We start from the raw sequence: 144179 nt of genomic DNA on the forward strand, positions 1-144179 counted from the left end.
TGAAAGGTGTTGAAAATTGCTGTTGCTTTTTAATGTACATTTGCCAGAGACAGAGGAGGAGCAAGAGAGCAGTAGTGGTCCAGAGTAAAAGAGCAATTGTTTAGATCTCGGTGGTTAGCACTACTGCCTCGCAACACCAAGGAACCAGCCTCGGGCGACTGTCCGTGTGATGTTTGCTCATTCATCCCATGGGATTCCTCTGGGTGTTCCAGTTTTCTCCCACAGTCCAAAGATGTGCAGGTTAGGTGATTGGCTGTACTAAATTGTCCAATGTGTCCAGGGATGTACAGGTTAGGCCGATTAGAAATGCAGGGTTACAGGAGTGGGTAGGGATTTGGGTTTAGAGGGATGCTGTTTGGAAGGGTGGCATGGACTCAATGGGCCAAATGGCCTGCCTCCACACTGTAGGGATTAGAGTCATAGAGCTGTACAGCATGGAAACAGACTCTTCAGTCCAATTCGTCCATACTGACCAGATATCCTAAATTAATCTAGTCCCATTTGCCTGCACTTGGTCCATATCCCTCTAAATCCTTCCCTGTTCATGTACCCATTCAGATATCTTTTAAATGTTGGAATTTTACCAGTCTTCATCACTTTCTCTTATGTGAAAGTCTGGTCGTTAACGGTGAAGAAAGAGAAAATGAGGTATTAAATGGGTGTAAATGAACGTGTGAAACGGAGAGAGTGGGTCCCCTTTACTGAGGAGAAAGTGAGGTCTGCAGATGCTGGAGATCAGAGCTGAAAATGTGTTGCTGGAAAAGCGCAGCAGGTCAGGCAGCATCCAAGGAGCAGGAGAATCGACGTTTCGGGCATGAGCCCTTCTTCAGGAAAGAAGGGCTCATGCCCGAAACGTCGATTCTCCTGCTCCTTGGATGCTGCCTGACCTGCTGCGCTTTTCCAGCAACACATTTTCACCCCTTTACTGAGGGCAGAGTAAACAAAATGAAGCTACAATGCAGTCAGTTTCTGAAGTTATGCCGTTCGATATTGACGCCTTGAGGGTGTCAAATGCCAAAGTGGAAAATGTAATGATGTTCCTCAAGCATATGTTGTGCTTCTTTGGAACATTACAGCAGGACTAGGACAGATCTGTTGGCATGAACCCAGTCGTAGTTGACCTGTTAAGGTGGAAACTCCACAGTGCCCCTGCAGGACAGTTTTAGGTGAGCAGTAACCCAAGGCCAAATCAGGATAAATGCCAACAGAAATAGATCACAGCAAATAAAACCATTCTCTTTTGTGCATGCTTCGGCTAACGAATGGTGTGCAAGTCCATCCCCAGATTCAGCCAGTCAAAGCATCTTTGGGTTATACTTATTTTGTGACCTTCAGCTCACAAATACATGTTTAGGGTTGCATTTATTTTATAATCCACAGGAAGACTTGACGAAACTTAAAACAACAGACACACACACGCACACCTCTACCTGGCGGGCAGGAATGTAGCCACCTACGTCACCACATGACGACATTCGGTCAACCCTCCCCATTTTTGGAAAGATGTTTTTGAATGTTCCAAAGTCGTCTTCAATGCCAAGATCTACAGTTTAAGTAAAAGGACAAGAAATTGCAGTCCAACCAAATAAGCAGCTCACATTGTCACTCACAGCTTATAAAAAGGGACTGAATGTGAAGATCTGGACTCTCATATGTGTCCACCTCTGATCATTCCAGCTAATTATTAGGCGGCACGGTGGCTCAGTGGTTAGCGCTGCTGCCTTGCAGCCCCAGGGACCCGGGTTCGATTCCAGCCTTGGGCGACTGTCTGTGTGGAGTTTGCACATTCTCCCGGTGTCTACGTGGGTTTCCTCCCACAGTCCAAAGATGTGCCGGTCAGGTGAATTGGCCATGCTAAATTGCCCATAGTGTTAGGTGCATTAGTCAGGGGGAAATGGGTCTGGGTAGGTTACTGTTTGGAGGGTCGGTATGGAGTTGTTGGGCCGAAGGGCCTGTTTCCACACTGTAGAGAAACTAATCTTATTTACGTACCTTTCTCTCCACAGGGGACGAAGTTATGGATCATCATGGAATATTTGGGAGGTGGTTCAGCCTTGGATTTGGTAAGTATTCAATTTATCCATTGATCATCATAGAGGATCTGTATTGGAATTCTCAATGGATCTGATTAGAGCTACCTTGTGTTTGGAGACAAGGAAGAATGGCACAAGAGAGCTCTCATTTGGAGAGCTGATTCAGGCCTAAAGGGCTGAATGGCCTACTGTGCTGTAACAGTGCTAAATGTTAGTAACGTATGGCTTTTTAAAGCAGAGACTTGTCCACATGTTAATTTGCTAATGGTTTCTTTCCACATAACCCCCACCCTCATTGAATCTGGGGGATACAAAATCTTGGAATGTTTTGAAGCTTAGATAATGTTGATTATCCTGACAAGTGTACATTGTCTGAACTTGATTCTGAACTTTATTTTCTACCTGCTCTGTTCTCTGTTTCTGTGTATACTTCAAGTAAAAGTTCCCTGTGTTGGATTGCCCACACTGATTGGACCATATTCCTGCAAGGTTCATAACATAACCACCTGTGATTGCCTCCTCCTTTTGAGCTGCCAGTTTGGTTGCCCAATTTATTGATCATCCAATAATGGAGGCTGTATTACCCACGATCCACTGCATTCCAGCATGAGGTAGCATCCAGCACATGGTGTGGGTGCTAGCACCCCATTGTGTACCCCGGCATTGCAGCAGCCCCTGAGAGGTGATTATCCAATTAGAGTGAAACAGAGGGGAATGTTCCATTGATCGTCCTTTTGGATTACTCACAGCAGTGTCTAATAGCAAAACCCTGAGTGGATTTGCTCACACTCCAGCACAATCTAGGAGCCAATGCATAAAATCAGGACAAATAAGCAGCTTTTGTTTAAGATGGCAACATAGGGTTTGGTTACACCATAAAACTCTGAATAGATTGCATATTACTGTACCGACACTGAAACACAGTCTCCACGCACTCTGGTAACAATTCTGATGAATAGTTTCTGCTCCTTCCATTTTATTCTATGCTTGGTTTAATGTTGATAGTTCTGTGTTAGTGATCATGATCTGACTACCTCTTGTCTTTAGTCCACGATAGTTTTGTGTTTCATTTTGCTACGCAGGAATATGAACATAACAGAATGTTCCATAATCTCAGGCCTTGCTGTAACCTTTATATGTAACTAAATGGTTCTGAAGTACAGTCATGATTGCATTTGAATCCTAGCAGTTAGATTCACACATAGCAAGTTGCCACAATGTAATGACAATCTGATAATCTGTTGAGATTGGCTGAGAGGCAAACATTGGCTAGGACACTGGGAATATCTCAGTGTTGCTGTAGGGTCTTTGATACCTGCTGATAAGCATGCAGGCCTCAGTTTAACCTTCAATCCAAAAGGCAGCACCTCTGACAATGCTGCAGCCCTTCAGCGCTAAATTGGGGCGTCGTTCCTGATTTTGGGCTCAGCTCTCTGGAAAGGGACAGAGTATCGGTGAGGGGTGAGGCCAGCAAGAGATTTTCCATGGTTGAGAGAGGCCGTGGGTTGCTGAGTGAGGAAACTATTTATTGTTTATCCTCCATACATTCTGTCTTATCACCAACTCGTTGGCAGGCAAGCAGGAGCTCAGCTGACAGAGTGTGCTACATGAATGGAAATTGTTGTTGTCATGAATATCCCTCTTGAAGTCAATAATTGTGTTTTAGAAGCGTGTATCTCCCTTCTGTCCTCCCTGTTATTCTGCCTGAGTTTCTATTGGATGAGTGCAGGATTCAGTGACATTCCAGTTATCGTCCTGTTGAGAGCTCGTCTTACGTTGCAAATGTGAAGAGTCTGGGCTGTGGTCTCCAGCTTTGAGGAGAAACCTCCAACTCACTGTGAGCAGCAACAGTTCCTGGCTTTTTATTTAATCAGTGGGAGGTGAAACTGTCAGCTGGGAATGGCTAGGTGATGTGATAGAGCCTGTTCCTGTGAGGAAGATGAATTGAATTAAATGTAACACATGGGTTGTATAAGTACACCAGGCGGTGATTGTACTTACCCTGCCATCAGTGTTTCATCAGTTTCCCCAGACCCCATTGAATCCTATCTAACACACTGGAGCTTTAAACCGCCTGGGTTAATGGTTCCTTTGCATTCTTCATAGCTCTTCAACAGAGAGAATGAAAGTGGGTTGATGCCGACAAAGTAGGAACCGGGTGAGATATCCTTTTGATTAATGGTGCTGTCCTCTACCTCAGGTGGAGAATTGCAAATTTTCAAGATGCGAAACATGATTACCTCAATAAAAACCAAAGGAACTGCGGATGCTGTAAATCAGAAACAAAAACAGGAGTTGCTGGAAAAGCTCAGCAGGTCTGGCAGCATCTGTGAAGAGAGATCAGAGTTAATGTTTCTGGTCATGTGACCCTTCCTCTGATTACCTTAATGTTTGTTTACTTTTGACCCTGTCTAGCTTCCTGTTATGCAGAAGGCTTTGTATGTCATGTGCCAACTTGTGGCTTCTTTAGTTCTTGGGCAGTGGGCTGTGCTGGAATCATATTGACAGTATGAGCAGCCTTCCTACTTTATGTTGAAACCTGGCTTCACCACGAGGCCCTATTGTGGTCACACTCTTGACTGCTCATTCAGCATTGATAAGCTAGTGCTCAAGTTAGAAGTTACCTGACACTTCCTGGCCATATTTCCACCAATAAACTGAAACTATTAGTCATTCTTTCTCTTTTTGCTCATTTATTCATTGTGTATTGGAATAGACCTGAGTACAGACAGCTACACGAAGACTAAATTGTCTGTCATTTAGTGAAAGATCAAGGCAGTGGAAGGCACTACAAAAGTGGAGATTGTACACTCATGCACGTTATCATTTATTTTGTTGGTGTCAACTGTGCGACACCCCTAGGTTTCTCCCCTTTTAACTTCCAGGTCTGATCAAAGGAGTTGAGCGTGTAGATTTTTGCTGGTTCTCCCTCTTTGACCAGAAAGAGATGACTTTGGGTTATTCCCTGACATGAAACAAAAAACTGCAGATGCTGGAGATCTGAAACAAAAACAGAAATGGCTGGAGAAACTCAGCAGGTTTGAGAGTATCTATGGAGAGAGAAAGCAGAGTTAACAATTTGGGTTCCGTAACCCTTCATCTGTTAGACTCTGCCTTTTCTCCACAGTTGATGCTAGACCTGCTGAGTTTGTCCAGCCATTTCTGTCTTGGTTTGGTTTATTTCCCTCTCCAGCACATGTAACCCTGCCCAAGGTTTAGGAGTGAAACCTTTTGAGCCAGAAATAAGCCGGTATGAGTGGTATAGGTGCAGTCTTGGAGCAGTGCATCATCATTATGAGGAACACACAGACCTCTTGCAATGGCAATGTATTTTAATTTACAAAGGGAACGCTGATTATTGACACCCCCGAAACAACCTGAGGGTGGAGATGGTGGCAGGAGCTCAATTCATTCTGGTGTTTTGTGCAATTTGTTACCCAATCACACTGTGCCAGGCCAGGTTTCAGATATCATCCAGAGAATGGATGTACACTTCCTGGCTGGAGAGGACCACTCTCCTGTTTCCAACGTCTGCACCATTGCGTTCCCTTGCTCTGTAATACCACTGCATTTGGTTTACTTTGGGATGCTGTATATGTTGCTGGATTGTTTTGTGGCCACAGAGGAAGTGAGGAAATGGCGTGACCTGTTTCTAATGCATTGTGTAAATGATTGTGCAGAAAGATGTTGAGTAATAAATGGAACGGTTGTGCTACTGCTGTTTAAATGCTGCTTTGTGTCTTGCTGCCTGTTTGAGGATGACTGCAGGTTTTCCCCAGGGAGGGTAACTGGTGGTAACTTTCTCTCTCAGCCGCGCTGAGTTGTATTACAAGTATGTTGTGGTCTTGCAGTTACCCTGTAGAGCTGGGTTTGAATGGTAAGGGGAGCATCAGTGACCATTTGAGCTGCTGAGTTAAATCTTTCATACTATATGGTACTCAGTCCTTTGTCTGATTTGCCAATGTGATTGTGAAATTCCAACCTAGAATCTTTGCACGCCCTCTAGCAGTGAATCAGAATAATGAAGCAATTGAACCAAATCAACCCCGATATTGGAATAAACTGGAACATGATGCTGAATCGTCCAATGAATTTCTCTTGAGAGATTCAAAATTAGATGTTTTAATTTTGCACATACTTGATATTTCAATGTAGAAAATATAGGTGAATTATGCTTCAACAGTTGCTACTGGTTTAAATGAGACTCTATCTGCAAACACATTTTACCAACTGTTACCACTGTGCACTGAATTAATAGTACTTGCTATTTAAGGTGCTCCTCATCATTCTTTCCAAGTGGATCTGGGGGCTGAGAGTTTTGTGGTTAACTTGTTTCTTGATGTGGTCATTTTGCAGCTTAGTGATGTGGAGACAGAGGGGGAGAGTGGGTGCTGTCTCCACACGGGCAGTTAGTGCAGCTGACTTTCCAACCTGTATGCAGTTCCTAATAGGGCTGACTGCAATGGTTTCTCTGAAACCAAGTCTACGTAGTTTACTCGGTTGGACAGGGGCAAGATTGGAAAGGCAACAGTCTCAGGAGATTTAGTAGCTAAGGGAGCAGATAGGTGTTTCTGTGATGCAGACCTGAATCCAAGATACTCTATTACCTCTTGATTCTTGTGTGAGGACATCACTGAGCGGCTGGAGAATCTCGAAGGGAGAAGTGCGAAGAGCCAGAGATCACAGTCTGTATCACTACCAATGATCTGGGTAGGAAGTAGGATGAGATATTGCAGGAAAGTTTAAGGGACCTCCTATTCCCCCTGCCATGTAAAGAAGGCACAGTGGCACAGTGGTTAGCACTGCTGCCTCACAGCTCCAGAGACCCAGGTTCAATTCCCGCCTCAGGCGACTGACTGTGTGGAGTTTGCACATTCTCCCCGTGTCTGCGTGGGTTTCCTCCGGGTGCTCCGGTTTCCTCCCACAGTCCAAAGATGTGCAAGTCAGGTGAATTGGCTATGCTAAATTGCCCGTAGTGTTAGGTAAGGGGTAAATGTTGGGGTATGGGTGGGTTACGCTTCGGCGGGGCGGTGTGGACTTGTTGGGCCGAAGGGCCTGTTTCCACACTGTAATGTAATCTAAAAAAAAAGGATGTTGCCAGGGCTGGAGGATTTGAGTTATAACGAGAGGCTGGTAGTGTCGGAAGGGTGGGTTTATAGGGATACATAAAATCATGAGGGGTGTAGATGAGGTGATTAGCAAAGGTCTTTTCCCTGGGTAGGGGACTCCAAAACTAGAGTGCATAAATTTAAAGTGAAAGATTTAGAAGGGACCTGAGGGGCAACTTTTTCCATGTAGAGGGTAGTACATGTGTGGAAGGAACTGCAAGAGGAGGTGGTAGAGGCTAGTACAATTACAACAGTTAAAAGACATTTGGATAGGTTATGGATACAAAGGCAAGGGTTGAGAGAGATATGGGCCAAATGGAGGCAAATGGGACTAGTTCAGTTTAGAATACCTGCTCAACATGGATAAGTTGGCCTTACATGTCTGTTTCCATGCTGTATGACTCTAGCTCTATTCTTCTATTTATAGAGTTCATACGAATTTTGGACAGGGAAGATGGCACATGAGGGAGGGCGTTAGAATTCTGGGACTTTGGGACCGCTTCTGGGTAAGGCGGCACTTGTCCAGGTCGCACGAGTTCCACGTAAACAGAACCCAGCCCAGTGCCATTGAGCAGAGGTTCAACAAACCCAGAGTGGGGTTGGAAACAAGGACATAGCATTCAAGGGGAAAAACGGGTGCACAAAAGATTCTGAGAGAGAGAGATGGCATTGGAGTAATGAATGATAAAGTCTCAGATGGAGTTTGAGTGAGAGGTAATGCAGTGAAGCTGAAATTAAATTTCCAATGCATGGGAGGGAACCCATGGTGGGCGGCACGGTGGCACAGTGGTTAGCACTGCTGCCTCACAGCGCCAGAGACCCGGGTTCAACTCCCGCCTCAGGCGACTGACTGTGTGGAGTTTGCACATTCTCCCCGTGTCTGCATGGGTTTCCTCTGGGTGGTCCGGTTTCCTCCCACAATCCAAAAATGTGCAGGTTAGGTGAATTGGCCATACTAAATTGCCCGTAGTGTTAGGTGAAGGGGTAAATGTAGGAGTATGGGTCTGGGTGGTATATGCTTCGGCGGGTCGTTGTGGACTTGTTGGACCGAAGGGCCTGTTTCCACACTGTAAGTAATCTAATCTAATAAGGTAAGAATTGTTGGTGATTGGTAGCCAATGCTGGTCATGGGGGGGAATATGATTTTGTGACAATAATGTGGAGGGCAGGCTCCGTAAAGAGCCACAATTAGTGTTCATTATTGCTTAACAAATGAGCCATACAAGGTTTGTAGCTCAGGTTGAGGTTTAGGGTGTAGGTTTGCTCGCTGAGCTGTAGGTTTGATATCCAGATGTTTCAGTACCTGGCTAGGTAACATCATCAGTGGCGACCTCCAAGTGAAGCGAAGCTGTTGTCTCCTGCTTTCTATTTATATGTTTGTCCTGGATGGGGTTCCTGGGGTTTGTGGTGATGTCATTTCCTGTTCATTTTCTGAGGGGTTGATAGATGGCATCTAGATCTATGGTGTTTGTTTATGGTGTTGTGGTTGGAGTGCCAGGCCTCTAGGAATTCTCTGGCATGTCTTTGCTTAGCCTGTCCCAGGATAGATGTGTTGTCCCAGTCGAAATGGTGGTCGAAATGACAACACATCTATCCTGGGACAGGCTAAGCAAAGACATGCCAGAGAATTCCTAGAGGCCTGGCACTCCAACCACAACGCCATAAACAAACACATAGATCTAGATGCCATCTATCAACCCCTCAGAAAACGAACAGGAAATGATATCACCACAAACCCCAGGAGCCCCATCCAGGAGAAAGATATAAATAGAAAGCAGGAGACAACAGCTTCGCTTCACTTGGAGGTCGCCACTGATGATGTTACCTAGCCAGGCAATGAAACATCTGGATATCAAACCTACAGCTCAGCGAGCAAAGCTACACCCTAAATGAGTCATAGCTGTGTTACACCCCACTGGGTTAGTGTGCTGGAAATCCAGCCTTGCTATTCCCAGAGTCCTCACAAAAGTTAAAGGTTTAATAAAAGTTGCTATTTATTCCAAATAAACAAATAATAGCTACAGATAAACAATTACAAACTGTGGGTATTCACCTTTTTATTTGTTCATTTGTGGGATGTGGGTGTCACTGGCTGGGCCCAGCGTTTATTGCCTGTCTTGAATTGCCCCTTGAGTAGGTGGAGGTGAGCTGTCTTCTTGGCCTATTGCAGTCAACCTGCTGTGGCTTGACCCGCAATGTTATTAGGGAGGGGACTCTTAAGATTTTGACCCAGCAATGCTGAAGGAAAGATGATATGTTTGCAAATCGGGATGATGAGTGCTTGGAGGGGAACTTGAAGGTAGTGGTATTCCAATGTATCTTCTTTCGTTGTCCTTCTAGATAGGTTTGGAAGGTGCTGCCTGAGGATCAATGGTGAATTTCTGCAGCGCGTCTTGTAGATAGTACATACTGCTGCTATTGAGAGTCAGTGGTGGACGTAATGGATGTTTGTGGATATTGTGCCAATCAAGCATGCTGCTTTGTCCTGGATGATCTCAAGCTACTTGAATGTTATTGGGTCTGCAGTCATCCAGACTCCCAGCCTTGAGAGCCTCAAGGTGAAGCCAATGAGGACTCTCAGCCTCAGTGCAGATTTCCAGCACTCATGAGTTTGAGATCCTGGAGGTGAAGCTTGGCCTGGTCTGGGGGCTAGGTGCTGATGTGAACTGGATTGGAAGGACAGTTATTCTTAACTTTTTCCTTCTTTATCTTTCTAGTGTATTCCTACAGTTTTGTGCTTTTATACCTAAGATGGTGTAAAGGTCTATAACATTTCCAGATGTTTTATTTCTTCATTTTTCTAATGCGTTCCTAACGATTTGCACTTAAGAATCTGTACCTTTGTACCTAAGATGGCATTGTAAGTGGTGACTTGTAAACTTTTCACTGTACTCATGGGAGTACATGTGACAAAGCTAATTCTAATTCTAGTACAGCAACTGATTAGGGAAAATAAATTGCCTTACTTCAGGCTTGAGGGGCGTTTTACTCCAGAGAAAAGGATAGCTCTTTCCGATTTGAAGGTCCAATGACCAAACATTCACACTCACAAGCTATTCAGTTGCCTGGGAGCCAATCACAATTGTTGACAGGCAGAATGCCTTTATCCTCAACAACTGGTCACCAACTCCACAAACCAATCAGCTTTCTGTTGCCAGCTGAATCTCTCTCCATACACACCCACTGGCTGTAGCAGCAGCAGTGTAAATAGCACTTAGAATGAGTGTCAGGGAATGGACTTTTTAAACAGTGCATTTCAGACTACAATCAAAATTACAGAAAAAAATAGAAGATACAGTCTTTGCAACTGATACCTACGTGACAACAGTAACTTCATTTTGAAATGTCCTTCGATGGGTGTAATTGCTTTGGGATCAATGAAGCTGCTCTAGCTTTATAGGCTCACCAAGTTAAAAGCTAGGGCCAGTGAGCCGAGGGACAGAGGAGAGGCTGCGGAAGGAGGAATGTTTGGTGGCAAGAAGATTTTATGAATGCATTCAAGATATGAATGGTTATAGAGAAGATGAACATTTTAATTGTAGTCATAAGGTCTGCAACAAGAGAAAATAATGACAGATTTGAACAATAATGTAATTTGTGTATGCTGAGTGTGGTAAATATGGACTGCCCAGAGATGCTGTTGTATGAACAAATTTAAGCCAATAAATACTTGAAATTCACTTCCCCAGAAAGCGAGGAGGTTGGATCAAGACTGAATGAAATTTTGATAGGCAAGAATGGTGTTGGAGGGTGGGGTGGGGCGTGGAGGAGAGGCAGAGAAAGAGAAATGGAGTTGGAGCAACAACCAGATCAGTCATGAGGTTCTTTGAGGGCCAGTCTGTTAATCTAATTAACCAATGTCCTTCTGAGCTTTCTGCAAGCTTGGCTCCCGTCTCCCACTGTGCATACTCTTTTGTGAGCTGTGAACAATGTTATGTGAGGACCACGCCATCAGACCTACTGGGATTCCTTCAGTCAATATTTACACATTTGCCTCTGAATATTGTAAAGGCTTCTGACGCTTCAACTAACAATTCACCAGGACATTCAGATAGATCTGTGCATTTAAACCTGTTAGAAGGTGGGATCGGATTATTAAGCCAAGTTACAGGTTTGTAATGAGCTTTTCTCTTTCAGCTCCAAGCTGGGCCCTTTGATGAATTCCAAATTGCAACCATGCTGAAGGAAATCCTCAAAGGCTTGGATTATCTGCACTCCGAGAAAAAGATTCATAGGGACATTAAAGGTAATGCTGGGCTCGGTCAGCTCTCAGTCCTGTGTAGTGCGCTGAGAACGACTTCTCACCCTTTTGTCTATCTTCTCTTGCTTATCCAGCTGCCAATGTCTTGTTATCGGAACAAGGTGATGTGAAGTTGGCGGACTTTGGTGTGGCTGGTCAGCTGACTGACACGCAAATTAAACGGGACACTTTTGTCGGTACTCCTTTCTGGATGGCACCCGAGGTCATTCAGCAATCTGCTTATGACTCCAAGGTAAGTATGGGACAACAGCTCAGGCCCCAAAATCAATGGGCCCATTGTTAGAACCCATCATATCTGCTCTGGCTCTTTGCTGGCATTTCAAAGCTGAATTCTGCTTTCTTGAGTTGCCCCTCGCTCCAAATATTGAGGCATTTTACCCCTGCACATTACCAAATCCTGTTCTCCCATTCCCTATCCCCCTCCCAATCTGTGTTCATTGATCCACATTGATTTCAGCAACTGGTTTGTTTTAACATCCTCATCCTCCTTGTCAAGTTCTTCTATAGCTTGGCTTGTTGCTTCCTCTGTCACACTCTCCAACCCCTGTACCATCCTCCATCTTCTCTGCACTCCTCCAGTGATGGCCTCTTGACCATCCCTGACTATTGCTACTTCACCACTACCTTGAACTGTAAATGTTCCAAGCTCTGGAATGTCCTTCCTAAGCCTTGTTTCCTGCCCCCTGTCCAGTCCTCACCTCCACCCCACTAATTTCCAAATACAAAGCGTCATCATCTGCCATTTCTGCCACCTACAGTCAGATCCCACCACCAGAGATGTATTTCCCTCCCCACCCCTCCGCAACTCCTTCGTTCCCCCCACCAATCCACCCTCCACTCCCATCACCTTCCCTTGCCATCGCAAGAGGTGTAAAACCTGCGCCCATACCTCCCCCCCTCACCTCTATCCAAGGCCCCAAAGGATCCTTCCACGTCCCACAGAGATCTTCCTGCACATCCGAACACCTCATCTACTGCATCTATTGCTCTCGATGTGGTCTCCTCTACGTTGGGGAGACAGGGTGCCAATGTGCGGAACATTTCAGAGAACATCTCCGGGACACCCACACTAAATAACCCCACTGCCCTGTGGCCACTCACTTCAACTTCCCTTCCCACTCTGCCAAGGACATGCAAATCCTGCACTTCCTCCACTGCCAAATCCTAACCACCCAATGCTCAGAGAAAGAACACCTCATCTTCCACCTTGGGAACCTCCAACCACACGGCATCAACGTCGCTTCACCAGTTTCCTCATCTCCCCTCACCCCAGATCCAACCCTCCAACTCAGCACCGCCCTCTTGAACTGTCCAACCTGGCCATCTTTCTTCCCACCTATCCCCTCCTCTCCGACCTATCACCATAACCCCCCCCACCTTCATCTACAGAATTGTATTTGCAGATACATTCTATTTTGTTCAAAAAGTGCACAATTTGCAGCCAGTCAATCCATATAACATATTTATAAACTCCTACTTTGAAAATAGAACCAGTCTGACTAGATTGGAATGCAGAAGACTCTAACCTCACACCTTTAATGCATTGTCTGAGCTGAGAAATCACCTTTTTCTTTCTTAAAGATGAAAGATTTAACAGCAATCTGGTTTGCTCGATATATCATCACAGTTGCATGACACTATGATCTTTTGCTATAAATTCCGTGTCTTATGATCCACCCCCACTAGTTACCTGAAGTTACATGAAGGAGCAGCGCCCTGAAAGCTGGTGCTTCCAAATAAACCTGTTAGACTGTAACCTGGTGTTGTGTGATTTTTAGCTTTTCCCACCCTAGTCCAACACCAGCACCTCCACATCCTGACCCATAGTGCCACGGCCTTTACCATGGGTAGAATAAGAAGGTAGGGATCAAATCAGAATGAGGATTGAATCCCATGGAGTTGGTCCCATCCACAACAGCCTTTCAGCCAACTGAGCTGACCAGACCACGAAGGGGTCCAAGTTGCGTGGCAAGATAGTACACATGCACGCTGTAGTGGTGGCAGAGGCTTCAATTTCTTTCGATCATATAGCTGACCACGAATCTCTCCCGTTCTCCCCCCCGTGCCATTGTGTTTGTGTGTGTGTCGAAAAAATGTGCAAATTGATACTCTATCTGGTATAAAAACAAAGTTCTGTAGATATCTGAAATAAAAACAGAAAGTGCTGGAGAAACTCAGGTCTGACAACATCTGTGGAGGAAGAAACAGAGTTAACGTTTCAAGTGCAGTATGACTCTTCTTTGGAAGTTTCTCTGGCACTTTCTGCCTTATATTTGATTCTCAACCTGTTTGGCAGGGTTATGAAAGCACCCTATTGATTTCAAATTGTTTTTATTTGGTTGTAACGCCGTAGCAAGTTCCTGGGATTCCGGATGGCACATCCAATCCATTTTCTGTCTCTATCTTTTACATGTTTTCCTTTTCTCTCGTTCTTGTGCTCACTATTTCTCTCCATTACGCAATCTGCCTTTCATTCCTTTTCCCCTTTTTCTTTTCTCATTCTTTCCTCAGAGAGTAGTCTGGGCGGGGAACTCTCTGCCCGCAACAGTCGTAGACTTGTCAACTTTAAGGGCATTGAAATGATCATTGGATAAAACACATGGATGAAATTGGAATAATGAAGGATAGATAGGCTTCAGATTGGTTCCACAAATTGGCGCAACATCGAGGGCCGAAGGCCTATACCGCATTGTAATGTTCTATCTGTTCATGTTAGATGACTATGATGTCTGCATACCTCTGTTATTAAGCTGAACCACAGTATTGTAGTGACCCTGTGTTATGTTGTAATTGCATAGTATGTCAACATCTCTCTCTGCTTTTTGCAGGCAGACATTTGGTCATTGGGAATTACAGCCATTGAGCTGGCCAAAGGCGAGCCACCCAACTCAGACATGCATCCGATGAGAGTGCTATTTCTTATACCCAAAAACAACCCACCAACTCTCAGTGGAGAGTTCAGCAAATCCTTTAAGGAGTTTGTTGACGCCTGTTTGAATAAGGACCCTTCCTTTGTAAGTATTTAATGCCATGCTTCTCACCCAGGGTTTTCCTGATTATCCCAAAAGGATGCTGTGCAATTTTCAGGTCAAGATGAACATCATACTAGATTTTTCAATGTGCATTTTTCTTAAATTGAATGGAAAAAACAAGTCACTTAACCGTTGCACTCTGCACAATGGATGCACCATAGCAATTCTGTGGTGTTTGCATTGGGAGAAGAGGAGGGAGAGGGTGTTGGAATTCCACAGTACTTCACCATATATTCCAGGGATCCTTACCCAAAGAAAGGTTGGAAACTACTGATCTAAGAGCCTGAATTCACGATTGAGTGCTGCATTCCTTGAATGCCACATCTCTGGAGAAATCCTGCCATTCCCTGACAGATCCATACTCTTTGTGCTGTCAGTTATTTGTGGATTTTAGCTGTACCTGGCTTAAAACTATATAAACAAGGGATTTAAAACCTGATTGTCTCAGTGCAGTCAGAGCTCAGATCTTGTATTTTTGTATCAGTGCAAACAGTACAGGCATAATGGTGTCCAGAATTAATACTTGTGGTTACATTTTGCTTTGGTGCACAGACAGATTTTTTTTTCCCCTGAGGAGTTGCTTCACACAAAGCCATCAGACCCTTAGTATGGATCAGCAAAAGCATTGTGCCCTGTCAGTACGTGTTCCTGGGAAACAGAATATGCTTAACCATCAATCTGTCTTTCCATATTTGCTCAGCGTCCGACAGCCAAGGAACTGCTCAAGCACAAGTTCATCATTAAAAACTGCAAGAAGACCTCTTATTTAACAGAACTAATTGACGGGTACAAGAGGTGGAAGGCAGAAGGACACAGTGATGATGACTCCAGTTCGGACGAGTCAGATTCGTAAGTGCTTTGTGCCAATCAGATATCCTGAATGAATCTAGTTCCATTTGCCAGAATTTGGTCATATCCCTCAAAACCCTCCCTACTCATGTACCCATCCCAGATGAGTGTTGTACCAGCCTCCACCCCCTACTGTGGCAGCTCAGTCTATACATGCACCACTCTGCATGACAAAGTTGCCCCTTAGGTCCCTTTTCAAATTTCCCTCCCTTTCACTTTAAACCAATGCCCTGTAGTTTTAGACTCTTACCCTTGGAAAAAGACCTTAGCTATTCACCCTATCCATGCCCCTCACTACTTTATAAACTTCTGTAAGCTCAGCCCTCAGTCTCCGACGCTCCAGGGAAAAGCAGCACCAGCCTGTTCAGCCTCTTCCTAAGTTCAAATTCTCCAATCCTGGCAACATCTTGTAAATCTTTTCTGAACACTTTCAAGTTTCACAACATCCTTCCTTAAGCAAGGAGACCAGAATTTCCAAAAGTGGCCTAATCAATATTCTGTACAGTCATGACATGTACTCCTATACTCAATGCAATGACCAATAAAGAAAAGCATGCTAAGTGCTGTCTTCACTATCCTGTCTACCTGCGACTTTGCACTCGAGGAACTATGAACCTGCACTCCAAGGTCTCTTTGTTCCCTAGGACCTCACCATTAAGTGTATAAGTATCATGGGAAGTGTGGTGGTTATGTCACTGAATTAGAAGCCCAGACTGATCAGTCAGTGAACGAGAGTCGAAATCCCACCTGTACATTCAGAGAATTTGTAATTTATCCTGGAAGCAGTAGGTCACTCCTAGTAAAAGTGACTGTTTTGCAAACTTCTTTTTGGGAAGGAAGTCTGCTATCCTCAACTGGTCTCAGCCTGTAGGCCACTCCAGTGTCTCAATATTGTGACAAACCTGCCCTTTGACCTGACTGAAAGAACTGCTTGTTATCGCAAACTGCTGCAAAATAAATGCCTCGTGATGACCTCTTCAGGGCCAATTAGGAATGACTTGTCATGAAAAGCCTTCTCTGAAAAGGCTTTCCCTTTAAGTTGCCTTGGATGTGTAAGAATCCTCATTGTAGAGTCTAGCACCACTCCCCAATCTCCCACCGCCACCTAACTGAATTGACAAAGAATGAGCAAGCATCCATTCAGGTTTAATCTGAGTTAGACCCCAGCGCTGTAATCGTTGTCTGATGAGGTATACTGTCTTGATGGTAGTGGAGGATAGGGCTCCCCATGACCTTCTGCAGGATGGATTAGCTGCTGATTCTGGTGTACTCATCTCCCCAGGGACTAGAAGGGGAGCCAGTGAATGTCAGGTTACTGGAGACTGAGTACACATAATGAGTCTGTGTCCTCTGGAATCAGGAGTCGGATGTATCTGAAACCCAAATATATTGTACAGAAGATCCACCCCAGCACATTTCAATGATGCAGTAGGGAATTATTGGGAGAACTGACCTTTAAGTTTGTGTGGAGGTGATGGAGTAGGTATGGAGGGATGGGTCCGGGAAAGGAAGGGTGCACAGATTTGGAAAAGGGTGGGTGGTATGGATTTCGGAAACGGTAAGCTGATTTGGAAAAGGAAGTACAGTGTTGGTGAACAGGATACCTTTGACAAGGAAATTCATGATGCAATCACAGCAATGAACCTGATATTACCTTTAGTCTTTGAACTCCAGATGCCTACAGACACACATTCAGGATACACACACACACGGGCACACGCAGGCATACGTGCATGCACGCACACACACACATAGGCAGGGACACACACACAAAGACGGACAGGCACACAGACAGACAAGCAAAGACAGGGACAGACACGTGCACAAAAGACTCAGGCTGATACACAGTTGCACACTTCAATTGCTGCATCTTTCTGTTGTAGCATGTGCTGCAGACACTGTTCACGCCATGTGGGTTGAACGAACAGCCTTCTGAGCTAAGCTACTTCTTAGCGACATTGGAGGTAGCATTTGGACAGGTCGCTGGGCAGAGGTTCCTGCTCTCCTGGGCATGTTGCCATGGAATGCTTTATGTGCATTCAGGTGATAGACACGCCCTGAGTTTAAAGTCTCATCTTAAGATGGCTCCTTGCCAATGCAGCACTCCCCCAATGTTAAACTGTGTACCTTGGCCTGGATTTTGCACTCAAGTCGCTGGAGTGAACCTTGTGAGTCAGAGGTCAGCATTACCACTGAAGCACAACTGACACCAAACTCTGAAATGTTTGAAAGTATGTGTTGGAGAGTGATATGGGGAAGCACTTTCTTCTTTCAGGAAGTTGTCAACCTCCTCGTGCATATTGATATAAATGTTGGTACCCTCTCAGGCATGCAGTTATCCAGAGTGCAAACTGGAATGTTCCTGTCTCTGGGTAGACTAGTGGTTGACTGAATTATTTCATGTTCTACTCCATGAAGTACAGGAGAGGGAGTGAGCGATTCTCCATGGCAACAGTGGCATGTTAGTGCAGTTTGAGCCCCACTGCCAGATAACAGGACCAATACCTACAAGGATTCGTGCCCAAGATCTCCCAGTAATTGAGGAGTTTTGCTATAAACGAGAAGTTAACACTCACCCTTCTGAGGAGATTAGGTCTATCTGTCACACTGTCCATAATCACATCCTCTTTCTTCCTTTAGTGGCAGCAATGACAAGGACAACAAAAACTCCAAACCTATCGAGTGGTCCTTCACCACAGTTCGAAAGAAACCGGACCCAAAGAAACTGCAGAATGGAACAGTAAGTAACCAAAACTTTTCCACAGTGCCCACTCCTTCCTCCTTGTGCTTCCTGTAAAACCGAGTGGTTCAGTTTACAGAAGTGGAATAGGCTGGCTCACTGGGTTTGGAAGAGCAACAAGATTCTGCCATGTGCTCAGCCATGTGGCCATCAGTTTTTTATTCCTTTTCTTTGTATTAGTTCATGGGATGAGAGCATCACTGGCTGGGCCAGCATTTATTGCCCAAGTTAAGAGTCAACCATATCATTGTGGGTCTGGAATCACTTGTTGGCCAGACCAGGTAAGGATGGCAGTTTCCTTCCCTAAAAGGCATTAGTGGACCAGATGGGTTTATCAACAGTTGACAATGGTTATCATTAAATTCTTAGTTCCAAGTTTTTAAAAATTCAATTTCAACTCTTACTCCACCGTGGATTAAAACCCGGGTGTTCAGAAAATTACCTGGCCCTCTTGATCTAACAGTCTGGCAATAATGCCATTAGGTCCTCGACTTCTCATGGTAAGCAACTGGTGAATGTGGTCTATTTAATACAGAGAAGACAGCAACCAATGTTTGTGCAGCAAGCTCCCACTAACAACTGTGGTAATGATCAGCTAGCCTGAGTTAGCGATGTTGCTTGAGAGATAAATACTGGTTGAGAGACTTGGGAAAGGTCCTCTGCTGCTCTGTAGATTGTAGGTTGGACCTCTATCAAAAGCCTCATCACATCTAAAAGATGGCGTTGTCACCCGGGGTTTTGTGCTCTGGATTTCGAAGTGGAACACAAACACCGTATTTTGTGCTTGGTAGTATGTGTAGTGTGAATGGGATTATGGAAACAGTGACTGGTTTCACTCTGAGTTCTTGGTTCAAGGCTTACATAACACAAGAACACAAGAAATAGGAGCCAGAGTGGACTATCTGGCCCATCGAGCATGCTCTGCCATTTAATAGGTTCATGGCTGACGTTTTCGTGAACTCAACTCCACTTACCCACCCGCTCTCCAAAATACCTTTGCTGTTCAGCAAACTATCTATCTTTGCCTTAAAAACATTCAATGAGGAAGTCTCAACTGCTTCACTGGGGAGGGAATTCCACAGATTCACAACCCTTTAACTCAGTCCTAAATCTGCATGCCCTTATTTTGAGGCTGTGCCCCCTAGATACAGTTTCACCAGCCAGTGGAAACAACCTCACTGAGTCTATCTTATCTATTCCCTTCATAATTGCACATCTTTCTATAAGATTGTCCCTCATTCTTCTAAATTCCATGATGGTCACATTAATGTGCTCATACCAGATGTTTCTTGCTGATTGAAGCAATTATTAACATCGGTGCTCGTCCATTCTCTAGGACCAAGATGTCAAGACGTTATCGGCATGTTTATCGACTGTGATTGCTCCTCTCTTTGCTGAGGTGAGTCAAATGTGGGAGCTCCTTTTAACGGCATCTGATTTGTTATGATGAGAGAAAGTACTCCAGTTTGAACTAAGGTCCACTCATCTTTCTCCACCCAGCTTAAGGAACAGGAAAGAGGCAATGCAGAGAAGACTGGAGCAATAAGTGAACTTGAGAAAAGCATTAACATGGTGGAAGCAAGCTGCCCAGGCATCACAGAGAAGATGATAAAGAAGCTAATAGACAGGTTTCAAAGGTCAGTACTGTCAGGAAATGGTTAAAATACTAACCCTGCACTGGCTAATGATATGTTATTATTATTGTGTTGTATAGATAACTTATTGAGTTATTCTGTGAGCTGCAGTACCATGTATTTATCTGCTTTATCTAATAATATTAACGTGAATAACGCCATGTGGTAGGCAGGTGGACAGGGTGGTGAAGAAAGCGTTTGGTACACTTGCCTTTATTGGTCAGTGCATTGAGTATTGGAATTGGGAGATCATGTTGCGGCTGTACAGGGCATTGGTTAAGCCATTTTTGGAATACTGCATGCTGTCTGGTCTCTCTGCTATAGAAATGATGTTGTGAAACTTGCAAGGGTTCAGAAAAGATTTACAAGGATGTTGCCAAGGTTGGAGGGTTTGAGCTTTAAGGAGAAACTGAATAGACTGGAGCATTTTTCCCCTGGAGTGTCATAAGCTCTGGAGTGACCGTACAGAGCTTTACAAAGTCATGAGGGCTAATGGATAAAGTGAATAGCCAAGGTTGTTTCCCCAGGGTTAGGGAGTCCAAAACCAGAGGGCATAGGTTTAAGCTGAGAGATGAAAAGATTTAAAAGGGACCTAACGCAGCAATTTTTTTCACACAGAGGGTGTTGCATGTATAGAATGAGCTGCCAAAGGAAGTGGAGGCTGGTACAATTACAACATCTAAAAGGCATCTGGATGGGTTTATGAATAGGAAGGGTGTAGAGGGATATGAAACTAGATTAATTTTGGATATCTGGTCGGCATGGACAAGTTGGACTGAAGAGTCTGTACCCGGGCTTGTACATCTGTGAATCATTATCTTAGTGAGGCAATAATATCTTGGAATAGTTCCCATCTTCAGAAATTGTCTGTGACTCAACCTCAGTTAGCACCTCCCATCCCAAAACTGGGTTGCTTCTTTCCCAGCTCCTTATACATGTTCACAACTTCCACTGGTAGTTGTACCTTTGACTTCCCATGGTGCTCTGTACTGAATTCCCTCTCCAACCCTATTGGGTCAAGCACTGGTTCACCAAGACTAAGTCTCATTCCTTTGTTCTGTGTTTAGTTTTGACTGATGACACTGTACTAAAACACTTTTACATCTCTTTACCTTGCTGAAAATGCCGTGTCAATGCAAATCATGCTGTCGTCATTGTGCAAAGAGTAAAAAAAGCAAGAAAACGTCTCTTGTATCTCACGCTGATAGGCTTCTGTTTGTTCACTTTGCCTGATTCAGTCAGATATTGTAAACACAATGCATGCAAAATATCCACTCCATTTAAACAGTCAAACCACAATGTGCAGCTGGGGAATCCCCCTGTTGAATAAATAATGTTTCAGAGGGAGGAAGTAGAAGTAATGACTTCCTGCTGTTCGGTTTTCTGCTCCGGTGTTAGGGATACTCATGTCACTGCCAATTTATAAGCAACCTTTTGTCAGCAGGATTCAGATTCTGGTTTCTGGTTTTTTGGATGCTCCCATATACAGTAGTTCAGTCTTGCGGCCTGAACACAGAAGGATAAGGGTGGTAAGCATTGTTGCCAGTGTAATAGCAGCATGGTGAAATAACACCTCCGCCCTTACAAATGATCAGATTTTCCATGCTGATATGAGCAATGCCATAGAGGATCTGTTCGCAGAAACAAAAAGTTATTTTTGACTTCTGGAAATTAACAAGAATCAGTTTCATCAGTAAGCAAGGTTTCCCATTGGTTTGTTGAGTTCATATTCAAATTGAATATTTCCTGTTACTTGAACCACTACTGAAGCCTGGTTCACCAGTTAGTGCAACTCACCATCAGTTACTTAAAATACCCATGGTCTGCTTCCTGTTCTGACATTTTCACACTCAATCCTCACTCCGGACATTTGAATGCAACTTCCAAGAGGAGTGCTGCACTGTCAGAGGTGCTAACTCCCTGATGAGATGTTAATCTGAGGCCTTGCCCACTCTCTTGGGTAAGCGCAAAAGGTCCCCATGGCACTATTTAAAGCAGGACATTCACGTTCTCCTTGTGCCTTTCTCAATCACCTAACTTCACAAAAGATTGTGGTCTGTTCAGTATCTCAGTTCTGCTTGCTGTGAGCCAAATAGCTGCCTCACTTCCTATCTGACCGCAGCACCTACACTTTAAAAATATTGTGATGGCTGTCATCTGCTTTAAGCTGCCCTGAGGTCATGAAAAGTGCAATATTGATAAACTTCTATTTTCGCTGTTGCAGTTATTTATAGTGCCTGGTTGATTGACAGTGCTGATCAGCATCTGGAAGGGTGCATGAACAAGAAGGGTTTAGAGGGATGTGGGCCAAACACTGGCAAATGGGATAGATTAATGTAGGATATCTGGTCGGCATGGACAACTTGGACCAAAGGGTCTTTTTCTGTACTGTATATCTCTATGATACTATGATTGCATTGTTGAAAGGCAAGTCTTCATTTACAGTGCTCCTCCTGAATCTCAGAAGCCCCAGGATCTCAGAGGTCCCTCAGAACCTCTCACTTGGCCACTCCAAATGCTGGAGAGGCCCATTGGGTTAGAATGGCGAGTGTTCTGGTGTTGTTGAATCCTGTCAGGAAGGCTGGCTGACTTGTTTCTTGTTCTCACACCTGATCACATCACAAAAACAGAGGGGGGGAGTCATGGAAACCTTGTGTCACAAGGATATTATCATCACTTTTAAGACACGGTAGTGAATGTACCGTTTCACAAAGGATTTACAATGTTATGAGGGCAGTTTATTCCCAGACAATTAGGTAAAAACAAGGATTGCAGAAACACGTGAGACACGGCCTCAAGTGGAATATGCAGTTTGTAACTCCGCAAGAGACGTGTGCTTTTTGTACTCAGTGATGGCAATCCCACCGAATCAAGTGGCAGGACTGAACTGAGACCGTCGCCCAATCTGCCCAGCCAATGGGGAGGCAGTGATGCTGTGGTATTGTCATGGAACTAGTAATCCAGAGGCACTAATGATCTGAGACATGGGTTTGAATCCCACCGTAGCAGACAGCAAAATTTGAATCAATGAAAATCCAGAATTAAAATTGGCCTAATAGTAAATATGTAACCACTGTTGGTTGTTGCAAAGGCACATCTGATTCACTAATATCCTTTAGGAAGGGGGAATCTGTCATTGTTGCCTGGTCTGGCCTACATGTGACCCACAACAATGTGGTTCCTCTTAACTACCCTCTGAAATGGCATTAGCAAACCATTCGGGTCAAAGGGTAGTTAGGGATGTGTGATAAATACTGGGCCAGCCAGCGGGGCCCATGTTCCATGAAAGAATAAATATCATGAACATTCCCTTATTGGAGGGGTTGGGTGAGCTCATAAAACCTTATGGGCCTTCAACCCTCACTCCATCTAAACCATTATCTGTCAGCCTGGTAACCCCTTCCAGCACTTCTGTTTAGCTTTCAAGGAGAAAGTCTGCAGTTCTTGAATGGTTCATTGTGCTTTGGAAAAGAGTAACCAAGCAGTAAGGTGCATCCACAGAATGAAGGGATTGATTGGAAAAATGAATCACCCACATTAACTGGGTTTTGTGACAAAGTGGGATTTCCACAATCTCTCAACTCCAGCTCCCTCAGAGTGATGTCAGAGTGATGTAGTGCTTAAATCTTATTTACTAGAAATTTTAGACTGTGTGCGCGGTCCGGTAGAAACAGTTTTGCTCCATCAGTGCCAACAAGAGCAAGGACTCTAGGCTCCACATCACCTGCCCAATTATTAAGCCCTATGTGCACTTCAGGGCAGCACGATGGCTCAGTGGTTAGCACTGCTGCCTCATAACGCCAGCGACCCGGGTTCGATTCCAGCCTGAGGCGACCGTCTGTATGGAGTTTGTACATTCTCCCCGTGTCTGTGTGGGTTTCCTCCGGGTGCTCTGGTATTCTCCCACAGTCTAAAGATGCACAGGTTAGGTGAACTGGCAATGCTGAATTGTCCGTAGTGTTAGGTACATTAGTCAGAGGGAAATGGGTCTGGGTGGGTTACTCTTCAGAGGGCCGGTGTGGACTGGTTGGGCCAAAGGGCCTGTTTCCACATTGTAGAGAATCCAATCTAATCTTAAGTCATGACCGCAATTAAATGGAAACCATCACAACTTTAAGTGTGTGTCTGAAAGATTATTTACTTTTAAATCCATTCTTGGACTGTGTGTGTGTGTGTGTGTAAAAATGTGGGAAAGCGATAGAATTGGCCCTCTCTACTCAAAACAAAGGAAACAAGATACAAATTAGGCTCGACTGTGAAGGTGAGAGAATGTAAGAAAAATGGAGAGCAGCTATACTGAGGTCAGTTTCTGAAATTGATACCTCGAGTCTGTAGAAAGTGTCTGGGAAATGAGGTATAGTTCCTCAAGATTGCATTCTGCTTATTTGGAACGTGGTAGCAGACGTTTATGACAGAAATGAGCGCAAGGTGGTTTGATGAAATGGCACTGAGTTTAAGACTGGAGACAAATATTGAACAAGCTTGGTGAAGACAGCAGATTTTTTTTTCCTGTACAGATTAGATTAGATTAGATTACTTACAGTGTGGAAACAGGCCCTTCGGCCCAACAAGTCCACACCGACCTGCCGAAGCACACCCACCCAGACCCATTCCCCTACATTTACCCCTGCACCTAACACTACAGGCAATTTAGCGTGGCCAATTCACCTAACCTGCACATTTTTGGACTGTGGGAGGAAACCGGAGCACCCGGAGGAAACCCACGCAGACACGGGGAGAATGTGCAAACTCCACACAGTCAGTCGCCTGAGGCGAGAATTGAACCCAGGTCTCTGGCGCTGTGAGGCAGCAGTGCTAACCACTGTGCCACCGTGCCGCCCCAAATATTAGTGAACGAGCATTCAGAACAGGCCAGCATCAGCAGCATATTCTGGTCACTTTTACTGCTACTAGATTTAGACTAGATTCAATTCCCTACAGTATGGAAACAGGCCTTTCAGCCCAACAAGTCCACACCAACCTTCCGAAGAGTAACCCATCCAAACCCATTCCCCTACCCTGTATTTACCCCTGACTAATGCACCTAACACTATGGGCAATTTAGCACGGCCAATTCACCTCACCTACACATCTTTGGACTGAGGGAGGAAACCAGAGCACCTGGAAGAAACCACATAGACACGGGGAGAATGTGCAAACTCCACACAGCCAGTCGCCTGAGGCTGGAATCGAACCCGGATTCCTGGCGCTGTGAGGGAGCCGTGTTAACCACTGAGCCACAGTGCCCACTTGAAGATTGTTTTAAAAATTAGAAGTTCTCTTACTCAATGTGAACCTTAATACCTCGGTTTACTAGTGCACTGAATTTATCCTGACGTTGTGCCCAGAGTAAAATGGAACATTAAACAACAGTCATGAACAGCAAGACCATAGGAAGCAGGAACAGAAGTAGGCCATTTGGCTCATCAAACCTGCACTGCTATTCAGTAGGATCATGCCTGATCTGACACTCCTCATGTCCACTCTTTGCCTTTTCCCTACAACCTTTGATCACTTACTGATTGAAAGTCTATCTATCTCAGTCTTAAGTATACACAAGGGCTCTGTTCCTACAGCTCTCAGTCGCAAGCAGTTCCAAAGACTAGCATTTGCACATAGGATTTGCGCATTGCTGGCTGGGTCAGCAGTTATTGTCCATCCCTCATTGAACTTTGATGAAGGTCAAGGACAGTAGAACTAATGCAGACCTCAGGGTGTAGCGCCACCTGCAACACAGTTGGAGAGGGAACTCTGGGAAATTGACTCAGCAACAGAGAAGGGACGGGATTATGATTCATATCAGGGTGGTGTGTGGCTTTAAACAGTTAAATAGTCTGAAGAAGCTTTGCAGGAACATTAACCGGGTGTAATCTCATGGAGATTTTAGCACAAGCATCATCGAGGAGGTGGGTTTAAGGTAAGCAATGAGTTAAAGGAGAGGAGAGGAGGAAAGAAGCAAGGAACATTAGCACGGAAACGCTAAAACGTAAAGCTCAGGAATCTGATGGCATGGGCACTAATGCAAAGAAACTAAAATCAGGGATGTGGAAGACTCCAGAATTGGGGAAGTAACAAGATCTCCCAGAATTCATAAATATAGTGAGTTGTGGAGGAATTCTGGAATGAAGCTGAAAATGTTACAGTTGCTGAACTGGGAAGTGATGGAGGCTGTTGAGTTTGGGGTAGGGCGTAAGGGGAATGGGTTCTGATGAAAACCAGGAAACAGCAAAGTGTTGGGCACTCTTAGGTTTTATAGGGAGACTGTTGTTCTGCATGAATTGCCACCTTTCTTTTCTAATTTTATTGTCTTCTATTTGTGTTAGGTTTTCAGCCACTGATGCATCTTAAAGACATTACCACCGACTCGGATTCCTTTGAATCAGACTCAACTGCCCATACTGAGCGACATCTCCAGAAACAGAACTGAGGCGTTTTCTCACCTCCCTGCAACTTTGTTCTCTCTCAAAACATTCTGAACTCCTCAATATTTTTAATAAGGGGCTGCATCAAAAAAGAACTGGCTGAAGGAAAAGGAAACAAACTCCCAGTTGACTACAGGAATGCCTGAAATAATTGATTTTATTTTTAAACAGAGAGGAGCTTAAATAGAAATGTCAAATCCTAGCACTGACCTAAGTGCCATTCCTGATGGTGATGTCTGTTTAGGAAAATGCAAAGCATTTATTTGACAGAAATTCCAATGAAACCCAACTGTGATTAGTCATAATGCAGCTACATGCCTCTCAGAATTGAGGGGTTTGATTGTAGATTGGAGAAAGGTGCCCATTACCTTGAAAAACGGGTACAGATATTTGATTCCCCCTCTTCCCCCCCCCCCCAAACACACACAAAATGTCTTGTTTCTCTGTGCCCGGGCCCGGTGGAAGGTACAAATCATGGAAAAGAGATGTAGTGATTAAGAAAACCCACTCTATCATCTCATCTCATGGCAAGACCAGCCTTTGTGTGATTTGAGTGCTTGCTCCTATTCCTGTCACTTTGACTACTAGTAAAATCAGTGGCTATCTTAAACCAAGGACGTCTGTTCCCCAGATCCTGAAAATCTGGCAAGAGTCAAGCAACTCACTTTATTAAGTCCGTATTTTCTGAATATCTGCTTGATCCTATTTGATTTGGGATGCACCAATTGCTGCTGTTTCTTTATTGGAGATAAACCCCACTGGTTTTATTTGTAGATTAATAGGAATTCACATAGTGATGTTTCCCAACTGTCCTGAAGGCTCCCAGGGAATCAGTCTAAATGGCCCTGAAAGACAACAGCTGGAGCTGCCTGAGCTTTGGAATGTATTCCCAATACATTGACCCATTATGTTGGCTGCTCCTCATAACACCTTATAGTTCATTACTTGGTATCAGTTTAGATATCCTGTTGAAGACTAAAGTAAATTTTAAATAGAAATGAAACATTGCTACAAAAAAAAATCATTGCCAAAGCTTTGTTTCTCGTCTAACACCTTTTCAGGACAGATACAAGAATATTAAAATTCAAAGGGAACAGCAATTTAGACGGTATGAGTAACGGGTGCTAATTTGTTGCCAAGTTGATTCTGATTGGCTGAAGCGTTAATGGAGAATGTACTGAGGAGCTATTGCACCCCTCCTCCCATGAGCCCTCCTGCTTCCCCCCCCCCCCACTTTCCCACACCCTCCCTGCTCTTCTTTCTCCCTGCTCTCCATCCTCCCTCTTTTCCTTCCCCACTGCCTCTACTTCTGCCCCCGCCCCCCACTCCTCTCCCACCCTCCTCATCCCACAATGTCTTTAATTTTAAAAATGCACAAGTTGGTGTAAAAGGCAGGTCTCTGCTTAGGACTATATCTGCCTTCTATTATGTATAGTTGCCATACATTGCGATCCAGACGATCTTAAGTTGCTTGTTCATGTCTTTTGCACATTCTTGTGTTGTCTGGAAGCAGAACATTCTAGACTTCTTAGCCCTTTATTGAATTAACAACGTTGTGGGAGGTACGGTGAAAGTTGCCTGGCATATTATCCATGGAAGCGCGTTGACCAATCATCTTGCTGACCAATTAGGAACTTTTCCACACAGTAAAATTATTGCTCTCTTTGAAACATGGCACTCTTGCATTTGTTCTGATGAGTGCAAGACCAGAAGCTCTGACATTGTGTTTTGCATTTCAGCAGCCCTCGAGTTGTGTATGGCCCTAGTGAATATTTTTGGATATTGTTCAGTCAGAGCAGACATTGCTGCTTCTGATGCCCACATTGTATGTGTCTGCACAGCTTTGGAGAAGCCAGTTTTTACTTACACGATTCTGGAATCTCTTTGGAACCATCTTACATTCTGTCTTAAGGAAAAAAAACAATAGCTGCTATTTAAAGCAAGAATGTTATCACCTCCTCACTGAAACAAGGTGAAAACAAGTCACCCTTTCACTCGCTCCTCTCATACTATCAGCCATATTTCCTCAGACCTTTAAGCCTCGTGTTCCTACAAAATTAACCACATGATAAACACCTATTTGAAGAATGGGAGTTTGCATTGCTCCACAGCAGCAGCTATCCCTATATCCTTCCAAACAGCCAGATTTGATGCTCAGGTAATGAAAACTACTTTCATGAAGCCTCCAGTTGACTCATTCTGTAACTCGATTTGGCAATGCCTGCTTTGAAAGGGAGTGACCTGCACTGTGTCCCCTTAATGATGCAAGAAAGCTGTTGAAAGTGGTCGTACGACAAGGCACAGTGCAGATAAAAAGCTACTCGCAGACTGTACACCCCAGCGTATGAGAAGCAGGAGAGGCCAGTGGAGAACCAGAATTAACAGACTCATCCCATCATTCATTTGGGGGTGAGGGGATTGGGTGTTTTGGGACGGTGGGGGGGGGGGGTGCAGGAGGAGCAATGGAAGCAGGTGGCTGTTGGAGAAGAGGGGAGATAGGAGGCAATTGCTGAGCAATCCATGACAAGTCAGGAAGCTATGTCCAGAGTATGAGTTTGAATGAGATTCTACCCTTTTTCTTCTGTGATCTTGTCAAGTACAGTAGCTGAGCTACTTGCTGTTGCGGTCTTCCTTCACTGCAGTCAGTTCTGCAAAAATATCTTTTAATGAGTCTTTATAAATTATGAAGATGCCCTTTTCTCCTCAGTTCCAATGTCTGTGTTAACTTCACTTGTTCTCGGTATATTTGTAGACCACCCCCGTTTCTATCTCATGTCAATTTGTAACGCCACAATTGTGTGCAGCTTCTTCTGTTAGTTCCTCAGAAAGGCACCAGAATGTAAGGTCAAATGCTAGTTGACCGATTACTTTTGACATCCGCTTCAAGAAGTGTTTGAGAAATGCTTCTCTCTCTAAAATGGGCAGTCAGCCAATCTCCCTTGTTAGTAGAAATGTGACGGAATATTCCAGTTCAGTATGGTTCGAGGAGGGCTGGAGTACCAGTGATTCCTCCAAAATATTGGGAAATTAAAGTTGCTCTTTATCCCCATCTCCCAAGAGCCACTCTTCATTGTCAGAATGCCCAGCAACTGGCAAGATGGATGTCCCCATTCAATGAAACAAAAAGAACTAAAGGACAGGATTGAAGTGTAAAGCTGGGCTAAATATGATGAGTTCTGTTCAGTTCTGAGTTCTCAGCATGTGCTGAAATAATTTGGGAAGGATCTGCACTCCCCAAAGTGGCAGATCTAACCAGTAGCCCCAGGAATGGACAGATCTCCATATCTAGCTTGAGAGAGAACTGCATGTGTATATATTTTGTTGCCAATCATCCCAGGGTGTTTACACTTCTGACCCTTTGGTTCTGTTTTGTGTGCAGGACACAATGTAAAGATATACCATTGCATCTTGCATTTTATTTTAAAAACCTGCTCTGTAAATTTTACCTTTGTGCGAAATTTCTTTTTTGGTATACAAATATATATATATATATAGATCACTTAGTTGTATTTTGCCAAATATTTCAACAAGTGATTGGTTTGTGCATCTAATTAGGCAACATATTGATGGCAGAATAGAATTTAGATGCCACTAGGGTTCTGACACACGTCATTTCACACTGTTGTTGGAGTCTGGTATATATCGCAGTATGCCAAGTATTACACAGTACCTGGTACCAGTTGCAATAATATTTACCTAGTCAAACCAAGCAACTGTTCATCCTGAAAATCAGGCCAATTTTTTTTTGTCTAGGTTAAAAAAAAGAGATTATCATTTTGAAGGTAATTTTGTAAAAGCCACAATTAATGTCTTGATTGAAAGCAATATTTTTGTAAGTGTGTGTATAAAGCAAAGGTAGCGGTGTAAATATAGAAATATGTAAGGAAGGGTGAGTGATCTATGTTTGCAAGATCTGTGACCATTAATAGTCTTGTAAATCTTGTTTTGTAGATAACATTTGTTATTCTTAGTCATGGGTTTTGAATGGTTTTATGAATAAATATTTAAATGATCATCTTTATGTATTTTGAGCATTTGTTAGAAATTATGGATTCTGTTTTGGAATGATGTCATACTTAGTGATTTTTTTACCCAGAAGGAACCACAGTAGTCATTCAGTTCTTTCAACTCACTCTTCTCTCCTGCTGATCTGAACCCTGTGTGATCATTCAGCTGACTCGATTCCTTTTCTTAAACTGAACATCTCTTAAACTTTTACATGCAAAGAAAAGTGACCCTTAGTTTATAATTTTCAATTGATCTGTAGCCTTAACGACATTTTGGGAGTCAGTTTGGCAAATTTCCATTCCGCCCCCTCGCCTCCCCTTTTGAGAGATGTTTCCTCACATCACCTTGAGTGTCCCCGCAATCAGAAACACTGCTCATTTTCCTGCCTTAGAACCTGTTTGTCAATCTGACTGTTATAAGCAACTAAATTATAGAAGGCCAATTGTGCCTGATCGGTTTCAGAAGGATTTCTAATTTGTAGGTTTGAGAAATTCCAAAATTGGGCAAATGGCAGCCAGGGACCCATTCAATAACACCCTTTGGTGACCCTGTATGGGGTTTGCATATTCTTCCTGTGTTTGCATGGGTTTCCTCCCACAGTCCAAAGATGTGCAGGTTAGGTGGATTGGCCATCTGAATGTGGAGTTAAGGGGTGGGGTGGGGGGAGTGGCTGAGTCGAGTCGGGTGCCCTTCGGGATGTCGGTGTGATCTTTATAGGCCCAATGGCTTGTTTGCACGCTGTAAGACTTCCATGCTTCTCGTACATTCACTTCTTTATGATGGAGAATCTGTTCAAAACTTTATTGCAAACATTATTATAAGCTGTTAGCTTGATTGTAGTAACCACATTTCTGAGTCAGAAGTTGCAGGTTCAAGTCCCATTCCAGAAATCTGAGCAGGTCATCTCCATTGCTTTCCTGCTCGATACTGAGGGAGCGCTGCACTGTCAGAAGTACACTGAATACAAGATTAAACCTCTCGGGTAGATGGTAACACACACCATGGTGTTATTTCAATGAAATAATTATCATTGAAACAACTGCAAAAAAAGATATTTGGTCATTATCAAGTTGGTGGGAGCTTGCTGTGCACAGATTGGTTGCTAGATTTCTCCATCAACAGTACAACACATTGGGAGATCTGTGATTAGATTAGATTCTCTACAGTGTGGAAACAGGCCCTTCGGCCCAACAACTCCACACTGACCCTCAGAAGAGTAACCCACCCTGACCCATTTCCCTCTGACTAATGCACCTAACACTATGGGCAATTTAGCATGGCCAATTCACCGAATTTCCAGGAGGAAACCGGAGCACTCAGAGGAAACCCATGCAGACACCGGAAGAACGTGCAAACCGCACACACACACACAATCGCCTGAGGCAAGAATCGAACCTGGGTCCCTGGTGCTGTGAGGCAACAGTGCTAACCACTGAGCTACCGTGCGTGATCTTAACTGAAATGTAATGACTGTAATTTTATGAGCTGAAAATCTCTATGGCAACAGTAGAATCTGAGTCAGGATGAGGAACAATCCAACAATGTTACAATCACTTGAACAGATCTAGCTTTTTTTGTATTAAACTTAATTGAGTTTGCATTCTTGGGGCAATTGGAGCTTTCACTCTATGGAACATTGATGGAGTATCTTTAAGGGATGTGTAAAAATCGCAACTCCCAAAGACAGAGGAAGAAAAGCAGCAAAAGTTTCAAATAAGCCCAAAGAGATGCTGGATGCGGATGGCCAAACCAATGGTCGTGGCACAAAGTTTATACAATATCATTCACAAAAAGAAACCTCAAGCCAATTTAATGGTAATCTTGTCCCTCTGAAACTCTGTCCCACACTCATCAGTCAAGCACTCTGCATTATCTTAGAATGAATATGCCAATCTTATTATGACATCTTGTACAAGCAAGTTTATTAAATATTTTCTTCAACACATTAATGGATTCTATGAAGCACATTTCCTGAGAAGGGGAGAAAAACAGAATCTTCCATCCTATTTTATCTGACTGTATCCTTTCCAATGATGTTGTTTGGGACTGGCTGGATTGCTCTGCAGAGAACTGGAATAGTCTCAATGGGCCAAATGACTCCCCTGCCACAACAACTAATCAAGTTTTGGCAAAATACAGTACTACATACACCTAATACAGGGTTCCATCATTACAGTGCTCTCTGTACACTTACGTACGTGGGGTACAACTCAGCTGGTCAATTGCAGTTATATTACAGTGTTCGCACAGATACAGTCATTTAACAATGGTTGCAAATGCGAGTTTAGCTGAGGACTCTGCACGTTATAACTAGGACTGTGACACTGCCACCGGAGTTTATCCTGCAAAGCTTCAGGTTTTCAGTAGGGGGAGTACAACATTTGTGATGAGGCATTTTCTTTGGAATTTTTGTAGGCCCATATGCTCTGTCATGGCCACATCATCTGAGATGTGTTAAACTAATAGGCCCTTTACTTGGAAAAACTAACCTGAAATTTGGATATTCATATTGACAAAATGTATTCCATTAGGTGAGGTGAACTCATTTTGAGTTTTTTTTCCAGACAGGGACTAACGTCATGTTGTGACCCAGTGTGATTGGCACAGTGACTCAGAGGTTAGCACTGCTGCCTGAGTGCTAGAAAACTGAGTTCAACTCCACCCTCAGGCGACTGTGCCATTTCCACACAGATATTCTCACTGTGCCTATGTGGGTTGCTTCCCACAGTCCAAATATGTGTATGTTGGGTGGATTGGCCATGCTAAACCTCCCCATAATGTCCAGGAACGTGCAGGGTAGGTGGATTGGCCAATGGAAACACAGGGTCACAGGGACAGTCCGGGGTGGGTCTGGGTGGAATGCTCTTCAGAGGGGCAGTGTAGACTTTATGTGCCAAATGGTCTGCTTCCACATTGTAGGGATACTATGATTCTGACATGACTCTGGAAAATAAAATGTACGTGGTTTTTCCAGATGTTAGTGACAGTCCTTTCCATTTTAATTGTTCATTAGATTTGATGGCCCACGATGATTGACGTTCAAATAAAGATATTCAGGAGGCTAGTCAAGACAGGAATATTCATGGTCTTCATTGTATATCAATTATCTGGCATCACCCGATTAGGTGGGCCCTGATTACGCCATTATTGTTGTCACATGACTGAAATTAATTTGAGATGGCCATGGATAGTCCATTAAGTCAGTCTGGGATGTGAAGGCCAAAGGAAAGCTATCTCTAGCCCAATACAAGGGAGGAAACTGCCTCAAGGGTCAACATAAACAGAGAATTGGGGTTTGTTTGCTTTACCTTCCAGAACATGATTATAATTACAAGAGCCTTGACCTTGTCTGAAAAGCCAGAAGTTTATTGCTGTTTGGGGTGAACCCATGTGAACTACTTCACCAGAAACCTGTGGCCTTCGTTTCTCCCCGGGATACTGTGAGAGAATTTTTCAATGTTTCAACTATTTTCTTGAGAACTGATTGGAAATGACCTTTTATTTCTAATTCTTTGACTAATTTAAGTGGAAGTTGCACCTTTCAAAATCATCTTTTCTTATAAATTTCTGAGGACATCCAAAATATGGTCATTGAGGGTTTGTTATGATTACATTTCAGGTGTTTTCTGAAATAAACATTTATCCTTTCTTTTGATATAAATTTGCCAGAAAGACGGCTTTGTGTTTATTAGTTAAAATTATAACGCTCAAGGAATTAAAGCATTATTTCTGTAAAACTGCGTCCTAATTCGGAACAGAGAAAGATGAGAAAATGAATAGAATGATCCCATAGGGTGGTGCAGTGGCTCAATAGTCAGCACTGTTGCCTCACAGTGTCAGGGGCCTGAAGGTTTTGCACATTCTCTGTGTGTTTGCATGGGTTTCTAGGATGGACGGGTTAGGTCTGGGTGGGATGCTCTTCAGAAGGTCAGGGTGGATTCAATGGGTTGAATGGCCTGCTTCCACACTAAAAGGATTTCTATTATCACTCACTATCAATAAGGTTGTATTACACAAATGTCGTTACAGCCTGCACTGAGGTAGCCCTGGAGGTATACCTGACATCTACCATGCAATATATTTCCACAGCTTTTATCTGTGCCATAGCCTTTAATATTTCTCTAGAACATGTTTGTGGCAGCATTAGAGAGGGACTGAATATAACTAGCATAACTACCATGAATGATGCTAAACCTGTTACATTAGCAACAGACACCACTACCTTCAAGTCAATAGTAATGCTAGTTAATTAACTAAGTCTTCTCATAAAAGGAGCAATAACATTAGATTTTTAACAGAGGAGAACAATATTCTTGATGGACAAGTTACCATCAAACAGTAGATGAGTGAATTGTTTAAATGACCAATATTGTCCATAAACTACATGGAGTGTGCCCTTCACAGTAGACAACATAGTAATGAAAGAGAGATCAGGGAGAGTCCAACACACAATCTCACAATTCAGGTCATTGTCTTATGGAGATGCTGACAGAACTCCAACAACAGTCAACTTGTGGTCATGGTGATGGCAATGACAATAGTTGGATTGGTGACAGGACGAGGAAGCTGTGTAGCTGGGTCGACCCCAGGCTAAATGAAGTCAGTGTAGATCGTCAGGTGTCTGAGCTTGTCAGCACAATTTGGATCGAGTGAAGCCGCTTCATCTAACTGGAGGCAGGCTGAGGAAAACCGACCTCCTTTCAGTGCTGAGGATCGCAGAGCTTTGCCGAAAAGACGAGGATGGAAGTAGGGGCTGATTATTTCCGAGTCTGAGTCGCTGGACTCCGTGCCACTGCTGATGTATCGTTCTGTTGTCTGCAGGACCTCTCGGCGTTGTAGCATCCCGTGCACTGGATGCACAGGACTCAGTTTACTGAGAGCCTGTCTCCGACCCAAGGGCAACAAGTGAGACAGGGGCCTTAACTCTGGCACATGGACTAGGCCGAGGGTCTTCACATCCGATTGGCTGCGTGACCTTTTGGAAGGCAGTAGACTGTCATCCTGTTGGTTGTCCTCCTCCTTCACTGCATTCAGAGTGTTGCCATAGCTACCCCTCATCACAGCCCGCTGGTAGAACCCATAATTGGCTAAGAAGCTGGAAGCGGGTAAGCTGACTGGGCGAGCTACACCCGAAAGTCTAACAATTTCTTCATCCGTTGACATGTGCTGCGTCGGTTGGAGAGATCCATCCATTAAAGTGTCTGAATTCGGGAAATTATCGCTGATGCATTGGCTCCCTATTGTGAACTTGGGTGCGTTCCCACGTGTTAACTCTGCTGCATCAGTGTCCTTCCTGGTACGGTTAGTCAGAAACTGTAACCTGCTTTTTTGCAGTTGCACCAGATCCTTCTTGGTCCCAGTGTCACTGATGGAAGGAATGGAGACATTGCGGCTGGAGAGAGGTTCTGATGCTGGGTCCGCCTCGGGCTTGGACCTCTCCAGTTCAGTGCTAAACACAATCTCCACTGCCGACTCCTTCCTCCATCTCTGTGCTACCTTTGGCTCCATCTTATCCTGGATGTTTCCTGGTTGCCCAATGCCCTGAAGGTCATGTGGCAATCCCTTGACCTGAATAAGACACAATATAATTCTTCAGAGGTTATCAATGAAGCAGAGTGATTTGAGGCGGAGGGAAGGGATTGATCTTGACTTTGTGTGTTAGTGTAAATGGGTCACCATAAGTAACCATAACCATAAGTTGGCAGCCTGTTCAATAGGAACTAACAGGGAGTAATGGAAAGTGGGCTGCTGACTCACTGTCACCCATTTTGCAAAATCATACAGTATTGTGCTCAATAAACACAAACATTAAGCGAAATAAACACTATTTTATGATTAAGAGATGGGCATGGTGATTATACCCATCTGCAGAATTGTCCACATTTGCATTCAGAAACTTCTGCAAACCAAACCTGAACAATTACGTTCTAAAAAGGGGCCAGTTTTAAGTAGGAGTGAATCACACACAATGATATGGCCAATGTTATACCCACATCCATCCACACTTGCAGATGAGAAAATTGCTACTCACAAAGCTGCCCATGTCTCCCATTCTCAAATATAATCATCCTCCCAATTGCACTTCCTCAGTGATATACTCATGATCTTTAGATAGAGCAGAATTGAAAAGAATCTAATCCGTCTGGTCTTTTGGGATAAAAGAAAATCCTCAATGACCTGGTCTGAAGGCATTGGAATTTACAATGAAAATGGAAAAGCTTCTTTGACGGCAGCATGTTACTGTTGTACTGGATGGACAAAGGCTCAAAGAGGTGTCTCTGGGTCCTGTTATCTTGTCTACACTGATCTTTGCTCAGTTTGTAAACCTGAATTCCTGAACATATAGTCATGGTCGTACAGCACAGAAACAGACACTTCAGTCCAACCAGAACATGCTGAACATAATCCCAAACTAAACTAGTTCCACCTGCCTGCTCCTGGCCCATATCCATCTAAACCTTTCTAATTCATGTACTTATCTAAGTGTCCTTTAAATGTTGTAACTGTACACATAGCTAGCACTTCCTCTGGGAGTTTATTCCACACGCAAACCACCCTCTATGTAAAACATTTGCCCCTCATGTCTTTAAAATTTCTCTCCATTCACCTTATAACTATGTCCTCTAGTCTTGAAATCCCCCATCCTTGGGAAGAGACACCCACCATTAACCCTAACACTGGTAGAATGAAAGCAATGCATGTTTCTTTGGGTTTAATTTCAAGTTTGTATCCAAGAACAAAAGCTTTGGCCCAATTTGGCTCTTACACTGAAGTTACAGTATGACAGAAACTCAATGCATCAGAATCTGATCTGGCTATTTGATCTTTGATCTTTGAAGAAGGGCTTATGCCTGAAACGTCAATTCTCCTGCTCCTTGGATGCTGCCTGACCTGCTGTGCTTTTCCAGCAACACATTTTTCAACTCTGATCTCCAGCATCTGCAGTCCTCACTTTCTCCTGTTTGATCTTTTAGTCATGATTTTTGAAGCAATTTATTAATACAAGAGTGAATTGAGAACACAGTCATTTTAGAATCATTACATCACTGACCTGTAACCCCAGCTCAAGGCCTGTTCCTGATGAATCTTCCTCAGATTGTACATTACCAGGCCTCCTGAAAAGCACCGATGAAAAGACAAACAGCATCATAAAGGCACAGCATTCAAATAAACATCATGCCCTCCCCTTTTTCAAAATATTTCCATAGGATCTTTAATGTTCATTTGAGAGGGGAGATAGATCCTCTGTCTATCTTCCCATCTGAAGGATGTACCATTAACAGAGCAGCAGTCCCTCAGCGCTGCACTGGAGGGCCAGACGGGAATACTGTCTCACATTTTGGAAGTTTTGAATGGAAAGCTATCTGTCTCAGAGGTTAAAAATCACACCACACCAGGTTATAGTCCAACAGGTTTATTTGGAAGCACTAGCTTTCGGAGCACTGCTCCTTCACCAGGTGATTTTTAATTTTGGCCATATCTCCAAGCCATATCTCAGAGGTGAGAAGTCAACGTAAGTGGCTAAGGTGACGTTTACTTGAGGGATGAACGTCGGACAATGGTGTTTGCAACAAGATCCCTGATCCATCCCTGACCTTGAAGGGTTTGTCTTTGTTCCACCTGAGACTCAGTAAGTATGAATCCTTCAAATGTTACACAGCCAGTTCAAATATCTCCCAATTCCACAATCTTCTGACTCAGGACAAACTGACACTACACACATCGAAGTTCATAGAAATGTGGAAGCAGGCCATTCAGCCCATTCTAATCCTCCAAACAGCATCCCGCCCAAATCCATCTCCTATCTGCAACCTTGAATTTTCTATGGTCAATCCACCTTACCTGCACAGCTTTGGACTATGGGAGGAAACCGGAGCATCCGGTCGAAACCCACGCAGACAAGGGGAGAATGCGCAAACTCCACACAGAGAGTCGCACAAGGCTGGAATCGAACCCAGATCCCTGGGTCTGTGAGGGTGAAGTGCTCATCACTGAGCCACCCTATTACAATTGACAGACCATTATAATTTAAAGAGGAGCAAACACCAACCAGAGAGTAAGGAAGGTAGAACTCACCATCACCTGGTGTATTTGAACCAGAACAAATGGCTTTAAGGTAAGCAGATGAATGAGAAAGAAAGAGCAGGATATGGTGATAAGTTGTGATAAATAAAGTTGATACAGGGAGGGTCATGTGGAGCCTCACTGTGCTGGATGGATTGACCTGGTTCAGTGATCAGCACAATATTAAAATCAAAAATCACACAACACCAGGTTTTAATCCAACAGGTTTATTTGGAAGTACAAGCTTTCGGAGCACTGCTCATTCATCAGGTAGCTACCTGACTAAGGAGCATCGCTCCGAAAGCTTGTGCTTCCAAATAAACCTGTTGGACTATAATCTGGTGTCGTGTGATTTTTAACTTTGTCCACCCCAGTCTAACACTGGTATCTCCACTTCCACATCATAATGTTATGTAGGAAATAAGCGATGATCCTGAATTTTGAGACAGACAGTGTCTTGAACATTACCTTTCAAATGGCACTTTCTTAAAATCTCCTTTGCTAAGATACTCAGCCAGTTGCTTTTGCGTTCTTCCACTGAAACAAGAGAGAAAAGTTAAAGAAAGAATTTCTCTTTATATATCGCCTTTCATGACCTAGGTATGCTTTGTTTGAATATCTTTGTGCACATCAAACTCTCAAAGAAATGTGAATAATAAAGAGACCTTCTGTTTTCATGATTCTGCCTCAGAGGAAAATAATAGGCAGGATGGCAGGGAGAGCTCATAGAATCACAGAATCCCTACAGGGCGGATAGAGGTCCTTTGGCCCATCGAACCTAAACTGCGGTCCCAGTACTATCCATGCGGTACCCCATTGGTCACTGCCTGCCTTTCCAAAATGGAGCTGTTTATCACTACTCTTTGTTTCCTATCAGCCAACCAACTTTCAATCCAAGTTAGTACTTTGCCCCCAATACCATGCACCCTAATTTTACTCACTAACCTCCTATGTGGGACTTTATCAAAAACTTTCTGAAAGTCCAGGTACACTACATCTACTGGATCTCCCTCGTCCATCTTCAGAGTTACATACTAAAAAAATTCCAGAAGATTAGTCAAGCATGATTTCCTCTTCATAAATCCATGCTGACTCTGACCTATCCTGTTACTGCTATCCAGATGTGTCGTAATTTCATCCTTTATAATTGACTCCAGCATCTTTCCCACCACTGAGGTCAGACTAACTGGTCTATAATTTCCTGCTTTCTCTCTCTCACCTTTCTTAAAAAGTGGGACAACATTAGCCACCCTCCAATCCGCAGGAACTGATCCTGAATCTATCAAACTCTGGAAAATAATCGCCAACGCATCCACAATTTCTCGAGCCACCTCCTTCAGTACCGTGGGATGTAGACCATCAGGCCCCGGAGACTTATCAACCTTCAAACCTAACAGTCTCTCCAACAACAATTCCTGGCAAATATAAATTCCCTTCAGTTCAGGTCCTTCAGCCACTATTACCTCAGGAAGATTGCTTGTGTCTTCCCCAGTGAACACAGATCTGAAGTACCAATTCAATTCTTCTGCCATTTCTTTGTTCCCTGTTATATTCTTTGTTCCCTGTTTCTGTCTTCAAGGGCCCAATTTTAGTCTTAACCATTTTTTTGCTTTTCACGTACCTAAAAAAACTTTTACTATCCTCCTTTATATTATTGGCCAGTTTACCTTCGTACCTCATTTTTTCTCTGCGTATTTCCTTCTTAGTAATCCTCTGTTGTTCTTTAAAAGCTTCCCAGTCCTCCGTTTTCCCACTTATCTTTGCTATGTTATACTTTTTCTCTTTTAACTTTATATGTTTCTTAACTTCCCTCGTCAGCCAGTTATTGTGGCTGATGAGTTCACTTGAAAGTTCACTTTAAGTTCACTTGAAAGGGCAGACAATGCTTTGGTTTAATATGTCTCCTGAAAGACATTTCAGTGATGTACTGAGAGAGTGTTAACCTGGATCATATACAATCATAAAAATTTACAATACAGAAGGAGGTTATTTGACCCATCTTGTCAGCATTGGCTCTTGAAAGAGCTACCCAGCTAGTCCCACTCTCCAGCTCTCTAACTTCACCATTTTCAAATACATATTTAAAAATTCTCTTTTAAAACCTCCCATGGAATCTGCCTCCACCATTCTGTCAACCAGTGCATTCCAAATCCTGACAACTCTCTAACAAAAAAAGTTTCCCCTCATCTCACTCCTAGTTCTCTTGCTGACAATCTTGAAACTGTGAACCCTAGTTACTAATATACCAACTTGTGGAACCAGAATATCCTTCTTTACCCTGTCAAAATTCTTCACAATTTTGAACACCTCATAATGTCACCTCTTAATCTTTTCTACTCCAAGGACAAATAGCCCAATTTCTCTAATCTTTCCTTGCATCTAAAATCCTTAATTCCTGGGATCATTCTAGTAAATCACCTTTGCACTCTCTTCAGGGCTTTAACATTCTTTCCTTAACATCCAGAACTGAACACAATACTCCAACTGTGGTCTGACCAATGATTTGTCGAGGTTTTAAACTATATGCCTCTACTTATAAACCCAAAGATCCTATAAATCTTCTGAACAACTCTTTCAACTTACCTGGCCACCTTCAGAGATTCATGCATGTGAACCCCACTGGTCCTGTACTCCCCTCAAAGTTGTACAATTGAGCCTGTATAGTTTTTCTGTGTTTGTTCTACCAAAATGCATTACCTCACATTTCTCTGCATTGAAATTCATCTACTAGATGTTTGCCCATTTTGCCAATTTGTCAATGTCCCTCTGAAGTCACTCAGCATCATCCTCACAATTTACTATTCTCTCTCACTTAGTATCATCTGCAAAGTTCAAGATTTTGCTCTCAACACCCATCTTCAAATCACTTATATAAATCAGAAAAAAACGAAGGTGCCACACCCAAGTCTTGGAGAACACCAATTTCAACTCGAACCCAATCTGAGAAATGCCCATTAATACCTACCATCTGTTTGCTGTCTTTTAGCCAACTTCCAATCCATGCTGCTAAGCACCCATCAATCCCAATCATTTTTAACTTTCTAACCAACCTGCCATGTCACTCCCTTTCAAATGCTTTCTGAATATCCAAATATTCAACATCCACAGCACCACCCTCAGCCACTGCCTGTGTCACCTCGTCAAAGAAAATATGAATTTGGCTGCGGTTGTTATCCCCTAAGAGGCCATTCTCCTCAACAGTATCCAAAATGGTATATCTGTTTTCCAGGGGGATAGCCACAGGAGATTACTGCACTGCCTGCTTTGATCTCCTGCTCTATCTGGTGGTCACCCCATTCTCTTCCTGCCTGTGGAGTTTGAGTCTGTCGTGTGACCACCTCTCTATATCTACTATCCATGATACTCTCCACCTTGCACATGCTCCACAGTATCCCCAGACAGTGTCCCCAGTGTCCAGAAACTCAGGCTTCCAGGGGGCTGCAGCTGGAGACACATCTTGCACACTTTTCAATGAGATCTCCCCTCATCCTTCTAAATTCCACTGAGTACAGACCCAGAGACCTCAACTGCTCCTCATGTGACAAACCCTTCATCCCTGGGATCATTCTTGTAAACATCCTCTGGACCTCCCTCCAATGCCAGCACATCCTTCCTTAGTTATGGGGCCCAAAACTGCTCACAATATTCCAAGTGTGGTCTGACCAAAGCCAGCTTCAGCAGTGCACCTCTGCTCTAGTATTCTAGCCCTCATGAAATGTATGCTAACATTGCATTTGACTTCCTAAATGCTGACCGAATCTGAATGCTAACCTCTAAGAGAAACCTGAACTAGTACTTCTAAATCCCTCTGTGCTTCATTTCCCTGTTTAGAAATAGTCCACAACTCTATTCTTCTTACCAAACCATAACCTCACACTTTCTCTCATTGTATTCCATCTGCCACTTATTTGCAGAATGGGGAGTGGCTTGGAGGGGAACTTGTACTGTTTCAATGTATCTGCTGCCCATCTTGTTCCAGATGAAAGTGGTCATGGGTTTGGAAGGTGCTGTCTGCTCCCTGAATTTCTGCAGTGCATCTTGTAGATGGTACACACCACTGCTACTGAGCACTCAACAGAGCTGGAAGCTGGACCCAAAGTGTGTGATACATGTTAAAAGACTGTGAATAAACCTGATACATCAAACCAGTATAATCTTTGCACAGGTCTGAAATGTAAACTTTATTACATATCTGACTTTCAGGAGTGGGACTTGAACTGTAGCTGGGGCAGCATGGTGGCTCAGTGGTTAGCACTGCTGCCTCACAGCACAGGGATCCAGGTTTGATTCCAGCCTCGGGTGACTGACTGTGTGGAGTTTGCATATTCTCTCTGTGTCTGCGTGGGTTTCCTCCGAGTGCACCGGTTTCCTCCCACAGTCCAAAGATGTGCGGGTCGGGTGAATTGGCCATTCTAAATTGCCCACTGTGTTAGGTGCATTAATCAGAGGGAAATGGGTCTGGGTGGGTTACTCTTTGGAGGGTCGGTGTGGACTTGTTGGGCCAAAGGGCCTGTTTCCACATCGTAGGGAATCTAATCTAACCCAATCTGAGGCAAAAGCATATGTCTGATATTACAAAATGAGACTTGTTCTTGAACAATTGATTTTAACTTCAGTAAATAATGAGGTACTTCAGTGCAACAAGGAACATTATACCTGGGGAGAATTCTCCACAGTACCCCTGTACCTGTATCGAAAGTTGGATCCTTTGCTGTAAAGAATGGGCTTGGGTTTTGATCTGGGTTCTTCAGGAAGCCTAAAGAAAGCATGATATTCAACACAGGTCTTCCAGAAGTGCTTGCACGCATTACGACTTGCCATCAGGAATTCCAAGGAGTCCTTGCATGAGGCGGTCTGTCATTGTTGGACAGAGAAAATGTTATTAGACAAAGAATCACTTGATGCATGCTAATGTCAAGCGATGATGGAAGTAAAAGCAAACCTTACAAAAATGTTGGAATGGAGCTTGATAAAGAAATGTTTCTTCTTAAAACTCAGTTTGCGTATTTTGGCCCAGTTGAATGTATTGATCTTTGTCTTGCCCTGGAATGAGAGTTGGAACTTTAAATCTAACCTATCACACCAACAACTTGTATTTGTAAAAGACCTTTGTTGTAGTCAAACTCCCTGGGTACTTCAGTGCAGCTTAGCGAGGTAATTAGACACAGGTGACTGAACATTTTGGCAAAGAGGTAGATTTTGAGCAGACATACAGTCATAATACTTACAGAGTTGGACAGTCCAGAAACAAACCCTTCAGTCCACCTTGTCCATGCCAACCAGAAATCCTAATTTAATCTAGTCCCATTTGCCAACATTTGGCCCATAACCCTCTAAGGGTAAAAACAATGACTGCAGATGCTGGAAATCAGAGTCTAGATTGGAGTGGTGCTGGAAAAACACAGCAGTTCAGGCAGCATCCGAGGAGCAGTAAAATCGACTTTTCGGGCAAAAGCCCTTCATCAGGAAAGGGCTTTTGCCCGAAACGCCGATTTTACTGCTCCTTGGATGCTGCCTGAACTGCTGTGTTTAACCAGCACCACTCTAATCTAGACACCATATCCCTCTAAACCTTTCCATTCATAATCCCATCCAGATGCCTTTTAAATGTTGTAATTTTACCCACTCCCACCACCTCCTCTCGCAACTCATTCCATGCACGCACCATCCTCTGCCTGAAAAAGTTGTCCCTCTTTCCCTTCTTACCTGAAACCTATGGCCTCTAGTTTTGAACTCCCCTGCCCTGAGGAAAACCCCTTGACTATTCACCCTATCCATGCCTCTCATAATCTTATAAACCTCTAGAAAGTCAACCCTCAGCGCCTACAGCACCAGGGAAAATAGCCCCAGCCTATTCAGCCTCTCGCCATAGCTCCATCCCTCCAATCCCAGCAACATGCTTGTAAGTATTTTCTGAAACATTTAAAGTTGAACAACATTCTTCCTATAGCCGGAGACCTGAATTGTGTGCATTATTCCAAAAATGGCTGAACCAATTTCCTGTACAACTGTCACATGACATCCCAACTCCAATACTCAATGCACTTAAATTGAGAAGAGAGAGTTGTGTGGGACAAAAGCTGTGTGAACTTACAAATTGGGAAGTAGACCACTCAGCCCTTTGACTGCTCTGCCATTCAATGTCGTCATGGCAATTTGATTACTCCTCTGCCCCTCATAACCTTTCATCTTTTGCTTGTCAATGATTTAGAGAGGGAACTTTGGCATTTACAGATGAAGGCAGAGCCATTGTCATGTGAAGAAATAAGGGATGAATAACAGACTAGAATTAAAAGGCTATTTTCAATGGGTTGTAAGCTTGGGATGTGAGAAGCTAACACTGAGCATTGCAGGTTCACAGCAGCTGAATGTATCAGCATGGGTTCCAGTGATGTTTTGGCCATCTCAACTCAAAATTTATGATTGGTCCTTGTTGGATAACAGGAAAACATGACATTTTCTTTCCATGGGACTCTAGGATCTGTGCCAGTGTTTTAGAATCCAACCATGTCTGATTCATCTGGTTTCCATGAAAATTGACCTTGGCTACAAATAGCCTGAACAGAAAGCTACTCTACATAATGAAACACAGGAACATCTAACGTAACAATAATGACATTCTGGTCAGAGACTCAAGGCAATTCATGTCACATGTGAGGTACTTTTCTCTTCAAAATAATTTACACCATTCACTGGGTTTAACCTACCTGAAAGACCAATATGCCCATATGTAAAACAGCCAGATTGATCTGTGTTCCTTCACCATCATTGGCTGGATGGAGCCTGACACCATACATCTCCAGTTTCCGTGCCGTGTCAAGAAGGCGAAGGTCAGAGGTTGCTGAGGTCAACCCTCTGTGCAAAAATCAAATGTTTATTCATCAACAATGAGCAAAGTGCCTCGCTATGACCTACAGAAATCCTGAAATTTTGGGATTGCCTGTTGCAAATAGAATATTACACGCAAAATAGATTGATTAGATTACCTACACTATGGAACAGGCCCTTCAGTCAAACAAGTCCACACTGACCCACTGAAGAATAACCCACCCAGACCCATTCCCCTACCCTATATTTACCCCTGACTAATGCACCTAACTCCTCGGCAATTTAGCATGGCCAATTCACCTGACCTGCACATCTTTGGACTGTGGGAGGAAACCGGAGCACCCGGAGGAAGCCCACGCAGACACGGGGAGAATGTGCAAACTCCGCACAGACAGTCGCCTGAGGCAGGAATTGAACCCGGGACCCTGACGCTGTGAGGCAGCAGTGCTAACCACTGAGCGACCGTGCTTTCCCCCATGGGTTTGAAAGTTATGACCATTCCACATCCAAGCTCGATCGAAATGTTTTGTGTGTGTATTGACCTAGTAAACAGGACAATACAATTTTGGTGAGGCAGAGAGGATTTCTGTCAGTTCATGCTCAGATGTGGCTGTAAATTATAAGGCCAGTCTTTATAGGCTATCCCTAGTCACCTTCGAAAGTTGAAGCCAGGACTTCCTGTGAAGTGAATATGGAGGTGCTTCCAATTTTTAATTCATTATGAGATGCCTCACTGACGGGGCCAAAATATTGGCTTATTCTGAATTACCCTTGAAAACATGGTGATGAACTACCTTCTAGAACCATCTGGTGCATGTATACACCAGAGCTGTTAGGGACAGAGTTACAGAATTTTGACCCAGTGACAGTGAAGGAACGACGACATGGTTCTCAGTCAGGATGCTGTGGGACATGGAGGGGACACTCATGTGCCATTGAATGTCAAGGGAGATAGATAAATTCTCTCCTTCGGAGTTCTTCATTGCCGGACACTTGTGTGGCATGGATGTTATTTGCCACATATCAGCTCAAGTTTGAATATTTTTCAGGTCTTGCTGCAAATGAACTTGGACTGCTGCTACAGCTGAGGAACTGCAAATGGTTCTGAACATTGTGCAATCATCAAGAATCACATCCACTTCTGATCTAATGGTGTAGGACTTTCATGAAGCAGGTGAAGATGGTTGAGGCTAAGGCACTATCCTGAGGGGGTCCTGCAGACCTGCACTGGACTGAGATGACTAACCTCCACCATCCAGAAGCATTGTATGTGCCTGAAATGGTTGACACACTTTGCACTTTGAATTCTGCCTTCACTGGAAGTCATCATCATCATGACTGAGGAGGGGATTGTGTGCAAGGCATGGTTCCTGAATAGAAACAAGGTATTCCCTTTCAGCTTTTAGAGGGAGCAGATATATTTGTACCAGCTCCCTGAATTCCTGATAATCATGCTTGACCAAATTGAAGTGTAATTATTTTGATCCCAAGAGCATTTTTGATCCCTAATACCAATCTGTTCACATTCTACAATGGTGTAACCTCCATCAATAATCACCAGACAGGGCCAAGATAAACAAAGACAAAGGAAAATTGGAGGCAGCGAACTATCAGAAACAGCCCTTACCGGGTACTACATACAGGTCCCATGTACAAATACCACAAGGTTCCAGCAGTGTTCATCAAAAAAAAACACCACAGTGGTTCAAAACTGAGCATGACCATGTGAAAAAAATTAAGAAAACCCAGGAGAAAAGAAGAAAAAAAGCCAAGCAAGTTATTTAGCGCTTTTACAGCATTACCACTTCAAGAAAACACAGGCAAGCAGTTACAATTGATTACGAAAAGGGAAAGAGAGCAGTTGATTCTCGAAGCAACAAAAAATCAAGCTTAGCACTCCAAATGCAAAACTTCATTTTGAAGTTGGTAAGAAGCACTGAGCAAGAGTGTGGGCTCGGAATGGAGAGTAAATCCAGCAACACTTAGAAAATGTAGAGATCCGAGTGAAGGAGGCTCTTTAGGGAGTATGTGAGTGCTTTAGGTAATAAGTTAGCGATCCTCACAGGAAAGGGGAATACATTTGTGAAAAACAGCACAAATACAAACAAAAAAGTGTCTTTTCATGTGAAATTAACAGGTAGAAGCATGGAAAAGCTACAAGTTACACTACAATACCACATACATAAGAGGGTTGAAAGTGTGTAGGTTGTTCACCATTAAACAGCGTCACTTTTGAACCTGTATGTGTATCACAATTTCAACTTCCTTAAGATAGTTGAAGGAGTTTGACCACCTCCAGAGAACAACTGGTCCAGAAATAAATGCTTTTTCAAGCAGCTAATCAAAGGGAAAGAAAATTGGATTTGCTAGATTCTTGACACAACCCAAAAATGGAAAGAATCTGTTGATATTTACTAATTGAGAAATGCTTCATATGTCCAAGAAGTCACCAGTATGCCAAAAAACACAACTAAACAAACAGCTTCAACAAGAACAAGAGTGACCAAAGCTGTGGAACTATTTACCATCATTATGTAATTACTCTATGACTCTATTTTTAGTTTGGGATCATATTCAGCATGAACTGGTTGGAATGAAGGGTGTGTTTCCATGCTATATGACTCTGTTTAGGGATATCCAGACCAAACTCCAATGAGTTAGTTGACAACACTTGCTTTGAACACTGCCAGAATTTCACAATCATGGACGATTTACTAATGGATGACAAAAGATTAGTCATTTCACTTTCCCTTCAGGAAGGTCGAATTAAAATTATTGTCAATAATAAATCAGAGATACTTAGGCATTGCCAGGTGTGCAAACAGGGCTCAGTCAATGATAAGATGGCCAAAGATCTGAAAAGAGACTGAAGGTTTCAAAACTCATTATGGAATTCATGAGCACAAAGCCAATCTGGAAAACATTCCTGTACATAGGAGTCAGATCAGCTTGTCTGATCTGCAACAAGTCAGAAGATAGAACGCAGCAAGGTTTGGAAAAGAAGCCAACGTTGAGAACAAGAATGAGCAGTACCATCCAAATGAGCTCATTTAGAAATCTTCAACAATATGTTGTTTAGGCAGCAGAACACTCTGATGGACAACTCGATACACTAAGACACTTCAATTCCGATCTCAAAGGTAGTGTTGAGTGAGCGACTGAGACTGTGAGGAAATCAATTTCATCCTAACTATGAAAGACAACTGAAGATGTCCAGAATCATCAACAACTCAAGGGAGATGAGCTGTAGGGAACTGGAGCTGGAGTTGGATGAACTTAGGATCATTCGGGAGGCAGAGGGGGTCATAGATCGGAGCTTTAGGGAAGTAGTAACTCCAAAGATTGCAGACAGATGGGTGACAGTGAGGGGGACTGGGAGGAAGCAGCCAGTGCAGGGACCCCCTGTGGCCATTCCCCTCAAGAACAAGTATACCGTTTTGGATACTTGTGGGGGGGACGACTTACCAGGGGTAAGCAATGGGGTTCAGGCCTCTTGCACGGAGCCTGTCCCCGTTGCTCAGAAGGGAAGGGTGGAGAAGAGCAGAGCAATAGTAATTGGGGACTCGATAGTTCGGGGCACAGATAGGCGGTTTTGCAGGGGCAAGAGAGATTCACGTTTGGTATGTTGCTTCCCAGGTGCAAGGGTACGTGACGTCTCTGATCGCGTTTTCCGGGTCCTTAAGGGGGACGGGGAGCAGCCCGAAGTCGTGGTCCACATTGGCACCAACGACATAGGTAGGAAGAGGGCTGAGGATGTTAGGCAGGCTTTCAGGGAGCTAGGTTGGAAGCTCAGAGTTAGAATGAACAGAGTTGTTCTCTCTGGTTTGTTACCGGTGCAATGTGATAGAGAGTAGAGGAATAGGGAGAGAGAACAGTTAAATGCGTGGCTACAGGGATGGTGCAGGAGGGAGGGATTCCAGTATCTGGATAACTGGGGTTCTTTCTGGGGAAGGTGGGACCTCTATAAACAGGATGGTCTACACCTGAACCTGAGGGGCACTAGTATCCTTGGGGGGAGGTTTGCTAGTGCTCTTGTGGGGGGGGTTTAAACTAACTCTGCAGGGACATGGGAACCTAGACTGTAGCTTTAGGGTGCAGGACCTGGAGTGTAGGGAGGTTAGGAACCTGGCATCAATCTCAAAGGAGGGTGCCTGTAAACAGGAAAGTGGCTTGAAGTGTGTATACTTCAATGCAAGAAGTATACGAAATAAGGTAGGTGAACTTGCAGCGTGGGTTGGTACCTGGGATTTCGGAGGTTGTGGCTATTACGGAGACATGGGTAGAACAGGGACAGGATTGGCTGTTGCAGGTTCCAGGGTTTAAATGTTTTAGTAGGGTCAGAGGTGGGGGTAAAAGAGGGGGAGGTGTGGCATTGCTCGTCAGAGATAGTATTACAGCGGTGGAAAGGACGATGGATGAAGACTCGCCATCTGAGGTAGTTTGGGCTGAGGTTAGGAATAGGAAAGGTGAGGTCACCCTGTTAGGAGTTTTCTATAGGCCTCCGAATAGTCCAAGAGACGTAGAAGAAAGGATTGCGAGAATGATTCAGGAGAAGAGTGAAAGTAATAGGGTGGTTGTTATGGGGGACTTTAACTTTCCTGATATTGACTGGGAAAGCTATAGCTCGAGTTCGTTAGATGGGTCGGTTAGATTTGTCCAATGTGTGCAGGAGGGTTTCCTGACACAATATGTAGACAGGCCAACAAGAGGTGAGGCCATACTGGATTTGGTTCTGGGTAACGAACCAGGCCAGGTGTTAGAATTGGAAGTAGGTGAGCACTTTGGGGACAGTGACCACAATTCGGTGACTTTTACTCTAGTGATGGAGAGGGATAAGTGTGCACTGCATGGCAAGAGTTATAGCTGGGGGCTGGGAAATTATGATGCGGTGAGGCACGACTTAGGATGCGTGGCTTGGAAAAGTAGGCTTCAAGGCAAGGGCGCAATTGATGTGTGAAGCTTGTTCAAGGAGCAACTATTGAGTGTCCATGATAAGTATGTACCTGTCAGGCAGGGAGGAAAGGGTCGTGTGAGGGAGTCATGGTTTAATAAGGAATTGGAATCCCTTGTTAAAGGGAAGAGGGCGGCCTATGTAAAGATGAGGCGTGAAGGTTCAATTGGGGCGATTGAGAGTTATAAGGTAGCCAGGAAGGATCTGAAGAGAGAGCTAAGAGCAGCAAGGAGGGGACATGAAAAGTCCTTAGTTGGTAGGATTAGGGAAAACCCTAAGGCTTTCTATAGGTATGTCAGGGATAAAAGAATGACTAGGGTAGGAATAACTCCAGTCAAGGATAGTAGTGGGAAGTTGCGTGTGGGGGCTGAAGAGATTGGGGAGACACTGAATTAATACTTTTCATCAGTATTCACTCAGGAACAGTGACATTGTTGCCGATGTGAATACTGAGTCACAATTAATTAGAATGTAGGGAAGAGGTGTTGGAAATTCTGGAAAGGGTGAAAATAGATAAGTCCCCTGGGCCTGATGGCATTTATCCTAGGATTCTCTGGGAAGCAAGGGAGGAGATTGCAGAGCCATTGGCCTTGATTTTTATGTCCTCGTTGTCTACAGGAATAGTGCCAGAAGACTGGAGGATAGCAAATGTGGTTCCCTTGTTCAAGAAGGGGAGTAGGGATAACCCTAGGAACTATAGGCCGGTGAGTCTCACTTCTGTTGTGGGCAAAGTCTTAGAGAGAATTGTAAGGGATAGGATTTATGAACATCTGGATAGGAATAATGTGATCAAGGATAGTCAGCATGGTTTTGTGAAGGGCAGGTCGTGCCTCACAAACCTTATTGAATTCTTTGAGAAGGTGACTAAGGAGGTGGACAAGGGTAAAGCGGTAGATGTGGTGTATATGGATTTTAGTAAGGCGTTTGATAAGGTTCCCCATGGTAGGCTACTTCAAAAAATACGGAGGTATGGCATTGAGGGTGAGTTGGAGGTTTGGATTAGGAATTGGCTGGCCGGAAGAAGATAGAGGGTAGTGGTTGATGGTAAAGGTTCATCTTGGAGTGCAGTTACTAGCGGTGTTCTGCAAGGATCTGTTTTGGGACCATTGCTGTTTGTCATTTTTATAAATGACCTGGAGGAGGGGCTAGAAGGTTGGGTGAGCAAGTTTGCGGATGATACAAAAGTCGGTGGAGTTGTTGACAGTGAGGAAGGATGTGTCCGGTTACAGCGGGATATAGATAAGCTGCAGAGCTGGGCAGAAAGGTGGCAAATGGAGTTCAATGTAGCTAAGTGTGAGGTGATTCACTTTGCTATGAGTAACAAAAAGATGGGGTACTGGGCTAATGGTCGGATACTTGGTAGTGTGGATGAGCAGAGGGATCTTGGTGTCCATGTACAGAGATCTCTGAAAGTTGCCACCCAGGTAAATAGTGCGGTGAAGAAGGCATATGGCGTACTGGCTTTTATTGGTAGAGGAATTGAGTTCCGGAGCCCTGAGGTCACGTTGCAGTTGTATAAGACTCTGGTGCGGCCGCATCTGGAGTATTGTGTGCAGTTTTGGTCGCCATACTATAGGAAGGATGTGGAGGCACTGGAACGGGTGCAGAGGAGGTTTACCAGGATGTTGCCTGGTATGGTAGGAAGATCGTATGAGGAAAGGCTGAGGCACTTGGGGCTGTTTTCATTGAAGAAAAGAAGGTTTAGGGGTGACTTGATAGAGGTGTACAAGATGATTAGGGGTTTAGATAGTGTTGACCATGAGAACCTTTTTCCACGTATGGAGTCAGCTATTACGAAGGGGCATAGCTTTAAATTAAGGGGTGGTAGGTATAGGACAGATGTTAGGAGTAGATTCTTTACTCAGCGAGTCGTGAGTTCATGGAATGCCCTGCCAGTAGCAGTGGTGGACTCTCCCTCTTTATGGGTATTTAAACGGGCATTGGATAGGCATATGGAGGATAGTGGGCTAGTGTAGGTTAGGTGGGCTTGGATCGGCGCAACATCGAGGGCCAAAGGGCCTGTACTGCGCTGTATTTTTCTATGTTCTATGTTCTATGTTCTATGTATCTGACTCCATAGGACCCAGACTAATGCTAACTATTGCCAAAAGTCCCAGAGCAGTGGCCGATGTGAGGAAGCTGTCCTGGAGTAGTGACTGGCATGGGGAAACAGTCCTGCAACAGCAGCTGGAGCGAAGAGCCAGTCCTGGGTGGAGGCTGACGTGGGGGAAGCTGTCCTGGAACACACCTTGGAGCAGCTGAGAGCTGGTACAGAGTGAACTGAAGGCATGCAGTTGTGCAATGACAGTTGTTGGCCTGGGGTATGGTGCTGGTGGTGATACCATGTGTGAAAGCCCCTGCGCCGAGTTGCTGCAATGTAATGTTTATTTGAAATTTTTTTACCTGATTGAAATGTCAATCCTTTGACTACGTTTTATTTTCAACTTATTCTTTAAACACTGTAAAGTAAGCAACTACTTTTCCTTTTATTCCTCTTTTGTATCTAAGATATGTACTTAGGTGAGAGGCGCCATTGCAAAACTTCTCACTGCACTCCTTACTTCTGTACTTGAGAACATATGAAAATAAAGGATATTCTATTCTATTCTACACAAAAAGAAATAGTCAAAAAGAACAAATTGTCTGGTCTAAACATTTGGGTTATTACAAGAAAAAGACTTCCTCCAATTAGAAAAGCATTTCAGAATTCTAGGAGATTACAAGAAAGAATTTGTTTAAACATATCAATTGTCTTTGATGATGCATGTTCAAAAGATTAAGGGTCCCCCCCAGATGAAATTATGAGGCAACTACATGATTGACCAAGGAAGAGTTCCTTTGCAAAGGAAATTCATGAGATAAATGGTCTTCTAGTTAAGGTAATGGACCAACAACAAGGTCTACAATGACTCATGTCCTGCACAAAGGATCTCCAAGAGGTAAATGATCTTCTGATGGAGAAGTGACCAACAGTCATCAAATATTATAGAACCTTACAGTACAGAAACAACTTTTGACCCTTTGACGCTGCACTACCAAAACTACACTCAATCTCCACAAATAATATGACAGTGAAACACCAGCAATTCTTCCAAGTCAGAATAAAGTGCATTCTGAGAAAAATGTAAAACATTCAGACTGCCTTCATTTGTGACGGCGTTGAGGGAGTGATGGGGGAGTTGGGATTGTGCTGAATGTAATGTGGTTATATACATGATTGTAAAATGGGTTACCTGTGGGGGGAGTCGGCAAAGAAGTGTGCATATGATATTGAATAAGCTAATGATTCTCAATGGGTTAATGTTCATGTTACATTCACTCTAGCCAATTTCCTGATATCACATGCACAGTATATAGGTGAAAGCGAGGTTCTCATATTTATTCCTCATCAAATGCAATTACCATCATACAGAAAAACCCTTCTTGTTATCTAACAACAGTACCTGTTCCACTATCACTTATCATTACATAGACTGAAAACAAAGCAAATCACAGAAGGACTTGTGAAGGTACTAGCTGAATCTGGTGCCACCTTCTGGTTAAGGTGAAAAATGTCACCACGTTCCAGCAATGGTCACCTATGAACGTAAAATCACAGAATCCCTATAGTGTGGAAGCAGGCTATTCAGCCCACTGAGTTCATATTGACCCTCTGAAGAGCATCCCGCCCAATCCCTGTAATCTGGCATTTTCCGTGGCTAATCTACCTAACCTGCACATCACTGCATACTATCGGCAATTTAGCTTGGCCAGTCCACCTAACCTGCGCATCTTTGTACTATGGGAGGAAACCAGAACAAACCCACACAGACCCAGGAAGAACGTGCAAACTCCAGACAGACAATCAGCTGAGACTGGAATCAAATCCAGGTCTCCGTGCTGTGAGACAGCAATACTAATCACTGACCCACACTTGTTCAAGATTGCATTGAGCAATTAGATGGGATTGGTCAGGTCTTTTGTATCTTTTTTATTCTGCCCCACTTGCTACATCTTGTCAAAGAGCGTGTAAAACTGGTCCTCCCCAATGACAGTGACATGAATTGACCCTTGCATACTGTCCAACCAAATAAAAATAATAGAGGAAAATCAGAATTAGAAGTAATATCTGGCCCTGCAATCACTTGAACTCGCTTTGCCATCCAATAAGGTCATGCTACTCCTTCAACAATTGTATCTTTCCAATATATCGCCTGATGCCCAAAAATCCATCGATCTCAGGTTTGAACAACTCAACATCTGAGCACTTACAGCTCTCTGGGGCAGAGATTTCAAAAGATATGAAGGGAATAAAATTTCATTCAAGTCAGTGCTCAATGTATATAAGTAAATAAATGAAATAATTTGCTTCCAATTGTTTAGTGACCTTCACGTGTTCATTGACTTTGCCAGGCATCTTTCATGCAGCATCAAGTACATCAACTGTCTCAGAATCCTCAGTGAATTATTTTTGAAGATTTATGAAGATAAACACAATAATCCAGTTTAGAAACAGCAATAGCCCATGAATAACAGTCTGATAAGTGAAGTGTTAATCTGTTTTTCTCATGGTGTTAATTGAAGTGTGATCATTGACTAGAACCCTGAAATTCTGCACTTTGCAAAATATTCTTTGACATCCACATGAGAGAGCAAATTTGAAATCTCATCCAACAGATTGCATCTTAGACAGTCTAGTACACCCTCGGTAATGTCCTCGAGTGTCAGTGCCAATTATATGCTCAAATGTTTGTGTTAAGTCTGAAGTTCTTAAATTTCTAACTCTAAGATTAAAGTCATATAATCATGATTTGCAGATGCCGGTGTTGGACATATAATCATATAATCATATGATCATATAATCATAGAACTGTTACAGCACCAAAGGAGAACATGCAGCCTAACATATCTGCATTGTATTGCTAAATTCATTTCCTATCAACTGAATTGTAAATGGTCATTTTGGTAATGCAGAAATTCAATATTGTTGAAATATTGAAATATTGCAGATTTAATCAAAATATTTTATTTATCAGGATAATTTCAAAAATTACCAAAGTAAAGGTGAAACAACTTTCACTGAATGAGGAGAGGAGAGTGATGAAAGGTTGGCAAGTGGACTCTGATTGGTAGAGGTGCTGTTATAGAGAATGCTATGATGAATATAGTTAACTGCCAAACTTTAATTCAATTTTAAACCAGGCTCATTTCTCAGGACTAACCAGAGTCAACCTGTGAGATTGAAAATTTAAACAAAACTTGGCAGTTAACTGTCTGTCGTTATTAACCTCAATTTTCTATGGCAGCCCCTCAACCAATCAGACCTCACTTTCCAACCAATCAGTACTCTCCTCTCACATGCTATAAATGTTGCCTTAAAAATAAGCACTACCGCACTTAGGTGGTAGTGTGGGGGTTAAAGGGGATTAAAGAAAAAAAGAGAAAAATAAATAAATAAATAAATAAATGTTGCCTTGCAGTTGCTTTGGTAATAATTCCAAATTGTCACAGAGTCATAGAGATGTACAGCACGGAAACAGACCCTTCAGTCTAACTCATCCATGCCAACCAGACATCCTAACCTAATCTAGTCCCATTTGCCAGCACTTGGCCCATACCTCTCTAAACCTTTCCCCTATTCATATATAAATGCAGATGCCTTCTACATGTTGTAATTGTACCAGCCTCCACCACTTCCTCTGGCAGCTCATTCCATACACGCACCGCCCTCTGTGTGAAAAAGTTGCCCCTAAGGTCCCTTTTATATCTTTCCCCTCTCACTCTAAACCCTATGCCGTCTACTTCTGGACTCTCCACCCCAGCAAAAAAACCTTGTCTTTTTACCCTATCCATGCCCCTGATGATTTTATAAACCTCGAAAAGGTCACCCTTCAGCCTCCGACGCTCCAGGGAAAACAGCCACAGTATATTCAGCCACCCCCTATAGCTCAAACCCTCCGACCCGAGCAACAAGAATCATAGATGAAAAGCTCATACATGAAAAGTGACTTTTTCAGCACCAATCAAAACCAATAAGATATCACTTTTTGTTGACTTCTACAATACTTTGTTCATTATATTGTGTACTTACATGAGCTTCTGGTGACAGTTCATTATTTTGTGTACTAGCCGTTCCTGGTTTGGAACATATATCTTGGACTGTAAATGTGTTTGGTCCAATTCTTCATCAAAATCACCAACTTCAGCTTCAAGATAGAAAAGAGGACAGGTGAGGTAAAATAAATGTGGCAAGTAAGAAGTAAAAGATAAATTATTACACGATAGAATGGGTGTATTAATTTGGGCTGACAGTTTAAGAAAGGGTAGGTAGATGTAATGCTCAATATGTGTGAGGTCTGTTTGGGAAAGGTACTCTTTGAACAGCTAATTTCACTTCATCCACTAGATGGTGGGGTAGCAGTGGCTCGGTGGTTAGCACTGCTGCCTCACAGCCCTTGGGACTTTGGAATGATTCGAGCCTTGGAGCTGTCTGTCTTGAGCTTGCACATTCTCATTGTGTCTGTGTGGGTTTCCTCCCACAGTCCAAATATGTACAGGTTCAATCAATTGACCGTGGTAAATTGCCTATGGTGTCCAGGGATATATAGGCTAAGCGGATAAGCCATAGGAAATGCAGCGTTACAGGGTGGGTCTGGGTGGGCTGCTGTTCAGGGTATTGAAGGGCTGAATAGCCTGCTTCCACACTCTGGAGATTCTATAATTCTGGACAGTGTTACCCAAGTTAACATTCTTATCGAATCAGAACTATAAACATTCAGGAGCAATATTTCTTCTCTTTCACACTCTCACTATATCACTCACAGGCAGAGTAAGCATGTTTCCCCAGTCTTAATTGACTTGGAGAAGGTAGTGGTGAGCTGTCTTCTTGAACTGCTGCAGTCCTTTTACACTCAGTGATGTTAGACAGCAAGTTCCATGATATTGATCTAGGGTCAGTTAAGGAAGAATAATATAGTTCCACATCAGCATGCAGTATTGAAGAGAAACTTGGAAAGTTTGCATGACATTGGTGTTGACAATGTCGGTGTATAGAGCCTAATTCAGACTGAGAAATATCTATATTCTTTACATTGTGTCATGAAAATGGATCACAGCTCTGAATTGCTTTTGAATACTGAATGTTTAAGTGTGGTATGCATTTTATTTTTAAAAGAAAGACATACATGCCAAAATATGGTTAAGAATGCAGTGACTGTCCAAAACCCTATGTAGACCTGGAATGTCACACATGAAGAATGTCAACGGACTTTCAGACAGCTCCAGACATTCCATTCAAAAACTGAACTGTGATCTTGTGTGCATTCTAGATTGCAGACATGATATGTTTTGAAAAAAGGGCAGTTCTGGATGAAAGACATGCTTGAGTTTTACCCTTCCGAGAACACACAAGAAAGCAGGCTATAAACCAACTGCAATCATTGGTCTCTGTGTGCCATTGTGCTATCTTGTGGTTTAGGTTACACTGTGCTAACCAATGCTGTAAAGGGATACACCTGAGGGATACAAACTCTTTTTTTCAGTCTGAATGCTGAAAACAGGTCATCAGAATATTCATTGTTAAAGGAAACTGAACAAATTCAATTCAGCTCACTGCCCAACCAACAACTCAACTGCCAAAGTGAGTGTTAATGGAACCATCCACCATAATTCATCATGGATAAACCGAAGACTGATTTGTATATTCTTTTATTTTGCTTTTACTATTTGGACTTAGCTCGCATTTCTAAAGTGTGTATGTTTGGTCTTGCCTTTTCATTCCTTATCTCCCATTTTACTAGCTAATGAATTCACTCCTTCTTTAATCTCAAGGAAGCCTAGTTAAATTGGCTCCTTTGAAGACATAAGTACATTCAGTCTGGGAGATGGATATCCACAAGGGTGGGAAATATTTTTAAATGAAACCTGTTGCAACCAGTCGAGGGCTGGGTTGGTGAATAACGATGGGGAGCTGGTTCATCCCTCCTTACCCAGGATCATGTTGAGTTGCAGACCTCACCCAGTACCCTTCCACTGACACCCTCCTTCGACTGACTGAACTGGTCCTCACCCTGAACAACTTCTCTTTCCAATCCTCCCACTTCCTCCAAACGAAAGGAGTAGCCATGGGCACCTGCATGGGCCCCAGCTATGCCTGCCTCTTCGTAGGATATGTGGAACAGTCCATCTTCCGCAACTACACTGGCCCCACTCCCCACCTTTTCCTCCGCTACATCGATGACTGTATCGGCGCCGCCTCGTGCTCCCACGAGGAGGTTGAACAGTTCATCCACTTCACCAACACCTTCCACCCCGACCTCAAATTCACCTGGACAGTCTCAGATTCCTCCCTCCCCTTCCTCGACCTTTCTATTTCTATCTCAGGCGACTGAATCAACACGGACATCTACTACAAACCGACCGACTCCCACAGCTACCTGGACTACACCTCCTCCCACCCTGCCCCCTGTAAAAACGCCATCCCATTCTCCCAATTCCTTCGACTCTGCCGCATCTGCTCCCAGGAGGACCAGTTCCAAAAACGCACAACCCAGATGGCCTCCTTCTGCAAGGACCGCAATTTCCCCCCCGACGTGGTCGACGATGCCCTCCACCGCATCTCTTCCACTTCCCGCTCCTCCGCCCTTGAACCCCGCCCCTCCAACCGCCACCAGGACAGAACCCCACTGGTCCTCACCTACCACCCCACCAATCTCCATGTACAGCGCATCATCCGCTGTCATTTCCGCCACCTCCAAACGGACCCCACCACCAAGGATATATTTCCCTCCCCTCCCCTATCAGCATTCCGTAAAGACCACTCCCTCCGTGACTCCCTTGTCAGATCCACACCCCCCACCAACCCAACCTCCACTCCCGGCAACTTCCCCTGCAACCGCAGGAGGTGAAAGACTTGCGCCCACACCTCCCCCCTCACCTCCCTCCAAGGCCCCAAAGGAAACTTCCATATCCGCCACAGATTCACCTGCACCTCCACACTCATCATCTATTGCATCCTCTGCACCCGATGTGGCCTCCTCTATATTAGGGAGACAGGCCGGCTACTTGCGGAGCGTTTCAGAGAACACCTCTGGGACACCCGGACCAACCAACCCAACCACCCTGTGGCTCAACACTTCAACTCCCCCTCCCACTCCACCAAGGATATGCATGTCTTTGGACTCCTCCATCGCCAGACCACAACAACACGACGGTTGGAGGAAGAGCGCCTCATCTTCCGCCTAGGAACCCTCCAACCACAAGGGATGAACTCGGATTTCACCAGTTTCCTCATTTCCCCTCCCCCCACCTTGTCTCAGTCAAATCCATCGAATTCAGCACCGCCTTCCTAACCTGCAATCTTCTTCCTGACCTCTCCGCCCCCACCCCAGTCTGACCTATCACCCTCACCTTGACCTCTTTCCACCTATCACATTTCCGACGCCCCTCCCCCAAGTCCCTCCTCCCTACCCTTTATCTTAGCCTGCTGGACAAACTTTCCTCATTCCTGAAGAAGGGCTTGTGCCCGAAACGTCGATTCTCCTGTTCCCTGGATGCTGCCTGACCTGCTGCGCTTCTCCAGCAACACATTTTCAGCTCTGATCGCCAGCATCTGCAGACCTCACTTTCTCCTCAAAGACCTCACCCAGAGACCAGTCATGACAGCAGTTAAGCCTGCATTCTACTTCTTTCTCATTGGGATGTCATTCATCCGCCCTGTATCCATGTCGTATGAGTTTCGGAGCAGTCCGTGCCCGGTCAGTCAGAGAGTCAAGCAGCAATCAAAGAAGGAAAGAACCAACACTTGGTGGGGTGTTGTGGATAGTGAGGAGGATTGTCAGAGGATACAGTAGGATATAGATCAATTTGAGGCATGTGCAGTAAAATGGCAGATGGTGATTAATCCAGACAAATGTGAGGTGATGCATTTTGGAAGGTCAAGTACAGGTGGAAATTATTCGGTGAATGGCTGAACCCTTAGGAGTATTGATATGCAGAGGGACCTGGGTGTGCAGGTCTACAGATCACTGAAGGTGGAAGTGCAGGTGGGTAATGTAGAAACAAAAGGCCTTTGGCATGCTTGCCTTAGGTAGGGGCATTGAGTATAAGAATGGACAAATGATGCTGCAGCTTGTAGAGCTTTATTTAGGCCACACATGGAATATTGCGTATAGTTCTGGTCACCACACAACCAGAAGGATGTGGATGCTTTGGAGAGGGTACAGAAAAGGTTTGCCAGAATATTGTCTGGTATGGGGGATTTTAGCTGTGAAGCAAGATTGAATAGACTGGGTTTGTTTTCACTGGAATGCAGGAAGTTGAGGGGCAAGCGAATAGAAGTTTATAAGATCATGAATGCCCATGAATAGAGTGGAAAGTATGAGTCTTTTTCCCAGGGTGGAGGGGTCAATTACTAGGGGACACAGGTTCAAGATTCAGAAGAGGAAGTTTAAAAGAGATGTGCGAGACAAGTTTTTCACACAAAGGGTGGCTGGAACGTACTGCCAGAGGTGGTGGTGGAAGCAGTCACAAGAAGCAGCATTCAAAAAACACCTGGATGGATACATGAATATGATGGGAATAGAGGGATAAGTGAAGTCAGTTTTAGTATGAAAGGGCAAAATGTGTCAGCGCAGGCTTGGAAGGCCGAAAGGCCTGTTCCTGTGCTGTTTTATTCTTTGCAAAACCTGTGATATTGCTCTTGTGAATTGATGAAGTCTGGTCACACGAATTTCCTCTCATGGCCATGTTTAGAAGCTTAGCATTTACCCAAAGTGAGGCACCAAGCAGAAAGTCTGTCGGCCATGCTCAGATGTCACATCTGTTGAGGCTGGAAGAGGAACACATGAGGGCTGACGATGACATGGTTGCTCAGTGAAACCTGGTGGGGAGTAGGTGACAGCCTCAGGCTCTAGTTCTCTGGAAGCCTCATGCCCCACTGGTCAACTAAATTGCCCTGTAGTGTCCAGGGATGAGCAGGCTAGGTCGGTTAGCCATGGTAAATATATGGTTACATGGATAGGGTGGGAGGACGGTGTTCTTCAGAGGATTGGTGCAGACTCGATGGGCCAAATAGCCTCTTCCTGCGTTGTTGAGATTCCATGATTCTATTAATAAGAAGCCTCCCACAGGTACGGCATATAGAGATCCACAGGCTGAATTCTGAATTCAAGCTACCAGTCTCAGTGAGTCAGTTGAAATACATATACATCTGGCAATACCATCAATTTGAAGCATTTATCCATTTAACAATAACAAGTATATTACTGCAGTTTTCAGCAGGGATCCCAGATTAGGTCCACTTCTCAGTGAAACATTTAGCCTTCTTTTGAACTCCATTGGATGGGTAAATTTAGCCGTCACTCACCCTGGATGATGTGAGACAGTAACAGTGCGGTACTGTTCTCATTGCAATGAAGTCTTCCAGCAAGCAGGTCCCGTTTGATTTGCTGAGCAAAGAGATACCTGCAAAAGTAACAAGATCAGTTTGAATAGCTCTGGCCAATTGCATTGTAGCACTCAGACAGACAGGCAGGAAGGACATTAATGACTCCCCCTTGGGCATCTCGCAGCAAGTGCAAAACAGAAAGAGGCCATTGAGCCCATTGAATGTGGGTCAGCTGTGGATCTTGTCTCTAAGTTAAGAGAGCACAGTTTCAGGCTCTGAATATGGAGTAACAATGGGCCATCCAGCCCCAACAAATAATAAGATTATTTTCTAATTGGAGCCCTGGTCACTTTCACCCCATTGCTTACCAAGATTCTATCTACCTCTGCTGTGAAAATATTCAAGGACTCTGTTTCCACCATTCTTTGAGTTCCAAACACTCACTATTTTGAGAGAAGCCTATTCCCTCTATTTATGCCTTAAATGTGCCACCGGCTGAGTAACCGATCTTTCTGGATTCTCCCACCAGGTGAAACACCCTCTCCGCATCCACTTTGGCAAGCCTCCTTCAGATCTTATACGTTTCCAACTGGATACTTTCATGTAGCAGTGAGGAAGTGCTACATTCTCAGAGGTGTTGTCTCTCAGATTGGATGTTAAACCAAATCCCTACTTGGCCACTGGACTGATTTCAACAAACCCTAGTAGCCCAGTTTGATGAAGAAAACAAATTAGTTCACCAACTGCCTTGGTCAATATTTTAACATTAACCAACATGATTTAAAGCAAATCATCAGATTATTACCTCATTGCTGTCTGTGGGAGCTTGCTCTGTAAAATTTAGCTACTGTTTCTTCTATATGACAATAGGGAATCACACTGTGCTTGATTTGGCATTTGACCAATCCTAATAGCATTTGAGGAGGTGATAGTCAGATACATTCTTGAATTGCTGCAGTCCTTGGGTTACTTTGTTCTTGAGTATCATTAAAACTACATCTATCCAGGCAAGTGGGGAGTATTCCATCACCATCCTGACTCATGCCTTGCAGATGATGGGCAGGCTTTGGGGAGTCAGGAGGTGAGTTACTCGCTGCAAGATTCCTAACCTCTATCCTGCTCTTGTAGCCAAAGTATTTATATGATTGGCCCGGATCAGTTTCTGGTTAATGATACCTGAAAAGATGTTGAGAGGGGGAGGATTCAGTGATGGTAACTCCATTGAATGGCAAGGGGTGATGGTTAGATTCTCTCTTGTTGGATATGGTTAACTCCCTGGCGCTTGCCACTTATCAGACCAAGCCTGAATATTGCCCAGGGCTTGGGCGCATGAAAACAGCTTGCTTCAGGAATTAATGGAACATGGTACAATCATCAGCAAACATCTCTATTTCAGACCTTATGATGAAGGGTAGGCTGTGATTGAGCAAGTGAAGATATTAGGACATAGAGCTCATTCACTGTGAATTCCTGCAGTCTTAACAGTACAATGATTGGCTCCCAGCACCTACAGCTATCTTCAAACTAAAATACTTTGGGATAAAAATGTATCCACATAGTGCTGCTTTGAACCACAAACCACTGCAAAGATATCACTGCTGAATGTTCGCTGGCTGTGCACTGCATCTGTATAACATGACTAGAATCTATCTAATATGACTAGAACTAATATCAATGTGTTTCTCCCATTTAAAACTCTTAAAGACAATTGTTTGTGGAACGGCTCACAACATGTATATCCTAAAAGGAGTAAAAATGCATCAGCAGACACATTCTAAGTGTAGGTGACAGGATGTTATTCACAGTGGTGCTCCATACAATAAAGGCGAAATACTCTTTCCTTCTAATTAAGGAGTTGACAGTTCTCATATTGCATTTGCTGAGTGGTAATTATCAGGTTTTCACCCTACATCCACTAGGTTTTACCAAAAGAAAACTGACTACAGTCTTAATGGTTCAGTTGTAATAGACCAGTGAGACACTCTGCCTGGCTCAAACATATATACTACATCTCTAACCAAAGCAATGAGTTCAAGTATTGGTAAATGGCCAAGTATCAGAAACACCCTGCTCTTCTCTAAAATAGCCTCATGCTGACTGATGAAGTCTCAGTTTACTGTTCCATTGGAAGGACAACTCCTCCATAATGTGGCAGTGAAGGGTGACCAGGATTTGGTGTCAGATAGGGACAGCAGAGATTTGGAGGAGCTGAGTCTACAAAGAGATAAGGTTGGGAAGCCAGACTGAAAAGCTTTGGAATATTTGGGCCTGGTGGCAAACGCTGCTCTAGAGCAAGGGCGAGAGTTAGTATTAGAATAAGGGCAGGGTTGTGTGGAGATGGAAGCAGATGATTGACTGGATTAAGGAGTTAGAAGTTTGCCTCAGGCACGGAACTAAGGCCATACACTTAGAATGTGTCTACTGATGCATTTTTACTCCTTTTAGGATATACATGTTGTCAGCAGTTCCACAAATAGTTGTCTTTAAGAGTCTTATATGGGAGAAACACATTAATATTAGTTCTAGTCATGCTGGATAGATTCTAGTGAGCAATTTGGCTCAGCCTCAGACAACACCCACGGAGAGGGATGGAAGTGATAGCTCCAGCCTGTAGTTGCAACTGATGGAAATGACTCCACTTAATGGGAATTTCTTCTCGTCCAATACTGGATTTCGGACAAGCAACATTGTAGTGGTACTGAGGGACAGCACACAGATGTAGGTGAAGCCATAACCTTTTGACTCTGAGGAAACACATTACCACTTGCATCATAGTTGACAGTTATGAATAGTTCCACTTCTGATACTAATGGATATTAGTGTTCTTGCTTTGAACACCCATCCAGAATCCATCAATGTAACAAAAGCTTTTTGCAAGGTTTGTGAAGGTTTGTAGCTCAAGTTGAGGTTTAGGGTGTAGCTTTGCTCGCTGAGCTGTAGGTTTGATATCCAGACGTTTCATTACCTGGCTAGGTAACATCATCAGTGGCAACCTCCAAGTGAAGCGAAGCTGTTGTCTCCTGCTTTCTATTTATATGTTTGTCCTGGATGGGGTTCCTGGGGTTTGTGGTGATGTCATTTCCTGTTCGTTTTCTGAGGGTATGATAGATGATATCTAGATCTATGTGTTTGTTTATGGCGTTGTGGTTGGAGTGCCAGGCCTCTAGGAATTCTCTGGCATGTCTTTGCTTAGCCTGTTCCAGGATAGATGTGTTGTCCCAGTTGAAATGGTGGTATTTTTCATCCGTGTGTAGGGCTATGAGGGAGAGAGGGTCATGTCTTTTTGTGGCTAGCTGGTGTTCGTGTATCCTGGTGGCTAACTTTCTTCCTGTTTGTCCTACGTAGTGATTGTGGCAGTCCTTGCATGGAATTTTGTAGATGACGTTGGTTTTGTCCATGGGTTGTACTGGGTCTTTTAAGTTTGTTAGTTTTTGTTTGAGAGTGTTGGTGGGTTTGTGTGCTACTAGGATTCCGAGGGGTCTCAGTAGTCTGGCTGTCATTTCTGAAACTTCTTTGATGTATGGTAAGGTGGTTAGGGTTTCTGGCTGTGTTTGGTCTGCTTGTCGTGGTTTGTTCTTGAGGAATCTGCGCTCTGTATTTTTTGAGTATCCATTCTTCTTGAATTAATTGTATAGGTGGTTCTCCTCTGTTTTCCGAAGTTTGTCTGTGCTACAGTGTGTGGTGGCTCATTGGAATAGTGTTCTGATACAGCTTCGTTTGTGTGTGTTGGGATGGTTGTTGGTGTAGTTAAGTATTTGGTCAGTGTTTGTCTGTTTCCTGTGTACACAGGTTTGGAGTTCTCCGTTGTCCTTTCTTTCGACTGTGAGGTCCAGGAATGCGAGTTTGTTGTCGGTTTCTTCCTCCTTGGTGAACCTTAAGCCTGTGAGGGTGTTGTTGATGATGTTAAATGTCTCTTCTATCTTGTTTCGTTTTGTGATGACAAAGGTGTCATCTACGTAGCGGACCCAGATTTTTGGTTTGACATTTGGTCGGGCTGTTTATTCTAGTCTTTGCATTATTGCTTCTGCTATGAATCCTGATAGCGGAGATCCCATGGGTGTGCCGTTGGTTTGTTTGTAGATTATGTTGTTGAAGGTAAAGTGGGAGGTGAGGCACAGGTCCACTAGCTTCATGATGTTTTCGTTGGTAATGTGATTGATGGTGGTTGGGGTGTGTGTGATGGTCTCTTCTAAAAGTGCAGTAAGTGTTTCCTTCCCCAGGTCGATGTTGATGGAGGTGAACAGTGCTGTTACGTTGAATGAAATTATTGTTTTGTCTTCCTCTATTTTGGTGTTTTTGATAAGCAAAGACATGCCAGAGAATTCCTAGCTCCCTTCAAAATCAACAGCCATAAACTATAAGCGGAAGTAAAGTTGAGTTGCTTTGGCTTTTGGTGTCAGATTATTGATGTTGAGGAGCTGCATGTAAGTTATAATGTTATAAATAAGTTATAGTATAGAATATCAATGTTTCACCAATAAAACATTGCCTACATATCTGTTTTAATTACTTACATTGAGGAACAAAAAGATCTTGTATTTATGTAATGTCCTCCACAACTCAGCATGTCCCTTAATGCTGAGCAGTCATTATCTACTTTTGGAATGTCGTCACTACTACAACGTAGAGAGTGCAGCAGCCAGTCAGTGCATACAAAGGTCTAACTAATAGCATTGAGAAATATCACTCTGTCTAACTAGTGCTGTTTGGGAGATAACTACTTGTCAGGAGAAGACAGATGAATACAGATTTTCAACATTCACCTGAGAGGTAAGATAGGGTCTCAGTTTAAAGACTCATTGGTAAAATGACACTTCTGACATTTCACTGGAAATGTCAGCTGTGATTACATAGTCATATTTCTGACAGCATGGAAGAAGAATGGGATAATACATAAATACTGCACATTAATAGTAACCTGAAGATTACCTTAGAGTGTAATGGGATCTTGATCGGATGGACCAATGGCCCTAGATGTTTGCAGCTATAGTTAATTTGGATAAATGTGAGTTGCTGCATTTTGGAAAGACAAATTAGGACAGGACTTATACACTTAATGCTAAGTTCCTGGGGAGTGTTGCTGAACAAAGGGACCTTGGATTGTAAGTTCATAGTCCTTTGAAATTGGAAACACAAGTCAATAGGATAGTGAAGAAGGCTTTTGGTATGATTACCTTTATTGGTCAGTGCATTGAGTATAGGAGTGGGAGGTCATGTTGCGGCTGTACAGGGCATTAGTTAGGCCACTTTTGGAATACTGCATTCAATTCTGGTCTCCTTGATATAGGAAGGATGTTGTGAAACTTGAAAGAGTTCAAAAAGATCCACAAGGTTATTGCCAGGGTTGGAGGTTTTGAGCTATAGGGAGAGGCTGAATAGACTGGGACTCTTTTCCATGCAGTGTCAGAGGCTGAGAGGTGACCTTATAGAGATTTATAAAATCATGAGTGGCATGGATAGGGTAAATAGCCAAGATCTTTTCCCTGGGTTTGGGGAGTCCAAACTGGAGGGCACAGGTTTAAGGTGAGAGAAGAAAGATTTAAAAGGTACCTAAGGGGCAACATTTTCATGTAGAGGGTGGTGTGTGTATAGAATGAGCTGCGAGAAGAAGTAGTGACATCTGGTACAATTACAACATTTAAAAAGTAGCGCATAGGTATATGAATAGGAAGGGTTAGAGGGATATAGGCCAAATACTGGCTAGATTTATTTAGAATATCTGGTCAGCATGGATGAGTTGAACAGAAGGATCTGTGCCTGTGTTGTATATCTCTATGAATCTATGGAGACAACAGTCCAAATAAGTGAAGCTCTATTTGTTATCTTTATTATTTCAGAGGACATTAATGCCACCAGCTGGACCAATATTTATTACCTATTCCCTTTGAGAAGCTGATGATAAGTTGCCTTCTTGAACTGCTGCAGTCCATGGGGTATACGTACACCCACATAACTGTGAGGGAGGGAGTATCAGGATTTTGATGCGGACACATTGAATGAATGGCGATATATTTCCAAGTTAAGGATGGTGGGTGGCTTGAAGGGTACTTGTTCTTCTAGATGGAAGGAGTCATAAATTTGGGTGGAACATCATGAAAAAAGAAAATGAGAGGGCATTGAATGTCTACAGTAATATAGAGCACAAGTACAATTAATTTGCTCACTCATGTAAATAGCAATCAGCTCATGTACTTTCAACCTCTGAAGACAATTTCTGAAACATACCTGATTTTTAAGCATCACGTTAATTGCCTTTATATCATGAGCAATGGTGTCATTCTGGAATCATTTACTGTAATTAGAGAATTTTAATTTGAGAATTCCAAATGAATGACAACAAAGTCATAAAAAAAAACTGCTGCAAATAATTGGAATAAAGAAAACTCGGTGCTCCTACAGTCAATGATGAAAGTGGCTTCATTTATGGGAAGTGGACGTTATATCTTGTTCACCTGCTCTTTGATCCAGTTAAATCAGATGGATTATTACTTGATACTAAGTACTGAAGTTACATCAAGTGCTGATAGAGGACCTCTCCCATATTCTAACCTTTTACTTCAACATCTTATGAAAGCACAGTCACTTAACAAGGCGACTTCCTGCCACAGTGTCTGATGTGTAAATACATGGTTTGCGACAGGGCTGCTTCACCAGAAAGAGTAGGCCTCAGCTGCCATACCTCGGACATCTCTCTTTCCTACTGCTCCTCCTCTCTTTTCTCTCTATCCCCACACTGAAAATCTGTTCAAGTGCCAGCAGCTGCACAGGTTTCCATGGTTGTGGATTCAAACCTCAATTGAAAACACACAATCTGAATCAGGGTCATCCAAGATATGTCGGCCACAAGTGAAGTCAAAGCAGACTTTATGAAAAGACAGTCTATGGTGCTAATTTAGCTTGTGATTTCCACAAGTGCAGAGAGGGTTATACCCACCTTGTCAATTCATCTTGGAGCTGCCCTGGATCAGGTGGGAAGAACTTCACTACGAATTGAAACAAAACTTTCTTCTCACCTGTCAGAGAAATGTGAACATCATCATCATCATCAGTTGGACATTAAAAACAGCATAAATGAAGCAAAAGCAATTAAAAAAAAGGAACTTCTCATTCATTAGGGAGGAATAGACAGAAGTTAAGTGCACAAACAGGCCATTAGGCCCAACTAGTCATTGCTGGTGTTTACCCTCCTTGCGAGCAAATAGTTTTATATCTACTTCTCAACCCTGTTCCCATGTCCATCACTATCCTTTTGTTCAATTGCCACTTCAATGTAATCCTGATTTGATCAACGGATGCCAGAGGAATATGTTGGGGTCTCAATTATTTCCAATTTTCACCAATGATGGGATGAATGGACCTGTTCATTTATGCAAGGTTTCTGAAGATGTAAGGCAGGTTGAAAATAAATTATGAGGAAACTATGAAAAATATGCAAAAGGATGTAAATAGCTAAAATTAGACAAACTATAATATATTGTGGGAATCTGAAATTATTCACACTGGTTAAACGAACAGGAAAGCAGAATATTACTTATATGAAAAGCCAATGCAAAATGCCTCAACACGGTGGGATTAGTGCATTCTCCTATTTAAGAATCATAAAATATTAACATGCAGGCACAATAAGTAAGTAGGAAGGCAATAGAATGGTGGTTCATATGGCAAGCAGGAATAAGTTATAGAGCTCTCACTACATCACAGGAAAATATCCTTTGGCCCACTGAGATTGTACCAATCAAAAACAACCACTTAACTATTTTAATCCCATTTTCCACCAATTGGACTATAGCTTTGTTTGTTTTGGTATCGCAAAAGCACATCTAAATGCTTCTTAAATCCTATGACGATTTCTGCCCCATACTGAGTGCCTTCATTTTAGGGCAGCATGGTGGCTCAGTGGTTAGCATGGCTGCCTCACAGTGCCAGGGATCTAAGTTCAATTCCAACCTCTGGCGACTGTCTGTGTGGAGTTTGCACATTTCCCTGTGTCTGCTTGAGTTTCCTCCGGGTGCTCTGATTTACTTCCACAATCCAAAGATGTGCAGATTAGGTGAATTGGCCATGCTAAATTGCCTCATAGTGTAGGTTAGGTGTGTTAGTCAGGGGTAAATATAGAATAATAGGGTAGGGGAATGGATTTGGGTGGGATACTCTTTGGAGGGTTTGTGTGGACTTGTAGGGCCGAAGGGCCTGTTTCCACACTGTAGGGATTCTGTGAGTCTACCACCCAGACAGGCAGTGAGTTCCAGATTCCCACCACCCTCTGGTGAAAATGCATTTCTTCACATGTCCTCTAAACCTTCTCTCCCTTACTTTAAATCTATGCTCCCTGGTGTTGTGACACGGAGATGAACACATAGAACATAGGACATAGAACAGTACAGCACAGAACAGACCCTTCAGCCCACGATGTTGTGCTGACCACTGATCCTCATGTATGCACCCTCAAATTTCTGTGACCATATGCATGTCCAAAAGTCTCTTAAATGTCCCCACTGTTAATTAAACCAAACATCCAGAAAAGCTCACCTCGTCCTGTAATCTGTTAAAATATGAGTGACAACGAACTCTCAACTTCCACTATTTAAAGAAAATAACATCAATTTATTCTTTAACTCTAAAGTGAACATTAAAAAACAACTATTCACAACACCAAGCCCCCCTTTCTCTTAACTGCTTATTACCTGCCTCCAACTCTATAACAATATGCTGTTCCAATAAGACACTTATTAAAATCACATCAAGTTAATTTCAAAATCACACAGCTGCTGTCAACTTTGGTATCTTTTCTCTTCCAGCTAAAGATCTACCTGGGTTATCTTCATTCTTTTTACAGCAAATATGTTTCAAGTGAAAAGGTACCCTTGAGAGACAGTATTTCCTAATTTCTCATTCTGTGTTGATGGCAGTTGTTCTGACTCCAATTTCCAAAATGCCTGTGTCTTTATATGTGTCTATGGTTCAATGTTGGCAAAACACTAAATTCAAACTCAATGGGTTTTAGTATCCTGGGGTATAATTTAAACTGATTTGTTAAATTCAAATTGTTGTCAAAACAGCAATCAACTCAGGTATCAAGTTCACAGCCAAATGTTACATATTTTCACTTTTCCAGTCCATTCTTAGACTGCTATTTTGTCCTATGACGCAGGTGCTTGTAAGCTCTCAGTTCAGAACAGCATTCACTCTCTTTTAAAGGTACAATACATGCCTTCAACTTCATAACACTGGTCATTGATCTCTCCATCAAAGAAAATGTTTCTTCCTGTCTACCCTATCTATGCCCCTCAAAATTTTATCCATCTTAATCATGCCACCTTTCAATCTCCTTCACTCTAAGGAAAACAATCCCAATCTGTCCAATCTCTCTTCACAACTGAAGCTCTCAAGCCCAGGCACCATCCTGATAAATCTCCTCTGCACCCTCTCCAGTGCTATCATATCCCTCTTGTAAATTAGATTTCCAGAACTGCACACAATACTTTAGCTGTGGCCTATTCAAAGTTTTATACAGTTCCATCATAATGTCCCTGCTCTGTGCCTTGACCATTAAAGGCAACTATCCCATATGCCTTCTTCAACATTTTGTCCACCTATCCTGATACCTTAAGGGACCAGTGTACATGCACACCCTCTGATCTGCGGTGCTTCCCAGAGTCCTACCATTCATCATGTATTTCCTTGCCTAGCCTGTCCTGCCTAACCTTACATTTATCCGACTGAATTCCATTTGCCACTGAACAGCCCGTCTGACCTGATGAAGAGCTTTTGCCTGAATCGCTGATTTTTCTGCTCCTCTGATGCAGTCCTGTCCTGCTGTGCTTTTCCAGCACCACTCTAATCTTAACTCCAATCTCCAGCATCTGCAGCACCCACTTCCTAGCCCGTTTGACTAGACAATCTGTAATTTAAGGTTACCCTCCTCACTATTTACCACCCATTAATTTTTGTACCCTCTGCAAACGTATTGATCAACATTCAAGTTTAAATCATTTATATAAACCACAAACAACAAAGGCCCTAATACTAATTTCAGCAGGACCATACTGCTACAGACTTCCAATCAGATAAATAGCCCCCAACTATCACCCTCTGATTCCTGACACTCAGTGAATTGTGGATCCAATTTGCCAAATTTCCTTGGATCCTATGGGCTCTTACAATCACTATCAGTCTGCCATGTGGGACCTTATCAAAAGTGTTGCTGAAATCCAAATGGACAACATCGAAAACAATGACCTCATCTACTCTTATCGCATCAACTCTTCGGAAAATTCAAGCAAGTTGGTCAGACATGATCTCTCCTCAACAAAACCATATTGACTGTTGATTAATCCCCACCTCACTAAACACAGATTAATTCTGTCCCTGAGAATTGCTTCCAATAGTTTCCCCACCACCAAAGTTAGAATGGCCAGCCTATAGTTTCCTGGTTTATCCCTTACTGCCTTCTTGAGTAATGGTACCACATTGTCTGTCCTCCAGTCCTGTGGCAATTAAAAAAATGAATAAAACCAAGGTTCCCTTCAGAGAGTTGCTAATCTGGACATCAACTCCAATGTGCCACCATTATATCATATCCTTGGAAATGCTCACACAATAGAAACCAATCATTTTAATCTTAAAAGTTTAAATCAATCACTAGGATTCAGTTTAGAGAGTTTTAGGGAGGGTTTTCTAAAGTTTAGAGCTTAGGCAGCTGAAGATATGTCTACCATTATGGAGCAAAGTCAGAAAAGCTCAATGTTTCATGCACTCGGCAAAGTGACTTTACACAGAGCCTTTGTTTAAAACAATGAAACCACAGTAGTCACATAACAATGTTAAACCACAGCAAGAGACAAAGTGAACAAAGACATTTCTCCAGTTACTCAAGAGCCCAGAGGAAGATCAGGAGAGAATTCTGGGCTTGGAGGAGATTATAGAGAGAGGGACGGTCAAGCCAGGGATTTGCAAACAAGGATTAGAATTTTAAAATCTGGTTATTGTTTGACTAGGGCCCAATGTGAATTAATGGCTAGAGGGCCAAAAGAGGAAACAAAATCTGGTGCATGTTAAGACAAAGTTGCAGCGGGAAATTAGGTGGCCTAAGGCCTATGCAGGTTGCAATGTGGGAGATTTTCCAGGACTGCGTGATTTACTCTTCATTGGATGCCGACATCATTGGCTAGACCAGAATTCATTACCCATCCCTATTTGTCCTTTATTGAGTGACCCACAAGGCTATTTCAGAGATAGTGCAGAGTGTACTCTTGTTGTTCTAGGTCTGCAGTCACCTGTGTTTTTACAATAATTGACAATGGTTTCATGGTTATCATTTAGACTTAAACTTCTAGATTTTTTGAAATTAAATTCAAACTCAAGATTCTGTCTCTTTAAACATAAAATAAATTAGTGAAATATTTTTCACTTTATTTAAAAATATGAGGACCGTGATGGAAATATAACCATTTTGATGGCAGATGGTGGAATTTGAACTCAATAAAAATATGGAATTAAGAGTCGAATGATGACCATGAAACCATTGTCAAATGTTGAGGAAAAATCCATTTGGTTCACTTAATGGGTTAATAAATGGGTTAATAGACAATAGACAATAGGTGCAGGAGTAGGCCATTCTGCCCTTCGAGCCAGCACCACCATTCATTATGATCATGGCTGATCATCCTCAATCGGTATCCTGTTCCTGCCTTATCCCCATAACCTTTGATTCCACTATCCTTGAGAGCTCTATCCAACTCTTTTTTGAAGGTATCCAGAGACTTGGCCTCCACAGCCTTCTGGGGCAGAGCATTCCACACACTCACCACTCTCTGGGTGATGAAGTTTCTCCTCAACTCTGTTCTAAATGGCCTACCCCATATTTTTAAACTGTGTATCCTCTGGTTCGGGACTCACCCATCAGCGGAAACATGTTTCCTGCCTCCAGAGTGTCCAATCCTTTAATAATCTTATACATCTCAATCAGATCCCCTCTCAGTCTTCTAAACTCAAGGGTATACAAGCCCAGTCGCTCCAATCTTTCAACGTAAAATAGTCCCACCATTCCGGGAATTGACCTCGTGAACCTACGCTGCACTCCCTCAATAGCCAGAATGTCTTTCCTCAAATTTGGAGACCAAAACTGCACACAATATTCCAGGTACGGTCTCACCAGGGCTCTGTACAGCTGCAGAAGAACCTCTTTGCTTCTATACTCAATTCCTCTTGTTATGAAGGCCAGCATGCTGTTAGCTTTCTTCACTACCTGCTGTACCTGCATGCTTGCTTTCATTGACTGATGTACAAGAACACCCAGATCTTTTTGTACTGTTCCTTTTCCTTGACTCCATTTAGGTAGTAATCTACCTTCCTGTTCTTGCCACCAAAGTGGATAACCACACATTTATCCACATTAAACTGCATCTGCCATGCATCTGTCCACTCACCTAGCCTGTCCAGGTCACCCTGTAATCTCCTAACATCCTCCTCACATTCAACCTGCCACCCAGCTTTGTATCATCAGCAAATTTGCTAATATTACTTTTAATACCATCATATATATCATTAATGTATATTGTAAAAAGCTGCGGTACCAGCACTGATCTCTGTGTACCCTACTGGTCACCACCTGCCATTCCGAAAGGGAGCTGTTTATCACTACTCTTTGTTTCCTGTCAGCCAACCAATTTTCAATCCAAGCCAGTATTTTGCCCCCAATACCATGCGCCCTAATTTTGCTCACTAACCTCCTATGTGGGACTTTATCAAAGGCTTTCTGAAAGTCCAGGTACACTACATCCACTGGATCTCCTTTGTCCATCTTCAGAGTTACATCCTCAAAAAATTCCAGAAGATTAGCCAATATGATTTCCCCTTCATAAATCCATGCTGACTCTGACCTATCCAGTTACTACTATCCAGATGTGTCGTAATTTCATCCTTTATAATTGACTCCAGCATCTTTCCCACCACTGAGGTCAGACCAACTGGTCTATAATTCCCTGCTTTCTCTCTCCCTTCTTTCTTAAAACGTGGGACAACATTAGCCACCCTCCAATCCGCAGGAACTGATCCTGAATCTACAGAACATTGGAAAATGATCACCAATGCATCCACGATTTCTAGAGCCACCTCCTTCAGTACCCTGAGATGTAGACCATCAGGCCCTGGGAACTTACCAGCCTTCAGACCTAACAGTCTCTCCAACACCAATTCCTGGCAAATATAAATTCCCATCAGTTCAGGTCCTTCAGCCACTATTATCTCAGGGAGATTGCTTGTGTCTTCCCCAGTGAACACAGATCTGAAGTACCAATTCAACTCTTCTGCCATTTCTTTGTTCCATGTAATATATTCACCTATTTCTGTCTTCAAGGGTCCAATTTTAGTCTTAACCATTTTTTTTTTCCTTTCATATACCCAAAGGGTTAATGCCCTTTGGGGAATGAATCTGGTTCACTAACAGGTTAGAAAAGCACAGCCGGTCAGGCAGCAACCAAGCTGCAGGAGAATTGATTTTTCATGTCCTTTAGGGACTGAGACTGACCTGGTCTGGCCTACATATGACTCCATTTTTATCCATCATTGTCTGATCCTTAATACTAAGGCTGGTGGCACGGTGGCACAGTGGTTAGCACTACTGCCTCATAGCACCAGAAACCTGGGTTCAATTCCTGCCTCAGGCAACTATCAGTGTGGAGTTTGCACATTCTCCCCGTGTCTGTGTGGGTTTACCCTGGGTGCTCCAGTTTCCTCCCACAGTCCAAAAATGTGCAGGTTAGGTGATTTGAGGAGAAAGTGAGGTCTGCAGATGCTGGAGATCAAAGTTGAAACTTTATTGCTGGAACAGCACAGCAGGTCAGGCAGCATCCAGGGAACAGGAGATTCGACGTTTCGGGCACAGGCCCTTCTTCAGGAATGAGCAGAGAGTGTTCAGCAGGAGAAGATAAAAGGTAGGGAGGAGGGACTTGGAGGAGGGGAGTTGGAAATGTGATAGGTGGAAAGAGGTCAAGGTGAGGGTGATAGGTCGGAGTAGGGTGGAGGCGGAGAGGTCAAGAAGAAGACTGCAGGTCAGGAAGGCGGTGCCGGGCTGGAAGGATCCGGCTGAGACAGGGTGGGGGGAGGGGGGATGAAGAAACTGGTGAAGTCCAAGTTCATCCCCTGCGGTTGGAGGGTTCCCAGTCGGAAGATAAGACGCTCCTCCTCCGACCGTCGGGTTGTTGTGATTTGGCGGTGGATGAGTCCAATGACCTGCATATCCTCGGTGGAGTGGGAGGGGGAGTTGAAATGCTGTGCCACAGGTTGGTTGGGTTGGTTCGTCCGGGTGGCCCAGAGGTGCTCTCTGAATCGCTCCGCAAGTAGGCGGCCTGTCTCCCCAATATAGAGGAGGCCACACCGGCTGCAGCGGATGCAGTAGATGATGTGGGTGGAGGTGCAGGTGAATCTGTGGCGGATATGGAAGTTTCCCTTGGGGCCTTGGAGAGAAGTGAGGGGGGAGGTGTGGGCGCAAGTGTTGCACCTCCTGCGGTTGCAAGGGAAGGTGCCGGGAGTGGTGGTTGGGTCGGTGGGGGGTGTGGATCTGACAAGGGAGTCGCGGAGGGAGTGGTCTCTACAGAAAGCTGATAGGGGAGGGGAGGGAAATATATCCTTGGTGCTGGGGTCTGTTTGGAGGTGGCGGAAGTGACGGCGGATGATGCGCTGTACATGGAGATTGGTGGGGTGGTAGGTGAGGACCAGTGGGGTTCTGTCCTGGTGGCGGTTGGAGGGGCGGGGCTCAAGGGCGGAGGAGCGGGAAGTGGAGGAGATGCAGTGGAGGGCACCGTCGACCACGTCGGGGGGTAAATTGCGGTCCTTGAAGAAGGAGGCCATCTGTGTTGTACGTATTTTGAACTGGTCCTCCTGGGAGCAGATGCGGCGGAGACGAAGGAATTGGGAGAATGGGATGGCGTTTTTACAGGGGGCAGGATGGGAGGAGGTGTAGTCCAGGTAGCTGTGGGAGTCGGTAGGTTTGTAGATTTGGCCAAGTTAAATTGCCTGTAGTGTTAGATGTAGGGGAATGGGTCTGGGTGGGTTGCGCTTCAGCGGGTCATTGTGGACTTGTTGGGCTGAAGGGCCTGTTTCCATACTGTAAGTAATCTAATCTACTATCAATTTTAAGTTCTCGGTCCCCTTCTGAGAGTGTTTTTAACTTTATGCCGACAGCAATAAATGTTGCCATAGCCAGCCATGCTCTCATCCAGTGAATTAATTAATTTTTTGAAAACCCAATTTGAATGTCATACACTTTTGGGTTCAGGTCAAGTGGCTCCCTGGCTCCTGATACCCTTCATTTTATATTTATTGAGCCAATATAGTTTCCACCTACTCTTTAAAAAACTTTGTTAAGACAAGTCCTTCTTCTTGTTAAGACTCACTAGTAGTTTAACCTCTTCCACTGTAAGCTGAAGAGGCCCTTAGACACAGTATCGAAAGGAGGGTTGGTGGTAATGAAATAACTCCACAGATTCCAGCATTCCATTGCCAAGTCACCCTTTAGTTACACATGGATTGTCCTTGACACTAATTCAACTTCCTCACTTTCCGAGTCAGCAAGATGTCAGACACTCCTGTTCTTTTCTGTTAGTCAGGGCTCCCTGATTGGACCAGGTTGATAGCCGCATTCAGGGAACTCATATTCTATGAGGTCCACCTGGCTGACCTCGTTACAATCACTACAGTAGAACTCTGCATCATTAGCTACTAGTAGTTAATTCTGCAGCACATAGAAAATCCTGGAGACATACCATTCTACCCAGGAGAAAAATAATTTGGGAAAAGAAGTGAGCTTACCACTTTAAAGACATAGCCACTTTAAGAATACTCAGCCATCAGCTGACAAGCAGTCAGTACAAGTGATGGAATGAGTGGCAGAACAATAGAGGCAGTCCAGGGTACAACCTTCACATCTGAGCTGCAAAGATGCAAAATGAAAGCAGTGTAGGCTGGAAGAGAGGGGAAAAAAACTAGTCACGCTTGGCAATTTGGTGGTCAGTCCTGACTTTAGATTCGGTTAGGAAGTCAGCATTTCAGAGCATAAAGTTAAAAACACTCCCAGAACAAGAACTTAAAATTGACAGTATTAAGGATCAGGTTGCAAAGTATAGAAATAAAAAGAGGAGGACTTAATATTCACAGTGAGCACCACTGGCAAACAACAAACACTGGCAAGCATGGTGACATTAGCAAAGTTGAGGGCAGTGAAATTAATTGATGGCATAGCCACAGCACCAGGAATAATGCAGAGCACAAGTCAGGTGACCAAAAGAGTGATTTAAAAGACTTAGAAGACAGAATTTCACAGAAGAAGACATTAAGAGAATTCTAACACAAATCATAGATTTGGTAGGAAAATATATAAAAGCCACTGTGATTTATTGAGAGAAACACAGCAAGGCATATTTATTAAGCCGTGAAAGCATTCATTTTTCTTGCAATAAAACAGGAGACTGCCATCTTGAAAACAGAAGAGAAAAAGATCTTAAATTACCTGCAGTAGGCAGTAACTCATTACTTTGATCATAATACAATGGTGGGAATATTGCAAGCAAGCAGTAGATATTGCTATTTAGCAGATTTTAAAGCTGTATTAGAAGAAAATCATACAGCATTGCTATATTACAGAGTTTAACAGCCTGTAAAGCTGAGAGATGAAAATAACATTGATTTAGTGCAATATCAAGTGCTTAAAAATCAGAAGATTACACAAAGCATTGAATGCCACGGATTTTAAACAGCATTAAATGAGAAAATTAATTGACAGGAGAAATAACTTTACCTTAATAATTGATTGTAAGAGATGGGTCAAACAGAACACATGATTAGAAATCTTGGAGAAAATTGCTCTTAGGATACGGAATAATTTCAAATTGAAACACTAAATCTCAAGGTGAACAAATAAATACACTATTATCTTCAATAGAACCTACAGCTGATGATAATATAAATTGACAAAATATCAAAGAAGACGCAGATACATCTGTAGAAAGTCTTCAATCTTCTGATAATTACTTTATCTGAAAGCAAATACAACTCTTGAAAAGGTAGAAGAGAAAAGTTCATCATCCAGGAAAATCCAAAGATAATTTTATTTCTACAAATCAGAAGAAAAATGTAATAATGGAGCTTTGAAATCCAAATTCGTAAAAGACAGAATTGATGTTGAAATTTTTGATGTAACTACATCAGACCTATTATCTTCCAAAGAAGATTAGACTTTGGAACATTATTTCATATTGTGCTGGAAAATGAAATGGGAAAGAGTCACTGTCAAATCCTGAGTGGAGAAGAATTTTGTTGTAGGAGACTAATAGAGCCTAGACACTTTATAACATTCACGTACTCAAAAATCATATGTGACTAATCAACTGTCTTATCCAAGCAGTAGATACTAAGATTCAATGTGAAGAAGCACCATAAAAAAAAGTTGCTCAGCTATGACAAAAGAATCTGCTTCTGTAAATCTAGGGGCCAATCTTGGTAGATATGCAGAAGTATGACACAGTTTCAGAGCAGTAAAATGCTTCATGCCTACTCCTACAAAGATGTTAATGTGATAGAGCCACCAGTTTCAGAAAAGGGCTTTCAATACATTCCTAAGTTGGTGACTCAACCAGTTTGGGTTTGACAGAAGTTGTTGAAAAAGCTCAGCAGGTCTAGCAGCATCTGTGGAGAGAAATCAGTTAATGTTTCGGGTCCAGTGACCTTTCCTCAGATGTGATGAGCTTGTTTATGACATTGGACATCTTATTAATTTTAAGTTTGATACATGGTCAAATGCCAGTGTCTTGTCAGAGATTAGCTGTGACTTGCAGACATGGCCCAAGTAGAAATGCATTTAATAGGGAAGGAATGCTGCAGGCAATTCTGCAAAACAAGGAATGTAAGAGAGTTGAAAATATATACATAATTCACAATCAACACTTCTTACTTTTTAGCCTGCACTCGTCTTGACGTCAGTAACCTTGAGGCTCAACTTTGAGGTTCAAATAGCTCCAAGAGAATAACTCGATCGGGATCAAGCCATCATGTTGGATCTGCTTTTGTTTGACGTGAATATAAATGATTTGGATGCAAAGAAAGAAGGCAAGAATATGGTAAGTTTGCAGATGACACATAAAATGGTGATATAGTGGACAGTGAAGAAAGTTATCTAAGATTACAAATGGATCTTGATTAATTGAGTCAATGGGAGTTTAATTTAGATAAATGTGAGGTATTGCATTTTGATAAAACAAACAAGAGCAGAACTTATACCATTAAAAGTTGAACCTTGAGTAGTGTTGTAGAACAGAGAGGCCTAGAGGTTCAAGTACACGCTTTGAAGTTTGCATCAAATGTAGACAGGGTAGTTAAGAAAGCATTTAGCATGCTTGCCTTCATCACTCATTGCTTTGAATACCAGAGTTGGGATGTCATGTTGAGTTTGTTCAGGACATTGGTGAAATCTCTTGTGGAGTATTGTGTCCAGTTCTGGTTGTCCTTTTATAAGAAGGATATAAAATGCTGGAGAGGTTTCAGAATAGATTTACCAGGTTGTTGCTGGGAATGAAGAGTTTGGGTAATAAGGAGAGGCTGGATAGGTTGGGGCTTTTCTCACTGGGGCTTACGAGGGGGGATCTCATTGAAGTTTATAAATCATGAAGGGTATAGATAAGGTGAATGGTAGATGTCTTTTCCCCGAGTGAGGGATTTCAAGACTAAGGGAGATAGTTTTAAGGTGAGAGGAGAAAGATTTAAAAAGGACATGAGGGCCAACTTGTTTTACACAGAGAGTGGTTTGTGTGTGGAATGAACTTCCAGAGGAAGTGGTGGGTGTACATACAGTTACAACATTTAAACGATATTTGGATAAGTGCATGAATAAGAAATGTTTGGAGGCATATGAACCAAGTGCAGGCAAGGACTAGTTTAGTTTGGGAATATGGTTGTCATGAACTGGTTGGACTGATAGGTCTATTTGACTCCATAACTGATCAAAGGCATTGAATGGAATATTTTATAGATTTTCCTAGACTCATGGTAGAACCAAAAAAAGCAGCAATAATCTGTTGTCTGTGTAAGAGAGAGTTAGTTCACTTTAAGAGAGTTCACTTAAATGATTCCATGAGCAGTTTCGATGAAATGTTATGACTCTGCCGGGCAATTATTTCTGATGTGGGTCTGCAGACTGTACACACAGTTAGTCTACTATAATGTCTGATTCATAACTTCCAATGTATTTTACATTTCAAATAAAGGAAACCACAAATGTAATTAATCCGTGATAAGCAATTGATTATTTGACCATTATCATTACTATTACTTACATTTGTATAAGATAATTGTTTCATACTGTCAACAGTAAGAAAATTTGTGACTTTAAAGGTGTGGTGAAAATGTTTTCCATTCCTGCCATCATAGAAGTACCATCTAATGAATGAAGCTTGCCATAAGAAGCACATTCTAAGAACAAGAAATAGTAGTAGATTAGATTACAGTGTGGAAACAGGCCCTTCGGCCCAACAAGTCCACACCGACCCACCACCCACCCAGACCCATTCCCCTGCCCCTAACACTACGGTCAATTCTACACATTTTTGGACTGTGGGAGGAAACTGGAGTCCCCGGAGGAAACTCACACAGACACGGGAAGAATGTGCAAACTCCACACAGTCCGTCGCCTGAGGTGGGAATTGAACCTGGGTCTCTGGTGCTGTGAGGCAGCAGTGCTAACCACTGTGCCACCATGCCACCCACAAATACTTAAGCTAATTGAGGCAACATTAACTGAAGTTATTCAGGCAGCAAAATAGACATAAGAGCAAATTGATACAGTAGATTCGACTTTGTTGCTGGGTACGAAAACAACACAAGCTGAAGAGCAGCATTTCAATCCTTTGTTTATCAAAGAATTATCTGTTTCACTGACAGAGACATGTTAAGTCAGCAGTAATCATCCAGCAACACAACTGAACATGTGATGATGTTCACTTCAGCAGAATCCACAAAGAACAAGATGGCCAAACTACTCAACAATTCAAAACAAAGAGCTTACATGCTTCAACTTGGATGTCTCAGCAGGTTGAACAAAATGGGGATGAGCTGCATTCAATTTCAGAGAAGCCAACCTATGTCCACAGATTCAGGACATGGTCAAAAAAAGATGGAATTATCTGATGTGAAAATCCAGGACATTACAAAGGAGAAAGCACTTGCTTCAACTCAATAGTTGTTTTCCATTATAGTCATTCACGAGACTGAAGGGCACCCAATTGATGTTAGGAGGCAATTATCTAAGTTGGCAGTTCACCTGTGAAGGGAATTCTGGAGATTACAGGTCCTCTAGGTAAGATAATGGACCAACTGTTGAGTGTAACAGGAATGGCATCCTCCACGAAAGATATGCAAAAGATAAAAGAATCTTGCAGTGAAGAAATTCTTCACACAACCTCTGAATCAAAATCAACCGTCCTCAAACCAAAGACTTACCAATCTTCCCAGTCTTTTGAGTACACATTCTGGAAGAACTATGAATCCTCCTGATCGTCTGAATTTGTGAAGTCAGAAATTTGAGGGTGGGGGAGGGGTGCAAGATAGGGTCATGGTAAATAAAGAAGTAGGCATGTACTTAATATATAAATGGTAACTTTGGAGAAAAAGCTTAGAGGGAGACAATGAATAAGGTAATGATTTTGAAAGGGTTAATGTTGGAGGTATTATCTGGTAGTGGTTGATTCCATAATGAAGCCAATAACTATTGCCATTCACAATAACTTCAAAGTTTACTGTTATAACATCCAAGTGCTCTATGTGTTTCACACAGAAAGGAATACCTTTCCTTAAATTTCACACCTGATTAAGGTGACTGATTACCAAAAATAAAACATAGGAAATAGAAAAAACTCGGTACAATAATAAAAGGATGCATGTTGCTAATTTTAAATAATACTTTTTGTATTAATGACTTTCTACTCCACTTGCATTGCTTTGAGATTGTAGACACCCAGTCCTGACTGCTGTGTAAGTGAAGCTCATTTTTCAGAATGCAGCCTTATTCTGGTTATTTGTGATTCTGTACAGTCTTTGCTTCTTTATTTAAAGAAAGGTGTATAAAGAAAGGTGAAAAAAATGCTTTGAAAGCAGTAAAGTGAAGGGTGGGTTATCTTATGAGGAAAGGTTGGACACATTGGCTTGTATCTGCTAGAGTTTAGAAGAGTAAGAGGTGACTTGATTAAAGACGAGATCCTGAATCTAGAAATAGATTGTCTTCATGAGATTTGACTGCTTTGATTTCAAAGATTTGCATAACATTATATTGCAAACCATTTGACATCCTCTGATCTCAATTTGAAAAGCACATTCATGTGTTAAGACAGTATCGTTCCTCAAAATGCATATATCCTGAAGGGTGTGGACAGGGTGGATATGAAAAGGATGTTTCCTCTTGTGGGAGAGTCAAGAACCAGGGGTTCATGGTTAAAAGATAAGCAGTCAGCCATTGAAGGCAGAGATTAGATTAGATTAGATTAGATTACTTACAGTGTGGAAACAGGCCCTTCGGCCCAACAAGTCCACACTGACCTGCTGAAACGTAACCCACCCAGACCCATTCCCCTATATTTACCCCTTCATCTAACACTACGGGCAATTTAGCGTGGCCAATTCGCCTAACCTGCATATTTTTGGACTGTGGGAGGAAACCGGAGCACCCGGAGGAAACCCACGCAGACACGGGGAGAATGTGCAAACTCCACACAGAGAGTCGCCTGAGGCGGGAATTGAATCCGGGTCTCTGGCGCTGTGAGGCGAACCTTTTTTCTCATTGTGGGTCAGAAGTCTTTGGAGTTCAAAAGGCAGAGGAATCAGAGTCTTTGAATGTTTTTCAAGCAAAGATGCAGAGATTGTTGATATGCTAAAGGGAGGAGAGGTTATCAGGGTAGGTGGGAATGCTGAGTCATTAGATCACTAATAACCTTATCTCATAGAGAAGGAAATGTGTTGCTGGAAAAGCGCAGCAGGTCAGGCAGCATCCAGAGAAACGTCGATTCTCCTGTTCCCTGGATGCTGCCTGACCTGCTGCGCTTTTCCAGCAACACATTTCCAGCTCTGATCTCCAGCATCTGCAGACCTCACTTTCTCCTTATCTCATAGAGAAACAGGCTCAAAGGGCCAAGTGGCAAATTTTTGCCCTTAGTGCATGTGTTTGTATGTATCTTTGCCAAGCTCATTACCAAACCGAATAGGGACCTCGTGTGGCACAGTGGTAGTGTCCCTACTCTGGACCATGTGGCCCAGGTTCAAATCCCACATGCTACAGAGGTTGTCCTAATGTCTATGAACAGGTTGATTAGCAAAATAGGTTAAATAACATAGAATACTGTAATGGTGCTACTGCATTTTACTGGCCATAGCAAGGTATATTTACAGGAGCATGCCCACAATAAATTATGGAGACTGTAGCACTGAGTTGGCCCTGAAACCCTGCAATGCTTATTGGTGGGGGTGTTAGTGGGTAGTGCACTGTTGAGGTAGAGACAGTGCTGGAGGGGGTTCTCTAAATACGTGGCTCTGCCATGACAAAGCTGAGCTCTGAAACAGGGTAACTGAGCTACAGAGGAAGCTGCCCCCCTGGCATTGACAGCACTCACCTTCAGTAGGGCTGGAATAAATAGGCAATGTTCAACACAGCACCAAGACGAAACTAAAACAGAAGACAGCAGATGCTGAAAAAGCAAAGCAAACAAGTATCTTCCCCACAAACTTGCTCAAAAATCAAAGTTGGTGGGTGTTCACTACAGCAGTGATACCAGTTCATGGTACACTTGTCAAAGTGACCTTGGTTTAATTTGGTAATTTGGGACCGGCAGCACAGTCAGTGACCAGGAGGTGACAAATCTTTGGTACAGCTCAATGTGTAATCGTGCAGGGTGATTTTTCAAGCTGTGTAGAAGGTAATGTTTCTGAAAGGATTAATTTTCACATTTCATCTGCTGCCCCCATTCTGCTGATCACACACACACACACATACACACACACACTTCTATTCTAGCTTTTGAAAGGAGCAGATATATCTGGACAAGATTCCTAAAGTGCTGCTAACTATACATGAACACATGTAGTTATACATATAATATAATAAACCTTCTTGCTATCTAAGAACAGTGCTTCTCCTGTAGATACTTTACGGTGTGTATCCACTGTCGTGAATTACTAGAGAGACCCAAGAGAAAGAAAAGACAAAGAAAGATTGGTGATCGTGAAGTATTTCAAATGATCCTTACCCAATACTAGAAGAGGCAAATACCACAAGTTACCAATATGATCACCTGGGAAAAAGTTACACAAGCCTCAGAAGTGGCCTATTCAAAGCTAGAAATACACAATAAAACTGCCCTGAGATATCAAGTTGATCTTTGCAAATCAGGAAAGCTAGGATGTCATTAAACCCCAAAGTAAATAATGAAAATGCTTGGCAGGTCAGGTCAGGACTTGAGGAGAGAAAAGCAGAGTTAACATTCCAGGCCAATGACCTTTCATCGGAATCAGAAAAGGTTAGAAATGAACAAAATCTAAATAAATACAGAACAATGGAAAAGGGAGAGAGGAAGGAACAGCGTTAGAAGAATTAGAATAGAGACCACAGTGATTTCATGACAATGACTGTTCCAACAGCTTTAGAACATCCTCTCATAATTGTGCTCCTCCTAGAGATTGTAGATTCTTATTTCAGTCACAGCTTCTGATGAAAGTAAACTGAATGAATCACCCCTATATTTAAACTCCACTAGACTGTAAGAACCCTCCCTTGTTCCACCGAAGCTGAAATTTAAACTTGTCCTTCTGTAACAATAGATTAAACATGTGAATATGTTGCCAGAAGCACAGTTTCTTATTCTCATTGTATTTGGCTGTGATTCTTACTTTCACAATGTCTCTGGTACTCTAGGGGCTTTACATTGACAATTTGTGTTATGACTGATAAGTTCCACACTAGTTCCTATACAGAGCAAGATCGTGTTTGGTCAGAGGTACTTTAGAAATGTGCACATTACTCACCTTTGATTTGTTTTAGAACAGGTTTTAAGAGATCCAACCAAACCTGCAATTAGCACAGAGATCCAAATCAGAATGGTGTGGCAGGATAGAGAGTGGATACATTTATACACAATATAACTGGGTCACTTCACTTCAAAATAAACGCTCCCACTGAGTAACAGGCCTGTGTGGTGTGTTACAGGATGAAGGCCCTCCAGTGGTTTCCTGGTCCATTTGATTTTATTTTAGCTGGGCAAAGGTGGGGGACCTAAAGCATTCTGAGAGCCATCACGTCAGTGAAATGAATGGGGCAGGAACTCAGACCCAGCACCAATTTCCGAGCAATAGATGGTCTATTTTGGATTGCAACTGCTGACCCTCAAGTGCACAGTCTGAGAATTTTCTTAGTGGTGACAGAGGCATCCTCAGCAGAAGATGACAAGTTTTAGATCACAGGATTCTGACATTGACCTGTGCACTGGAAAATAGCACGGGCAGGAATTTCAATCCATCATTTATGGCTTTAAATTTTTTTTTTAGGAATGGAGTCTTTTGACCTTCCGATAGCATCTCAGATTCCATTTCCATAGCTAACTGATACTTAATTGGTGCATAATTAAATCTTCAGTTCATGCAGGGGACTTGTTACAATGTAACACAAGAACATTTGGAAGTGGATGTTAGTGCTATGGTTTCAGGCTATTTTCTGTTCTGCCTGGTCCATTGGAACATAGGGGGAAGAAAGGCCCTGAGGTGGCAGTATCTTGGAATCTTCTCCATCTGAAAACTTTCAATCCAGCACAGCAGACACTTCTTGATCATCTTGAACTGTGGAATGCTACCAATCCTTCATTGATGAATAACTCAGCCATAAATGAAAGATAAATCCTTTGTTATTTTTGGGAGTGTTGTTTATTCTATGTTTGAAGAGGAAGGATTGTAGCATTGAACATGGGTCAATTTCCTATCATTATTTTACAAATACTATTCCAGCAATTTTCCCTAAACCTAGCAATAAACAGACAGTGTTGGGTTTGGGTTAAGATATGACCTGACACAAATGTAAGTCAGCACTCTCTATAGTCAAAAAATAGCCTCCTAGAGTCAGGGACAGGGTCCATAGACTAAACCTAGAATCAATAATGCATTTAGACATGATTCAAAATGGGCATAGAGTGGAGGAAAGAACATTCTTGAAAACTTTAAGGCTGTTTTGATGCCCTCACCAATATTTCTCCGTCTACCAACACTACCAAAAACAAATTTATTGGCTGTTAAACTTCTAACCATTGTCAGATCATGCTGTGCATCCTATGACTGACACATACACAACAACAATATGCATCGGACTAGTTCAAAATGTTTAAAAGATTTTACCTCTTGCCTGATAGATGCAATAACCTGCCACACCAAAATATTTCTTACGTCTTTTAAATATTTCACGAGTCCATTTCTTTAAAAAGCAATATTTATGCAAAGTAATCATTAATTATTTAGCACTTTCATATCACCAAACAAAACAAAAAAAAGCTGTTTAATATAGTGAACTGTTTTGCGAGGCAGGTTAGAGCTCATGGAATAAAAAGGATCGTAACAACATGGATACATAACAGGGCAAGTGACAGGAAACAGAGTGGTGGTGAACAGTTGTTTTGTAAACTGGGGGAAGTTTTATAGTGGAGTTCCACAGGAGCTGTTGTTGAGAACCTTGCTGTTCCTGACATATATTTGGCCTTTGCGTACAGATCACAATTACAAAAATTGCAGATGATACAAAATTTGGAAGCATTATAAGCCATAAAGAGGACAGAGAATATTTGAAAAGGACATTTAAGAGTGGTGGAATAGTTGATTGGTGGACAATTGGAAGGTACAATTTAATACACAGGAGTGTAGACTGATTTATTTTAGTAGGAGGAACATGGAGGGGCAATAGAAAATAAAGCAGGCAAAAGTGAGGACTGCAGATGCTGGAAATCAGAGTCTAGATTAGAGTGGTGCTCGAATAGCACAGCAGGTCAGGCAGCATCCAAAGAACAGGAAAATCGTCGTTTCGGGCAAAAGCCCTTTATCAGGAATGGAGCCATGGGTTCAGCATCTATTCCTGATGAAGGGCTTTTGCCCGAAACGTCGATTTTCCTGCTCCTCAGATGCTGCCTGACCTGCTGTGTTTTTCCACCACAACTCTAATCTAGACAATAGAAAATAAAGCACTATTCAAAAGGAGTTGCAGGTGCAGTGGGATCTTAGTGTACACGTGCAGAAATCATTGAAGGCTACAGACAGCACAGTCAATAAAGCATATAGAATAAAGCATATAGAATACAGTAATTTATAAATAGAGATGTAGGGTACCAAAGTAAGGAATTGCTTTGCCCTAGGTTCGACATCCAGTTCTGAGCACCAGCTTTAAGGAGGGTGTGAAAACACTGGGAAAAGATTCACGAGAATATTTCCAGGGATGAGCACCTTCAGTCGTGTGGATAGATTAAAGAAGTTGGGATCCTTCTCCTCAAAGAAGAGAAGATTGAAAACAGGTTTATAGATATTTTCAAAATTGTGACGAGACTAGACAAAGCAGATAGGGATACATTGTTCCCATTGGCAGAAGGATTACGAACCAGAGGGCTCACATTGAAGGTCATTAGAAACAAGAAACACCAGGGTCATAAGGAGAACTGATTCTGTGCAGAGAGTTGCTAGTTTCTGGAATGGACTGCGTGGGAGTGTGGTGGAGGCAACTTTTATTGTGACATCGTTTGAAAGAGGTTGAATCATTATCTTCAAAGCTACGGGAAAGTGATTTTTGTGTTGCACCACGTGAAATGCTCCTACAGAGAGCTGGTATGAATATGATGGACCAAATGGCCTCCTTATGTGCTGTAACCATTCCGTTATTCTTTGATTTTCCATTGCATACCTCTCCAATCCTAGAATTTCACAACATAGGAGGAGCCATTCAGTCCATCATACCCATGCTCTGAACTAACAAGTTCCTCTCAATTAACAAAGTTTGGGGAGACAGAGTTGGCCATTGCTCACCATATTCCCAGAGCGATTGTTGAACTCCATTCCAAAGTAATCCTCCTCAACAAGGTTCAGGCGTTGGCAGACACAATCGAAAAGGGTCTTTCCCGTGGCTTTTTGCTGGGGAAAGGTCACATGAAGAAATACTACCTGTGAGTCTGTATTAGTTCAGCAGTGCTAAAGAGCTCTGGGCATTCATTACCAGAGAGATGCTGGCAAACTTCATAACACCATAAGGACATTAACCGGGGTCACCAAGGAATGAGCAAGCTCCATTCTAGTGTGAAATTGGTTTGCTTTGCTGTGAGAGATCTGTTTTATATTGGTTACACAGACATAACTTCTATTCGGAGGTATTTGCAAATTGATGAATCAATGAACTTGAGGTGGGGGGTTTTAATTCCTGTGTTCACCAGGTTTTATCACACATTGGTTTTGATCAGAGACTGACCAGACCAGAGCAGAAAGCACTGCCAATATTGGTTACATGGTACATCTATCAATGTAATGAGCCTTAAACTGGTTGTAGCTCCAGGTAGTCCCAGCAAGTGGAAACTACTGTGTCAGCTCTGGATTGACATCCAGTGGGATACTCCTGTCTGGTGCCTCCATGGTGTAGGACAACCCCTGCTCTCTGGGCTGGTATAAGCAAAGTTCCAGCTACCTGAAGGAGGGCTCATGCCATGGCCAGTCAGACTCTTAATTAGCTTACGGCTCCTGCCAGTGTTGATGGTACAGGACCGAAGAGGCTGAATGGCCTCACCAAATCCCTGAGCCAATGTGCATGTGTGTGTGCGCTTGTGAGTGTGTGTGTGTATGCGACATACACATTGTCTTGTTTTTTTTCCATATGCAGATTCCTGGTGTGGCTTAACTGCTATCTTTTCAGACACTTGCCAAGTTGTGGAGTGTGTAGGCCTAGCTGATGGTTTAAGTACATTAATACATTCACTCAACCTGTGGACATTTCCAGGAACTATATATATATTTGAATAAGTCACTCCCAAAATCTTGTAAACTATTCAACTAAAATACTTTGGAAGATTGGGTCATCCCACAGTCCAAATACTACACACATTTACACAACATTTCCTTTCTCTCCCTGAAAATGCTTTCTAACCTCAGGCATTGACTGTTGACAGACAACATAATAACTGCATTTCAACTGAAGTCTGCCTCTGCACCAGCCAGATGCAATAAAAGATGGTGGCTGATTTATTTTATCTTTGTAGGGATGTCCCAGGGGTGTTTCCTTGTCATATGAAAGTAAAGAACTAGTGGGAGGTATATCAGGAGTATATCATTAAGGCTCTCATTATTTGTTTTGTTAAAACACTGTGATTAATTCAGCCTGTGATCTATGTCAGACTGGACTTTTCTTAAAGTCACTGTATTTGTGTTTAGCCAGCCCATCCATGTCAGCTGGTAACCAAACTAGTCATTAATGTGTCTAAATGAATAATAACTATAATTCCACACAACGCAAGACGCTTTAACAAGCTAAACAAAACAGCAGCTATTTATCAGTAATCAGCCCACAGCAGTTGCAGAAGCTCTAGCTTAGCATTTTCAAGGGGCTCTCTATATTTCTTTGATCTGTCTACTCCCATTACTAAGAGAGATATCCCTTAGTGGTTACATAAACAAAGTCATCCTAATTTTAATGTATTTTAGCTTTTGAAGATAGCAAATCCATTTAAAGCAGTTGAATGTGGATTCAAAAGCAGGCCAGAATACCTAATCTTGATTTGTTTTTTTCATTTGCAAGTATGATTTACATTACTTTCCTTTATGTTTTTAAAAGCGCGAAGGACAGAAGTGATGCTTCTATTGTACAGAATTTTAGTCAGTAACTGCTTTTTGAACATCCACCTCAGGAAGCAGTTATTGGTCTTAGGGGGGGACAGGAAATAATCACTAGGCTGATAGGAGGATTTAATTGGTTAAAATATAAGGAAGGGTTGCAAATCCAAGATACATACCGTATGAATCAGATTCCCTTGTCTTGGAAGGTCCAAGAAAGATTGATGAGGTTAAAATGATTATGGAATATACCAGGTTGGGTAAAAGAAATTAGTTCCTCTGGAGCAGACAGACTAGAATGAGGGAACAAAATCTTAAAAGTAAAATTATAACTGATATCAAAAGGGTACATGTGGGTTAATCAAATGGGGAAGGGACCCTTTCTCAGCCAAATAAATGAAAAGTCAAACAATCCCACTCAGTGTAATCATAGTTTAATTCAATATAATTTATCATCAATTGGATTAATCATGGTTTTATTTTGGAGTGGGGAGAATAATTTGGGAGGTGTCGCAGAAGATAGAATTGGAGGAAAGCAGAGGCTGAATGTTCACAAACAAAAGAGGCGCTATGCCATTTTGGAAATGGTCCTGGGGTTCTGAAAGTGGAGTCTCATCCGAACACAGCACTCATAGAGTCACAGCACAAAAGCAAATCCCTTCTGTCCAACTCTTTCATAGGTATCCTAAACTAACGTAGTCCCACTTGCCAGCATTTGGCCCATATCCTTCCTTTTTTACTCATTTACTCATCCAGATGCCTTTTAAATATTGTAATTATACCAGCTATTCCAGCAGGGGACTGGGGGCAATGGGAGCAGGTTCCAAATTGAGCAAATGTGGTTCATGGGAGCAGCTGCCTGTATTAAAAAGCAACTGCCTCCAGACACATGTGATCTTCAATGGTGTGGAGTGGGCAACACCAAGAATGGAGATATGACCTGACATGAGCATGTCGAAACTTTGCAGAATTGTTTGGATAGATCAAGTCAAAAATCACATGGGTTGTAGTTCAACAGGTTGATTTGAAACCACAAGCTTTCGGAGCTCCCTGCTCCTTCGGGGGCTCCGAAAGCTTGTCGTTTCAAATAAACCTGTTAGACTACAACCCGGTGACATGTGATGTTTGACTTTGTCTAGCCTAGTCCAACACCGGCACCTCCACATTTTGAATAGATACTGTACTGTTTTGGAGAGATAATATACCCCTTTCGATATGGTCCTGGGACAACTTTGAATATGTCTGGTGCCCTTTCAGAGATGCTAGATGCACTTGATTGTTAAAAGTGGGCATGGATATGTGTTAAAAATACATAATTTCATTGGAACACTAAAAACTAACGGTCATAAAGAACTGCAAAGATGTCAAGGCTTTTAAAATTGCTACCCTTAAAATACTTGAAGAGAAAACTGTCTAGGGTATTTTTTTTAAATTGCTTTCTATTAGCCTCCTGTTAACATAAATTTAAGGATTACCATTGTTGAATTCATGTCAAATGACTAATTTCCATAGCCTTCAATAATCACAGCAGGCTGTCTGCCATTTCAAGTTTGAGTGATTGCTACAACAGATTATAAACTCTTTAAAACAAGAATATTAATTATAATGCTTGTTTTAATTAGGCATTAAAAGAAATTAAATGCAGTGAATTTTTTTTAAAAACCAATGAGATTGTGTTTTTTGGAACAGTGGATTTTTCAACATTTAAAAAAAAATTGACCTCATCTTGGATCGCTCTCATCTTGAGAGCAACCCAAGGTAGCTAATGGATGAGTTGATATTTTAAGAAAAAGGGTATAGCATGGTGTGTAGGGGACATGCGTTAGTTCTAAATTGACATAGTGGCCATGCATGAATACAGGAGTGAGGAATTGAGGAGGGTGGTGAGAGTTGAAGGGCATTTTTGTTGTTTTAGTGCTTTTTAAGAAAATCTCAGACAAGGTGCTATGGCAGCGAGACTAGCCTTCCACTTAATGCAGTGACCTTTGAACCTTTTCCAGGTTCTTGATGACATGTGGAATAAAAAACCAAACATTCGGGGAAAATCTCCCCAGGTCAGCTTTTCAAATCCAGCACACTGCATTCCCAACCCTGAGAATGAAGTCGCAGTCTGCAGTTCTTGGAAAGTTGTCAGGATGGAGAATGTTACAGAGATCAACAAGGAGACAGAATCATGTGAGAATGGGATTTTTTACATTTTTTGACCAGCGTTTTGCAATCCTCTCTGGTTACAGGCGTGTTGCCAGGGGGCTGGAGAACAGCTAATACTGTATCATTGTTTAAGCAGGGCAGAAGAAAAATAGCTAATTGCTAATGCAAAGGTTAGATGAATTAGCTGTGCAAAAATGTAGGGTTACAGGGATAGAGTAGGGAGTTGGGAGCTCTTTGGAGGGTCACATGGACTCAATGGGCAGAATTACCTGCTTCTACACTGTATGAATTCTATGACTCTATGACTCTATGATACACAGGTCAAGTCTTGAAGGGTGACAAATTCTCAGAAAACATTCTAAAAGAAACATGAGTTTAGAAAGGCAGAAATTAATCTAGGATAATTAGATTAGATTTTTTTTTAGATTAGATTACTTACAGTGTGGAAACAGGCCCTTCGGCCCAACAAGTCCACACCGACCCGCCGAAGCGCAACCCACCCATACCCCTACATTTACCCCTTTAACCTAACACTACGGGCAATTTAGCATGGCCAATTCACCTGACCCGCACATTTTTGGATTGTGGGAGGAAACCGGAGCACCCGGAGGAAACCCACGCAGACACGGGGAGAACGTGCAAACTCCACACAGTCAGTCGCCTGAGTCGGGAATTGAACCCGGGTCTCTGGCGCTGTGAGGCAGCAGTGCTAACCACTGTGCCACCGTGCCGCCCATAATCTGCATAGCTTTGTTAGAGGGAGGCCATGTTTGATCATTTTTTTTCAGGCAAGTAAGTGAAGTTGAAGAGAGTAGCACGACAGATGTAGTCGACAAGCATTTAGGCACTATTTTTGATGAAGTAACATTTGGCTGATTGATTGAAAACTCATGAAGTCAAAGGGATTTTTAAAAAAATCATGGGCTGAAGGCATCACTGGCTAGGCAGCACTTATTATCCATCCCTAACTGCCTATAGGACACTTAAGAGACAACCACTTTGCTGTGGATCTTGAGTCACATGTAGGTCAGACCAGGTAAGGGTGGCAGTTTCCTTCCCGAAAGGATGTTAGTGAACCAACAATGGACAACAGTTTCATGATCATCATTCTGTCCATTCCATTAGTACAGTCTTGTTGTCTACAGCTTTGTTCCTCATGATAAATCCACAAGCAATTTTCATATCAACTGCAAACTTCTTAATCCTGTCCCCTGTATTTAGTTTTAAATCATTGATGTGTTGCAGGAAAAGTAACGGACCCTGTACTGAACCGTGTGGCATCCCACTGGAAACAGCCTTCCTGTCAGAGAAACATCTGGTGTCATATCTTCAGCATCAAAGTACAAAACCAAATTGGGACTGAGCTTTTCATAAGTGGAGGTGATGGCCCAATAGTAGTTTCACTGGACTGCTAATTCAGAGATGCAGGTGATATTCTGGGGATCTGGGCTTGAATCCCACTATGATCCCACCATGGGCTCCCTATTACCCACTGAACTTGGATGCAAATTTTGTGTGCATGAGGACTCCCAAATCTGTCAATGCTGCAACTTTCTGCAGTCTTAATCCATTTAAATAATATGAAGCTATTCTATTCTACCTGCCAAAGTGCATGACCTCACATTTTCCTATATTATATCTCATCTGCTAAATTTTTGCCCACTCACTTACTCTGTCTACATCCCTCTGCAGAATCTTCATGTCATTTTCACCACTTGCTTTTCCATCGCATGTCATCTGCAAACTTGGCTTTCATATAATCACTTTCCTCATCCAAGTCAATAACATATATAATTGTGGCCTCAGCACTGACCCCTGTAGTACTCCACTAGTTATAGGTTACCATCCTGAAAATTCTGCCACTCTGTGTTCTATTAGTTAACCAATCCTATATCCATGCTGATATACCACCTTCAACAGGAGAGATTGGATAGACTGGGGCTATTTCTCTTGAATGAAAGAAACCGAGGGGTAGAAAGTTATGTGATGCTTAGATACAGTGAATGGAATGTACCTAGACTACCTCCCCCGCACGTGCCTCCCCACCCCCCCCCCCCCCCCCCCCAGTGAAGAGGTCATTAATTATATGGCACACTTTAAAGAAATTGGTAAATAGATTAGAGGGAAGATGAGATAAAATGTTTCACTCAGAGGATGTTGGGGTTTTGGAATTGTGTGAAAGTTATAGAGGCAAAAATCCTTATTGAATTGTAAGAAAATACATGGATATGTATTTGAAATGCAGTAACCTACAACAGGAACCACTATAGTTGAAGAATGCAATTAGACTATATAGCTCTTTCTCAGTCAGTACGGCATGATGGGCTGAATGGCTCCCTGTTGCATGAAAGTTTTTCTATGCTTTCTAAATTTAACAGAAAACACAGAACAGTGCTTGGAGCAAAGAGGACCATTAAATAAATTGAATTAATCCATCAGTACGTTTATTGTTAATGTGCAAAAGTAGAGTCAGGTCCATTATTGACAGAGCCATGCTGCTATCATTGGTTGGACTCCACTTACCAAAAGAAAACACACAATATTACCAGTAGTGCCCACTGCTCACCTCACAGTGACAGCTTGTTGACAAAAGGCAGGACCAGCTGGAGTATCCTAAGGGCCTTCATCTTGAAAGCTCTATTGTGTAATGCACAACAAAAGTGGATTCTCATGGATTTGTGCTGTTCTCATTTTTGAATTTGATCAAAGGGTTTACAGGCAGGAATCCAGGGAAGAATGTTCTGTGAAATTATTGCTTTTTGTATGATAAAGACCAACACCAAAGCCCAAAAAGGAAATGTTTGTCCAACAATCTTCTTCTTGATATTTTAATCCAGCAGTTGAGCTTTTATGTCAATGGGGCTGCAGTCTTTGCTTGGAGAGGGGAGTGACGAGCATCATCCAAATGGCGATAAAATTAATGCTGGGAAATTGTGAGGACCAGGCGCCATGGCAAGGCAGCTACTGACAAAGGTGACAGAGATGAGACAAGCAAGGGACTCAATCACATACTGTCTCACACACACACACTCATACATATGAATACACGCACACATACACACACATTCATACAAACTCACACATGCACATGAACACATATACACTCACACTCATACATACACACATAAACACACATACAAATGGACACTCGTGAACACAAATATGAAAATGTATGCATGCACATGAATGCGCAGACTCACACACACATAAACATACATGAATACTCGCATGCGCTGAAAATTATGGGTAGAGTGGAATGGGGGACCAGGCTGCTCATAAGGAATTCACATGGAGTGGCATGGTGGCTCAGTGGTTAGCATAGCTGCTTCACAGCACTAGGGATCCAGGTTCGATCCCAGCCTCGAGAGACTGTCTGTGTGGAGTTTGCACATTCTCCCCGTGTCCTCATGTGTTTCCTCAGGGTGGTCTAGTTTCCTCCCACAGTCCAAAGATGCGCAGGTTAGGTGAATTGGCCATGCTAAATTGTCCATAGTGTTCAGGGATGGGTCAGCCTGGTGCATTAGTCAGGGGAAATGTAAAATATTAGGGGAATGGGTCTGGGTGAGTTACTCTTCAGATGGTTGGTGTGGACTTTTAGGACCAAATGGCCTATTTCCAAACTATAGGGATTCTAAGATAATATCTTCTCAGGCTTTCCACCCCTAATAATAGCTGGCTGCATATTCATGACCATCTCCCTATGCCAACAGTGTAATATTGGGATCAACTGAGCTTATAACAAGCTCAATTGACAATTATTTATTAATATGGGAAGGGCAGGCTGATGATTTTGGCATATGTTCATCCTTTATCTTGTGGGGTGAGCTTGGAGATGGGTGGTAAGGTGGTAGGTAAGGCACCTGTTCTATTTTATGTGCCCCCAAGCTGAAAATATGCATGCCCCTGGGGCAAGAAATATCTAGCCCACGCATTCGCACATGCACCCTTGACTCATAGACACATATACATACAAGCATATACATTCATAGACTCACATACATATACACAGACGTGTTCACACTCTCACATGCACACATATTTGCAAACATACATTCTTTCACACATACACATGCATCAGCTCAAGATCATGTATATACACCTTTGTTTCACTCACACACACACCTGTACACACAAACATTTCCAGTGCAAGAACACTCGCTGAAGATACTCAATTGGACAGTCTTCTTCATTAACCAATTAAACATGGTGGCTCAGTAGTTAGCACTGCTGCCTCACAGCGCCAGGGACCTGGGTTCAATTCCCACCTCAGGCGACTGTCTGTATGGAGTATGCACATTCTCCCCGTGTCTGCATGGGTTTCCTCCGGATGCTCCGGTTTCCTCCCACAGTCCAAAGATGTGCAGGTGGGTGAATTGGCCATGCAAAATTGCCCACAGTGTTGGATGCATTAATCAGGAGTAAATGTAGGGGGAGTAGGTCTGGGTAGGTTGCTCCTCGGAGGGTCAGTGTGGACTTGTTGGGCCAAAGTGCCTGTTTCCATACTGTAGGAAATCTAATCTAATCTAAACCAAGCTTAGAAACTTAATTGATTGAATCATGCCGTTCCTAAATTTTAGCTCTCAATTCATCCTTGGGATGTAGGCACAAAGAACACAAAATTAACATTTATTGGAGAAAGTGATAATGAGTTGCTTTCTTGAAATGCTGTAATCCATGTGATCCAGGGACAACCATAGTGCTGTTAGGGAGGGAGATCTTAAGATTTTGACGCCATGACACTGAAGGAATGGCGATATTGTTCTAAGTCTGGATGGTGAGTGATTTGAAGAGAAATGTGCAAATAGTGTTATTCTTATATATCTGTTGCCCTTGTCCTTCTGGATGATAGAGTTTGCAGGTATGGAAGGTGCTGTCAAAGGATGAGTTGCTCCTCTAAAGGGTAGATTGATGAGGCCAAGGTTAAGAGGCCTGTTTTTTCACCTCACTACCTACAGCAGGGCCAGACTAGCATATATGTCCGAGTGGAGAGTGTCAAGATCCTTGGAGTGGTTAACGCACTGGTTACAAAGGCCCAACAATGTCTCTTCTTCCTCAGGCAGCTGATGACATTTGGCATGATGGCGAATACCCTTGCCAATTTTTATAGGTGCGCCATCGAGAGCATTCTGTCTGGATGTGTCATTACCTGGTATGGCAACTGTACCATTCAAGGTTGGAGATGGTTACAGAGAGTTGTGAACTCGGCCCGGACAATCACAAAGGCCAACCTCCCATCTATAGAATCTCATTTACCAGGCCTGCTGTCAAGGAAAGGCCGCCAGCATTCTTAAAGGTCCATCCCACCCTGGAAATGTTTTTTCTACAACCTTTACCATCAGGGAGAAGGTACAGAAGCCTGAACACACGCAACAGCCGGTTTCATAACAGTTTCTACCCTACTGTTGTTAGAATGCTGAATGGACACACAAACTCTTAACATTCGCTTGGATCGGCGTTTACCTATTATTTGCTATTTATGCTACTTAACTCTGTGATCTGCCTGTATTGCTCACAGGACAAAGCTTTTCACTGTGCCTCGGTACACGTGACAATAAATTCAATTCAATTCAATTCAGAGCGCAGTTTGCTGGACCAGTAGTGCTGCTGCCAAACCATTCTTGTTGGTGGATATTGAAGCTTCCCACCCAAAGTATATTCAGTGGTCTTGTCACCCTCAGTGTTTTATCCAAGTGATGATCAAAATGATAGAGTGATAATACATCAGTGAAGGAGGATGGTTGGTGGTAATCAGCAAGATGTACATTTCCATACCCATAGTTTGGATGATATCATGAGACTTCATGTTTTGAGTCACTGTTGCGGATTTCCAGGTGTTTCACTGCTGACTAACTAAGACTGGTGGGATTGGGTGTACCCAGAGATGGTAATGGTTATTTCTGGGACATTGTCTGTAATGTATGATGTAGTGAGTATTACTATGTCAGGCTGTTGCTTTGTGAGATAAAGGGCAGTTCTCCTATTGTGGCTAAACCACCCAGAGGAAGCCTTTGCAATGTTGACTGCGCTAGGTGTCTGAGCTTATCTTGTCCATATTGAGTGATCTATTGGTGTTGTTCTTTCTACCCATTTTTTTCAAATGAGATGGTTCACTTGGCTAGACCATCTGAGAGGAGAGTTAAGAGTCAAATGCTCACTTAGAAACCAGGTTGGTTAAAGACAGCAGCCTTCCTCTCCCATGTTGATCATTTGAAAATCAATTGGGTATGAAGTTCCAATAGATTTGTGATCACTTTTACAATTTTTAAAATATCATGGTGAGATTTGAACTGACACTTTCTGGGATCATCAATCCAGGTTTAATCCAGCAATACAATGGCCACCCTATCACCATGTACAATGCACTGTCATTGCATTTGATTGAACCTTACATCGAGACCAACTTGAGTCTAGTTTACTTGTATGTCTGCCAGATATTCACAAGAATGCAGCAATTATACTTAAGAGAGGCAGGAGGAGGCCTGACACTACTTTGAAAGAAAAAGTAGAGTCCATCCCACCCGACTGATCAGCAGCCAATGACATCAAGCCTACAGTGAGGCAGCAATGCAGATTTTGGGAGGGTGTCAGTCTTTATAAAGAGTTCCTATGAGAATGTAAGGAGATGTCAGGGAATGTCCCATGGTATTTACAATGGATAATTATAAACATACAGATGTTTAAAGGCAAGAGATTGAGCCTCTATCCAAAGTGACTTATTCAGTGTGCTTACATGGCAGTATGAATTTAATTAAACTCTGCTTCTAATAGGGGGTTCTGATCCATTACATTAAAATCTGATATGCCCTCATTTCCACAGACAAATAAAACATCACATCAATGTCTTTAGCCTTACTTCCACCTCATATATTTCATGGGCGTCATCCAGAAGCTGGACTCTCAGTTGCAGCATTTTCCGACTGAGATTCTGAGGTTCCACCAGGACAGGGCTGAATAATCTCAGAAATGTGTCTGTGCCTGCGTCTCCTTTCACCTTCAGGAAGAATTACCAAAGCCTGTTCAAAAAACCATTATGAACCATGATAAGAAATATATTACAATAATGCTGGGATACAAGCAAATAGATTCAAGACAAACTGGGTCTAAATATACGGAGGATGGAAATGCTGATTCCCAAAGGATATTTAGGATGATGGGGCAGCCATTTAGACCCTTACCTTCTTCCATTGATAAATAACATCATGCTAGATCCTTAGCTCAACTCAATTCTCTCAGCTTAATCCATATTCCTTGATACTTTTACCCAAAAAAATTTAGCCTGCTTCTTAAAATTTCAATTGATTCTTGGCACCCACTGGGCCAGGAAAGAGTTCAGATTCCTATTACCTTTATATGTAAAAGTTGTTTCTATTTTCACACCTGCCTGGTTTAGCTCTATCTTTAAGATTCTCCTTTTATATTCCTCACACCAGGGACCATAGTCATGACTAAACTGCTTGGAAGATCCAGCACATACAATGAGTGAGCAGAATGTATTAACCAGAGAATTCAGTGAAGAATGTCTTAAGGGTTTTCAAGAGTATAAAAGAATAATCATTACTTTAAATATGGCAGTACGGTTAATAGGTTAATGGAGTAGCTGCACTCAGTACAATATCTAATGACCAGGGTAGAGAGATCACGGTTTCTGTGGATTGATAAATCTGGCTTTTTCTTCTCAATGGAGTCAACACACAGAGTTCCCACATTGCATCATCCTATTTGGGATATTTGTTTTATCCGGAGGCAATGTTCCCAGAAGCAATCATCTCTCTCATACATAGGAAGATGAAAGACCCTCTCAAGGCTGAATTGATTCAAGGAGAAGTTCGATCTCTGTGTCACCCACAGTTTGGGGGCTGGCACTCTTAAATTTGAATCTGATCGTTTCAGATTCAAATTGCATTTCTAACAGCTCAACCACATAATCCAGGGTAACATTCCCTGTGTAATACTGAGGGAGTGCTGCTTGGTTGGATGTGCTAATGTTTAAGTGAGACTTTCTCCCTCGACTTAACCTTCATGTAAAACCACAAAAAAGTGAGCTGACCTTTTGTTTTCCCTTGTATGGATTACTTACATGAGACTTCTGCATGGTAAGGCTTTTGTGATTCTGTGATTAGGATATGGGCATCACTGACAAAGCTAGCATTTATTGCCCATCCTGGCCATTTCAGAGGGCAATTAAGAGTCAACTACATTGTTGGAGTCCTATGTAGTCAGAGCAGGTAAGGAATGCAGTCTTCTTTACTTGAAGGGAATTAGTGAACCAGATGGTGTTTTTCATTATATAATCACCTTTAAACTAGCTTTGAATTCCAGAAATTATTTAATTCAAATTTGAACTAACATCCCCAGTGCATTAGACTGGATCTGGACGTCTTTTTGCTACATTGCTGTCTGTGGAATCTTGCTCTGCACAAATTAACTGCTGCATTTCCCTCCATTACAAAAGGGCATACACTTCAGAAGTACTTTCTTGCTTATAAATTGCTCTGGGGTTTCCTGATGTTGTGAAAGACAGAGTAAAAAAGGTGTATTTTTCAGTATATTTTCCTCTAGCAATTCACAAGTTATATTCACAATAAATATTCAATCCAAAACACTGGCATTTGAACTTCTTTGTTAAAATCAATACATTTTACAGTTACAACAGATTTTTAAAATAGTTTAAACATTTACTATGTTCTGATAAATGATTGAAATTGATGGCAAAAGATTGCAAACAAGCAGCAATGGAGATAAATATTTCATATGGAAAACAATTCAGCACTGCTCGAAAATGCAGATAATTTTCCTATTTTTTCAAGCATTCTTGATAATCCGTTAGTAAGCAAATCAATCTTTTAAATTATAATGCTTCTGAATATGTTGTTCCTTAAATTGATACACATTTACTTCTCTTTCTGGTTTTACTGTCTCACAACGCATCCTATTCAATTATATCTTCCAGATTTATTATTTAATATAGTTAAGATGGGAAATCACATCACAAAAAAGGAAGAACTACCTGCATCAGATCCAAGGAATAATTTCCGTGAAACTTCCTGATTTCTGCCAGTACAAAAGGAGGAATTTGCAGTGAAGCTGGTGATGTTCCTCCGATATTGCCTGGTACTCAAGTCTATGATCTTTAACAAGAGCTCCACAAAGTGTATGCTGTAATGTGGAATAGCTAGTCACAGTGCTCTCAGAGCAGTTTGCTCATGCTCCAGGTTATATGTCACAGCTCTTTACCAATCAGCATAGCAATCAGCAGCAGCAGACTCCCGGTTCCTTACCTTGTCCCTTGAGCAACCAGCTTCAATAGCAGTGACATTTTTGGACACATGATATGACACGTGATATGACTTGATTGTCAAAGTTAGCTACTGTGGTACAACTTGTATGGTCAGTTCGCAATCCCTCTTACAACGTTTTACATTGTGCGCCCAATTGTGTACAGACCAGCAGGTCTTTTCTGACCCTGGCAGAGGTCAGAGGATGTCCAGCATTAGGGACTGTAATTGGAGATTTAGAATTCTGCTGCTAAGGAACTGTGCGGAATTGACCACACTCTCTACACCCATAGTGAGGTACTGTTATAAATAGATGTGTATTCCAGCTTGGTAATACTCTCACCTCTGAATGAGAAGGTCATCAAGAGGGATTCAACTCCCTTTCACACACAAAAAACACAAGAGATAGGAACAAGAGAAGGTCATGTGGCTCATCAAGCTGGCTCTACCCTCCAATGTGATTGTGCTTGATCAACAGTTTCAACCTTACTTTCCAGATCCTTAGATTCACTGAGAGATCCAATATCTGCATATCCATGTTCAACATTGGAGCATCCCTCTGAGACAGACAATTCCAAACATTCATAACCTATTAGGTTTACAATTTCTCCTCATCTCGGTCCTCTCTGCTCTCCCTGGTGTGTCTCAAAACATACTCTCTGCAATTTTGCTGACAGGTTTCCAATATTAAAACAGTGTCCATGCTTCGAATCTACTGAATTGAATTGAATTGAATTAGCTTTATTGACATGTGCACTTGAATGAGTGCAGTGAAAAGTTTGGAGTGTCACTGCTTTAGATGCCATCTTAGGGTACAAAATACCTAGGTATAAATACTTAAGTATTTGGTACAAAATGGGAAGAATAATAAATACATGTCCAGCATAAGCTGAGCATGGGAAATCATGTCTTGATTGAGTTTTTTGAAGAAGTAACAAAGAGGATTGATTAAGGCAGAGCATTAGACATGATTTGTACGGACTTCAGTAAAGCATTCCTGAAGCAAGGCTCTGGCCCGATACGTCGATTTTCCTGCTCCTCGGATGCTCCCTGACCTGCTGCACTTTTCCAGCAACACACTCTCACCTCTGATCTCCAGCAGCTGCAGACCTCACTGTCTCCCTCAGTAACGCATTCAAAAAGGTTCTCCATGGGAGACTGATTAGCAAGGTTAGATCTCATGGAATACAGGGAGAACTAGCCATTTAGATACAGAACTGCTCAAAGGTAGAAGACGGAGGGTGGTGGAGGAGGGTTATTTTTCAGACTGGAGGCCTGTCACCAGTGGAGTGCCACAAGGATTAGTGCTGGGTCCACTACCTTTTGTCATTTATATAAATGATTTGGATGTAAGCATAGGAGGTATAGTTAGTAATTTGCAGATGACACCAAAATTGGAGGTGTAGTGGACAGCGAAGAGGGTTACAACGGGATCTTGATCAGATGGGCCAATGGCCTGAGGAGTGGCAGGTGGAGTTTAATTTAAATAAATGTGAAGTGTTGAATTTTGGGAAAGCAAAGATTTGCAGAACTTATACACTTAATGAGGGTTGCTGAACAAAGAGATCTTGAAGTGCAGGTTCATAGCTCCTTGAAAGTGGAGTCGCAGGTAGATAGGATAGCGAAAAAGGTGTTTGGTATGCTTTCCTTTATTGGTCAGAGCATTGAGTATAGGAGTTGGGAGGTCATGTTGCAGCTGTACAGGACATTGATTAGGCCACTGTTGGAATATTGTGCGCAATTCTGGTCTCCTTCCTATCGGAAGGATGTTGTGAAATTTGAAAGGGTTCAGAAAAGATTTACAAGGATGTTGCCAGGGTTGGAGAATTTGAGCTATAGGGAGAGGTTGAATAGGCTGGGGCTGTTTTCCCTGGAGCTTCGGAGGCTGAGGGATGACCTTATAGAGGTTTATAAAATTATGAGGGGCCTGTATAGGGTAAATAGGCCTGAGGTCGGGGAGTCCAGAACTAGAGGGCATAGGTTTAGGGTGAGAGGGGAAAGATATAAAAGAGACCTAAGGGGCATATTTTCATGCAGAGGGTGGTGCATGTATGGACTGAGTTGCCAGACGAAGTGGTGGAGGCTGGTACAATTGCAACATTTAAAAGACATCTGGATGGGTATATGAATAGGAAGGGTTTGGAGGAATATGGGCCGAGTGCTAGCAGGTGGGACTAGATTGGGTTGGGATATCTGGTCGGCATGGACAAGTTGGACCGAAGGGTCTGTTTCCGTGCTGTACATCTCTATTATGCTATGACTCTATAAGAATAAAAAGTCATGTTGCGGCTGTACAGGACATTGGTTAGGCCACTGTTGGAATATTGTGTGCAATTCTGGTCTCATGCCTATTGGAAGGATGTTGTGAAATTTGAAAGGGTTCAGAAAAGATTTACAAGGATGTTGCCAGGATTGGCGAGTTTGCACTGTTGGGAGAGGCTGACCAGGCTGGGGCTGTTTTCCCTGGAGTATCAAACGCTGAGGGGTGACCTGGTAAAATCATGAGGGGCATGGACAGGGTGAATAGCCAAGGTCTTTTCTCCAGGTTAGGGGAGTCCAAAATTAGAGGGTATAGGTTTAGGGTGAGAGGGGAAAGATTTAAAAGGAACCTAAGGGTCAAATATTACATACAGAAGGTTTTGCGAACATGGAATGAGCTGCAAGTGGTGGAGGCTGGTACAATTATAACATTTAAAAGGCATCTGGATGGGTACATGAATAGTAAGGGTTTAGAGGGATATGGGCCAAATGCTGGCAAATGGGACTAGATTAATTTAGGATATCTGGTTGGCATGGATGAGTTGGAGCAAATGGTCTGTTTCTGTGGTTTGCAACTCTATGACTCCATAACTAACAGCTCCCAACATCTTCTCATAGCGAGAAAAATTTTTCTCACTGCTTTATTTTAACTTTCAAGACTGCAGTTCATTTTCACACCAAAATCAGCGTGAAGAAACCTTAAAGAAACCTGTAAAGTTAGGAAACAGCTCAACAGTGCAAACACTATAGTCAGGGAGGAGAAAGTGAGGTCTGCAGATGCTGGAGATCAAAGTTGAAACTTTATTGCTGGAACAGCACAGCAGGTCAGGCAGCATCCAGGGAACAGGAGATTCGACGTTTCGGGCACAGGCCCTTCTTCAGGAATGAGCAGAGAGTGTTCAGCAGGAGAAGATAAAAGGTAGGGAGGAGGGACTTGGAGGAGGGGCGTTGGAAATGTGATAGGTGGAAAGAGGTCAAGGTGAGGGTGATAGGTCGGAGTAGGATGGAGGCGGAGAGGTCAAGAAGAAGACTGCAGGTCAGGAAGGCGGTGCCGGGCTGGAGGGATTCGGCTGAGACAAGGTGGGGGGAGGGGGGATGAAGAAACTGGTGAAGTCCAAGTTCATCCCCTGCGGTTGGAGGGTTCCCAGTCGGAAGATAAGACGCTCCTCCTCCGACCGTCGGGTTGTTGTGGTTTGGCGGTGGATGAGTCCAATGACCTGCATATCCTCGGTGGAGTGGGAGGGGGAGTTGAAATGCTGTGCTACAGGTTGGTTGGGTTGGTTCGTCCGGGTGGCCCAGAGGTGCTCTCTGAATCGCTCCGCAAGTAGGCGGCCTGTCTCCCCAATATAGAGGAGGCCACACCGGCTGCAGCGGATGCAGTAGATGATGTGGGTGGAGGTGCAGGTGAATCTGTGGCGGATATGGAAGTTTCCTTTGGGGCCTTGGAGAGAAGTGAGGGGGGAGGTGTGGGCGCAAGTGTTGCACCTCCTGCGGTTGCAAGGGAAGGTGCCGGGAGTGGAGGTTGGGTCGGTGGGGGGTGTGGATCTGACAAGGGAGTCACGGAGGGAGTGGTCTCTACGGAAAGCTGATAGGGGAGGGGAGGGAAATATATCCTTGGTGCTGGGGTCTGTTTGGAGGTGGCGGAAGTGACGGCGGATGATGCACTGTACATGGAGATTGGTGGGGTGGTAGGTGAGGACCAGTGGGGTTCTGTCCTGGTGGCGGTTGGAGGGGCGGGGCTCAAGGGCGGAGGAGCGGGAAGTGGAGGAGATGCGGTGGAGGGCACCGTCGACCACGTCGGGGGGGAAATTGCGGTCCTTGAAGAAGGAGGCCATCTGTGTTGTACGTATTTTGAACTGGTCCTCCTGGGAGCAGATGCGGCGGAGATGAAGGAATTGGGAGAATGGGATGGCGTTTTTACAGGGGGCAGGATGGGAGGAGGTGTAGTCCAGGTAGCTGTGGGAGTCGGTTGGTTTGTAGTAGATGTCCGTGTTGATTCGGTCGCCTGAGATAGAAACAGAAAGGTCTAGGAAGGGGAGGGAGGAGTCCGAGACTGTCCAGGTGAATTTGAGGTTGGGGTGGAAGGTGTTAGTGTAGTGGATGAACTGTTCAACCTCCTCGTGGGAGCACGAGGTAGCGCCGATACAGTCATCAATGTAGCGAAGGAAAAGATGGGGGGTGGGGCCAGTGTAGTTGCGGAAGATGGATTGTTCCACATATCCTACGAAGAGGCAGGCATAGCTGGAGCCCATGCGGGTGCCCATGGCTACTCCTTTTGTTTGGAGAAAGTGGGAGGATTGGAAAGAAAAGTTGTTCAGGGTGAGGACCAGTTCGGTCAGTCGAAGGAGGGTGTCGGTGGAAGGGTACTGGGTGGTACGGCGGGAAAGGAAGAAGCGGAGTGCTTTGAGTCCTTCGTGATGGGGGATGGAGGTGTACAGGGACTGGATGTCCATGGTGAAGATGAGGCGTTGGGGACCGGGGAAGCGGAAATCCTGGAGGAGGTGGAGGGCGTGGGTGGTGTCACGAACGTAGGTGGGGAGTTCTCAAACACTATAGTCAAGCAACAATGAATGTCCAACTAATGCTGTGTTCACTTCAGGTTTTGCAACTCAGGTGCTAAACTAAGCCTTTGGAAAGCCCAAACAGCTTTTTGAATTCAGATAGTCACAAAATTTGTGAATTGAAAGGCAATGGACATTTCTGTCTCAGCTTAATTTGTGCTGACAATGCAGAGAGTTCATTTTTTTCTGGTTAAACAAGTCTTTAGTATTAAAATTGCCCCCACAGAGTGAAGACTTCAAGACTATCAGATAATAATTTTGAAATTTCAGATAAAATAGTCAACACTGATAGATAACTTGTGAGTTAGGCTCAATTTCCAAATTCACCATCTGAAATTTGTGTCTTGCAGATGAAAGCAAACAGAAGCCTTTGAGCAATTTGTAAGGAAATACAAAACGAGCAGGTGTTATTGTTACTTTGTTACAGCAGAGCTAGCTGACAGAATAATCGAGCTCATGATAGCATCTACTCAGATGGACACATCGAAGCACGATTATAGAGTGGATGCTAGTCTGAGGCTATACGTAATTCAGCTAATCACCTCACCAATACAAGCTAACTGAGTAAGCAATTTGGGAGGTCTGGCCTCTTACAGGTAGTTCTTCAATAACGCAATGGATGCATTCTTGTGCAGCTCTGCATTATAGAAAAATTGTGCTTTAGAAACAGTGCTTAAAGTGATGGCAATGTAGTCACATTGCAGCCAAGACTTGTTTTAAACGCTCGTGCTTTAGAAACTGTTCCCAATTCATCAATTGCATTACACAAATTGTTAATGAATGTGTTAATGAAATGCACGTTATAGCAGAACGACCTGTATTTGCATCCAGAAAATTGTCAAGTCTTTAAAATTGCATATGCCATCAGAAGACACTGGAAGTGAAGGCTAAAACAAAGTGGCTCGTCATTATTGGAAGCCATCATCAGAGGGCAGGCAGGGGATAGAGCAGGACAATGAAGGGAGGAAGGAACTAACAGAATTCCTTTCTCATTGGTCTGCACATGATCAACTTCCTGGACTGTGGTACCAGTGAATACAATTCCAATTTCCCATTCAACAATTCAGAGATGGTCATTCAAAAAGCTAGTATAGATGTGAAGGGCTAAATGGCTTGGTGTGTTGTACAAATTACGTGAACTGTCCAGCACTTTACCTTCCCTATTGATGGGTATTGTAAAGTCCTTTTGGACTGAATGACACAATAAAAGTCTCCATAAGACAATCAATCCAAATTCATTTTATTGAATGAACTATCTGATGACCCCCCCCGCCAAAAAAAGTCATCATCTGATACACTTCCTCCATGCTGATCTTGTGAGGCCCTTGGTCTGTCCTAATCTGCAAACTGCTATCCTGGCAACAGCTGGTGGAAGGCTGATGATTTTCCTTTGGAGGAGACAGCAGATGATCTTGCAAGATGACGTTCTTACTCGGGCTTTAGTTGGCACCTTTGCTGCAGAAGTAGCAGCAGGGTGAGACAGTGGGCAGTTAACCGACAAAAACAGCACTGATGGGGTGGTTTTAGATTAGATTAGATTAGATTACATTACAGTGTGGAAACAGGCCCTTCGGCCCAACAAGTCCACACCGACCCGCCGAAGCGAAACCCACCCATACCCCTACATTTACCCCTTACCTAACACTACGGGCAATTTAGTATGGCCAATTCACCTGACCTGCACATTTTTGGATTGTGGGAGGAAACCGGAGCACCCGGAGGAAACCCACGCAGACACGGGGAGAATGTGCAAACTCCACACAGTCAGTCGCCTGAGGCGGGAATTGAACCCGGGTCTCAGGCGCTGTGAGGCAGCAGTGCTAACCACTGTGCCACCGTGCTGCCCACAGAGAGAGAGAGAAAGTGATGACAACAGTCTGGTGTTCCATGGAGCCACTGTTGCTGCCCCAGTCAACAATCATAGTAATCTGCTGGAGCACAGCTTGCTGTGCAGCCCAGCCTGTCCACTCAAGGTACCTGAGGCTACGACAGAAGCCCTCGGAGTTAAGAATGGATCTTATGGCCATAGTCTGAGTTTCCCCTCAAGTGCTCAGATGTAGTGTGGCTCTAACCCCTGCTGAGATGGAAGCTGAGCCAATGACCATCTGCTGGAGGGTCAGGAAAGGATGACTCCAAACTCAGCTCGACTCCCTGCACTAAGTTGCAGCAAGCTTCCTCCATTCTCCTTGATGGCAGGATGTCGCCAGGACTGGAGAGTTTTAGTTCCGAAGCGAAATTGGACTGACTGGGGTCAAGAAGATGTGAGGAATGGGAAACTGGGACTCATAGTCTGTAAAAGGCAGAAATATTCATAACGTTTAAGAAGTTTTAGATGTACATATGAGGCAATAGGCTCAGAAATGGGATTAGAACAGTTTTTGTCTGACTGGTGCAAACTTGTCATAGAATCACAGAATCCCAACGCGCGGCCCATCAGGTCCACACCACCCCTCTGAAGACCATCCCATCCAGACTCACCCCCTTTCCCTGAAAACCTTGCATTTCCTACGGCTAATCCACCTAACCTGCACATCTTTGGATTGTGGGAGGAAACTGGAGCACCCAGAGGAAACTCACACAGACACAGGGAGAATGTGCAAATCCCACACAGACAATTGCCAAAGGTTGGAATCAAACCCAGGTCCCTGGTTCTGTCAGGCAGCAGTGCTAACCATTGAACCACTGTGCTGCCCCAAATGGGCTGAAGGGCCTCTTTCTGTGCTGTAGCTCCCTATGACTCTAGCCAGCAGACTGCTTGTTGCATCGTGTATTTCATTATATAAGCTTATCATCCGTTCTCTGTTCACTGCCTATTGAAGTCCCAATCTGAGTCGCTTACAGCAGCCAGTAAGTAATCCAATAAACAATACAATAGTGCTCTGGAATGGCATTGCAGAGCCTCAGAAAGGTATTGCAAAATTGTGCCTACAGTTCACAGAAAATAACCTGTAAGGAGTTAGCTGAGTAGAAATTTTAAAATATGATTATCTGCGCTTGAGTCTCTGCAATGGATAGTGTTGGGAAACCATTTTAAACGTTTGTTTTGTTAATCTAAAATGTGGTTTAAGTCAGTATCACTTTGTTTTCTTCATTTGTATGTTTTGTTCAGGAAAATCTACATTATCATTATCAGCTTGGACCATAACGTTTGAAAAAAAAAAGTGCTTTGGATTGACAAAGCTTGGGATCAATGGTGCTTTGGATTGGCAGTGTTTGGTACCCGACAAATCAGATCAATAGCTGGTTCATCTTTCTGAAGGGAAAACCGCAATTTCAAGCAGCACTTAGTGTCTTGTGCCGACCTGAGTCGATCCCTTTTCATCCAAGCCATTTGTAGAGATTTCCACTCAACTTGTTTTGCAATATTTCTGCTGCTTGAATTAGAATCCCTAACTGTGTGGAACAGGCCCTTCGGCCCAACAAGTCCATACTTGTATCCCATCCAAACCCATTCCCCTACATTTACCCTTGATTCATGCATCTAACCTATACATCCCTGAACACTATGGTCAATTTACCTAACCTGCACATCTTTTGGATTGCGGGAGGAAACCCAGACAGACACGGGGAGAATATGCATACTCAACACAGACAGTCACCTGGGGTCTGGAATCGAACCCGAGTCCCTAGTGCTGTGAGGCAGCAGAGCTAATCACTGAGCCACCATGCCACTACCCAAACAGTGACCAACTTTGACACTACAAGTATCGCTAAATTGCGAACCTCAACGCTGCACTTGGTCAGTGTGGGGATTGAACCCACAACCTTGGTATTAGTAGCACCACACTCTAACCTTTTGAGCTAACCAACCTACGCCCAGGCACTATGGCCCAAAGGTGGAGACACAACCACTGCACCACAAGATCCCTGAAATGTTTTTAATTAACCTGTGTATGGTTGTTTATTTGACATACATCTGGAGCAGATGGGAAGCAATGGAGGAGGAGGTAATCGAGCAGGCAGAGGAGTGGATACCTGTTAAAAACAGGAAGAGAAAATCCGGCCAGGCCCCCAAAGCCTCCCAGCAAAGGGGGAAAAGACAGCTGCACGAGGGAGGGACGGCCAGCTCTTCAGATGGGGAAGACGGGCGCACAGAATGTCATCACCACCAGAAGAAGAGACAGAGTGCCGTAGGTAAAGAGGAGGGCATTTCCTCCCAACCAGGAAACAACGGACCCCCCGAAGTCCACCCTCCACCCAGTGAGAACCAGGGGGTACCCACTGCCCCACAACTACAGGTAACTGAGAGCTGTGATCCTCTGACAGTCCCATTGTCAGACACAGAACTGGACGGTGAAGACCCTTACCTTGGCTCAATGACACCAGAGCAGGTAAATGACCCCAGTGAGGAGCTGGATAGCTACCTCAGCCCAGTGAGGGTCCAGCAGTTTGTGCTCACCATGGGGATGCAGACAGCTACCCCAGAGACAGGACAGTCAAATGGACAATGGTAACCCCATAAACTGGGGGTTAAAGAAGGTTCATTTTGTATCGTATAACAGGGCACCCACTCAGTAGGTGGGTTCCGCTGAAGCCACAGCTAAATACTGAGAGACTGGATGGTTAATAAAGGGAACTGTAAATAGGATAACTGTAAATTCGATTAATTTCAATCTGTTCTTTGTAATGTTAAGACATGCAATGTATATATCTATGAACGACATGACAAATTGTACAAGTACCAAAGATCTATTTCTATGAATAAAGTATATTTTGAAATAAAAAAATTCTGGAGCAGATGGGACTTGAACAATTTAGGGATGTTACCCAATGCACCGACAAGAGCCCCCATCCTAAACTATTTGCAGTCTAGCATTATTCAAGGCTTCAACCTGAATGTTGATCATGGTCAGTGAGTGAATTGCTGTCAATCTGGGAGTGGTATGAGTTCAATCCACTGAAGCATTGTTTCAAAACTGCCTTCCTTTGGGATCAGTCTCTCGTGGTTAACTCGATGATTGATAAAAAAAACAGCAACGATCAAGACCTTAATTATTCATGTAAGAAAACACTGATGCAAATTTTCACAATGTAGGAACGTTTGTGTTGAAAATAATTGACAATTAAATCCCTTTACAGAGTAACTTCAACATATGTACCTATCTGCATAACCGTTGCTATAAATACAGCCAACAGTGAAACTGAATAGACTGTTGTGAACTTTATACAAAAATGGAGCAAATATCTTTCAGGTTCACTGTGGTATCAGTTCCACAAGCGTACCTTTGTGTCAGGGGGCAATTTTCACATGAGGCTTTAGGGAACCCATAATTATGCTGATAACCCTGCTACTTAATGCAATAAAATGTCAAACATGCCTTTGAATTAATCAAGTTATTACCTCAGCACGACAGAGGTCACTGAGCTAATAAAGGTGATGTGACCTTCACCTGCTGGTGTTTGGGAACTGCAGTGGAGAAACAATTAGCTGAAGAGGAAAGGATCACATTTACGTTTTTTTTGTTCCTTTGTAACTACGTGATACCTGAGAGTTGTTTTAGACTGCTTTTTAAAGTGACTGCCAAGTATTTGTTTATGAGGTTAGTTAAACATCAGTCCTCTTCCTTATTCCCTTACTATAGCTGTAGTTATGTTGGTCAATATCTCTAAATGGGGTTAAAATTGGTGGGACTTCCCTCTGTCATTGTTGATTTGGACCTCTGTTTCAAACGGATCACTTAGTCAGCTGTAACTCCATATAGGGCTCTCTTTTGATAGAGACAAAATAACTGCAGATGCTGGAATCCAAAATATGTAGGCGGGAGGCTGGAAGAACACAGCAAGCCAGGAAAGCATCAGGAGTATAGAAGTCAACATTTCGGGTTTAACCCTTCTTCAGGAATGGGAGTAGGTGAAGGAGTTCTCTTCTGAGGCAGTAAATTGTAGGTTCCAATGTCGCTCTTGAACAAGGGCTAAAAGATTTTTTTTTCTCTGAGGGCTCTTGTATGAGATATTCCTGAGGGCTACTTTTTCAGGGTTCATCTCTCCCTTTATATTATGAACCAACTCTCTTTTGAAAGTCACAATTGAATAAACCACCACCACACTCTTGGGTAGTGCACGGCAGATCCTAACCACTGGTTGCATCAAGACTTTCCTCATATCACCAGTGCTTTCTACTAAATCACCCTAAAACAATGTGCTCTGGTTCTCACTCCTTCCTGCAATGTGATTGGTTTCCCTGTCCAGAATCCTCATATTGATCTTGAATGCCTCTATCACACTGCCTCTCAATCTAGAATTCACCAAGCTGTGACAAGGCTTTAAGAGGTGTATTATGTCCTAGTTTCTTTTAGAGAGAGAATGGGGGGGGGGGGAGGGGTCAGATACAAGCAGTCTATGAGAAGTTAAACAACTTGTGAAGCCTTGGGATTTGTTCAAGGTTGGAACAATAAAAGCAGCCTGAGTGGGTGTGATCAAGCTCTCACAGCACCAGGGATTTTCATTAGCTTTCAGAAGTTGTTGCTGGGGTCTTAGCAAGGTTGGAAGGCAGTGAATCCCTCCCATCTGCTATTCTGGGTTTTCTCTCAATGTTTTTCCTCCTGGGCTGTTGCAGTTGCATGTGCCTTCAACATATATACAATTGTTTTCGAAATTTGCCTTTGGTCAAGGGTGTGTTTATGGGTTGTTACTATATTGGAATGATTACAGTTTAGTAATAAAATAATAATTATTCTGTTAAATTTTCCAATAGCGTTAAGATATTCCAAGTTCTTCTTTCCTTTGTTATATTTTAACTGTAATGTTTGAATAAATTGTGTGTTGCTTAACTTTGCATTATTTGACAAATCAAATTGCATCTGGAACCTCGCATTTACTTTCCAAGTAAGAAAACGTTAGGTCTAGGTTACCTACTCAATATATTTTGAGATGGGGGAGTGGTGGTTCTGGTCTTGTCATACAAAGCCTTGAGCTTCTCTGACTTGTCAACAGAATTGAAGTCCCCATCCCATGAACCATTCTCCAAAGTATCAAGTAAACAAATTTCTCCAGCATTTTCTGGTTTCTTATGAGATGTCCAGCACCTGCAGCACTTTGCTTTGGAAAGAACAGGTAGTGTCTTCTGAAAGGAACACAGTGACTGCTGGAGAAGCTCAGCAGGTCTGGCAGTATCTGAGGAGAAAGAAACATTTGAGTTAACATTTTGAGTCCAGCCACCCTTCTTCAGAATGTCATACCATAGACGAAATGTTAACTCTGTTTCTCTCGCCAAAGATGCTGACAGATTCGCTGAGTTCCTCCAGCATTCACCGTTAGTTTCCGATTTCCAGCATCTGCAGGATTTTGTTTTTAATTAGATAGTGTTTCCTGCTTGCCATTTATACTGAGAATGCATGAAAACAATAAAGGCATCTGCTGGGTTTTATTTTTTAAGTTGGGTTCATTGCACAGAGCTCCAAGTTATTACCCTTTTCAAATACAACCATTTGCTTTCGTGAAAGAATAGTTAAGCCCATCTCCGTCAAATGTTAAGAAGGCTGCAGAATAAAAAACAGAACTACAAAAACTGAACATTATCACCAATCTATCGATGACTGGCAGAGATAGTTCATACATGGAATTCAAAACCCAGTCAGATCAGCCATGAGCTGATCGAATGATAAAGCAGGCTTGAGTGGCCTACCTCTTGTATATTTGAATGCGTACACAAATGTCCATAATCTGGTACCAATCACTTACAGTTGCTGGATGCTCAGCCCAGAGAACAGGGAAGTCAATCATTGTTCTGGAAGCAGAATTAGGTCGATGTGAGCAGCCTGAATTCTCAGGCTGAACCTCATGTCCACAGCCGATTCCCCATTTATCCCAGCACTTCCATGCTGTTCCACCCTGCCCTCCCCTCTCCTTAAGGCTGGCTGAAGACTTACTGGTTTTCCCAAAGGAAGGAGGAACTGCTTCTGCTCATGAAAGGAAGAACAAAAAGAGCATAGATCTAAAGTAGATCTGCGAAAGGAACAATGATGAAGTGGGGAAAACCTTATTGTCGTTCAATCAGTAATAAAGGTATGGAAGGCACTGGAAGCCTGATGATGGTGGATACAATTGAGACAATTGAGAGAGTATTGGATTTGGATAAAGGTAATATGTGAGGATATGGGGAAAGAGCAGGAGATTGGTACTAGCTAATGATGTTCTTTTATCAGTGTGGGTATGATGCCAAATAAGCCTGTTTCTGTATTTTAACACCTGTATGATTCTGAGTCTCTCCCCATGGGCTCCCCACTTGATGTGTAGGGTCTTCCGCACCTTCGCCTGCTAAAACTCAATCTATCACAGGGTTCTGAGACACCATCTTTTCCTTCACTTTCCCACTTTCTCACTTTATCTGCTTTTCGTCCCCCTCCCCCGTGGGAGCAATGAGTAAGAAACAAGCGTCACAGCTGACTCTCTGGAATGCTGCACCCTGGCAGGCTATGGAGGTTCATTCATTGAGTATACTCATGCAGAGATTGAAAGGTTTATCAATATTGAAGATATCAAGGCATAGGGGGATAGTGTGGGAAAATGTCACTGAGGGGGGAGATCAGTTGAATGGCGGAGCAAGTTTGATGGGCCGAGTGGCCTACCTTTGCTTCCATGTCCTATGCTTGCATTTTACTGAACAGACCCATTGAAGCGATACCCGCCAGATATAGTTAGACTGTATTTGTATAAAGGCATCGTATTTGGACGATGTAACTAATAACATAAAAGGTACAGAATGTGGAGTTCTTGTTTAATCTAGGTGAGTCTGTCATAAGCAGTGAAGACGACACCATTACGTCTTCCTTAAAGATTTAGATTTAGATTTAGATTTAGATTAGGTTACAGTGTGGAAACAGGCCCTTCGGCCCAACAAGTCCACACCGACCCGCCGAAGCGAAACCCACACATACATTGACCCATAACCTAACACTACGGGCAATTTAGCATGGCCAATTCACCTGACCCTGCACATCTTTGGACTGTGGGAGGAAACCGGAGCACCCGGAGGAAACCCACGCAGACACGGGGAGAAAGTGCAAACTCCACACAGTCAGTCGCCTGAGGCGGGAATTGAACCCGAGTCTCTGGCGCTGTGAGGTAGCAGTGCTAACTGCTGTGCCACCGTGCCGCCCATCTTTGGTATACAAAATTGCTGCCTATATCATCTTCATGTTATAATACAATTGACTTGATTTTACAGAAAACGTTAACCAAATGTTCAATCTTTCCTAATCCTCAACCCTGTACCCTAAGGAAAGGATGTATAACAACATCCCAGATTAAACCTTATGGGGTCCTGTAGTGAGCCTACATTAATATAGGTGAGGCCTTGTCCTAAACAGTCTTTCAAAGAGTGACTTACCTTTCCTTATTTCCTGTTTTTAATTGTAGTGTTAGTGGATTTTCTCCGTATGTATAGACTAATTAACAGGCAAGGTGAATACAAATATACACTGAATATCCCACACAGTGCAGAGCAGGAAGATTACAAGATAAATAGAGGTTTCTGATGTAAAGTGACAATAACAGACACTGATCTATTACGGTGTCCAAGCAATTTGCCTACTCAGTGCACATAAATTAAGAGTAATGACTGCATTTTTTGTTTCTCTTTCTGAATGTCAGCAAAGTTTACACCTTAAGTTCATAAATTATCCACTCGCATATTATTATTTATCTGGATCTGTGATTGAACCTTGATTCATTCTTTTCTAGGTTGCATTTGCATTGTTTAAACCCAAGTTTCCAATTCTAATTTTCTCCTTCCTGTAAGGGCTGAAAAGCAGTAGATTTTGCAGGAGAGAAAGGGACTAAAGGTTTGCAAAGAGAACGCAGTTAACTTTGAGCTTTGCATCTGCTTTGCTAGATGATAGGAAAAGAATTTGGGCCCCAAAATAATTTCCATGACTTTGTTCCTCCCTGTCTCTGTAATCCCCACCAGTTCTACAAATATCTCAAAATGCTGCACTCCTCCAAGTCTGATCTGTTGGCTACGTAGAGTCATATAGCATAGAACCAGGCCCTTTGACCCAACCCATCCATGCTGACCAGATTTCCTAAACTGAACTAGTCCCATCTTTCTTATTTTGCAATACAGAGTGATACTAACAGTGTGGGTTCAATTCCAGCAGTTGCTAGCTTCTCAACATTTCCTGTTGTCTGGGACGTGGTGACCCCCAGGTTAAACCCACCACCAGTTGTGCCTCTCTGCCATGTGGGACAATGGTGGTTTTACCTTATACTTGTGTCTTGCATCAAGCAATGTGTCAATAGTATATCCCTTTTTCTTGCTCAAAAGATTTCTCTCTAGGATTTAATTCGAGTAGAGGTAATGGTAGGCTCAGTGAGCCTCCCTAACACTTCCTCCTCAGAACAATCACATGATAACCTCCACAATAACATTTTCCAACAAACTGATTAATATAATATTGGGGTTGTTATCTGTACACCCATGATCTGGAGTCTGTTAATCCTGAAATTAATTCTTATCTTGAGCTGGTCTTCAAGAATCTTCCAGATCAATTTTGGATGTTTTCATTGTCCACATAAAGACTGGATATTTTAATTGCCAATAAGAAACAAGATTTTTAAAGCACTTTTCTTGAGATCATCTATCACTTGATCTACAAAATAAAACTGCAGACTATGTTTGAACAATTGAAATTCAGCAAGGGTGTCACTAGAATGAGGTTTCTGCTATCTTTGATTCTGCCTTAAAAATGTTGTATCCTACCACTTTAAGCAACACATCCCTGACTTTGTGTCAGTGAAACTTAAAACTTCACCTTCCTTAATAACGAAGACATTGCAGCTGTTATTTACCTTATCAACAGCCCGAAATAAAATGATCCTGTGCTTTCTGTCTCACACTGCATTGACATTGTGTCCCAACTCAAGAGTGGACTTCAATCTTTTTAACTCAGGTGAAATTCATTCCATCTTGAAAGGACGTGTATTCTAAATAAAAGAAAGTTCCTGCATTTTCCTGTTGGTTCGTACCTTGAGATCTGTATAGATGCCTGTACTCATAGGAACTAATATCGCTTAAGAGTGAGGAATTCTTCCATAATCCAAATTCTCTGCTTTGCTACAATAATATTTTTGCTTCCAACACAGTGTTTTACTGATGTAACAAGGCTTATGTTATTTCTCCTAGACATTGAAGAATCCAACCAATGTTCATTACAACCAACCTCTGTATTATGCACAAACATGATGTTCCTCGGGCATGCAAGTATCTAAGACAATATTAAATGCTTACAATGCTCACAATGAAGCATCATGCTTCAAGAAATCTGAGGTAAAATGTAATATTAAATTGTTATACCCTTATGTCACTTGCTACAACAGAGTAATGATGTAGTGAGCATGTATCTTCAAGATTTACTAATATACTGTCTATGAGATAGAACACTATAAAACTAATGCCTTTGATCTCAGCTCTGACAATAAAGGATGGACAATGCCAATCCAAGAAAATGAAAACTGAATACAATTGAGATGCAAATGTTAAGATGAATGAGCGAAGTAACAGCAAAGTACAAAATTAGGAACTGGGGAGGTCAGTGAATATTGTGGGACAACTGAAGAATGAAGAGATTGTTATGGTATGGTCATCTGTTGAAGAGTAACAGGAAGTATGAAGGATGAGTGATGGGACTCATTGGACAAAAAGGAGGAGAAGGCCGAAGACCAGATGGAAAAATGCAGAGTTGAGACAGCTGAATGCAATAGGTTTTGAAGGAGAATGAATGACTGGCAGGAGGAAATGGAGAATTGTGATTGAACGCTACTGTAGTGATGCTAAGAGAAATGGGAGAAACTGAAAAAAAGGACGATATATTCTTGACCGAACCAGTGAGGAGGCTGAACTATACCTGGTTGTTGTTGGCAATCACTCAATGCCAAGTACAATTGTCCAACTTGGAAACTCTATTATACGTGGTATTATAGACTATTATAGTATTATAATAGTATTATATTACACCAGGGTGGCACAGTGGCTCAATTGCTAGCACTGCTACCTCATAGCGCCAGGAAACCGAGTTCGGGTCCAGCCTAGGGTGACTGGCTGTGTGAAGTTTGCATATTCTCCCCGTGTTCATGTGGGTTTCCCCCAAGTGCTCTAGTTTCCTCCCACAGTCCAAACATATGCAGGTTAAGTGGTTTGGCCATGCTAAATTGTCCCATTGTGTCCAGTGATGTGCAGGCTAGGTGAATTATCAGTGTTATAGGGTTCAGGGTAGGTCTGGGTAGAATGCTTTTTGGAGGGTCAGTGTGGACTCAATGGGTCAAATGGCCTGCTTCCACACTGTAGGGATTCTATTATTCTATGGTATTGTACAACAAGATAATATTACTTAATGCCTTCATAGTGAAGACACTCCTAGGTAGCAACATGATATGATTGAATTCTACATTCAGTTTGAGTGAGAAATAATACTGAGACCACTTTTTTAAAAAAATAAGGATAACTAAGATGGGCGGCATGGTGGCACAGTGGTTAGCACTGCTGCCTCACAGCGCCAGAGACCCGGGTTCAATTCCCGCCTCAGGCGACTGACTGTGTGGAGTTTGCACGTTCTCCCCGTGTCTGCGTGGGTTTCCTCTGGGTGCTCCGGTTTCCTCCCACAGTCCAAAAATGTGCAGATTAGGTGAATTGGCCATGCTAAATTGCCCGTAGTGTTAGGTAAGGGGTAAATGTAGGGGTATGGGTAGGTTGCGGGTCGGTGTGGACTTGTTGGGCCGAAGAGCCTGTTTCCACACTGTAATGTAATCTAAATCTAAAAGTAAGAGGCAGGAGAGCCAGAAGTGATTTGGCAAATTAGATTAGAGGAAAAGTCAATAAAAATGTAGTGGCAGATATCTAAGGAGATACTTCAGAATATACATTCCAAAGAATAAGAAAAATTCCAGGTGTTGAACCCATCAAGCATGGTTAACACAAAATGTTAAAGTAACAAGCATAAAGATAAAGGACATAATTAGATAATTGCAAAGTGGCAGGTCAAAAGGTTGGACAGAATTTAATAAAAAAGAAAAAATGACGAAAAATAAATGAGGATGAAAGGGTGTGGTTTGAAGTACAAGAAAAAGCTAGCCAGAAATATAAAAAACAGATAGCAAGAGTTTCTGTAAATATTTCAAAAGGAAAAGAGTTAACAACATGAGCTTTGATAATATAAAAAGTGTGGCAGGAGAATTAATAATGTAAAACAAGAAGATAGCAGGTGAACTGAATAGGGGATGTGTTTCAGTTTTCACTTTTGAGGATACAGGTAATATGCCAAATGCAGCAACAAATTAGAAACTGAAAAAGAGGGAGGAACTCGGGAAAATTACAATGACCAGTAAAGTGGTACTGAAGAAGTTATGGGCTTTATCTTAAGGTTTTAACAGAAGTGGTTAGTGAAATAGTTAATGCATTGGTTTTTATTTTCCAAAACTTGGTTGATGTAGGTACAGTCCATTACAATAAATAGGATGATAGCAAACTTTATTTTAAAAAGGGATGGGAAGACAGAAACCATGAAGATACAGGATAGTCAACTTAATATAAGGAAATATTTTGTGTTAACCATGCATGATGGGTTCAACACCTGGAATTTTTCTTATTCTTTGGAATGTATATTCTGAAGTATTTCCTTAGATATCTGCCACTACATTTCTAAGGAAAATGTTAGAATCTATTATTAAAGACATTATTGCAGTTAGTTTGTACAAGATAGTTTCAAGATATTTTTGGGGACTCAAACATGGCTTTGCAAACATGAAAAAAATGCTTGACACATCACTTGGCGTTCACTGAGAAGGTAACTCATGCTTTGGATTAAGAGGAACTGGTAGATGCATTACACTTAGATTTCCAGAAAGCATTTGATGAGATATCACATGAATGGCTATCTGGGAAATAAAAGTTCATGGTGTGGCAGGATGGCATATTGATAGAAGATTGACTGACTAACAGGAAGCAGAGACTAAGCATGAATGGGTCTTTTGAGGTTGATAAAATGTAACAAGTGGCATTGATCCTTCCATTGTTTACAATTATAAATGTATTTGGATGAAGGATATAAAGTATGGCTGTCACATTTGGCGATCACATAACGACAGGCAGGAAAATCAGTTATGAAGAGGACAAAAAGAGGCTTTAAAAATATATTGATAGGTTAATTGAGTGGATAAAGATGTGATAGATGGAGAATAATGTGGGAAATTGTGAAATTTTCTATCTGGTAGGAAAATTAAAAATGAAGCATGGTGTGAGATTACAGAGCTCTGAGATGTCCTAGTGCATAAATCACAAAAGGTTAATATTCCAGCACAGCAAGTATTCGGGAAAGCTAATAGAATTCTATATCTATCACAAGGGTAATCAAGTACAAAAGTAGGGAAGTAAAACTGGAGGTTGGTGAGAACACATACAGGGGTCCATGAGTCTATAGAACCCTAATCCTGAAAAGCAGAGTCCTTAAATAGTTTTAAGGCAGATGCAGATGGATTCCTATTAAGCAGGGTGGTGCCAAGTGCTAAGCGAGAACATGGTTTTGAGGTTATAATCCGATCAGCATTGAATAGACAAGCAGACTCAAGGGTTTGAATGGCCTCCTCCTGCTTCTGGTTTATATGCATGAAAGAAAAAGAAGACACCAGTCACAGTATTGTGTCCAAGTCTGGACACCATCCTTTAGCAAGGGCACGAGGGCTTCTGAGAGAGTACAAAAGTGATTTCTGATATTGTTTCTAGTGAGGATAGAATACAGGCACATGGAACTACTGGAGAAGCTAGGGTAGTTCTTCTCAAAGCGGACAAGACTAACGAGTGATTTGATTGACTATCAAAATCATAATGGGTTTAGATAGAGTATATAAAGAGAAACATTCTTAATGGCTAAAGAGTCAATACCTAGAGGACACAGATATAAGATGATTGAGGAAAGCATGAAACTGCTTACTGCGGTGCGTGGATGGGATTTGCATAGTGATAGCATGGTGGAAAAGGGATAGCATGGTGATAGCATGGTGGAAAAGGGATAGCATGGTGATAGCATGGTGGAAAAGGGATAGCATGGTGATAGCATGGTGGAAAAGGGATAGCATGGTGATAGCATGGTGGAAAAGGGATAGCATGGTGATAGCATGGTGGAAAAGGGACAGCATGGTGATAGCATGGCCTTCAAAAGGGAGTTGCATATATACTTGATTGACAATGCAATGGTGGGAAATGGAGAAAGACTAAGGAAGTAGGACTATTTGGATTGCTTGTCGAAAAAAGCTGCACAGACTCAGTTAGATGAATAGCCTTTGTCTGTCCCATTTATTATACAACTCTGGGTAAGGTTAGATGAACAAAATGCAACAGACGGTAGGTAAGCAGTAGTTATTAAGACTGGACATTCCTGATGAAGAGCTTATGCTTGAAACATCAGTTCTCCTGCTCTTTGGATGCTGCCTGACCTGCTGTGCTTTTCCAGCACCACACTTTTCGACTTATTCTCTACAACTGATTACCTGAACTTGCAAGGTTCAGGCTGGGTGGTACTGTTTCAAGCAGAGAAATGTGACAGCACTGTCCTGGAACATAAATGATTAAAATTACTCTGGAGCAGTTATTTTGTAGGTCCCCTTCTCCAAAAGCAAATGTTGGCGAATTCGTTCTCTTCCATGTTTTAAATCCAAGAGCACGAAGGTTGTGTTTTCATAGCATTGCAATAAAGCTGAGTTGAGAATTGTAAGGCTGAGAGCCGGTCAGTGCCCTGAATGTCCAGCAGAGGGGGTCTGAACAGTGAAGAATGAGCTTCAAAACAGAACACCAATCTGCTAGTCGTACAAAGAAAGCCCTTCATGGCATGGGCTCAGCAGAGTGATAATGTGACACCAGAGTTTGGATTCCAGAGAACAGGTTAAACAGGGATGACCACAAGCCGGCATGGTGTTTCCTGGAATTTAGAAGGTTAAAAGGGTATTTTGATTGAAGTTTATAAGATTTTAAGGGGAACAGATACAGTAGGTGGAGAGAAACGATTTCATTTAGGGAATCTAGGACAAAGGGGAATGTTGCAAAAATTGTAACATGAAACCTAAACACACATGATCATGAAGTAGGGATTTTTTTTATTCCACTGGGATCAAGTCATTACAACACAAAGGAAAGTTGATGTTAGACAAGGAGGTATTTAAGGGGTTGAAGCCTGGGGTTCACATTGGGTTGAGGAATAAAGGATTCTTCCCATGACTCCCCCTTTCTATCTGCTCCTTCTTTCCATAACACCCCCCCCCCCCCCCCCCCACCTTTTTCCAAAGGCAACATTTTTTTCCCAAAGGGCATCTGTTCAATCTGCCACACCATCACCAGTGGTGGGGAGAGGTGCGAAGATGACTCCTCGAGCTCCCCTGGTCAGCACGCTCCCTCATTGTCATCACTTCCTGCTGGAGGTCCCATTACAAAATGAGAGTCAGACTTCCCAGGAATGAAATTGGGAAACACTCCTCCATACAAGGGATAGGAGAACTTTGGAACTCTATTGCCTACACAGCAGTTAATTCTCCATTGATTGTTAATTTAAAACTTGCAATTAATAGCTTTTTTTATTGTTTCCCAAAACCATTAAGGGAAATTGGGGCAAAGGTGACTATATGGAGTTAAGAACGACCATAATGTGACTTAATGGCGAGGTTAAATGTCTTCCCCTGTTCCTATGGTCCTGTATCAGTTCATTTGTAATGCAGTGCTCAGCAGCAATATGCAAGCTTACCTTGTGTATGCAACTCTATCATTAACTCAGGCTTCACACATGACTGAGTGGCTGTAGATTATAGACTCCCATTGAGAAAGCCTGGGATTCAATCTTCGGTGTATTAAATTTCAATAGAAACAATGTGCAGGATTATGGGTAAAAATGTAAGAGAATGGCACTAACCATGAAGCTCACTTAGAGAGCCAGTGCTGATCTGATGGGCTAAATGGCTTCTTGTACCACAACAATTCTATGAGTCTGTGGACAGTAGCAGTCCAACTCAACCTGCATTTTGTGGTTTGGCCACTGGATGGAGGTATCAATCAGTGGGTTTGCCATTGCTTCTGACCCTCTCAAATGTGATTAATGAAGACACACAGAATTGGACACTGCCTCTCGTTCAGCTGAAAGTGAAATACAAAGTAACAGAAAATAAAGATTCAACGCCAACTGGGAAACCTGTTCCTTACCATTAAAAATAAAATGTTGATTATATGGCCAGTGGTTGGGTAGAGAGAAAAACAAAAACTCCATTTATCCTGTGCCAACCTCCCACAGCAGTTTCCAGTCAATTAAGTGCTTTGCAATGTAGAAAATATTGTGCAAAGCAAACTCCCACATACAGGGGTGAGATCATGGCCAGGTAATCCACTTTGATGGTGTTGGTTGACAAACAATCAGTGACAAGGATTATTGACAAGGTGTGTCGGTGTGGACTCACTGTATGGAATGCTCTGCTTCCACACTGTAGGGATTCCATGATTCTAGGACACTGGACAGAACTCCCCTGATTTCCACTGAATAGTGTCATAGGTTATTTATAGGGCATTTGAGAGTGGAGAGTAGGCTTTGGTTTAATACCTCTTTTGAAAGATGGCACCTGACACATCACCCCACCTCAGTACTGCTCTGAGTCTATCATTTGTGGTCAGGTCCCTGGAGTGGGATCTTAATCCAGACTCTTCCCCACACACTGTCTTAGATGACTGTGATACCCACTAAGCCAAGGCTGACATCTTTGGCGTGTGACTTTATGCAAAGACTGATGAGCAGTCTTAGTTGTCTCTCAGTCTCTCCAGTTTCCGCATGATGAGTTAAGCAGCCTTCAGTGTGCTGTCCCATAGAAGCAGCATGGAGTCATTGTCTGAAAAGACATGAAGGTACAGTTCCTGCTCATTGATCACGCATTGAAGTGCAGAGCCCACGTATTGATTGCCTCAGTGCTATCAAGCGAAGACACACAGAAATCTTTTATTTAAACATCAGAGCTTGGTTCTGTAGCTCTGAACGGCTGTGTGTTCTTGTGTAGTGATGTGCTAATTAGGACTATTCTGCAGGGACTATACTAATTAATTGTAATTGGCTAGAACACACCCCCTCAAGTCAGCCGCCCAAAGAGTGAGTTACTATGGTAACACTTATTTCTATTCTACTGATTGGCTGATTTGGATGACACAAGTGACACTAATTAAAATCTAATTAATGAAAGTGGTCCCATTTTAAAGGTGCACACATGAGAAACATGGAATTATAAATAAATACAAATGAAAGCTATGAACTAACAAATGCTGTTGAGTGGGCCTTCTGGTCCTTGTGTCTACTGCTTACGAGCAGCCTCAGATGGTGCTCCTTTGCCAGGAAGAGTTAAGAGAACAAGACCCTGCAGCAGGGGTGGGTAGCCAACATGCCACGTTTGAACTGAACACTTGGCATTGCTCATCAAGATGAAGACTCACAAACGGGTTCTGGATCAGTGGTGCTGGAAGAGCACAGCAGTTCAGGCAGCATCCAAGGAGCTTCGAAATCGACGTTTCGGGCAAAAGCCCTTCACCAGGAATAAAGGCAGAGAGCCTGAAGCGTGGAGAGATAAGCTAGAGGAAGGTGGGGGTGGGGATAGAGTAGCATAGAGTACAATAGGTGAGTGGGGGAGGAGATGAAGGTGATAGGTCAGGGAGGAGAGGGTGGAGTGGATAGGTGGAAAAGGAGCTGGGCAGGTCGGACAAGTCCGGACAAGTCAAGGGGACAGTTTTGCTGGAGGTTAGAAACTAGGATGAGGTGGGGGAAGGGGAAATGAGGAAGCTGTTGAAATCCACATTGATGCCCTGGGGTTGAAGTGTTCCGAGGTGGAAGATGAGGCGTTCTTCTTCCATGCGTATGGTGGTGAGGGAGCGGCGGTGAAGGAGGCCCAGGGTTTCTCGGAGATGTTCCCTAAAGCGCTCTGCTAGGAGGCCCCCAGTCTCCCCATTGTAGAGGAACAGGTTTGTCCACTTAACAGCACCCCTTCTTGACCAAGCAGTGAACTGTCAGGAATGTGACACTGAGGTGCACACAGAAATTGAGTGGGGGCTCCTTTAACAGGAGCTACACTCAAACTGATGTAAATCTCAGATACGTACAGGTGGCAAAATCCGCCGTCAGTAGTGGGATGGGGCAGGAGAGGGGGTCATCATGTGGCTTTAAAATAAAACATTGGATGGGAAGGACCTCAGCAACTTGGCAGCACAAACCAGAAAAGAAGATCTCCATGAGGTGAGGTGGGAGATGGTCACCTGCTGAGATCAAACGCTAAAGGTCAGAGAGGGCAATGTTCAAACAGTAAGATGGCACATCAGGGAGTGTCTAAATGGGAGATATCAGGCAGTGGGGGAGGAGGTGAACTGGGAGCGAGATGGTTCTGTGCTGAGTGAAATGTAATGGTGGGAATTCTGAAAGGTGATCGCTGTATAATTCAACTTAATGCCAGTGGCACATGCTTTACTGCCTACGTGATGGGAAATGCTATTGAAGCACCTGAGGAAAATAACATGGGATAGTTTCCTAAAGCAGCATTTAAAGAGGAAACCACAATCCAGGTGAATCTAATGCAATCTGAGAACTGCATGTGGAAAATACCTGCACCCCAATTGATCAGGAGAAAGAGGAGCAGGCGTAGACCATTCAGCCCATCAAGCCTGCTGTGCCAGTCAATAAGATCCAGTCAACTCCTCATTCCTGCCTGTTTCCTTGTCAATAATTAATCCAGCTAATTCAGCCTTGAGCACATTCAATGACCCAGTGCCACTGTTCTCAGGGATAGAGACTTCCACACCATTGAGAGGAAAACAATTCCTCATCTCCATCTTAAGTAGTTCAGCCTTTTATCTTTTTTTTCTCTACTCATCGCTCTTTGGAGAAATACCACAGAAATCCAGGCTGAAGTAACCCCACTGATCCAGCTCCCTCAGAGCCAGCTCTCAGAGTGAACAGAGCCCTGACATTCCTGTGTTTCTTTTACAGGATGTCTGACACTCTTGGTTTTTTTTTGTCTTTTCTGTCCTCACCCTGTCCTTGTGTTTTCCTGGACTTTTTGTTTTTTTCCCCTTTTTTACCCCACACTACTATCTAACTGCAGTAGTGCTTATTTTTCCCCAGGACCCATGTTGTGTGTGTGCAGGTGTCGGACACAGTGAAGAACAAGTGTGTACAAATCTTTATTTATATTCAACAACAAGGAAGAAAGGAAACACCCGAGTGCCCAGTGCCCTTCACATCAAAGGGCTATGCTGTGTGATCAAACAGTGAAGGGGAGGGCAGGGATTAAATCAAACTAGAATTGGACAGGGAAATAATATTTTCCACTCCCTGCAGTGCCCATCTCTCCCTGAACAACTCCAGGGTATTGGTGGACACCCCGTGCTCCTTTTCCAGAGACACTCAGGCTCTAACGTAACCGCGTAAAAGGGGCAGGCAGTCGGCCCCAACGACCCCCTCCACGGCCTGCTGCCTGGACCTGTTTATAGCCAGTTTGGCCAGGTCCAGAGCAGACCCAGGAGGAGGTCTTCAGACCTGCCCTCCCTCCTCCGTACCTGGTGCCCGAAGATCAGGAGCGTGGGACTGAAGTGCAACCAAAAGCAGAGGAGGAGGTTTTTAAGAAAGTCAAAAAGGGAGTGCAAACGTCTACACCCAATATATACATGGTCCACGGACTCCACAGCGCCACAGAACAAGCAGTTGGGCTGGGAGTCCGTGAACCACCGCAATCTGCGGTTGCAGAGGACCGCTGCGTGCAGCACCCTCCACCCCAGATCCCCGAGAGAAAGGGGGAGGACTCCCGCGTAGAGAGCCCTCCACTGGGGATCCCCACCGCCCGGTGGCAAATGGGCACGCCAAGGTGTGTCCGGACGGTGGATGAGGGAGAAGAGGTGGACGGTGTGCAGCAGCAGTTGATACAGGGCCCGCTGTTTTATGTTCTTAAAAGGGACAAAACTAAAATTCTGGAGGCGGCTCAGGTTGTGGGGCACAGGCTCCCGCGGGAAGTACGGGACCTTGGGGCCAATGTGAAATTCCGTGTGCGGGATTCCACCGCACACCTGAGCGTCCTCCAACTGGTGCACTACGTCAGGTCTGAGCACCACTGTTTTAAGGCGTCGGATGGCGGTGGCCACGTACCGGACGTCTACCGCTGCCCTGCTCGCTATATAGGACAGCCTTTTATTCTGAAACTGAGACTACAATAGACCTGGTTTAATTTAGCTGGGAGAAGCAAGGGTACTGGACATCTGCAATTAATTCCAAATTTCAGAAGTTACAATCATTCAGAGCTGCATCTCTGCAAAGGAATACAAGGGGTCACCATTTACAAGAAAATTAAAACTCATGGAAGCGATTTCCTCTCCGTGCCTAAAAAAAAGGTGCGTGGTTCAGAAGGAATCAATGTGTTAATATTTTTAGTAACTTGCTGGAGTCAAGAGTGGGAAAGAGAGTTTTATCTCGCATACAGGAGACTGTCAGAATGTTAGCTTGAACTTGGTAATAAGGAACAGAGAAACCCATGTCCTGATGGAAAGGGGGAAACAGGAAGATGGCATAGGCTTTAAATTATAGGAGAGTTGAAAGGATCTATAAGAATCACATGCAGCTAAAAAATAAACAGTGAAAGAAAACAAAGGAAAGAATAAGCATATAGCACGGAGATCGCAATGGAATGGACAAAGTGGTATAATTGAAATCGAAAGAGCTGGTTCAATGCAAGGAGAAAGGAAATCCTGAGGTGAAATGTCAATAAACAGTGTCTGTAATAATGTAGGAGGGCTGGTGGTAGCCATGCTTTGGGAAGAATCAGATATAGTTGGGGTTATTGAGACATGGCTACAGGAGAATCAGGGTTAGAAATTAAACATTGTAGGGTATACCATGATCATAAAAGATGCAGAGGACAGAAGGGGAGGTGGAAGGTGCCAGTGGAGGAGAAATCGAGTCCTGCTTTTCAGAGTTCTCACCACCCCCCCCCACCCCCGCAAGTTTCCCTCCGCTCGCCATCCTGACTTGGAAACTTTAAACTGTTCCTTCACTGTTACTGGGTCAAAATCCTGGCATTCCCTCCCTAATGGCATCCTACAGCATGTGGACTGCAGTGGTTCAAGAAGGCAGCTCTCCACCACCTTCTGAAGAGCAGCTAGGGAGGGGCAATAAATGCCAGCAGCATTATCCCACCAGCAGGGGCCACATCCCATGAGTGTAGAAAAAGAAATGGGATTGAATACCTGGGTGCGAAGGGACAAGCAGTTAGTTTTGCTGCTTGCAGATCCACAGAATCTCAGGATAAGTCAGACTGAAAGCAGGTGAGGCCAAGCAGAAAGTGAATCACCAAGTGGATTACTAGTGAGTGCGGAACCCACGTTCAAAGTTATAGCAGGAAGGCTTTGTCCAGAGGACTTCTTGCTGTTAGATGTTCATTCAAGTGTTCTCTGAAGGTTGTGTGAATTTAGGGACTTAATTTAAAAGGACACTGGAAGATTCACCCTGTCAGATTAAGTAGAAGAGAGCCTTTGAATCAACAGGAGACATTTGGGGAAGTTACAAGGTTACATATCTACTGAGAATATACTGTGCTGAGAATAAACATGTGCGGGGTTTATCATTATTAAAAAGTTATTTTGGAGTATTTTCCTAATATCTAATCAATGTTGATTTTAGCTTGTATAAGTCCTTCCACCATGACATTTTGTCATGTACTTTCCTTTGATAGAGCCATAGAGGTGTACGGCACAGAAACAGTCCCTTTGGTCCAACTAGTCCATGCTGACCAGATATCCTAACCTAATCTAGTCCCATTTGCCAGCACTTGGCCCATATTCCTCTAAACCCTTTCTAATCATATTCTCATCCAGATGCTTTTTAAATGCTGTAATTGTACTAACCCACACCATTTCCACTGGCAGCTCATTCCATACACACACCACCCTCTGTGTGGAAAGGTTATCCCTTAGGTCCCTTTTAAATCTTTCTCATCTCAGCTTAAACCTATGCCCTCTAATTCTGGACTCCCCCCAACACAGGGAAAAGATCTTCTCTATTTATCCTATCCATGCCCCTCATGATTTTATAAACCTCTATAAGGTCACCCCTCAGCCTCCGACGCTCCAGGGAAAACAGTCTCAGCCTAGTCAGCCTCTGCCTATAACTCAAACGCTCCAAATCTGGCAGCATCCTTGTAAATCTTTTCTGAACCCTTTCAAGTTTCACAACATCCTTCCGATGGAAAGGAGACCAGAATTGCACACAGTATTCCACAAGTGACCTAACCAATGCCCTGTACAGCTGCAACATAACCTCCCAACTCCTCTACTCAATGCTCTGACCAATAAAGGAAAGCATACCAAACACCTTCTTCACTATCCTATCTACCCGCGACTCTACTTTCAAGGAACTATGATTGGGAATTTTATATCACCTTTTAAATGGCATTGATCCCGCTGAAGACTGTGATAGGGTTAAAACATATTAAAGGACAAATCACATTTGGTGATTTCAACATACTGCCAAATAGTAGAAGACAGTTGGAAGGAAAATTAGTGAAAATGGAATAATAATCAGTGGAAATTTCAAATACTTCTGAATATTAGTTAGACAGAACTGGTAGGAAAAAGGGGATAAGGGCATAGAATTTGTTGTATGTTAATGGGACCAACCAAACCCAACAAAATGGTTGAGGTAGAGCACTGTCTCCTTTCTATAATGGGTCAAATGGGCTGATTTGTTGACACTGGGAGAGAATGAACCATTTGTGTTTCTTAACAGGAAGAAGCATTTATCATCATCATAATCTGCAGTTTATTATATGAAAGCAATTGACACAAGTTACATTTTAAAAATTCATTCATGGGCCTCACAGCACCAGGGTCCCAGGTTCGACTCCAGCCTCAGGCGACTGTCTGTGTGGGTTTCCTCCGGGTGCTCCGGTTTCCTCCCACAGTCCAAAGATGTGCAGGTCAGGTGTATTGGCCATGCTAAATTGCCCATAGTGTTAGGTGCATTAGTCAGGGGTAAATATAGGGTAGGGGAATGGGTCTGGGTGGGTTACTCTTTGGAGGGTCGGTGTGGACTGGTTGGGCTGAAGAGCCTGTTTCCACACTGTAGGGAATCTAATTTTAAAACTCTAATAAGAATGAGAGCGTAGCTGGCTGGACCAGTCATTTATTGTCTATCCCAGAGAACAGTTAAAAGTCAACCACATTGATTAGATCTGGAGTCAGTCACATGTATGCCAGACCAGGTAAGGATGGCAGTTTCCTTCCCTAATAGACAACAGTGAACCAGATAGTTTTTCTCCAACAAGAAGCAGTGACCACATGTCCTCATTAGAGTCTCAAATCCAGATTTTTATTGAATTCAAATTCCACCATCTACCATGGCAGGATTCAAACCCAGGTCCCCAGGACATTACTTGGGTCTCTGGATTAACAGTCCAACATCGACACCACTAGGCCATCACCTCCCTCTAGACACAAGTTACATTGGTTACTTAGACATAATTACTAGAACTACCAACATTTGACTCTATTGGGATCATAAGCTGGATGCCCCCATTCTCCATCCAAGTCAGCATGATATAATTAGACTGGGTAAAGTCTAATTCAGTCTCAAACATTAACCTTTTCAGAATCATACCTTAAACAATGCAGTCTCACAATGTCTACATGACTCTGTTCTATCCTAACATGTGAAAAGCCAATAACAGCAGATTTGCTATTAGATGTGGTAATGCCGAATGAACAGATATGAGCAGATATGGAGGGTATCTTTAGGCAATGATGATCATATTAAAATATGCTTTCAGATGATGATGAAGAAGGACCGAAGTATGACAAAAAAAGCAAGTTGACAGATTGGAGAAAAGCTGACTTTGAGGGGCTGAAAAAAAAACTTGAGGGCAGAAAATGGGCACTACACAACCAAATAAAGATATAGAACAACAATGGGAACATCTTGAATAGTGTTCAACATAGATCAGGAAAAATATCTTCTATGAACAGAAATGAACAAACTGAACACCAGTGAGAGTCTGTTGATGGGTAAAAAGTTAAGGGTTTGTAAAGAAACATGTATCAAATACATTGACAGGAGAGGAGAGGAGGATAAGAGGGAATTCACAAAATGATTAGAAGAGAATTGAGGAACTATGAAATTCCAGTTATTTATGAACATAAAACAAACTAATAATCTATTTGACAGATTCATCATTAAGAATGGAAGGTTGTAATTGTATTGGACCTTTAAGGATCAGTCAGGATAATGCCACAAGGAAAAATAAATAAAAGGCTGAAATATTCGCTGCAGTACTTACACACAGGTAGACAGATAGACATGACATTGAATGATGAGATGATTAATAAGATCTGTGTATTTAAAATAAAAGGGAGATCTACTGAATAAACCAATTTAGCTTAAAGACGATGCAACATCCTGGCTTGATGGATTTCATCTCCAGGTTTTGAAAGAATCTTAAAACAAAAACAAAGGTATTACTAAACATTTTAAATAATTCATTTAACAAGAGTGTAGTGCCAGAGGACTGGCAGATGTTGTTCGATTTTTATGAAGGGGAGCAGAACAGGTCAGTGATTTATACACCTTTAGGCTTAACATCGAAGGTGGAGCAAATAAGTGAATTCGTACTAAAATAGAAAATAGAAGATCATCTAGCAATGAGGACTATAGAGATAAATTGTCAACAAGGATTTCAAAAGGGAAACTTTGGTTTGACAAAGCTCATAGGTTTTTTTTGAGGAGGTAGCAAGTAGTACATGATGCTAATGTAGGTATTGAAACTTTCAACAGAACTTTGGTAAAGTGTCTATTAATAGAACAATGAATAAGCATACGGGGTCAGGGGACAAGTAGCAGAAGGCTCCCAAGCTTCAAGGCGGAGAGTGGGAGTAAACAGCAGTGAATCTGAATGACAGAAGGTGGGAAGGGGTTATTCACATAGTACATTGCTGTTGACAATTTACATTAACTATTTAAAACTTGAATAAAAAAAAGACTCTTAAATTTCTGGATGACACAAAACTGTGGGAGATAATCGATACTGAGGAAAAATGAAGTAAAAAAAGTGGTCATTAATAAGTTCACACAATTAGCAAATAGTTGCTGCATGAAATTCAGTCCGTACAAATATGAGGTAGTCCATTTTCTTAGGAAGAATACATAGGTCTCTTATTACTTAGAAGGCTGTAAGTCCAGATATCGAACATAGGGATTTTGGGGTAAAAATACACTGGTCACTAAAGATTAGCAAAGCAGTTAAAACTTCAGAGGAAAAGCTATGATTTATTCCTAAAAGACAGAATTTCAAAGGGAACTTGTGCCAAACTCGTTTCAAACTCTCTGTAGATTGATTTAAAGTACAGATTGTTCAGATTGGGTCTCCCTATTATAAAAAGTATGCAGAGACACTTGAGAGGGGGTAGAGAAGATTAACAAGGATAAAACCAGTAATGCGAGTGTGTACATATTCGGGACGGATTGCCAGACTGCATCATGTTTCTCTGGAAACAGCATGCTGAGGGGTGATGTATTAGAAATCCTTAAAATTGTGGAAGGTCTCAATGGAGTGAATACAGGGAGAATGTTTTTCCCTGTGAGGAGAGGAATAACCAGAAGCTATCATTATAAGGCAGTCTCCAGGAGGGATCTCAGTTGAAGCATTAGCAGTGGAATAGACGGTTTGGGCTGATTGGCCAGTTTCTCTACAAAATTTCCTATGTAATTCTATGTAAGGTGTTTACCGGTGTTGGTATGAATTTGTGGTCAGTGACGAAGCAAAGTCACTCACAATTCATTACATCTGTAGTTGCTCATAGACTTTCAGTGGATGTCTGAGAGGCAGCCTTTAGCGCTGAGCAATCCTTTGCTCCCTGGTGACTTAGGCACAGGAGTTTGCAACATGTAGAAGCAACAACCTGGCCTTTTAAATAAGCAGATTAAAAAATCCTCAGAAGTGGTTATCTTGGCCAAAGGATGATGGCAGGTGCCAAATAACAGCCTCTGCTAATGAAACTCACTTAACTGTGGCTTTGGTAGTAATTTTGAACACACGCAGAGGTTTAAAACTGGAAAGATGCAGAATTAGAAATGAAGTAATAACTTTTGTGAGTTGTGTATTCATGGATTACCTCATATTTTTGTGATGAGAGGTTGAGGCAGAAGAACCGAGTGATTTGCTTCAAAGCCAATCTAGTAAACAGCTGGTGAGGCCTTGGCTTCTTTTTTAAATTTGGAACAATAGAAGCAGCCTGAGTGGGTGGGGTCAAGCTCCCACAGAAACAGGGTTTTTAGTTTAAGCTTTCAGCGGTTACTGGGGTCTTGAAACTATATGTGAAAGCTCTTATCCCTCTCTCTGTTACAACTAAAAGCTGCTGCTAGAATTTCATGCAAGATAATCTATTTTACTGAATTTCCTTTGCCAAGGGTGTGTTTTTGGGATGTTACTATATTGGAACAGTTAATTAGTAGTGGTTAATATATATATATATATATATAATTTTGTTAAGTTCTTGATAGTTACATATAAGCCAATTCTTTTCTTTTCATTTTGTCTGGATTTAATTATGGCGTATGAATAAAGTGGGTTTTGTTTCAAGCCTGGTAGTTTGACCAATCAAATTGTATCCAGACCAGAACACCTTACATTTACCTTTTAAAATAAGAATATATTTGGGTCTGGACTATCTTATTAATATAATTTGAGGGGGTTTGTTTTAGTCTACAACAACAGACAATAACAATATTATGTTCTAGTCTCTGTGAGATATTCTCATCTCACTCACCACCTTTTACATTGTTACCCCTCAGACTCGCTGATCCCCACTTCTGGTCTCTTTGTGGAGATTTTGAATCAGCTCACAATTTGCAGTACAGCATTTGGTTTTGCAAGTTGCAATTTTCCTTTAAATGAGGGTTTTACTAAATTGTCAAAGTCCTTTCTTAGACACCTCTGGAGGACTGTAAGATAGTGGTTACTGGGTAACAGCTAGTGGAACAGGCCATGGCGACAGGGGAAAAGATCTGGATAGGTTTCAGAGCTCTGAGGAGGAACTCACGGGGTTTTAGTGGGATTGGGAATTTGAGGGAGAATGGTGGAGGTATGGGGGATATAAGGAGAATTGAAGGAAACATGGAGGGGGCATGGGGCAGCAAGAGCAGGATGTGGGAAGGGGAAGATGAGGGTTGAGGTTTAAGAGGCCTTTAAATGATGCCGGACCTTCTAACCAACTCTCTCCTGCAGCACATTCCTGTAGCACCCTTCTTGAAGTAACTCCACAGAGGACGGTATCGCATCACCAAGTGATGATTTGGAGGAGCTGGTGTCGGACTGGGGTGGACAAAGTTAAAAATCACACAACATCAGGTTATGGTCCAACAGGTTTATTTGGAAGCACTAGCTTTTGAAGCGCTGCTCCTTCATCAGGTTGTGCAGCATAAGATTGTAAGTCACAGAATGTACTGTTTTTTCTTAATAAAAATATATTATAATAAAACTAAAAAAAAAAGGTGCCATGTCAGCTCAGGTAATGCTTTGAAGATGTGAGGTTAAAGTCTGCCTGTCTGTGCCCCAACGTTCAAACTGATTCTATTTCTTAAAAAGGGATTTAGAGAATGGATTTATGCATTTTTGAGCAAAATAAAATGCAATTCTGAGAATACTTGATACCAGAAATGTTTATCCCAACTCAAAGATGACTCTTGTGAGCAAATTTCTTCAGGATCAGGCTTTTCTCTTGTCGCCGCTGAAATAACTCCACAGAGACTGTACCCCATCACCAAGTCACTCTTTATTTACAGGTCGAGAGTCCTGAGAGCTGGCTCTGAATGAACAGAACCTCTGACACTCCTGTTTATTTTTTAATTGAGACTTAGCAGTTTGAATGTGGGTTATGTTTCCTATTGTACTTTTGCGTGTATCTGCACATTATGCATAGAATAGAATCCCGACAGTGCCAAAAGAGGCCATTCAGCCCATCAAATCTGCACCAACCCTCTAACGAGCATCCCACCCTGACCAAGCCCCCCCCACCTTATATCTATAATCCCACGTTTCCCATGGTTTATCTACCTAGCCTACACATTCCTGGATACGATGGACAATTCAGCATGGCCAAATTTAACATGCACGTTTTTGGATTGCGGGAGAAAACCAGAGCATCCGGAGGAAACCTTCACAGACACACGGAGAATGTGCAAACTCCACACAGGTAGACACCCGAGGCTGGAATCAAACTCAGCTCCCTGATGCTGTGAGGCATCAGTGATGACCACTGAGCCAGAGTGCATGATCATTCAAATGCAATCTCACCAGAATTAAGTGCACCTTTCCAATTAAGTTTCCACCAATAAGAAATACATGCCTTCAGATTCATAACTGTGCACAAGTGGCATGCACAGTGCACAGGCTATGGCCAGCCAGCTCAGAGTCAGTCCCTGAACTGAGGAGATTCTGAATCCCCTGCTTAATCTCCTGTTTGTTTTAATTTGTTTAATAAAATAAAAAAACAAAAAGTTTACAACAAACAGTTACATTTACAGCTGCATACAAGAGACAGCAATTTTACAAGGGAGAGGAGCAGCAAAGCCAGGCCCCAAACCCTACCGTTCAAACAGTTTACAGGGACATGAGGACAAACCTCAAATCCCAGTTTCACATATAAAAATATAAAGAGACAACAATGATATTTGTACATTAGACAATACTGTTACATACAAAAGTGCAGACAATACAATCTCCTGAAAGACCAGATTAACAGCCCCAGTGAAGGACCTGATTTTCACTCCTGGATAAGACTGTAAGAGATCCTGTTCACTTTAGGAGCTGGCTCTGAATTAGCTCGGTCAGTGTAAATAAAGGGTGACTTGATGGGATACTGGCCTTTGTGGATTTTTTTCAATATTCATGAGTGCTGAATAATCCAACTCTTTCAGGTTCCAGGCAATCTGCCTCAGGTGTACAACTGGCTGGAGGTAGTTGGGAAGGTATATGGTTCACTGTAGAGATTGTGGTCCCCACTGATGTGCTTTGTGGGTTTCTCTCTGTTAGTGTACACAAGATATACCACAGAGACAAAAACAGAAGTTACTGCAAAAGCTCAACACAGAACAGTTCTAAGGAAGGGTCACCTGACCTGATTTCTCTTCACAGTTGCTGCCCGACCTGCTGAGTTTTTTTCCAGCAACTTCTGTTTTTGTTTCTAATTTATAGCATCCACGGTTCTTTAAGTTTTTATATACCACAGGGACCAAGATTGTTACTGAATCAGATGTCTTGAAGTTTGTTTCTAAAACTAATAATTTACATGGCAACAATGTCACAGACTTGTACACAGTGGCTGGATTGGATGCTGACTGATGTTACTGTAGATTGCATACACACTAACCATTCTAACTCTGTTACACAGACAGAGTGATTGAAGGTGAAAGTAGGTACCTTTATACCTGAGTGTCATGTGTTGTGATGTCACATGACTGTCTTAAAGAATGGAATCGAGGCCATAATTCATAGGGTGAGGCTGAGCGAGGTAATTAACCTTGTAGAAAAAAAGAATAATCATTTCTGTAATGCTGTCACAAACTCACAATATCACAAAATGTTATGCAGGACATTGAATAAATTTAAAGGGGAGATAGACAGATTTTTAATTAGCAACGGGTTGAAGGGTTATGGAGAATGGCCAGGAAAGTGGAGTTAAAGCCAAGATGGATCAGCCATGACCAATACTGAACGGTGGACCAGGCTAGAGGAGCTGAATTGCCTCATCCACTTGCTAGTTTTATGTTCTAAATGCATTCCAAGTGGAGTCACTGTTGTGAAGTAGACAAGCAAAGTCAGTTAGTGCACAGCAAGCTCCCACAAACAGTATTCCAATAATGGCCAGAAAATCCAGTGTATTGAAGGAGGATCCATATTAGATTAGATTACTTAGTGTGGAAACAGGCCCTTCAGCCCAACAAGTCCACACCGCCCCACCGAAGCACAGCCCACCCAGACCCATTCCCCTACATTTACCCCTTCACCTAACGCTACGGGCAATTTAGCATGACCAATTCACCTAACCTGCACATTTTTGGACTGTGGGAGGAAACCGGAGCACCCGGAGGAAACCCACGCAGCCACGGGGAGAATGTGCAAACTCCGCACAGAGTCACCTGAGGCGGGAATTGAACCCGGGTCTCTGGCGCTGTGAGGCAGCAGTGCTAACCACTGTGTCACCATGCCGCCCATATGTCAAGGAGAACTCCTCTTTCTATCAACAGAGCAATGAGATTGTTTATCATAAACACAAGAGGGCAAACAGGGCTTCAGTTGAATTGCACATCTAAAAGCTGGCACCATTGGCACTCCGTTGATATGTCAGCCTGGATGAAATGCTCTGGAGTGGAACTTGATCCCACAACCTTCTGAAATCAGCAGCGAAGGAACCATCCACTGAGCGAGCTAATACCTGTACATGCATGAATTATTGGAGCTGCGTGGCATTGTTATTCTTTGCTTAAATTTTGCAAAGTAATCCATCCTAGACGTTATCTGTCTCTCAGTCTGCCCATTTGAGGGTCGGTGTAGACTTGTTGGGCCGAAGGGCTTGTTTCCACACTAATCTAATCAATCTGGCTGCCTTTCGACCTATCTATCTACTTAGCTATCTATCAGTCTGCCCGTCGATCCATCCATTTGTCTATTTGTCAGTCTGTCCATCTATCTGTCTATCTGCTTTTCTATCTATATCTATATATATCATCTTATCTGTCCATCTAGGCAAAGGTGAGGTCTGCAATGCTGGAGATCAGAGCCAAGATTACAGTGGTGCTGGAAAAGCACAGCAGGTCAGGCAGCATCTGAGGAGCAGGAGCATTGACGTTTTGGGCAAAAGCTCTTCTTCAGGAATGATGAAGGGCTTTTGCCTGGAACATCAATTTTCCTGCTCTTCGGATGCTGCCTGACCTGCTGTGCTTTTCCAGCACCACTGTAATCTTATCTGTCTATCTACTTATCTGTCTGTCTATCCATCTATCTGTCTACCTATCTATTTATCTATCTATCTGTCAGTCTATCTGTCTATCTATCAATCTACATATCTATCTAACTGTCTGCCTTTCTATCTATCTACTTGTCTGTCTATCTATTTGTCTATTTATCCGTCTGTCTATTTATCCATCTGTCTACCTATCTGTCTCTGTTCATCTATCTGTCTATCTACTTATCTATCAATCTGTCTACCTGTCTGTCTGTCTTTCTATCTGTCTGTGTTTCTATCCATCTGCCTTTCTATATATCTATCTACCCGTCTGTCTATCTATCTGTCTGTCTACTTAGATATCTGTCTATCTATCTGTCTCTGTCCATCTATCTATCTGTCTGTCTGTCTCTCTACTTATCTATCCATCTGCTGGTCTATCCATCTGTCTGCCTTTCTATCTATCTGTCTGTCTACCTATCTGCTTATTTATCTATCTGTCCATTCATCTGTCCATCCATCCATCCATCTGTCTGTCTATCTATTTATCTGTCTGTCTGTCTATATATCTGTCTATCCATCTGTCTACTTGTCTGTCTATTCATCTACCTATATGTCTATTCATCTGTCTGTCTGTCTATCTATCTATTTGCCTGCCTGTCTGTCTGTCTGTCTGTCTATCTCTGTCTGGAAGGAGAAAGTGAGGTCTGCAGATGCTGGAGATCAAAGTTGAAACTTTATTGCTGGAACAGCACAGCAGGTCAGGCAGCATCCAGGGAACAGGAGATTCGACGTTTCGGGCACAGGCCCTTCCTGAGGAAGGGCCTGTGCCCGAAACGTCGAATCTCCTGTTCCCTGGATGCTGCCTGACCTGCTGTGCTGTTCCAGCAATAAAGTTTCAACTGTCTATCTCTGTCTGTCTATCTATTCATTTGTCTATCTATCTGTCGGTCTGTCTAACTGCTTATCTGTCTGTCTGTCTGTCTGTATGCCCATCTGTCTGTCTATCTGTCTATCTGTCTGTTTGTCTATCTATTCATCTGTCTGTCTATCCACCTATCCATCTGTCCGTCTTTCTATCTATCTGTCTATCCATCTATCTATCTGTCTGTCTATCTGCCTTTCTATCTATCCATCGAGCTACTTATCTGTCTGTCTATCTATTTGTCCATCTACTGATCTATCTGCCTTTCTATCTGTCTGCCTTTCTATCTGTCTGCCTTTCTATCTATCAACCTGTCTGACTATCTATCTGTCTATCTACTTATCCATCTCTCCATCCATCCATCTGTCTGTCTACCTGTCAATCTAGGCAAAAGCCCTGCCCGAAACATCGATTTTCCTGCTCCTCAGCTTGACCTGCTGTGCTTTTCCAGCACCACTCTAATCTTTCCATTTGTCTATCTATCTCTGTCTATCCATCTGTCTGTCTATCGTCTGTCTGTCTATCCAACTGCCTTTCTGTCTATCTACTTTTCTGTCTTTCTCTCTGTCTGTCTATCTATCTGTCTGTCTGTCTACTTATCTGTCTGTCTATCTATCTATCCACTTATCTGTTTGTCTGTCTGCCTGCCCATCTGTCTCTGTATCTAGCGAGCTATCTGCTTTAGTGTTTGTCTCCTAAAAGCAGCTGTGCCTTTTCTCCAACAAGATGTGAAAACTCTCATATGAATTTCAAAAGATTGTGGGTTTTCTGCCAGTGACAACCAGATCACATTGGTCTATCTCTGGGCAGAGGTTCTGTATGACCACTATCTCCACAATCTCGATCAATCGGTTTTACATTAGATTAAAGAAGATGTCTTAAAATGTAATGAACTTGTGAACAAAGTTATAACTCAGTAATAAAGACGATACAGAATTGCCTCTGTGACCGGAAACCGAAAGTAGGGTTAACGAAGACTCCAGGGATATAGAACGTCAGTCAGATGGACAGCCTGGAGAAACTTCTCTCTCCAGAAAGAGAGAAGGTTAAAGGAAGATTTGATTGAAATTCAAAACAATGAGGGGTTTGAACACAGTGGACATGGAAAAACTGTTCTCATTGGTAGAGGAATCAAAATAAGACAGCACAGAGGGATAGAATCAGGAGTGCACTGTCTTGAAGTGCAGTGGAGGCAGATTTAATCCGTTTTCAAGAGGGAATTGAGTTAGTATCTGAGAAGGAAGAATATGCAGGATAACAGGGAGAAGGCTGGGCTGTGGATCAGCTCTTTAACTCGGAGTCAGGTCAGAGCTGGTACAAAGAGGCACAATGAGATCAGACAGCATCCGCTGAGAAATGAAGGTCAAATGGGAATACTTAGAAGATCAGACATCCTGAATGTCATCTGTAATACCTTCTGTGGTTCTACTTTGGTTGTTATAGGAACCATCACTGAGAGCACAAAGTTAAGCTCCATGTTTATAAGCACTTCTGACTGTGTCAACAGCAAAAGCAACTCAGTCACAAAGCATCAGACTCACAATTCTGCAGACAAAATCAAAGTTAACTCTCTTTATACCCATTGTCTAGATTCTATAATCTAAAATAGTTCTAGAATCTCCCAGCAGAGATTCTCCTTCTCCACATTCACCCTGTCAAGACCATTCAGTGTCTTATAGTTTTCAATCTGCAGAATTTCCAACTTTTTGATGTAAAACCGATAGGCCAGTTTTAAAAGGATCTGAAAGGGTCAGAAACTAAACTAACTCCCTGCTAAACCAGCTGAGTTTTCTTAAAAGAACAGCCCGACGGACTGACAGGTATGCTGCGAAGATTGGCCACTTTCAGAAAAGGAGAAAGTGAGGACTGCAGATGCTGGAGATCAGAGCTGAAAATGCGTTGCTGGAAAAGCGCAGCAGGTCAGGCAGCATCCAAGGAGCAGGAGAATCGACGTTTCAGGCATGAGCCCTTCTTCAGGAATGATCCCTTCTTTCCTGAAGAAGGGCTCATCCACGAAACTTCGATTCTCCTGCTCCTTGGATGCTGTCTGACCTGCTGCGCTTTTCCAGCAACACATTTTCACCACTTTCAGAAAAGCCTTCCTCAGCAAAATGTCACGAGACAGACTGCAGGCACTAAAAGCCTGTGGGAACCTGTTGTAAACATCAGATGCTGCAAAGAAAACTGTCTTTCGAAGTGCGGCGAATAGAGAGAGAGCAGGAATAGTGCACATTTCACTTCTGCCATCAAAACATTTATAAAATTAAATCCTTCCATATCAACAAGGAATTAGATTTGCCCACTCAGCTTTTCAATAAGATTGTGGCTGATCTGATTTTAACCTCAATTCTACATTCCAGCACATCCCCAGTAACCTTTCATTCCCTATCTATCACTGCCTTTAAAAGACTTAAAGACTCTGCATCTGCTGCCTTTTGACATAATGAATCCCAAAGACTCACAACCCTCTGAGAGAAAACAAAGGTTCCTCATCTCTCTCTTCAAAGAGCGAACCGGAGTTTTTAACTAGAGTCACAGAGCTGTACAGCACGGAAACAGACCCTTTGGTCCAACCCGTCCATGCCGACCAGATATCCCAACCCAATCTAGTCCCACCTGCCAGCACCCGGCCCATATCCCTCCAAACCCTTCCTATTCATATACCCATCCAAATGCCTTTTAAATGTTGCAATTGTACCAGCCTCCAACACACCCTCTGGCAGCTAGTTCAAAACTTTCAGCAAGTTTATAGAGTCATATATGCGATAGACCGGAACAGTCCTGAGACAGGTCAGGTGACAGTCAGGACAGAGGAAACCGTAAATTTAGGGCTGTCCCAGGATAGGGGTTCAGGTGATGGACTATCCTGCTTAAGGACACTGGGATAGCTGTGAATCTATTGTCACTCCCTGGTAGAGGTAGCAGAACAATATTATTTACCAGATAAACAGTCCATTGGACTATTGCATCTGGATAGACCAGGGGCTAGGTTTCTTCACTGGTCAATTTGAATACGGCGGTTCATTAAATCTGGCTGATGGCCTGCCCACTGCCTATCCATGCACTCCTGCCCCTTCACTCACGGATGGAAGGAGATTGATGTCAGGTGACTCACTCTCCAGAGGCAGATTTGAGGCCCTTAAGCAACTAATGCTCATTTAAAGATCTCACCTCTCCATACCAGGGATTTAATGAGTGGTTGAGACACCCAAGATCCCTTTCACTACTAACTAAAACCAAACAAAATGGGGGGGGTTTAATATATATTTTTCTTAATTAATCAGTAAATAGAATCTGAAAATGGTGGTCAGGTGTTCTACCTGCGACGTATGGCAACTCTGGTAGAATTCAACTGTCTCAGATTGCTTCATTTACGGGAAGTGTGCACAGTTGCAATTCTTAACAGATTGCTTAGATTCAAGACTGTGGTGTTGGAAAAGCGCAGCAGGTCAGGCAGCATCCGAGGAGCAAGAGAATCAACGCTTCAGACATAAGCCCTTCATCAGGATCATTCCTGATGAAGGGCTTATGCCTGAAACCTGGAGTCTCCTGCTCCTCGGATGCTGCCTGACCTGCTGTGCTTTTCCAACACCACAGTCTTGACTCTGATCTCCAGCATCTGCAGTCCTTGCTTTCTCCTTCCAGGTTGCTTAGCTTGACTGGAGCAGCAGATGGACGCACTTTGAAACATGCAGGAGGCCGAAAGGGCCACTGACAAGGAGTTTCAGGTTGGTGGCCACACTGAAGTTTGATGAAGAGAGATGGGTGATGATCATAAGGGGCAGACAGGAAGTGTGGGGGCGCCCCCTTGTGGCTATCCCGTCTTGAACAGGTATACCATTTTAGGTACTGTTCAGGGGACAGCCTAAGGAGTGGTGAGAACAACAGTAGCTAGAACAGTGACACCACAACTGGCTCTGTTTTGCAGCAGGGCAGTTGAAGTTCAGACGAGCAGTGTTAATTGGGACTCAATAACTAGAGGCACATGCAGGCATTTCTGTGGCCGCAAATGAGACTCCAGGATGGTGTGTCTCCTCCCTGGTGCCAGGGTCAAGGATAACCCTGAGCATGCTCAAGACATGTTAGAGGGGGAGAGTGAACAGCCAGAGGTCATTGTACACATTTGTACCAATGAAAAAGGCAGGAAGACTGATGTGGTCCTGCAGGCAGACTTCAGGGAGCTAGGCTGTAAATTGAAAAACAGGATCTCTAGGGTTGTAAGCTCGGGATGAGTCCCTGTGCCGTGTGATAGTGAGGCAAGGAATAGGCAGATAGTATCACTTAACATGTGGCTAAAGAGCTGGTGGAGGGAGAGGGTTTCAGACTTTTGGATCATTGGGAACTCTGCCAAGGCAGGTCGGACCTGTACAAAAAGGGTGGGTTACATGTTAACTGGAAGGCCACCAATACCCTGGCAGGAAGGTTTGCTAGAGCAACTCAGCTAGATTTAAACTAATAAGGCAGGGGGATGGGCCTTAAATCATTACTTCAGAAGGTGAGCTGAAGGTAGAGTTAATAGGATAAACAGGAAGGGCCAGTCTAACGACCATGGTGGGGGAAGGAATCACAAAAGTTCAAAATGTGAGTTGAAAGTTGGAGTAAATAATAGCAGTGAGGCTCAGTGTTATCAGGGATTAGTAAACAAGGAATGGAATGTCAAAAGCATAATCCACAAGAGAATATTAAAAGAGAAAAATAAATCAGTAGCACTTAATGAAAACCCTTGAACTTTAAATGCGTGCAGTATGCAGAATAAAGTTGATGATCTAACAGCACAAATAGAGTCAAACGGGTATGGCCTTGTGTGGACGACTGAAACGGGTTACAGGAAGATCAGGATTGGAGAGTTAAGTGATCCAAGGATACTCAGTATTCTGAAGG

The 144179-nt window shown here is 42.9% G+C and overlaps 2 protein-coding genes and 1 non-coding gene across 5 annotated transcripts in view; 1 reads left to right on the forward strand and 2 right to left on the reverse strand.

The window, feature by feature from the left end:
* Positions 1 to 30092, forward strand: part of LOC122557066 (serine/threonine-protein kinase 26) — a 124391-nt gene extending 94299 nt beyond the window's left edge. For both annotated transcript variants that reach the window (XM_043704337.2, XM_087992259.1), the window contains exons 3-11: positions 2007 to 2063; positions 11279 to 11387; positions 11477 to 11634; positions 14231 to 14416; positions 15135 to 15283; positions 17924 to 18023; positions 19360 to 19422; positions 19524 to 19660; positions 25981 to 30092. In XM_043704337.2, coding sequence (XP_043560272.1) covers positions 2007 to 2063; positions 11279 to 11387; positions 11477 to 11634; positions 14231 to 14416; positions 15135 to 15283; positions 17924 to 18023; positions 19360 to 19422; positions 19524 to 19660; positions 25981 to 26005 — 984 coding nt within the window. In that variant the 3' untranslated portion in view covers positions 26006 to 30092. The remainder of the gene's footprint in view (positions 1 to 2006; positions 2064 to 11278; positions 11388 to 11476; positions 11635 to 14230; positions 14417 to 15134; positions 15284 to 17923; positions 18024 to 19359; positions 19423 to 19523; positions 19661 to 25980) is intronic.
* A 1924-nt stretch (positions 30093 to 32016) lies between these two features.
* On the reverse strand, positions 32017 to 101475 carry LOC122557065 (FERM domain-containing protein 7-like). Of its 2 annotated transcripts, none has more exons than XM_043704334.2 (13): positions 101317 to 101475; positions 99163 to 99300; positions 88371 to 88475; positions 85350 to 85392; positions 68230 to 68308; positions 61275 to 61372; positions 56001 to 56115; positions 44859 to 45006; positions 43099 to 43194; positions 42839 to 43005; positions 38620 to 38688; positions 37139 to 37202; positions 32017 to 35655 (listed from the first exon to the last, which is right to left on the reverse strand). In XM_043704334.2, exons 1-13 carry the CDS (start codon positions 101320 to 101322, stop codon positions 34678 to 34680), a joined length of 2106 nt encoding a protein of 701 aa, XP_043560269.2. In that variant the 5' UTR covers positions 101323 to 101475; the 3' UTR covers positions 32017 to 34677. The 2 variants fall into 2 exon arrangements, with proteins under 2 accessions (XP_043560269.2, XP_043560270.2); XM_043704335.2 differs by having other exon boundaries at positions 99163 to 99322.
* An 8666-nt stretch (positions 101476 to 110141) lies between these two features.
* Positions 110142 to 110215, reverse strand: trnas-acu (transfer RNA serine (anticodon ACU)). The gene has a single exon. It is a non-coding gene; the product is annotated as a tRNA-Ser (tRNA).
* Between the last annotated feature and the right edge of the window lie 33964 nt (positions 110216 to 144179).

Source organism: Chiloscyllium plagiosum, unplaced genomic scaffold (assembly GCF_037043375.1).
Source record: "Chiloscyllium plagiosum isolate Xiang-an unplaced genomic scaffold, Cpla_swu_hap1 HiC_scaffold_11, whole genome shotgun sequence".
NCBI lineage: Eukaryota > Metazoa > Chordata > Chondrichthyes > Orectolobiformes > Hemiscylliidae > Chiloscyllium > Chiloscyllium plagiosum.

What these genes read in the sequence shown, in the direction of transcription:
- LOC122557065 (XM_043704334.2), bottom strand. An exon ending in AACTGTCACCAGAAGCTCAT is followed by an intron (nt 45,007 to 56,000) that starts GTAAGTACACAA and finishes ATTTTTGCACAG; the next exon opens with AGGGTTGACCTCAGCAACCT. An exon ending in TGGGCATATTGGTCTTTCAG is followed by an intron (nt 43,195 to 44,858) that starts GTAGGTTAAACC and finishes CTCTCATTCCAG; the next exon opens with GGCAAGACAAAGATCAATAC.